The following is a 144,179-nucleotide window of genomic DNA, read 5'->3' on the forward strand; positions in this document are numbered from 1 at the left end:
ACACTCCCTGCCCTCAGGCTCATCAGTATGATCTGTAAAAGGAGACTGCATATTAGGGATTTTGTATGGAAGCACATTTCAGTTCTTGGAAATAGCATGATAAAATGTATTTCCCGCAGAAGAAATTCACAATGATTACTGTATAAGTAAGTGTGCTTTATTCTTGTTGTCCTCCTAGCTTAGTCATGCCTTTTATGAGGAAGCAACTAGCAGGACCTGTTTTAGCGTTGGTGGTACTCGGTGCAACAGTCTTTTTTGGTGCCTCCGTCCCATTACCTCAATATACACAAATTTCGTAACTACCGCTCTCCAACAGTGCCCCTAATCTCTCCAAAGTCCCTCTCTAACATTCAATTAGCACCAGAACCTGGGCTGCTATTGGAATTCAAAAGGACATATTATCAAGCCCATTATCGCCGTTTTAGCTGCAGTTTCTTGCCGCTAAAGCGACGATAATTTTATCGCAGTTCCTGATAATATGCCCCTCATTTTTGTGATCTGCATGGTACACTCTCTTTGCATCAGGGGTATTATCGCACTGCACTGTTTTATGGTGAGTCAAAACTGCCACTAGACAAAATTCCGATCTCTCACCAGCGGTAACATTTCAAACCTGAATTATCTCGACATTTTTATTGTGGCCTAAAAGTGCTGGATGCACAAGGAAGTTCACGTGCTTTTAAACTCATATTTTATTTTTAAATACAGCATCCCCCTCCCCTCCAAAATCAGCGCCAGGTGTAGCTACACCAATCACACCTCCCTAAAGCCAGCCCTGGCTACAAGTTCTCTTGACATACTCCTTCCTTAGAACAATAATTGAGCAGAACTACAAGAGAAAGTCACAGCAAGCTCTTATTGAATCTGTTTCTAAACTTTGACTTCCCAAGGCTTGACATGGAAGGATTGTTGTTGAAGTAAGTGCAGTTACTCTGGTAGTACTGCTGTGATACTGCTAGCTTACTCACAAAATGTATGAGCAAGATAGGCATACTTCAGGCTTACCTCCACTGAAAGTAGGGTTGGCCTTTGAAGTACAGATGTGAATGCACTATATAACAGACTTTAAGTTAAATAAATACCCAAGTTTCAAAAATGAAATTGACCGGGAATGAAGAAACTCACAAGAATCTCCTAATAGTCATTATTATTTTTACAAATCACAAACTAAAAACACACTCTATTTATTATCAAAAATATGGCATCAGAAATATTACATTCATTTAGAAAATACTCAAAAGCATATCCAAGCAGAGTAACTCTTCATTCACTGTGAATTCCAATTGTTGAAGGGAAGCCCTTGACACAAATGCAGCGTGTTATTCTCCTATTAATTTGTTTACAGTATGTGCTCTTATTATATCAGGCCCTCTTCTCAACGCCAATATTTCCACATTTATTGACACATAGGGGCATATTACCAAGCAATAGCGATAATTATCGCTATTGCTTGGTTAGAGACAAAAATGTATTGCCGACCTGCGGCGATTTTTATTGCAGATAAACCTTGGTATTACCAAGGTTTATCGCAAATGCGATAAAAATCGGCCACAATGCATGAATATCGCTGAAAAGTCAGCAATATTCAGGCATTACTGAGCTAATGCTCCTAGCCATGTTATCCACCTCCCATTGGATAACATTGCTGAGAACTGCTCAGGGCAGGTGATAACTTTTGGAGATATTCGCGCTTAGCGCGAATATCTCCAAAAGTTGGTAATAGGAGATAGCGATGTTAGCAACTGTTTCCAGTCGCTAACATCTTGGCACGCCCACTTTGCATGTCATTAGTGATAAATTTATCTGACATGCAAAGTGGGGCCCAAGATGGTCGCTATCTCGGTGTTAGCGACAGCTAGGTAATAGGGAGATAATTTTATCTCCGCTTTCTTTGCTTTTAAAGCCAAAAAAGCTCAGATAAACCCCCTTGAAAATATGCCCCAGAGTTTCTGTTTTTAGCCTTCATCAGAATAACTCACAATACTTTAACTCTCATAGTTTTCCGTATTCACATATATGTATAGGTGCTTCTGAAATTACAATAAACATTATCAGTGTGTCTTGTAATATCCACTTGTTCATTTTTTATCAACAAAAAATATCATTATTTAACAAAGGCCCCATCTTAATTCAAGGTCTGTTTGTTTTCATCTCCCTAAATAACCCATCTTGTTTATCAGCCAGGTGTTTGGATTCTTACTCCTCCCAAGTACCGTACATTGAATTAGTGCCATTACTGAGATCCAAAAATCTGAGCGTTGTGCATATCAGGTGCAGCTATATAAACCACATTTAGTTATTTATGTGGTTCTTTACTGTGGAAGACTATTCAAACATCTCCTCGTTATTGCATTAGCAATCACATACTTGACATGACTCAACAGCTAGTCTATAATTAGTTACTGAATGTTATGCCAAATAAAACATTCAATTTTTTAGTTTAATCAGAGGTCAATAGAAATAAGTAGTTGAAATCGTTCTATTGTTTATATCACAATTTACAGGGGTTCATTTAAAAATAAACATGCTAAACAGCAAGTTAAGACTAGAGTGTCATAGAAAATATGAAAAATCCACATATTGAAACCAGGGACATTCAAAGGCAGCATTATATTTCTTAAAAGATTTCCTCCCTAAGTGCATTGTATAGATCTAAAATGTATCTTGGCAATGAAGCGAATGCACAAGACCAATCTAATCCACAATATTTGACTGGTGTGCTTTTGTTTGGGTGGGGGCGAGTTTTATATAGCTCAAACGTGGGACAAAAGTATCAGAGTGTTTTATATGAGCACCAGTTGCATTACAGATGGACACATTCATTTTTGTTAGGCACAGGGAGATAAAGCGATTTGCCCAGAGTAACAGAATGTTGAGCATCCCTGCCAAGACTCGAACCCGGTCTCCCCTTTGAGGTCCACCGCTCTAGCCGTTAGGCCACATCCACCCCTATCTACTTTATCTCATTTGCATTGAAATGAACATTCCTTCCTTCTGAACTATTACACTCTATGGCAGATTTTTAAGCTTCAGTGGTTATCTTTGTTGTGCACACACACACGCTTTTCCCATTTACTGAGGTTTTCCCTTTTGTCTCTTACCACATCAGATCATTTTTGGGGACCCCTTTATTTCGGAAACCTCATAGTTCAATTTCCAGCATATATTGTTTAATTTCAGTCAGCCGTTTACTATAATATGTCGCATAATTGAATGCTAAGATATGAAGTTACATGGTGGTAAGTTTCCTTGTCTTCTAACAGCATCTTACATTCCACAGCTCACAGTTTTATTTTTGTATATAGGTACATTTATACAAAATGTTGTCATTATAAATACCCCTGACTGGCTGGCTCCTACATTGTAACTCAGAATTACCACGACCTAACCACAGAGGCAATCGTTCATCATGAAGGACTAACAGTGAATTGGGAAGTATCAGAGGAGGTACATTTGTGACCACATGAGTGCCTGTATGAGTGAGTGTGAGAATGCGTGGCTAATCCATTGATTAAATAAGACTTGAAGAGAGGGTGGCCAGATCTTTCTAGAGTGTGCTTCTCTATCTTCAATCATTTGCAATCACATTAACAGGACTATTAATAATATCACACTGACCCAGAGTCACATAGCTTTGTCACTCCACATTAGAGGAGGGCTTGCAAGATTTCCTTGAGTACAGTATAAATATATTTAAATTGACTAGTAGACAGAAGAGGTTTAGTGTTAGGTAACAGTAATTTACATATCTTTATTTTGTGCCCTGAGAGCAGGAGATGTCTGCAAGTTAGGGGTTTCCCTATAGTTGAACTCTATCAATTGGTCAAAATGACTTTCGTAACACTCATTTAAATGTTCAAAGTGTGATGCATTTTTCATTGCGTATTCCCCTATGACAGGGGTCCATAGAGAGTCCAGTCAGGTATTAGTGTACTCAGTGGATCATGTTCTCGTTCATTATAGATTTACAGTTTGCAGAGACAAGTAAAGGCATTGCCTCTTGGAAACCTCCTGTACTTTGGTGTGGGTCTATTTGATGGATTGTCGGATCTCATTCTGTTTCCAATTTCCTTGTGTAAAAAGCTCTCATGTTATATCATTTTCTTCCATTGTCAGAGTTTCACACTGTTCATATGTGTCCTGTTCCCTATGTCAATGTGTGTCTTTGTATTACATTGTCCTTGTTGTGCTATCCCACTGCTAACGTCTCCAAGCATGTCTGATAGATTAATCCTCTTAAAGTGTGTGTCTGTCCCAGTGTTTCTGTGCCAGTCACCAAACAACAGTGTATCTTTATCCTATTGACCAGACTCAGTGGACCTGATTCGCACAGGTAAATGTCCTCTTTTTTTTGCTTTTCACAAAAGTATTTTACTAGAAGTATCTTTACGACTGCAAAGTCTCCGCACATAAAATGATAGAACATATTTAATGCAAGATGTATATCTTAAGGCATATATGGGGCCGGGGTTTGGGGGCACGATTCCCAGAGTGCTAAACTGATCCAGCGCGAGGAGAATGTGTTTTTAAAACGATTAATCAGTGCCCCGGCTAGGCTTCTACTGAAATTATACATAGAGAACTCGACATGAATCATGTTAATGATTTAATTATTTTATGTCCTCTATCTCTATGGCGCTCAATTTGGGCAAAGGAGGAGACAAAGTTTACCCAGGATGTAATTACTGATTGTATTAAACTTGACCGCCAATTAAATATCCCCTGGCTGAGCCATATACAATATTGGTATAAGACACTGTATGGTCTAAACATTTTTAAAGATCTAACATTAGGTTCTACACTATCGAAGCAGGAGCTTAAAGTTTCACTTCTTAAATATACAGCTGGGATTAGAACGGAAAGATATGCAAAACAAAGTACGTTCAATCTCTACCTGGAATATAATATTAATAAAGGCTTCCAAACCTATCTTACTGTTGTTATTATTAATTCCCATCATTTTGTATTGACCCGTCTCCGCTTGGGAATTGTGCATCACTTAGTGGCCTTTCCCATGGTTAAGAAACCCGGCACCTGTCCGTGTCCCTTAGATAATAAATCCAAACAGAGCACCTGTCACTTTATGCTATTCTGTAATTTTTATACTTCTTTTAGAAAATTTTATCTGAAAACCATCTTTTTAAAATATGACACGCGTGGTATACAAACAGCGATGCAATTGATGTTTAATTTAGAGACCCCAGATGTATGTTTTCATGTGGCCACTTATATTTTAAAATGTATTACTGTAAGAAAATCAATTATTATATGAATTCATTCAATTATGCTTTTTTCTTTTAAAACTTTTCAAAATTTTCCTTACTATGTTGGAATGAATACCTTTACCACTAATACTACTTATGGTTAGTTGCATTTAGTGAATTAGATCCTTCAAGTATTGGGATTTGTGCTGCTAAAAGAATTTTGGATTTTGGGAAGGGTGGTGCTGACACTTTGCACTTTATCATGCTAATTTGCACATATATGAACGCTGTATAACTGCTGCTATTGTATATTTTGCACTGAAAGAATGGTATAACTTTTGCACTTTACTTTGACATAGTTAGATCTTTTAAGTATTTGACTCTGTGCTGCTAAATGCATATCGCACTTTAGGAAGGATGGTATCGATACTTTGCACTTTATTAGGCCAATTTGCACATATATTAATACCAGACAAATGCTGCTATTGTATATTGTACACAGAAAAAATTGTATAATGCTTTGCGTTTTACTTTTACATATTTTGTACATATTTTAGTGGATGTATGCTCCAAAAAATTGATACATATGTATGTTGTTTTGGTTATTATGTTTGTTGCTATATGGTTGTTTATTTACATACCGAATAAAGCATCTTTGACTTGACTTGATAGGACTGTCACACACCCTTGTTCTTTATTGACAATTGGTTGAAAGTACTAGAAGACAAAGGGCCCGATTCACAGAATGAACTTAAGACTCAATCCTAAACTTACTACTGTTTTGGTATTCACAGATTGCACTTACTACTTTTCGTATTCACAGAATGAACTTACTACTTTTGGCATTCACAGAATGCACTTACTATTTTTGGTATTCAAAGAATGAACCTACTCATTTCGGTATTCATAGAAGTTAGGACTCCTAACTTTAGGACTCCTAAATGCCTCCTGTGAATACCGAAAGTCTTAAAATTTTGATTTTTCTCAATTTAGTAGTAGTAAAGTTAGGACTCCTAACTTTAGGACTCCCAAATGCCTTCTGTGAATACTGAAAGGCCTAAAATTACGATTTTTCTCAATTTAGTAGTAGTAAAGTTAGGACTACTAACTTCAGGACTCCTAAATGCCTTCTGTGAATACTGAAAGTCTTAAAATTAGGATTTTCTCAATTTAGTAGTAGGAAAGTTAGGACTCCTAACTTTACTACTACTAAATTGAGAAAAATTGTAATTTTAAGCCTTTCGGTATTCACAGAAGGCATTTAGTCGTCCTAAAGTTAATAGTCCTAACTTTACTACTACTAAATTGAGAAAAATCCTAATTTTAGGACTTTCGGTATTCACAGAAGGCATTTAGGCGTCCTAAAGTTAGTAGTCCAAACTTTACTACTACTAAATTGAGAAAAATCCTAATTTTAAGACTTTCGGTATTCACAGAAGGCATTTAGGAGTCCTAAAGTTAGGAGTCCTAACTTCTGTGAATACCGAAATGAGTAAGTTCATTCTGTGAATACCAAAAGTAGTAAGTGCATTCTGTGAATGCCAAAAGTAGTAAGTTCATTCTGTGAATACCAAAAGTAGTAAGTGCAATCTGTGAATACCAAAACAGTAGTAAGTTTAGAATTGAGTCTTAAGTTCATTCTGTGAATCGGGCCCAAAGTTATTTGAGCTTAAAAATGTTGTCAACTACTGCAAGTCAAATAGGCTTATCAAGAACTAATGCTATTCTAGGAAGACCACAGTGTACTTGACAACACTTTAAATTATGTTACAGAGGCAGTATTAACATTCATAAAACTTTATAGAACTATGATGATAGAGGAATGAGGCGGCATGTAGATTGTTGGCTAAGGCAGGGGTTAATTTATGCCCTAGCTATTGCAAAACTGCCAGATCAGGGTGGTGATAGTGGAGTTCTGGACTTTTTGGTTCCGTCCAGAGGTGTCAGGGAACAACACCCAAAGACCCCGGAGTTCCACCTGCCTTGGTGCACAAATGAACAGAAACACGGGCTTCTCGATGGTGGCGTCAAAGACCAAAGGTTTATTACTGCAGGGACACAGAAGTCACAGAATCTACACACGGGCAGAATCTAGGAGACTGTTCAATTTGTACAAAGTGGGTTGCTCCTTATATACTAAAAATTGTGCTCTAGGCAAATATTTCACATGTCGGTACATTCCCAAACCTTTTGTGTCTCTAAACAATAAATATTTGGCGTTACACAGGAACTGTCGATAATATCTGATACCAAACATCACGAAGAGGGGTTCCCACCAGTCCATCACAATCCCTTGTCAATATTGTATTCAAGAGCCGGACCGCCTCATCGTAAAGTTCGTTACCTCCCCCTAATAAAGGCCCAGAAGGAAAGGAGCAGAGCCAGGTGCAGAAGATAGAAAAGCGGGATAAGAGATGTTTGTAGGTTGTAAATGGGCAAGGCTACCGGCTTCGGCCGCCTAATCATGATCAGGTACAATGGACACGAAGACCAGTTTGGCAGGACTGGCCTCGGGCAGATGAGGCAGCCTTTGTCGAGTCATGCAGCTACAGCGTGATCTGGTTTAAGGTGCACGTGTCACGTAAGAGGTGAATCTCCGGCTAAGGCTACGTGTCCTTAATCAAAGTGGAGTGAAATGAAGTGATCAGAGGCTATTGCATATGTGAGGGCAAGGAAACACAAAATGGCGGCCATAATCTAAGATGGATGCCGTGTGTATATCAGAAATGTGTCAGTGGAAGGAGTGCTCTTGCTCGTAGCGTAGCGAAAACACTAGGATATACTAGATGGATCATTTGCGGTTCGCTGATACTAATTTTATGTATTTCCAACAAACTTAAAAACACGGGTTCAAGTCGTCACGGAACCGTCACGGAACCTCAGACCCTCCTTTTGCCCTTACATAGGCAATTACTCAATCTATGTCTGAATCTAGTTCTATGTTCATCAGGTCAGTGACATGCTGTTGTATCATCATCCTTTCTCGTGTCTTTTCTCCAAACGCAGGTGGTTTTCTGAGACAAGTTGCAGCACAAAGACTACACAGAGCAGGACCACACTGGATAATCAGACAACATGAGAATAGTAATATTAAGATGACACCAATGACCATTAGAACCTTCCATCCCCACGCTGAGATCAGAGTCCAAACCCACTCCATGAAGGACCAGTTTCCCTTGTCTACATGTATGGAGTCCGAAATCTTGTGCAACTTAGAGATCGCCTCGTAAACTGTTGGAGCATTATTAGGAATAAAGACACAGCAGCTCGATTGGATCATTCTGCATACCCCACCTCGATCTGCAAGTATAACATCTAGAACCATACGGTTCTGCAATGTCATGAGCCTATCCGCCTGAAGCTCAGCTGTCAGATTGCTAAGGGCACCAGCAGTTTCGGTAATAGTAGATTCAACTACCCGTGTTAGCTGACGTATGTTTCTACTATTGGCCATAGGCCCCCAGAACGGAAGGAAGCCTTTGAAGAAGTCTCCAGCTTCCTGACCAGCGGTATCTTCCTTACTGAAAACACCTCTAGCTACTCTTATTCTGTGGTAATCCGGTGAAGCAGTGTATGTCGGAGGCAACAATCGAGCAATATAACATGAACCTGAAAAGTCAGTAGGCAACCATGTATAAGCTCTGTCTCGACAGATGAAGTAGGTACCCCTGGCAGTAAGGAAGGCAGGGGAAGAGTTAGCCGGAAACACATAAGTCTCTACGCACTCACTCCTCCCTAGCTGAGCTCTCGGATTTCTCCCATTACCTTGCAAACAGACCTGACCTCGGTGAGGTACGACCCAGATTGGAGTTGAGCTTTTACGCTTGCTTTCTCCTAAACTAAGGCGATACTCTGAAGTATTCCAACTTAAATATACTCGCAATTCGTCTCTAGGGTAAGATGGAGTATTATTGACGTCTTTGATCATGTCAATAATTCCCTGGACTAAAGCTTTGTTGGCAGAGTTATATTTAGTGGAGCGTGGTGGACGTGGAGGATAGGTTTCAAGGGCATAAGCAAAGATGGTTTGGAAGGCCTGAAATGATCCATTATAGCTGTAAGGCAAAACCAAATAGGGAATACCTTTATCCATAGTGTGAGGCATCAAGCCACACACCCAGCAGTCTGTAGTGTTAACTACCAGTTGGTGTTGATGCAAGAGCTGTACAAAAGTATTATTAATGAATTCTGAGCGTCGAGCTTGCTCATGTTCCGGAAACGAGTGAAAAGAGTGTATAGAAGAAACAGTAGAAATAGCAGGATCAAGGGGAGGTACTGTAGATACTGGCACAAAAATCAAATTTATGCTAAAGACAATTCCACCCACCAGTGTTGCTAAAACAATCAAAAATGTAATGGCACATTGCATCAAGAAACATTTGCTATGAAGAATTCTATTTAGTCTGTTTCTGCGAACGTAAATCACATTTTCTCGTTGCAGCGCAGGAAGTTCCATCTTCTACAATCCGCTCGCGACCACTGATGATGTGTACGTAGATGAAAATGCCTCTGTCAGCCCTGGGAGTTCCCAGTACTAACAGAAAGATCGACCTTGTGTCAGACCCCTGCAAATTCAAACTAGGCACACAGCCACGACCCTACGGCTACCCAGACGGCAAGGCAATTTATTAAAAACAATAAACAATAGCAAACTTCCTGGCTGAAAAGCAAAAAAAAAGTCCAATGTATATAAATATCAAAATCACAATATGCAGTTGCCTGCTTTATTAGTTCGTTTTATGGCTTCTAAGGTTGTATCTTTTCTTTGCTGGTACTGTTTGATCGGAAAATAGTGTATCACTAGCAGCTGTTGCAGAGTTTACGTTCGCAGATGGCAAAGTTTCTTCTGATGCTGGAGACAAATGTTCAATGTTCAAAGTAGTCTTTTCAAGAGGAGAGTCACGTTTCAAAGTGTCAGAAATCAAATCGGCATCGCTGAAAGTGACAAATTTTGGAGTTATTTCAGATTCGGAGGCACCAATTCCCTTCTTCACCCAGTCGTCGTAGGGCAGCGGCAGTGGAACACGCTTTACGTGAGAAGCGTGGATCCAGTTCTTCCGGCCAGCAACACGTACAGCTGTCCTCGTTGCCAGCAGGATTTGGAAGGGGCCGATGTAGCGAGGCTGAAGATTCTTTGTCCTCGCGAAGTTCCGGACCACTATGAAGTCACCCGGTTTCAGTTGATGCCCTGGACTCTCCGGAGGCTTTGGCAAAGCATCAAAAACCTGTTGATGAATAAGACTTAATTTAGCAGTCAAGTCATAAAGGTAGTCTATCAACATAGGATATTCAATGGAGCAGAATTGTTTAGGCCTTGGCACACCCCAGACATTTGCCGGGCGGCCAAATACAATCTCATATGGAGAAAGCCCTATTCTAGAATGCACTGTTGCTCTCGTTGATAACAAGGCCAAAGGAAGTGCGTCTGGCCAAGCCAAACCTGTGGATGCTTGAATTTTGGCTATTTTAAGCTTGAGGGTGCCATTGTAACCCTCGACTAAACCAGCAGACTGGGGATGGTTCGCACTATGAAATTTTTGTTTCAATCCTAGACCAGCACACACACTCTGCATAACTTTCCCTATAAACTCACTTCCGTTATCTGACCATACAATCCGTGGCATTCCATACCTAGGGAAAAATTCTTTGAGAAGAATTTTGGCAGTTGATAAAGCAGTGTTGTCCTTTAGTGGGTATGCTTCTATCCACCTGGAAAAAGCACAAACTACCACCAGGACGTATTTTAAATTGTTGCAGCGTTCCATGTGAATGAAGTCTAACTGTATTACTTCAAAGGGACAGGAAGGAGGAGCAAAATGACCAGCTGGAGTTGGAGTTCCCTTGCCAGGATTATGCATCAAGCACACCATACAATTTTTCACCACTCTCTCTGCACACTTACTGATTCCCTCATTCTTCCAAACCGGAGCTAACATCTTACATATCCCTTTAGAACTTATGTGCGCCACTCCATGCGCCATCGTCACTACTGCAAGCACATACGCATCAGGCAACATCCAACGCTGCTGTTCTGTCAAATCGATCCAACATCCATTCGAGTCCAATTTGCCCGTACTTTCTCTCCATACGCGTTTCTCTTCCTCAGTCGCTTCTTTCTGAATCTCTTTCACACTTTCCATTGTGTCCTCACACATTCCAGACTCAGCAATCCATCTTGCAGACGTAGCAACATACATTCTACTCATCATGTCTCTAGCTGTCTGTTTAGCGGTTTCATCAGCAAAGGCATTTCCCCGACCAACATCATCCGTGATTGCTTTATGAGCACTGCACTTCACAATCGCAACTTCAGTCGGTAAGGTTAGAGATTCTAACAAGTCGTTAACTAGCTGACCATGTTGAATCTTAGTCCCATGGGACGTAATGAAACCCCTTTCTCTCCACAACCGGCCAAAACTATGGGCCACGCCAAATGCGTACTGACTATCTGTAAACACATTCACTCTCTTTCCCTCAGCTAAAACACACGCTCTCGTAAGAGCTATTAACTCTGCAGCTTGGGCAGAATTCTGACTCACTCTTGCAGTCTCCACAATCGTCTTCAAAGTCGTTACCGCGTAGGCAGCAGTCACATCACCATTCTCCAATTTAAAACATGACCCGTCCACATACAGCGTACCATCTGGGTCGGATAGAGGAGTATCTCTCAAGTCGATACGACCTTTTGTCTCTTCCTCCGTTTTGAAATAACAGTCATGTGGCTCAGAATCACTCGACTCTTGATCAGTCGGCAACAATGTTGCTGGGTTCAATACATTGCATCTTTTGATCTGAATATGACTCGCTAATAACGTCAGCTCGTAACCAGATAATCTCGCACTAGTAAGGTGTTGTGTCTTCGTTCGGTTCATGAGTGTGTCCACTGCATGAGGAACCATGACCACTAGCATATTGTTCATCACCAAACCAGCAGATTGTCGAATGGAAGCTGCAGCTGCCGCTGTAGCCCTCAAACAACTCGGCAATGCTCTAGCTACCGGATCTAATGTTGATGAGAAATACGCACAAGGGCGTTGTTTATCACCAAACTTCTGTGTCAAGACACTCAACGCGCAACCTTCTCTTTCGTGAACGTAGAGCGTGAATGGCTTACTGTAATCAGGTGTGCCCAATACAGGAGCTGAACACAGTGCTTTTCGTAATTCAGCAAAACTCTTTTGACATTCATCAGACCATGGCACCGGACTCGGAACATTTTTCCCAGTCAAAGCTACCAATGGTTTTGCTAAAAGTGAAAAATTTGGGATCCATTGCCTACAGTAAGAGGTAATACCTAGAAAGGCACGTACTTCCCTCTGTGTGCGTGGAACACTCATCTGCGTAATTGCTTTTATTCTTTCTGGGGTCAACTTCCTTCCCTCCTTTGACAAGAGATGACCTAAGTAGGTTACTTCTTGGCAGCAATATTGCATTTTGGAAGGTGACACCTTATGATTCAAATTAGACAAATGATGCAATAGTGAAATTGTAGCTGCCTTGCAAGTTTCCTTGTCATTGGCAGCCACCAAAAGATCGTCTACGTACTGTACTAGGGCAGAACCTGGAGGAAGGACAAAAGAATCTAACTGGCTTTTTAAAGCTTGACTGTAAATAGATGGACTTTCACAGTAGCCTTGTGGAGCGCGTTTAAATCTGAAACTGCGACCTCCTAAACAGAAGCCAAAAATATCTCTGCTTTCCTCGGCTATCGGAATGCTGAAAAAGGCATTCTTCAAGTCGATGACTGAGAACCAATTGGCTGTAGCGGGAATCAATGTTAGCAAGGCAGTAATGTCTGGCACTACAGGAAACTGCGGAATTACAATCTTATTAACTTCTCTAAGGTCTATGACAAACCTATAGACTGGAGGCTTTGTAGGATCTGTTCGCTTCAGAATCGGCAATACAGGACTATTACAAACATTTCCTCGCGTTTCTTCAACCACACCTTTTTTAATCAAATCTTGCACAATCAATAAGAGTGCACGCTCACCTTCATTCGATATTTTATATTGAGGAATTCTTGGAAATTTCACATTCGCTTTCAAAGTTACTACATACGGTGGAATCTCTAGTAGACCTACATCATTGGGACCAGTCGCCCAAAGAGAATCAGGGAGTGAACGTAGCTCCGGCGGGAGTGCGTCCATTGACAAGTACATCGGAGAGGTGAGTCTTTTACCCAAAGTAAGCTGTACTCCTTCCGGAGAACAGTACAATGTCGCATATAGTCGTTTTAACAAATCTAAACCAAGCAGATTTTCATTACAACCTGTCGTCAAAATTAAGGGTGCTTTCAATTGACACGGTCCAACAGAAATAGACAAAGGACCAGATATCGGGTTGTACACAGGGGCGCCTGAAAAACCTACGGAAACATTTGTTGAGCCAGACAAAGGTGCGCCAGGGAGTTTCGCATGAATTATAGAACTTTTCGCGGCACCAGTATCCAACAGAAACAGTTCGACTACACCTGATGTTGCTACTGCGACATAAGGCCCACTCTGATCCACTGGAACTGATACTACTCCCTCTCTCTGTCCATGGCCGTCCTAGTACCCATTTTGTTGAAATCCCTCTTCAACTTCACAATAATCCTCAACAAGATATTGCTGAGATCTATTCTGTTGAGCTGACTGTACATTTCGTTGATCAAAGTGATTAGAAGGACGATCATTCGTTTGTGGAGGCATAGCACCTCGTCCCCGACCTCTAGAATTCTGTGCAAAACCACCACGACCTCTCTGAGCTGCTGCCGCATTATTTTGCGCTAAAATCTGACAATCATTTTTATAGTGACCCTCTTTCTTACAGTACGCACACTGATTCCACTGGTATTGAGGCCTGGTCGGATTATAATCTGTCTTTTGATACGAATTCTGTTGCATATTAGTCTGATTCGTGCGAGGCGGATACGCCTGCTGTAAAAGAACTTTAGTCTTTAAATCTTTCGTTTTCTTCTCTGATTTCTCCTTTTCCTCTTTATCCCTATTTTCATAGTACTGTGCAGTCGCAAGTATTTGCGCTGTCGTAGATACAGCCCACGCACTTTCTGAGTCTTTCAATTTATTGCATAATTCAGGTAACAAATTATGCACAAATTTATCGACAAACAATCTCTGTCCTCCTTCAGTGCTCATGTCCTGACCACTATGGTCTACAAAAGTCTCTTCGAACCTCGTGAAGAAGTCGGAGACACTTTCGTCTTTCTTCTGCTTGCATGCGGATAATTTATCCCAATTAACACGCAATGCTGGCATCAGAGTCTTCATTAAATCTATTATTCTGCCAGGAAGATTAGCAATTAGGGGTTCGGGTTTCGCACCACCTGTTTGCTGAGCATCTGCTGCAGTGATAGCTGCCCAATCACCACCTAAAGCAGCCTGATGATCCTCTCTACGTATTTTAGCCCACACTGGTTGTGGAACTACATTGCCAAATAACATATCAATGTCGGCTAAGTTCATTATACAAGCCTCAACTGTCTGTGTTAATTCCTTGTAATATCCGGCTGGATTCTTACGTGGATCTGGCAAGGCCTGTTTCACTGCTAACACTTCTGCTCGCTTCCATGGAATATGTATCCATACTCTTTGGAACTGTGCTGGAGCAGCTGCAATGCCCGCAACCGCATCAGCTTGCACGGCTTCGCGCCAAATTGGAGGAACCTCCCTCATAGGATATTGGCGACTTAGCTTCATTCTACCTTTCTCTAAATCTCTCGGGGAACGAAGAGATAGATCAATCCTAAAACTCAAAATGAGTTCCATCGCTTCCTTTATATTATCGCCCACTATCATTCCAGCAGCAAACTCTTTTTGAATTTTAATTAAATCTTCCAAATCTGATTCGACATCGTCTTCTTCTATTTCCTCACGTAACAACGAGCACATCTCATCAAAGACGTACCGTTGCGTTGGCTCTCCCCATTGCATAAATGTCTCTAACACATCTCTCGTACTATATCTTCTAACTTTTGTAATCCATCTGAGAGCCGTAGAGTCTAAAACTCCCCGTTCCTCAGTACTTGGAAGCTGACTCCGTCTCTGAACAGAGTCAGGAGTAGGAGTCTTAATCAAGGTTTTATATATAGGCGACAGCATATTAGTAACAGAATCAGTGATTCTTCGACGAACAGAAAGTGGAGTTAGTACACTCGCAGACATAGAGAATGCAGTAGAGGTAGGAATAGATGACGAAACAATAGGAGTATCGAGGAAAATAGTTTGAGGACCAATAGGTACAGTGGTAGGTATAGGAGCGGGCAGTGCGGGAAGAGGAGGAGCTGTAGGAACATTTACATTCACCACAGGAGGTATAGGAACTTGATTCTGAGGAACAAGGACACCAGGTTGTCCAGCAACCGGCAATTGAACATTCGGTATAAGTGGAGCCGCAGCACCTTGTGCGTACGGTGGAGGCGACCGTAACAGATAAGATAGCAGAGGGTCGTTTTCGGAATCCTCCAGTATCTTAGCCATTTTCGATGGCAAGGCAGGATAGCACTTGTCAATCGCTAAGTTACGCTCTCTAATGGCTACATCTATGGCTTTCTCACACTCGTCAGCCTGCAACTGTTTAGTCGCTTGCTCTAGAGTTAACTCTTCTAGTTCTTTTTGCTCTTTCTTCAACCTTTTCATTTCTCTCTGTTTGGATTCTTTCCGCCAATAACGAAAAGAGTCAAACATTGCCGGCCGGGCTTTCTTCCTAAACAATTTCGCTTCTAAATTGTCGAGAATCTCTTGTTCAAAACTACCATGCAGTGGCCAACTAAGGACACCATCCTTCTTACAATAACGGACCCATATCTCATTATAAGTTATAGGACCCACACCATACTTACAGTATAAATCATAAAGGGGAGTCCCAATCGGAGGAACCAGACAAGAATCCTCTAATTGTGAGTCACTGTTGCAACTAAAACAAGACAACATTTTTCGACTTACCATTTTCAGTCCGGAACACAAAACAAACAAACACGGAACAAATTGTGCACTTGAACCAAGAACTTAGGCCTACCAAAAACGAACTGATGTATCGATACCCAAAACTGAACCAAATAGATTATCGTAATTAGAACAACCAAAGATAATCTTACAAAACCAAACCAAACCAAGAACCGATCAAGGATTTTTAACAATCCTCACAAAAGTAACCAGCTAGCTATCACTAAATACTTAACTGAGTCACTGAAGACGTCACCAAGGAGAAACCCGTCACGTTTCGCTGTACTAAGGACTGCACCACTTCGGGTCCAAGACAGGGCGACGGTCAAGGCAACGGCCCACTGCAGCCGTCCTGAACGGGAACCCTCGTGGAAGAGAACTTCAGGGCCACTTTTGCGATATGCCGGGATCGATGAAGTGGGGCGCCTCCCTCAGGAATCTTCACACGAAGTTTCTCGAACTCTTCAGGCTTTTGGACCGGTACCGAATGACGTCGCCCCACGTTGGGCGCCAATTGGAGTTCTGGACTTTTTGGTTCCGTCCAGAGGTGTCAGGGAACAACACCCAAAGACCCCGGAGTTCCACCTGCCTTGGTGCACAAATGAACAGAAACACGGGCTTCTCGATGGTGGCGTCAAAGACCAAAGGTTTATTACTGCAGGGACACAGAAGTCACAGAATCTACACACGGGCAGAATCTAGGAGACTGTTCAATTTGTACAAAGTGGGTTGCTCCTTATATACTAAAAATTGTGCTCTAGGCAAATATTTCACATGTCGGTACATTCCCAAACCTTTTGTGTCTCTAAACAATAAATATTTGGCGTTACACAGGAACTGTCGATAATATCTGATACCAAACATCACGAAGAGGGGTTCCCACCAGTCCATCACAATCCCTTGTCAATATTGTATTCAAGAGCCGGACCGCCTCATCGTAAAGTTCGTTACCTCCCCCTAATAAAGGCCCAGAAGGAAAGGAGCAGAGCCAGGTGCAGAAGATAGAAAAGCGGGATAAGAGATGTTTGTAGGTTGTAAATGGGCAAGGCTACCGGCTTCGGCCGCCTAATCATGATCAGGTACAATGGACACGAAGACCAGTTTGGCAGGACTGGCCTCGGGCAGATGAGGCAGCCTTTGTCGAGTCATGCAGCTACAGCGTGATCTGGTTTAAGGTGCACGTGTCACGTAAGAGGTGAATCTCCGGCTAAGGCTACGTGTCCTTAATCAAAGTGGAGTGAAATGAAGTGATCAGAGGCTATTGCATATGTGAGGGCAAGGAAACACAAAATGGCGGCCATAATCTAAGATGGATGCCGTGTGTATATCAGAAATGTGTCAGTGGAAGGAGTGCTCTTGCTCGTAGCGTAGCGAAAACACTAGGATATACTAGATGGATCATTTGCGGTTCGCTGATACTAATTTTATGTATTTCCAACAAACTTAAAAACACGGGTTCAAGTCGTCACGGAACCGTCACGGAACCTCAATAGAAAGTAGTCAGACTGATGTTGTGCCCAGGCTGTACCAGATTTGCAGAGCTTGGATCCGAAGGGCTTTAAAGTAACAGATGTAACTGTCTGTAAAACCACCTTGCATATTCTTGAAATCATAAATGCTCCTATGTGATATCCAGTTACTGGTGCAGATGACAAAGTATTTCAGGGAGAGCAATGCAAATCAAGTGGTACACCCATAAATGGGGAAACCAGCAAAAAGGAAGGCTGATTCATAGTGGAAAACATACACAATTACATTAATCCATCCTGAAAGTAAACCATGTTCAGAACACTTAGTGGAATAGCAAAGAAGATAAACATATGGCAATGGATACATGGGTTGATAGTGACACAAAGAATAGATGAAAATGAAGGCCAGCAAGCAGAATTTTGAATTGTCAAAGCATTGTTTGAAACCAATTGTGTTAGCATCACATCATTTAAATAATAGCATAATGCTACACACAATATAACAACAAAATGCATGCACATCTCACACAGACATGAAGTGACTTGTCATGTTCACGCTGGTCATCAAAAGGAAACTAAATTACACTTGTCAAATGTCACAATAACATTTTGCAAAAAACATTATTGACACATAGGCACAAATCTCATCATGCCACCACTAACAAGCAAAGTGCAAGCATTTTTGACAGTAAGGTCACAGAGCTAGCACTGAGGTATAAATAGGAAAAAACGAGGATGCAGCTGATGCAGCACATTTGAAACACACCATATCAGGACAGTGCCCAAATAAATAGTGTTGTAAACCATTAGTTAGCCACCCACTAACCAAACTCATTTTCGAAAATGTGAAGGGCAGAATGCATAGCAAAGGTCATGATTATCAGAAACATTTGGGTGAGGAGATAGAGAATGTGTAAAAGTTCACATCCTTTGGAATAGCTGACAAGGAGAAGTCAAGGATGTATTTCTTCCCTCAAAAAGTACTCCTGGACAAGAGAGTAGGCGCTGTAACCATTATCACCTATAGACCACTGAGTAGTAATAATTCTCTACACAATATACAACAAAGCTTCATTATTTGTGACCAGTTAGCCTCCACACTACAACATCTCTGCTCTGGTGACATCCACACATTCTACATTTGACAACTCTAAAATTCCATATTGGAATCAGGCATTATTATTATTATTATTATTATTATTATTATTATTATGTTTCTTATATAGCGCCTGAATCGACCCCCGAAGGGGTATCTCCGCGCTTGCCTTGGGAACCCGTCCTGGCTTTTCCCTGTGAGATAGCCCCTACAGGGCATCCCCAAGGTGAAAGCCAGGCATCCCACCGCGGGGGTCCGTTGTGGAGATTAAGCAAGCTTAATGCCCAGAGTTGCAGAGTGTGAACCCATGACTAGTTCAGGCACCGAAGCGAGAATTATCGAGTCTATGGACATTTGAGCTCAAGACCCTGCCGCGTCGGGAATTGAACCCTGGTCCCGGGCCAGACCTCTGCTTCAGGGTCTGCCTGCTCTAACCAGTGAGCCAACTTTGACATGTTATTATGTGTACAATGCATTACTTCTTTCCCATCATACATAAAATTCAGTTTTCTTCCCTAGAGCACTAGCTAAATGTAAGTTGCATGGAAGCTTTTAAAATTTACAAGACTAATATCGAACAAAAGATACATAATACATTAAATCAATAAACAAGGAATAATGTGAGGACAGTGGGTGAATATATTTATTGTAAAGAAAAATTGTAGGAATCATTTTTTTCATGACTAAAACACTGAGATATCTCCAAAAGAATAAACAAAAGTATAAGGACGAACAACACATGTAATAAATCACATTCAAACTCTTCCAAACCTTTATTGCTTACTCACTTGCAACCTTTTATTCTCATGTAGGTACCATTTCATCTGACGAGGAAGCTCCACTGCTTTTCATGCCACAAAAGCAACTGAGCTCTCCATTGCCACTGGTGGAATTTGTGGTAGTTAACTCCACTGATGTAATAGTAGGACTTGAGAAAATCAGCTCAGGGGATGTACTCTTTATTAATTCTTCTAACCCATCTCAACCTTGCAGTTTTCTACTTGGTTTGCTCTTTGAGGAAGAATTGACACAATGAACCACCCTGCTCATTTGTCACACGTCCCATCATTAACTCTCATTAAATTAATTAACACTTGAATAAATTATTGTGATTTAAAAATGTACTAGCACCTTTAGGTACTTTGCCAGGTTTCCTGATTTTGACACAGTGCCCAATTTCTATTTTGGTGATCTTAACACTACGTTTTTATCAAAATACTTCTATTTTTAATGTTCGTTCAGTATTCAATTTCCTTGACAATATTTGTAGACATTTAACATCTTTGGGAATACCTAACAAAAAGGGGTTCAAATTCAACCTTGTTTTCTTTCCTCTCATAATTTCAAAGGGTTAAAAACCTGTGGCTGCTACTTCAATGATTCTGTAAGACCACTCAATTTTCAATACTTGCATTTCCCAATTCAAATTGTGCTTGTATGCTAATTGAACAGCTCCCTTCAGAACCCTATTACACAGTGTATAAGCAGTGTAGTGTAGTGGAAATACCTCTATCTCATTGAGAAATTCTTTAAACATCTGGTGTAAAATTCTTCTAATTCTAGAAAGAATTATTTGTCCTCTTTGTTTTGCTGACATGAGGCTCCTCTAATTAATAGCGCTCACTTAAGTTGGATGCCTTAACACTATTCTCAAGGCTTAAATATATGACTTGATCTTGTGATAACTTGCACTTCGAATATTCAACAGTCAATCCATGCTTATTTAGAATGCTAAGAACTTTTTCTAATCTATGGTCATGCTTTGCCTCTACCCTTCACTAAAAGATAATCTTTAAAAAAAGATTACATTTTAAATGTTTCCAAAAGAATTGAAGATAAGTCTTTGAAAAAAAACAGCGGCAGAAGCTAGGCTGAAAGGCATTCTTTTAAACTGAAACAACACAACCTGAGTAAAAAAGTCAGCATATTTGTTTACTCTCCTTGTGGAGAGTAACCTAGTGGTAGACAGCTGATGAATTGAATGTGGAAAAAATCTTCTCAATACCAGATAGGGTGTAGGCAGTAGCAGTCTGTGATGAGAGTGCTTCTGGGTGCTTTCGTGGGGAGGGAGGTAGTAAATTATGGATTATGGCTGATTAGAAGTAAGTAAAAATATAAATAAATTAAACGAATTTCTTTGCGCGCACTGCATAACATTTGGCAATGCAGCGCGTGCAACGGAATTTGTTTTATTTATTTCTATCTATACTTACCTCTAATCAGCCGTAATCTGTAGTTTACTACCTTCTACCCCTCCCCCATCCCACGTCAGCGCCCAGCAGGGGCCGCTACTGGGTGTAGGTAGGATCTTTATTGAAGAGCATCCCATTCAAAGGTCACGCAGCAACTAAAGTCCAATTGTAGCTGACCATGTAACATCCAATATGTCAAAGCTGGGCTGGAATGCCCTTACATTCTAAATTCCTTTTAATACAAATACAATGCTTAAATACCACACACCACCCTCCTTGCAACAGAGAAACAATACAAATGAAACAAAAGAAAATTACTACCCGTACAACACAAAACTGGTAAAAAACTAATTCACAAATGTTCCATCAAGAAGCTTATAAAACTTGTCCCCTGTCACCTATTCTTTTTGCTTTTTTTATTGAGCCACTGGCCACTGCATTTCGGAACTCTGTGAATATTGCTCCTCCTAATATTTCTATGTCTAAAATCAAACTATATACGGACGATATTATGCTATTAATCAAACCCGACCTGATATCTCAGACCCAAGTTCTACAGATTTTTGAAGAATTTGAAGCCTTAGGAGGCAACCGGATCAATAAAAAAAATATATATTGGTCTGTGGGGGCACAGATCCAGAGCTACATCCAGATCTAGTTAGCTGTATTAACCCAAGGCTTAAAAGGTATCTAGGAGTCCTGTTTTCCGTGTTTGTTTCTGATCTATATGGGCTTAATTTTGACCCGCTTTTTCAGAGGGTTCGCTCCATGTTTAATAGATGGAACTCGCTCCCATTATCTATTTTGGGCCATGTTACTCTGATTAAAATGTCCGTTTCTTAAAAGAAGAGATGCTATGCTTAAAATTACTCTCTCCCACAGTTTAACTTTGTGACTCCTTTAAGAGATGTTTTTGCACATACTGGGATAAAAATTAGCTTGGAAATTGTAGTTAACTGGCATCTCGCAGAGTTTTACACATTTTCAGATTTTTGAAGAGATGGTAGATGGATAACTCAGGCACAGATGTCATGATTAATTCAAGGAAACTTTTTATTTACTGCCTCTTACATTAGGATTTATAAAATGCTGGAACTACTTGATCTTACACATATGAGTACCCCTAATCTGCTATGGAATGATCTCTTTGCAACCTCACGGCTTAGAAAGCCAGGGGAATGGAAACGTTGCCTTGCCCAGAGGATTGAGAAAGACCTTAGCTTAAAAGCAATTAAAAAATGGCAGGAACACTAGAATCATACCTTATCCCCTAATACCTGGAAGACCTTAAATAAATTAAACTTTTGTGTATTAAGAGGGTCTAACTGGCGCAGAATGCTATTTGTTAATAAATGGCTTTTATATCGCACTCCTGCTCTTATCGCCAAATTGTACGTTAATACTTCACCCAACTGCTTTAGATGCCAGCAATTTGCTCCAGCCAACTGGTCTCACATAATTGCATGCTGTCCGAAAATTCTGTCATTTTGGAATGACATTTTTGGTTTTCTCTGCACAGTTTATAATATTAAGGTTACTCGCAATCTTCATTTAATGCTTTACGGCTACGATTTCGATCTTGGTTTAACAGATCATTTGGTTAAACTGATGTGCATAGTTACAGTTGTAGCAAGATCTTTGATACTACAGAACTGGAAGTCAACACAGGCTCCTTTGTTCCTAGAATGGCTACATAAAATGAGGAAAGTCAGAAAAACTGAATTTCTATATGCACAACGAATTGGAGGGACTAGAAAATTTGACAAAATTTGGAAATCATTTTTTGATTAATTGTGTTTAAATGTTTTGTATCTAAAAATTATTCTTTTGATCTGTCTCTGTATTTGTAACTTGTTCATATACCTCTTTTTCCCCTTTGCTTATTGTTTGTATGTATGCCATGTTTATTTGATTCCAAAGTGCTTCAATAAAAACCTTTCTAAAAAAAAGATTACAAAACTACTGCATTTACTTAAACCAGAATTTTCCCTTGTATAGCACTACCCTGTTAAGATTCTTCTGTCTTCCACTTGATTTTGTTATGGAAGAGGACCTGTGAACTTGGAGCCCCCCTTATGCCAATACAGGTTTTTATTATATTATCATTACTAGCTAACAGATCACATGTTTCACAACTTTCCTACTATCATAATTCCCCTTCTGCTTTTCAACACATCTCAACTCATTCTCACCATCATTCTGCAAAGTTCCCCACAACACACTTTCACTTTTCCCCTAATGTAGCCACCAGGAGATAACATAGTATTCTCCTTTCTCCCTCAGAACAATTCAAAAGGGACTTCTCCTGTAGTGGTATGTGGAGAAAAACAGTATGCACATAGTAACTTCTTGAGTCCTTATTTCAATTTCTTCCCACACTTACTTCAAACTGCAAAAATTCCTTTATTGCTCTGTTTAATTTGTACCATCCCCTTCCACATGATACAGTGAACACATCTTGTATTTAATACCTCTTTGTGGTAAGAATTCCTCCATTTCAGATGACACAAATTGGGGACAGCTGTAAGTTAAAATGGCATTAGGCAAAACCTCATAATTAAAGATTGCACTAAAAACATTTGCAATTCTCTTGGTCTCAACACCATTGGCAATGCCAATTTCTGCCCAACGAGAAAACTGATCAATCACCACCAGCAGATAATTGGAGGACCCCCTCGAGTGCAGCAGTCCAACAATATCCACTGCCACTACTTTCCATGGTTTCAATGGTAAATGTCTACAGCTCATCAGGGGATCCCTAAATATATACACCTTATCACTCTGCTAACAATCTAGACATTCTCTAATTTTCTGCTCTATCATCAAATCCATTCTCTTACCTTCCAATAGCTTCCTATCTTAGCATTCATCCTCACGTTACAGCTCCAACCATTACACATGTCATTGGAAACCTTCTGCAAAATCGGGTCAGCAGTAACAGCCCCAACCCATTCTTCCTGAGATATACTTCCCGCCTGTGAAACTGCAAACTTTCACTTCTTCCTTCCTCAACTACAAAGCTCAGTCTCGAAAGACAGTCACTGACTTTGTTCCTCTGACCTGGAACATAACACACTTTATAGCTGAACTCATTCAACTCAACAATCCACTTACAAATTCTCATTGATATGTCCATCCTTTCCTGGTCAAGACCTCTAACAATGGTTTGTGGTCAGTAAAGACAGTAGACTGTTTACCCCACACATAATTCTTAAACGTCCTGACCACAAATACACACCCAGAGCCTCACTTTCAATGACCAATTTTTCATATCTGCCCCACAAGGGCCTGGAAATTTACACAATAGGTCTCAACTAATTTCCTTCAAAGTCCTTTTGCATAAGAACCACTCCAAGATTCTTTGAACTAGTCTAACCATCCAAACCCATTGGACCTTTCTTTGCAATCTAATGCTTGCCAATGGCTTTCATGAACCTAAAAATAAGACCTCTATAAACCAACATTTTAAATGTTTCCCCACTTTAGCTTTCAGGGGCAATGTCTGACTCTTTAAGTTTAGAACTCCAAGACTTCTACTTGTGTCTCTGCAGTTAGCATTCGATTCAAAACAGGTGCAGGAGGATACTTTTTGAGCACCCAACAGCTAACTGTCAAATTACTGCAAAACGTATTATACAAAACTCTGCCCAAAAATCACACACTCCTGGCGCTTGAACAACTTGCTGCAGACCATGCCAAGGGCAGACACTTTCAGTGTAATTGATGCAAATTATAGATGTATTGACAGAAGCAGATCAACAGGATCAACAGCTGGATAACAGAAGGCAGCATGGCTAAATGAATGTGGAAAATATTCCTTTACCCAGTCACAGGTAAGCTCACCAAAAGATTGTAGTAACAACTCTCTACACTACAATGTACATGAAAGATCCTTAATTTTTGACGCAGCAGTCTCGTCATTGCAGTGCCTATGATCTCACACATTTTACTTTTTACATCTCTAACATTCCATATTGGAATTAGGCATTTACATATAATTACACAGACTACACACTCCAATGCAAATGTACCTGGTACACTGCATTTCTTGGCTAGCAGTTGTTTCATCCATTTCAAGCCAAGGTAATCTAGGTGCATGCTCCAGGTCCTGTGATATTTATACAAACCAGATGTAGTATGCAAAAAACGAAATCTCAGGTAGGGTAAATTCTCATTCTACTTACAAAAACATATGTGTATAAAAGAAATCCTTAGTGTGTCTGGTCCCTCTTTCTATGACATCAATATAATCCTTTAAATCGTGATTGCGCACATATATAATTATATATAGTTATATACTATTCCACAGGAACCATTGTTTCCCTGTTAAAAAACTAACTACCCTGGTTCCGTTGTGAGTAGGGTTCCCTTGTTTTCCCCTTTCGGTAAATATGGTGGTCAGGATATATCAAACACAAACATAATGCTACATTGTTTCTTTTTGCAAAGAAAGAATTTCAATGAGAAATAATTAAAAAGGTCAATGGTGGAACTGGCATACTCACTGGCACTGGCATACTCAGTTCAGTAAGTAGACTTGATATTGGCTAATCCTCCTCCTGTGCTATTACAGGGATGATGTAATTGTGTGGTATGAAATGTTGGTTCATTGTGATCATAGTCAATCGCTCTACGTTTTGAGGCAAGTACTGGCCATTCTCACTGTAACAACTGTGCCAGCTGCACTAAACACATGCTCAGCAAACACCCTGTCTACAACACAAACCAGATACTTTATTGCCAGCCTGCTGATCTCTGATCATTGGTGGATCTTCCCATAACAATACATCAATGGGTTTTGTTCCGCATAGATCTATGTTGGATCATCCAAATACTCCCAGAACCTGCAGAGGTTCAGTCCGATCTTTCTGTGCTGTTATTGCCGGTGTTCTGGTTGCTGGTGTTGGCTGCTGTGAGACAAGTCTGCCCTCTCTGGAATTTGAAGGCGGCACCCTAGAACTGTAGAGTGGGACTCTAAATTGCAGCCATTGTTCTTTCCAGGTCACTGGCATGCTCAACAATCCACCTCTTGTATTTTGAAACATTCCCGCCAGAAAAGTGGGTAGAATTGTTTTGTACTGTGGATCAAGTAGTGTGGCACAGATGTACTCTTTGAATAAGATGATGCCATTTTGCAGCCTTGCACTTCAAGCCAAGCGAAATATTTAGCTCTCAACCAAGACATGTGCTTTCATTCACACCTGCGAGTACAAACACCATATGAAACAATGGGATTGCTTGGCTCATTGTACTGTCTTCCATGCTAACTTTCTGTGTGAAAACCTCAAAAGGGAGTAGCATCTGTGTCAGACATTTGTCTAGGCCAATTTGCCTGCATCCATGGTCATAGCTTTCCCGATTTCATCCACTCCTCTTTAACTGACTTAGTCATTGATCTGTTTGTACTGCTCAAACAGACATTGCAATAAGTCAACTTCCAATGTGTTGGCACCTCATGTATCAAGGCTTTACCGGGTACTCTATTAGCAGGCTGAATAATTTGCTACTGCTTCTGGGTTTTGAAAGAATGGCTGAAACGGTTGCAGATTCTTCTGCTGGTGGCCAGTATGCCGCTGACTATGTCTTCTCCTTTGAGAAAATCTTGCACAACCAAGTTGATGTAATACGCCAAACACAGAACCCTGAAATAGCCAATGCCTGCCATGTCCTTGACTATGTCAAAGCCATTGTGCGTGGCAACAATTCCAATACTGAGACCTCTGGGCAGCAGCCATTCATACACCTTGCTGTTAATCTCACCCACAATGGTTGCAGGTGTATGTAATTTCTCCATGGCGAACATGGCTACAGTTGCATGCTGCCAAATGCTCTCAAAACTTTTTCCAGGTCCAAGCCTACAGATAGCTTTTGCTTTACCCCAACAAAAGAGATCCAGTGTGCAGCAATGCACATACAATCAGTTGCCTGACAACTGGTCTACATGTCTGTTTTCAGGTAGATAGTGTGAACAACACTTTGCTGCAAAGCTTGTCCAACCAATTTTTTTTTATCCAGTATTTGTAAAGCGCACGGATACCCATGGGTGTCCCGGCGCTGGGGACCGCTGGGAAGATTAAGTGAGCTATTGCCCAGAGCCACAAGGTGCTGGGCAGACTCCTGCCGATGGTGCCGGGGATCAAACCGTGATCACCTACGTCCGGCGTCAGTCGCCCTGGCTGCTGCGCCACACCTCTTCCCAATTGCACCAACTTTGGCAAAAGAGGTCTGACTTAGAACCTTACATTCTGGGTAGATGGCTGCCACAAATTCTAAGACTCCCACACCTTCCATAAGAGAAAAAGGGAGGAGGTCCAGAGCTAACATTTTTGCCAGCTTCCCATTGTACAAAATTGCCATTAGGTGGTTGCAGTCATAGAACCCCTCCTGACTAAAGATGTCCATAATAGATGCCTGGATTTTCATCTTTTCTGGGGTAACTGGCGCAGGTGACTTTTGAAAAGTAGGTGGACTCAGTGTGCATTGTGGTGGGACAGTCACTGTATGCTGTGGTGTCTCCAGCTGACTCAGTGTCTTCTTTTGCCATTATGAGGTCACAGAGGTGGGTGATTCTGCTGGTGCACTGCTGGGGACAGGGCTGCTTTGTGTGAGACTGTCACCCTCTTCTTCCTCATCATCACCTTCCACCGTGATTGAACTTGTAGCTGATGTTCAATGGCTCTCCATACCTTCACCAAAATGACCTCGCTCAGCAATTTGTTTAAGATGCTCCTTATGAGAAGTTGGCCTGGCATATTCTGTCTACTATTCTAGTGGGCACCTAGCACCAGTCCAAATGACCCCTTTTGATGGTAGGTTAAAGACAACCTCAATAGAAAGCTATCCTGGTGGTAGCTGTGGAGAGCAGCCTTCAGGCTAAGTCTTGAAGGAATGTAAAGCAGATTGTTTAACCAGTCTATAATCTCGTGAATGACCAAATGAAAGGAGAACCACACCAGGTATATATAAAATATATGTATTTATTCTAAACACATCCTGCTAGTCTCTTTATGAGGCTAGAGGCAAAAGTACATTCAGTAAACTTAATAGCACACTGTAAATTAGCACAATATACGTTGAGCCCTAGGGGCGTACAAAACCATATATTAAGAAAATGGTATAAGAACCACAACTTGGATAGACACAATGCCTAGAGCCTTCAGAACCGCTGGGGCCACCAGGAACCACCGAGGAAGTGACACGGGGGACCCCCAGGGGATGCACGCAGTGTGTGAAGACAGCGGCGAATCACCATTATCTTCTAAGGGGAAAGTCGCGGTTGGAATTTTAAAGTTAAAGGACACTTAGAAGAGGACTTGGAGCAAACCCCTTTAGAACTAGAAGGTACTAGAGTCAACACCTATGGGAGCACTGGAGTACTCGAGTTACCTCACCCAGGGAAGCTGTGTTGGGTTTCGTCGTCCTTTTCAATGATCTGCAATGTGCTGCTGACGTTCAAGTGGAAAGTGCCTGGTGTGATCCAAGCCTGGATCAACAATGAGAGGAACCTGAAAGCAGAAACAGACACTAATCACTAAAGTCCCATACTTAAGCTTTGGGAAACGTATCTCGCCTGCTTACCTACGGGCGCAAGTGTGCGGACAGGAGGTTGAATCTAGCTTCTATGCCAGTCGCTGGGCAGAAATCACCAATCTGAAAAGGAACAGGAGGGGACACGAATTCAGAGACCTCATTGTCTCACCATTGTATAGACCGCCCAGCAAGGTGGAAATCCAATTGAGCCTTACCAGTTAGACGCGAGTGGCGATGTCTCTCAATGGCCGCTGTGTTGAATCTTCACAAACTGCGGAGGAAAGTGGATGTCGTTCCTTTTCAGATTGGTGAGGCTTAAGTATGGGACTTTAGTGATTAGTGTCTGTTTAGGCAAGAGCGACTGGTACGCTTTCAATGACGGGCTCTCTCTCCCCCTTTTTTGCCCATAGGCATTAGTAATTTGCGCAGAGGGAAGTGCACTGTCTGAGATTACCATCCCAGCCTGTATGGGACACTGCGGGGACACGATTGGTAAGCCTTCATGCCCGCATGATTCACCATGTCAATTAAATGATACATTAGAATCACGCTTATTGGGTTTCTTCTTTCTATTTTTTGTCTTTCCTCTTCATGAATCATCTAGATGAGGTGATGTGACTATCGTTTTATATGGATTGAAAGAAGTTTTATATACTGGAGTTTGGTAAGCTGAAGCATTGTTCTGGTGTTAGTATTGTTCAAGGTTTTTGAAAAATCCACAAAAGATTGGGTTGAGACTTAGTTTCTTTCTTTTCTTTCACAGCGTGGTTGGTCCTGAGGAGAATCCCATTATTGGAAGGGATTCGAAACGCGTAGACCTTTGGGTCTGCTTAGTTGCTCTTACTGTCAATTAGTTGATATATTTGTTGGCAACCTTACACCGTACCAATTTACAAATTTAAATTTGCATATGATTGTGGTTAAGATGTATTCAAAAACAATCGTTGGTTTAAATTTCAATTTTTGGCAGACCCATTCCAAATTGGTGGATTCAATCTGTATGTGTATTAGCAATGTGTTGTTTGAATGTATGAGGTGTGTTTGTGAAACGATTGAAGTAGCTTGAATGTTAGTAAGTGAGTGAAATACTGTGCATTTTTTCTTGTGTCCATTTGCATTGTTTGTATATTTTGTCTAAAATGTTCTTGAATTTTGAATAAATCAAAAAATATTTTGATAAATAAAATAGCTATTAAATAGCATCAAATGCATTGAACAGTTGTATACATATTTTTGTCAGCTTTGGATTTTCAAATAAGGTATCAGTATTGGCATTGTTTATGTTTGTGGATTTAAATTCAGTCAGTGACAGCAGCACAGATCTTAGCTCCCATTGCACTCTTCGTTCTCCCTTTAGTCTTATGTATAGCTGTTTCCGAATTATACATCGCGAGTAATCTTGCCCGCCAACTCATAAATGACGGGGGATCAGGGTTAATCCAATCCTTCGTGATACATGCACGCACCACTGCCATGCAAATAAACAAAAAAGGAAATCATAGCTTTGGATCTTGTATACAAGAGGTTTTAAACTTTTAACCACATGCTATGCTTCCAAACTTTAATCTGACTTTCTATATTCTCATGCAGTCATGTTTCCATTAGTCTTTACTGTTTGCAATTGCTAAATCTGGTGTAGTTCTAGCTGTATATGCTTGGTGTAGAAGAGCCTCTCTCTTATAAGGTATGAGTCACATGGACTCTTCTACTGGCATAGTTAACTAAGAGTACGAGGATGAATGACTATAATTGATTTACAGTAACAATACAAAAGCAAAGGAAAATAATTGAATCCTTCTGTTTCTAAGAATAAATATAACAAAGATAACTGGGAAAACTCAAAACTGTATGCAATAAGCTCCATGAATTTATAGGTAAAATGACACTTTGTCAATAGCTGGGAATAGTTTTTGTATACTTCATAACCAGCACGTGTCCTCATCTATTTAAAATCACTATCACTTTGTAAACACACAGAGAGTAGTGCCTTAGAATTTCACAGTCCCAGCAAGTCAGAGAACTGTTGTAGCATAGCCAATTTTTCCTGTAGCCAGTTTTCCTTCCATGTGCTCTTGAAGCTATTGTGTGTACACATGCTGTGCCACAGCCATCTGAGCTGGCAGCGTATTTGCATCACAATTGTTGGGCCTTATACACAAAGGTAAGCTTACACTTTTGGTATACCCTCACTATGTTTTAACTATTCACAATCTATGAGTGTAGTTTTGTGTGTAGTATATTTACGATTGCAGAGAACTCAGCACAAAAAACAGATATGACAGTCACTGAAGTCATAGACACTAAATGTAAAACTACACTCACAGTTTGTGAACAGAGAACAAATAGTAAACTTAGTCCAAGAGTGCAGGTTTACCTCTGTGAATAAGGCCCATTTATTCTGCCACCAATACATGTGCAAGTCCACTATGCAAGGGGCTCCATCAAATTAGTTATCACTTTTTGTATGCGGACCCATGCATGACAGCTTTATATTTTATTTGTCTTGTACTTGATGCTGGTGACTTACAGTGAAATGTAAGTGCCATTATGCATGCTTCACTTGTTCTGTATACTTTACTCTTCCCAATGCCTTGTCTGCACAAAGGTGGACTTCATTGACTACTCTCTCTTCTCATTGTATGACTCCCTTCCTTTTGCAAATTACTGTACCACATCACTCCAACAAACTTCATATCCTCTTTTTGGGGTTGACTGACTTCCCTCCTTCTGTCCATCATTGCATCCCATATAAAGTACACTAGAGCAGACAGACAACAAAAAGCAGAATTAAGCATAATTAAGGTCTAATGAAGTCCAGCTCCACAAATTTGGTTCACCCACCACCAGTCATACTCTAACCTGCTGATTTCATTGTGACAGGTTAAAAAATTGTTCAGTTTTTAGACATGTTTCTCAAGTGAATTAATTGAACATAACCATGACAGACTGTAGTTAATTGAGTGCTGTGGAGCTTTGACAATGTAAGGGAATGCAGTGTACAATGTAGTAGACATTTGTAATGGTATTGATCTGGCCCAATAACCATGATTTTTGGAACAAACAGGCATTGTGACTTGCAGAGTTTTACTGTAGTGATCATAGGCTACATCATATTGGTGAGACAGAATAGTAATCCAGGTTCACCAGTAAGCTTTGCAGATGCTACGTGTTTCCTAGTGTTCTTCACCTTATTTAGTTTATTCTTATCGTGACATTTCCACATAACCTCCCAATCTGTTTTTCCAACCCTATGGCATTCACCATGTCAAAGAGCTCTGACAATATGGTCTGCATGTCAGATGCACTGAGGGGCCACCATGTCTGAATCCTTCCCTTTGAATTTTAGACTCCTCTTCATTGTTATTAGGTCCTTCTTCTGTGTGTGCTTGTGCATCTGGAGCACAATACTGCTTTAGCAGAAGAGGAGGATTTTTGGCAGCTGTACCTACATGAAATAATGCTAATTTCATTTTTCACTATTGCAAGGACTATCTCTCCCATAGGTTATTACAGGAGCTGCAATACAGTCTCTTACAAGTTCCAATTCCAATAGGGAAGAGATAGAGATTTGGAGTTTGGGATACCTAAACTCAATGTATAAAAGTACATCTTTTAATGAAGTTGGTTTTTAAATTGCAGATTTAAAAAGGCCACTTTTAGGAAGTGGTCATTTTCTTCATTTACCATTCTGTGCCTTTGCCTGCCTGTGGAATCCACGTCGTCTGAGGGAGGGTGACAGCTATGCTATTTGTGATTTTACTCTAGACCCGTGATCGTCAAACCTTTTAATGCCGCCCCCTACAACTCCAGTGGAAAAAGTAACCATTGGGGACTCAGAATTTTTCACAAGTATTCTATTAAATTGACAATGTTTAAATATACCTAGTCTTATTTAAACAGTGCAGTTATGTTACAGTTTAAAAAAATGCAATTAAATGCATGGTTGTTAAACATACTATTCTGGTTAGACATGCCTTACTAATGTGTAAAAGTATCCACAATTTGGAATATTAGATATGGGGTGAGGGTTGTGAAGAAGATTTGTAGTCCCTTCCCTTTTGACACATCCTCCCAGCTAGGATAAAAATTGACAAAAGATGTTCCTGATGGCCCATTACAGAGCAGCTTACTGCCGCTCATATTTTCCCTGCCAAAAACAAAGAAGCATAATGCTTTTTTTGACCAGAGCCTGCCACCCCCTGGAATAACTTGAGGCTCGCCCCCAGTTTAAAGAGCCCTGTTCTAGACAGTCACAAAGAGGGAGATGAGGTGTGCCCTGCATATCCTGATGGCCCATCACCAGGCTGATGGATGTTTCTGAGCCAGAGTTGTGGGATAAGTTGTCACTGACACCTGAATTGACCTGTGCTTGTCCTCACACAAAGTTGTCTCCACCACCCTGTAGTTTCCCTGGATCCATGACAGGAAAAGGCAGGGTCTTGTGCCTCACAAAGAATATAGGTATAAGCACTGGAACTGTGACACCATAACATCAGAACACGTCTGGACTAAGAGGAGAGTCTGCCTAGAAAAATAGCTGCAGAAGCTGTAGGAGGGGAACTGCCACTCTGCTTGTTGCTGTATTGCACTGGCCTGCTGCTTGCTACTTCTGTCTTAGAAGGTGAAAGGACTGGACTTTGCTTTCTGTATCCTGTTTGCCAAGATTCTCCAAGGGCTTGTGTTTGCGTGCCTCCTGTAAGAAGTCTCAGGGACATCAAACACCTCACCTGCAGCCTCTGGACTCCTTTGCTGGGAGGTCTGACCTGCAGAGTGGTGCCATTTCCAGTTCTGTTAACCAACAAAACAGAGGTGCCAGTACTGATATATGATTCAACAAAACCAATTACCCACCAGAAACCCGAACAATAAATCAGGAATGGGGATTACTACTTAATAGTATTTTATTCACATTATTTGCAACATTTGACTCAACATTTAATTCATGGTACAAAAAATATATTTACAATGGACACAGGGGACAATAGGGTATTAGCCAAACATTCAATCATTCATTCAAAATGCAGGCATATCACAAACAACAATATCATGTATATATACTAGGAAAAACAGGGATTTAAAGAAAAAACAAGGATTTAAAGAAAAAAAGGGGACAGTGCAAACAAATACCAAGGTCTACAGATTTTTTCAAAACCATTTGAACTGGCTATTTTTTGGGTACATTCCTAACATTCTGCAAGATCAAGTAGAACTCATTAAGGTTACTATTGCACGGTAATGTACAGCACAATGCTTTGGGCTCGATTAAATCAATGCCCAAGAGCTTCAGTAGACCGGTAGGGTGGGGCCTACGCGTTTTGAATCCCACTGGAATCGTAGGAGATTCTCTTCAGGGCCTTTGGAGTTCCTGTGAAACAAAGAAATGATAAAAAAAGGGGAGAAAAATCACAAAAGAGAAGCGAGAGAGAAGCATAAGTGACGCATATTGGACCAATTTATTTTAAAAAACCATCTCATACAAAGATGAATAACATCAAGAGTACTGCCCAGTGACAATATCCAGTCAGTAATTGCAGCGGTTTTGGACAACGGACTAAGGATTAGTTAATGCATCAAGAATGTCCCTTGATGAGTAGATACTTTCCTTGTGATACAATTGCAGTTCCTAAGGGGAGAAATAACTCTGCTGCTAACTAGTAATCGGCTGATATAGGGTGAACTTTAAGATAAAAGCAGTTGCAGAAGACTGTGTTTTTACTTACCTTTACCCAATGAAAGGACGTGTGTCCTTCCGATAATGGTCCCCGTGTATTGCCTATGCGCTGGAACATAGAAGGCTGCCTACAACGTAAAGGAGTTAGATTTAGACTAATGTGTTCAAAAAGCGGCATCACCTAGACTGAAACATGGGGGAGAGGGGTAATAGGTCACTCACCCCTAACTTCCTTTTGGATATATTACACGGCTTCTAGGTAAACTCGCTGTAGTTCGAGAATGGAGCCAGCGGAGGTAACTGTAAACGTAAATGGAAATGTCCCTTGTTTATATGACTAAAAAATATATATTAAATGATGAATGAACAAGACCATTTCTGTAACAAAATTCTTACTGGTCTCGAAGCGTTTAAGGGACCGTGACTTATTAGATAGAGGGAGCCCAACGATTAAAACGAGAGCGTAAGCACACACGCCTGATTGAATAAGCTCACTACGTTAATGGGGCACTTTCCATCTCGTACAGGTTCTTACCATTCCAATATTAAATCTTGATTTTTGGGCGGCGCAACATCAGTCGATAAAAAAGTGGAATCACTGAAAAGAAACAACATGAGAAAACCGGTTACCACTCCGAGTAGATATTTGTAATTCGAATGAAAGAGATGTAGGCCTATAGTTCTCACCATGTTTAACACATTCGGAAGAGCGCGTCGTATATTTTTGTATGAAGCGTACGTTTTTAATTAGACGTACCTGATCTACAAGGAAAAGATATATATTAAAGATGGAAAGGAGGGGCTCCATCTTGAGTTTACACAAAGGCTAAAAAGAACTAAGCGATGGAGGTTCAACACTTACTTATATTTATATATCCTCAGCTGCGTAATGGAGAGATGCCAGTTTCGGTATCCTCTGAATGAAAGTCTGGAGGAACTACATGACAAAAAGAAGCCGCAATAATTAAACACTAGTCGACAAGGACTGGGACGGAGTCAGGTTGATGCCAGGGGGAGCGTAACACTTACTGATGGCTGTAAAGACGGAGCACGAATCGTCGGCGTCTCAGTCCGCACTGCTCACTCGCGCATGCGTGGAAGAGCGCGAGCCGGGGAGAGTGTCTTTTAAAGGGGAAAACCTTTCAAGAGACGCCCGGGATGGGTGTGGTTTGGCACCCTCGAAACAGTAGCAAGTGGAAGATACAGTTATACTTAGGAACGGTGGAGAGTATGTACAAATGAAGCTGAGTTAGTCCAAACAATACAGGAAAAAAGCAGGGAAGTTGTAAGTGGCTTGAAATCTCCTCATAATTTATAGATCTCACTTAATTCGTTTAAACCTGACATCGCCGTGTCAAATTTGACTATAAGGAAAGCCTCTCTCCTAGATAATTTGAGATTCCAATCACCTCCACGCTGGTCTTTTTCTACTTTCGATATAACTGTCCAGCTTAAATCTCCGATTTGGTGTTGCATCCGAGCCCAATGGTTAACCAAGGGCGCATTTTCAACTTTCCTTTTCAATCTTGATTTATGTTGAGAAATACGCTGGCATACTTCTTGGTTGGTTTTGCCTATATAGAGGCAATTACATGGGCACTTTATCCCATATACTACAAATTTAGATTTGCAGTTGCTAAAGGTATTGTGCTTCCATGAAATTCCGTTGTGTTGGCATAACGACCCTTCCACTGTAGAGTTGCAGCATGGGCAGGTCCCACATTTGTGGTGTCCTATAACTGGGGGCATACCCATCAGATGGCGCAATGTGGGTTGAGTGTTAGTTGGCATGGCTGCTCATATGACATGATTAGCTACACTATTCTCCTTCTTAAAAGCGAATAAGGGGAGCTCTTTAAAGCTTGCATCTAGATTTTTTACCAAGTGCCAGTTTTGGCCAATGATCCGTTTGAATTGATTGGCATTTGGACAAAGGTAGTAACACACACATGGCGCTGCAGGTCAGATTTGTCTTTTCGCTCCAGGAGTGTCTCTCTAGGGGTGTATTTGGCCCTCTTCATACAGTTCTTTACAAGCTTTTTTGGATACCCCCGATCTCACAACTTAGATATCAGGTTTCCTGCGTGGTGTTGATAGTCTTCGTTATACGTGCAGTTTCTGCGTACCCGCAGAAACTGACCGTAAGGAAGATTTTCTCTGAGACTTCTCGGATGGTTACTGTCGAAAAGTAGAGCTTTGTTACGGTCAGTCGATTTTACAAACAATGTAGTTGCTAGGCTGCCTTCTTTGGGGAATACCTCCACATCTAGGAATGGAATGCGAGTAGTTGAATGAGCCATGCTAAACTGTATATCTGATGTCCGTGCATTTAACCATTGATGGAACAGGGTCAAGTTGTTACTGTCTCCTGTCCACACCATAAAGACATCATCGATGAAACGCAGCCAAATACCTATATAATGACTGAATGGATTGTTGTTATGTATATAGGTATCTTCGTACATCGACATGAAAAGTACTGCCAGCTCTGGTGCAAAGGGGCAGCCCATTGCCACCCCCTTGACTTGATAGTAAAACTCATTATTGAAACGAAAGTAGTTTTTTCTTAGTGCAAAGGATGCAAGGTCAACCAGGAATTTAGTGGGAACTCGCGTTGGCCTGGGTCTCGAATCTAGGAAAAATGTCAGCACTGCCACTGCTTCATCCTGGGGGATCTGGTTGTATAGGGACGTCACGTCCAGGGTAACCAATGTGTCAGCCCCCTCACAAAAATTAACTTCTTCCAATTTATTGATAAAATTTCGGTGGTGTCTTGTAGATCGGACACTACCTGACTCACTCTTTTAAAAAGCAATCCACATATTTAGCAATCGGCTCTAGCAGAGAACCACATCCTGCCACGATGGGTCTGCCGGGCGGATGGTCTTGATTTTTGTGGAGCTTAGGTAATACATAGAACATGGGTATTTTGGGATGTTTAATCTGCAGGTATTCTAATTCCTTTTGCCCAACAAACCCTTGTTCAAATCCTTCTTGGATTAGAGCAAACAGTTCATTTTGTAGGTCTTTGGTTGGGTCTTTTCCTATTTTGCGGTAACAGTTTGGATCCTCCAATTGTCTCATCACCTCGGCAGTGTAGTCCTTGGTATCCCACACGACTATCGCCCCGGCCTGCTTTATTATGACCGAAGTGTCGTTTCTTAGACCCGTTAGGGCAGACATTTGATCTTTGGTGGTGTTGAATTTGACAAATTTTTTGTCTTTTTCCATTGCTGAGATAGCAGATAACACTGTTTTTTCAAAGATTATAAGTTCTTTTGGGATCTTATTGGCTGGTGGAAAGAATGTAGATTTATTTCTGGGCACTTGGAGGAGGTTTTGCTGCATAAATCCTGAAAATGTATGCATCACCCTTCAGCGCCTATTTTTCACACCACAGTCTGGCAGTGTGGTTAAAAAACCAACACATCACTGCAGTGCAGCCAAAGGATGGACGCAGGACCTGCCGGGCGGCTGAAAAGATTGCCGCGGCTCGAGTCCTGGGCATCGTATTTCTGACTTCAGAGACACCCGCTCCAACTCTGGCACAGGCCCTTATGTGTGGCTGAAGAAACTAATGCATCACCTGCTCGCAGCTGGAAAATCGAAACAGCTCTTGTTTCACCACCGCTGCATCAACCAAGTGTGTCTGGGTTTTTAATGCATCGCACCTGTGTGGCAAGTTCTTCATCTACGTTGGCCAGCATTAAGAAACCTAGGATGCATATCCAGAAACCGATGATTAACCTTCCCTCGCAGTAAAGAATTGATGCATTACCTCCCCTGGTAGTAAGGAATCGATGCATCACCTCCAAATGCGTGGCAGTAAGCAATCGACACATACCTCCTGTGACAGTAAGAAATCTGCACATAACCACCCCTCTGAGTAAAGAATCGATGCATCTATTTGTTTTCTGGCACTTCCTCTGTCCTGTGCCTGTTTTCGTTCTTTATTTTGACGCATCCCAGCTACTTTGTGATAAAAGTGACGCATCAATAGTTTCCTATGGACTGAATTAATTAAAACCTTTTAAAAGTGATATCTTTGCTTTAGAGGGGCCATATTTACTATTCACAATATCACAGAAGGAACAATATAGAAAGTGTTGGATTTTGCAGGGGTCATATTTACGATTCCTCACCAGTGTCAGCAAAAATTGTGAAAATGTTGGACTCTGAAGGGGTCAGATTTACTGTTCCTGCACAAACCTGAACAGTATGGAAAGAGTTGGACTTTGAAGGTGTCATATTTACTATTCCTACTCCAACATAAGCAACAGTAGGGATAGTTTTGGACTTTGAAGGGGTTCATATTTTCTATTCCCACTCCAATTTGAGCAACAGTACAAAACTTATTGGACTTTTGTGGAGGTGTCAGTTTTACTAGTCCAACTAAATCGTAGCCAACAGAAGGGAAAGTGTTGGAGTTTGAATGGTCAGATTTACTATTACCACTCCAACCTGACAAAGTAGGAAAAGTGCTGAGCTTTGGAAGGGCAAGATTTACTATTCTCATGCCAGCGTGATCAACAGCAGAGAGGATTTCCATACTTCTAAGTGGAAAAAATGTAAATATAAAAAATAAAATAAACATAAAATATATTTGAAAATATATATAAAATATAGTATTTTTGATATTAAATAATTTATATAAATAATCAAATACCAAAAGCTGATAGATGGCAGGACATTAAGTCTGCCCTAGATGAAAAAAATGCATGGACTTTCTGGAATTTGGTTAACATAGGAAAGATAGAGGGTAAGACCACTATAGAACCAAATATCTGTGAGGAAGCTTGGCGCATATATTTTAAAAACCTATATTCCATGTCACCAAATGAACCAAGTGAGATGCCTGTATGTCTCCAAATAGCTGTCCCCACATGGTGTATACCACCGTGTAGTGCGGTTGAGGTACAGCTAGCATTAAATAATCTCCAAATGAATAAAGCCCCAGGATTAGATAGGATTACATAGGATCCCAGGCAACCTGTATAGAACCAAACAGGCAGTGTGGGTTCCTTACTTGCAATTACTATTCAATGCAATTCTCCAGGGACTCCAAATCCCCTGTACCTGGGCGGGAGCCAAGATAATCCCTATTTTTAAAAAAGGTTCACCCTTGGATCCGGCCAATTATAGGCCAATCAGCCTCATCGACGTGTCCCAAAAAGTCTATGCTAGGGTTTTACTGCAACGATTGCAGGAATGGATCAGCGACCATGATATTTTGACCCCATTACAAGCAGGTTTCAGGGCCAAAACCTCCACAATAGACCAGTTATTTAGGTGGCAGATAATTTACTGGAAGCATGTTGTTCTGCAAGGAGGGAGTCTCTACCTAACCTTCGTCGATTTGAAGTCGGCATTTGATATGTTGGACCAAAACCAGCTGTGGAGTATTTTGCTGGCTATGGGGGCCCCACCATACCTATGCTTCCAGCTCAAACGACTTCATAAAGGTAGCTTTGCCAGAGTCAGGTATGTCAGGAATGGCCAATTAACGGCCCCGTTTCCCATTGGGAAGAGGGTTAGGCAGGGCTGCGTGCTAGCGCTGACCCTCTTTTCCCTCTCCCTAAACAGGTTGATAGATGATTTATTTGCCACTTAGGATATAGACTCACCGAAACTGGCCCTTACTAGCTTTCCCGCATTGATGTTTGCGGACGATACCCTGTTGCTTTCAAAATCAGCTATGGGTATGCAACGTGTTTTAAACAAATTTGCCCTGTTTTGTAAAAAAGGAATCTCAAGGTCAACATCAACAAAACTAAATACATGGTTTTTATTGCTAAATCCATTAATTGTCCTCACCAGATGATGGAGGCTGGTCCCTTAGAAAGGGTGCCCATTTTTGATTACCTGGTTCTCACTCTGACTGAACAGATGGGATGGGGCCCTCAGACGGACAAGGCCAACTTAAAACTGACCCAGGCAGTCAAGGGAGTTTTAAAAGTGCAAAAAAGCTGCGTTTTAAAAAATATTAGCCCAGCACTGGAAATCTATAGGGTTCAAGCCATGTCAACCGCACTCTATGGGGCGGAACTGTGAGGGTACCAGCCCCATAATGCCCTCACAGTTACTGAAAATATTTTTTGGAGACAAATTGTGTCCTTGCCAAAAAACACCCCGTTAGTTCCTCTCAGGAAGGATTTAAATGTAATCCCCATTGCGCATCTTATTTCGGCACGTCCGCTGCTAAACTGGCAGCGGTTGTGATGTACCTCTGAGCTGTTTAGCTATCGGGAGGAACTAAAAGTGGTGTTGTCTTCTCTAGGGGCAGGTAGTATACCTTGGCTTTCCTATGTAAAGCACTCTTTTAGGGGAATGGGCAAACTTTGGTCTGACCCTGAAGTATCGTGCCAAGCTACTTCCAAGAAAACTTTGGCGCATGCTCTGAAAGAGTATAAATTGACAAAAAACTTCCAGCAAGTAAAACCAACAACCCTAACGGATAGGTTTATGGATTTTAAGTCATAATGAATTTGAGGGGGTTCTTGATTCCATACATCCTTGGAACCCTGCTGTTACATGCGTTTACTAACAAATGGGCAGGAGGCTCAAATCGCTTGTGTCCTGGATGCCACACGGTTGAAGAATCCTTAGTACATGTTATGCTTTTTTGCGTGACATATAAACATCCAAGGTCTAAATGGATTATTCAACTTTGTAAGAATTTGGGTGTCAGGAATTATTTGTTTTTCTTTAGGATTTTACAAACTGATACCAATCCGGTCTACGTGGTTGCAGTATCAAAATTCTTGTTTGCTATGTGGACAATTCGTAGGAATCTATTAAAATTGGAACCATCTAAAAAGTAATGATAGTAATTGACTCTCTGACAGTTCGAGCCCCTCGACTCATTTAAGGAGTGTTCTTTATTTATTTAGAGGGAGACCAACAGGTATGCTCTTAGGATTGTGTGATTTGGGATTTCAGTTTTAGAGTTTTTAGAATGTTATGAATTTGTATTGTTAAATTATATTTTTAAAGAGTGTTTTAGTAACTATCTAATTCCATAATGACATTTGCATAAAATGGTATTAATTTTCCCTGCTTTTTGCCAGTATGTATTTTTGAAACTTGGAATTTATCTTGGATCTGTATTAATTATTGTCGATAAATGAATGTGCTTTTGTGGCTATACCTAGCCGCAATAAAGTTTTGAAATGAATAACAAAATAAATACATTAATTATATATTGAAACACTTTAACAATTAAAATCATTAAAAAATCTATTTAAAACTCTTACCATCCTATTACCATAAATATAAATGGCCACAAAAATAAATTCAAATAATATTAGAAACGAAATAATCATACTTAATAAATATAAAAAATTCTATACATTTAATTATTACATTAAAAAACCTAAAACCTGAAGCAAGTAGTATACAAATTCTGATTACGTTTTAGATCATTTACAAAATTAATTATTGCATTACCCAATTGATAAAACAATTTTGATGCTTTTTATTTCTGAATGATATATTAAATAATTTACAAATAAAATCAATTACATAATGAGTTAAGTAACACATTAAAAGTTATGAAATAAACTATTTAGGGGCAATTTAAAAATAAATATTACTAAAAATTCTCGCTCCCTTTTTCCATACAAACCCGAAAACCCACCAATGAATATATTAAAACAATAAATTCAAATATTTTTTTAAATATATCACGAAATCAAAGAAAAATAACTAATGTAAAAAATTATCACAAATATTGAACAATAAAATAGTAAGCACATATAACACAAACTAATAAAGCACAACAAAACATTTTACAATATAATATACTACTACATTTAAAAGATCTAGAGTACTTAAACAATATTCTTACCACAACATTCTGGTTTACAATATTCTTGACTTCACAATAATTTTGACAGAATATTTGTGTTGATCTATATTTTTGGAAGCTATTTTATGGTGATTCTAGAAGAACTGGAAATTGGGCTGCAGCTAAGAAAAGCCATATCACATTCTGCTTACTTTGCTGAAACTTAAGTGTGCTGCCCCTCTGACTGAGCTACCAGAGATTTTTGTGCCACAGTTCCTTGCATTTGCGCTTGAACTCGCATGGCAAGATGATGCCTCTTTTGATACCGGCGGTCTTCTTCAATTTCGTTCTTGCCAGAAAAGGTAGAACAGTAAGGGCCTGATTATGACTTTTGGTGGTGCAGGAGTGGGCAGCCCACCACTGCCATGCCCCCACACCACCAAGAGTCACTGCAGTGCACCTTCAAGATTGATAGTCATATTGTGGTCTGGCAGGCAGGTGGTATGGCAGTTCCCATGGTGGTGCCTCTTTCATAGGCAGCGGTGCCTTTGAAAAAGGCACCATAATGAGAACGCCACACAGGTTTCTGAAATGCCATGGACTGTAAAGCCCCTGCCATGCAGGAACTGGGGTGCATGAACACAGGGGGGCACATGTTGTGCACCCTGCCTGCATCCCCTGGCTGACACAGCTTTGTTTTAGCACTGTCTGCCTTTTCATGGTGGTATCTCCATGAAAAGGCGGGCGGTCCTGAAACTTGTAATATGCATGGCGGGCCGCAGCAGCACCACCAGCCTCTTACCATGGCCCTTACTGCCATGCCACAGTCAGAGAGCAGCGGTTTTCTGGCAGAGGCAGCGATCCAATTATGGTCTGACTGCCCAACTCGTAATAGGGAGGTTGGACCCCCGTTGCGACCGTGGGTGGTCAGTCACTGCTATGCCACCACGAGTCTGGTGGTCCTTGGATTTCCAGACTCGTAATTAGGCCCCAAGTACTTTGAAAGGGGCATGGGATGAGTGGCATGGGAGTGGGTTGTAAGTGATGTTTGCTTCAGTTCCCAGTCCCTCATTTTGCTCATGATCACATGTGGTGAAAGTGATACCTGTCTATCCTCTTTGTAGTCGTCCATATTTCTAAAATAACTTGATAAATGTGCAGTTTTCACAGTTCCTAATTGCCTTTAACATGGCCTGTCATGTGCTACTTTCTTTATTATTTGGGAAGAGTTTGGTCACTGTTAATGTGTTTGGAATATGTTACTTCACTTTTTTGCCTGCTTGTGATGTCTTTGATTCATTACTTTTATTATGGGAAACTCATGCATTTGTGGTATTAGAGAGTATTCTTTTCAGCAATCCTGAGTAGCTTGCAATTAGTGTGATTCTCAATAGCCGAATGGCTGTAATGCTGGCCTTCTGGTATGACTTGAGTGGATGGATATGAGTGTTTGTGAATTAATTTTGATGTGTATGATGGGCGTAGGCGGTGTGTAAACAAATTCTTTTTGGCATTTTGTAATATGGGACCAACATATGTTGATGGAAAATCTTTACACAGCCAACGGTTACTCTGTAAATTGTACAATGTCCGCAGCCTGTGACTGATCCCTTCCACATCCAGTGTTGGGCAATCCTATAGTAATACAATCTTATTTACTTCATATTAGAATAAAAGCTTTTGGGACATATTACCAACAACAAGCGATAATTATCGCTATTTTGGCTTAGCGGCAATATTTTTATCGCCGTGCTGCGGCGATTTTCATCGCTTAGGAACCTTGCTATTATCAAGGTTGATCTCCTAAGCGATAAAAATCGGCCGAAATGCATGAATATCGATGAAAAGTCAGCGATATTCATGCATTACCGAGCTAATGCTCTTAGCCATGTTATCCACCTACCATTGGATAACATGGCTAAGAACTGCTCAGGGCAGGTGTTAGCTTTTGGAGGTATTTGCGCTTAGCGCGAATATCTCCAAAGGTTGGTAATAGGAGATAGCGATGTTAGCGACTGTTTCCAGTCGCTAACATCTTGGCACGCCCACTTTGCATGTCATTAGTGATAAATTTCACTGACATGCAAAGCGGGGCCCAAGATGGTCGCTATCTCCTACTAGCTGTCGCTAACTGGTGTTAGCGACAGCTAGGTAATAGGGAGATAATTTTATCTCCGCTTTCTTGGCTTTTAAAGCCAAAAAAGCCGAGATAAACCCCCTTGATAATATGCCCCTTTGTTTCTCTTGTTGACTCGGAACGGAATGCATTTCATTTATATTCGCTTCATTTATCTCAAAGCATAATATTGAGGAATTAATGCGCACTTATTGCTGAATTGATTTAAAGTACTTAGCGGTGCAATTACATCATGACAATTTTCCGGGCTTCTGAACCCCACTTTTTTTTGCAGATATAAACCGCGAGCCTGGCATTCTGGCTTCATAGTTTTTAGAAAGTACGTGTGTGAATAATAAACACGAAGATATCTCTTTTCTACTGCACAGCAGCGTGGGTGGCTATTTCTCGCTTTGTTTTGCAGGCAATAACATCAGGCCCGCTCTAAAAACATACTTGAGAGTGTTAAACTGCCTTTGCTTGTAGATAAGCTTTTCACTGAAAAAGGTTATCCGCACTGACAACAGAACTGGGGGAGATAAATGAAAACCATGCAAGTTATATTTTTCATCCTTACATGGCTCTTTTGTCGTGTTTGTTTACAAAGTAGAGCTAAATAAGTGCTGCGTATCTCAGGAAGGAATCCCATGTTTACCCCAGCACATAAAACGTTATCTTGGAGCGACAGCAGAACCTTTATAAATAAACTCCAACAAATGATGTTTTCTTTCTTTTTCGATACATCTTTGCCTTCCCTCGGTGTAATTGAGAACTGCGGGGTGCTCCTGCTTGTTTTTATTAGTTTGTTATGGCTAGGCCCAAGTAACCTCATCTGGAGTGTTGAAACTGCAAACAATGTATACATTTAACGTTTTCTTCAATTAGAGTTTGAGAAGCCCGTGCAGGCAAATGGATTGATTAAGCCAAATTAAAAGACATTTTCATTCCTCTGGAATCCCCGAAATGGGTAGAAATTCGCTGTGTTTTTTCATCCCACCTCTGACCTCCATTAGAGAAAGCCTTCAAAATGATTTTGTAAGAAATCTATTTCAGCCTGGAGCTGCACATATACAACTATTCTGATGAATAGCAGTATAAATCTTTTTTTCCTGTGTTTTCGCCTTGCATACTATTTTATTACTGTTTATTTCCTTTCTTTTTTTACCAGCTCCTATGACATCGGACATCTGACCCCGGCAGCCATAATTGCTGTTAATGGAAACTTCACCTCATGCAAAGATAAGATGGATTTTTGGCAGCTGTGGGGGATTATGAGGAGCATGAACATACATGGCTGTAATCAGAAGAAAAGAAGGCATCTGTACCTCGAGAACCACTCAGATGGTTTTCATTATGACCCAAGCCTCCGATTATTACAAAGAGGCTAGCCAAGAGACTAGAAACTGATGGGCTTCTGTTCTTGGAGCGAAGAGGCCAGTAGGAGATACATCCGTTCTTTCTTCTCAGTAGTAGATGATCTTGAACTGAATTCTGAGGACTGACGTTCACTTACTCAATATATCATCAGTACTGCTACAACACACGTTTTTGTTTACTCTGCATTTCCATAAATGGTTTTTTTTGTAAGCGAATAAGTCATTGTAATTATATTGAGTATTGCGAGCATTTTTAAAACCGTTTATACCTCCAAACTCTCCTGTAAATTTTCATTTCACTCCTACAAGCAAAAACTATGCTTTTGATTTTACTAAAATGATATGTTTAATATACTTCCATGTGGCCAGTCTTCTGCATTCATTGGTCTGTTGTATCATTCACGTTTTATTTCCACCCACTTTGCCATACAGCATGGAGCAGTGGGTCAGCCCACTGTAGTCTTTAGCTAACTTCACTGTGTTACTGCATTCGACCATGTCGTAAGGAGCACATCCACAAGCATAGTACTTCCCTTCTGTGCCAGGGATTACTATGGCAATGTGTGCTCTTTGACACCCCAGCAAATACATTTTTGCTTCATTGTTTTTAGAGTGGTGAGGGTTTTCCAAACAACAACGTCTTGCAAAACCATGGCACACAAAACAAGCTCTTAAAAGCCAAAATGCTGGCAGGCAAACCTACTGGCTTTGCCAATCCTTGTATTTTTATGATTTTTGTCAAAACAGTACAGCTATCAAACGTGATAGCACTCGTTTACTGATAAATGTATCTTGCATTAGAGCCATTACACCTCTGTAGTACACGAAGTTGCGTTGCAATGGAAAATAACATTACTGCTACATCATATTATTTGCATAAAATTTGCTTAAATTCAGTAATCGTACTACTGGTGTGTTAGCATATCATTCTATGAATGTCTACATAATTTATTGAGCAATGTTGACACACAGGGGGATATTCTCAAGAACGGGGGATAGTTATCGGCAACCCAGGTTAACTAAATTTTATATAATGCAGTCTATCGTGGAAAACGAATGCCGTGTTAACAGCGTATTCTCAACACGCTGATAACGCATCAAATGTCGCCATTAAAATTACTGGGATGCCGATAAAAAGGAAACCCGAACGTAAAAAAAGTTGCGACGGGCCCAACAACGGTAAAAACATCAGCGATAAGCTTCGCCAGGCTTGCATTTCACCCGTCAGGAGAGAAAAATCATCATAAAAGCTGCATAAAAAAAGAAGCCCAAACCACTGATAAGCACCATGGAGGAAGCTGGAGCAACTACAGAGGCAAACCAGAACCCCACAAACCCCCCGGAGAGCCAGCCAGGGCCCTTGGCGAAGGAGAAGGGCATGGAGAAGAAGAAGAGGAACCCATGATTCTGTCCGTAGGCAAACAAGATCCGGATTACGGCGGTGATAGAACACCACCAACAAATGTTCTTTACCTCCACTGTGTCATTGGAAACTAAAAATGGCATATGGCAGTCTGTGTTGGCCAAGGAGAATGCAGTTGGAGGGAAGAGAAGGGAAGTGGAAGAGTGCAGGAAGCGCTGGAATGATGTGAAGCATAAAACCAAAGTAAAACTTGCCAACAACCGGGAAGCCGCAATCCAGACTGGAGATGGGAGTCCAGCGCCACAGCAGGAGCTGGATGAGCTGGACGAAATGGTGTCTACAGTCATCATTGGGGAGACGGTGGCAGGAGTTGGGGGACCCGACACTGCTCAACATGACCTGACCTAAGAACAACTGGGTGAGTAACGAGCAGGGACTGTGTTGACGGGGGAAGATGGGCAAAATGGCACACATGCACAATTATATTTACAACAAGGGGTGGTGAGGGACAGAGTCTCTGAATTAAGCAGAAAGCTCTCACCCAGTCAAGAGATCAGGGCTAGATCCAACACCGTTTTTTAGCTCACTGCACCATCCCAGTTTCAGAACCTGGCTGTATGCAAATTAGTCTGTTCCTGTCCCAGTGCATGATGGGAACAGGGCAAACCAAACTACAAAAGCCAATTCTTACACTGGGAAGGAAACAAGCTCCCGGGGACCGGTTTCTGGCATTACAGCCGTCTTCGGCCCGGTTTGCTTGAATCCTGATGGTGCAATGAGCAAGGGTCTCACATCTGAGAATACCCTTCCACGCTTAGGGTGGACAAAAATATTTACAACAAGGGGTGGTGAGGGACAGAGTCTCTGAATAAAGCAGAAAGCTCTCACCCAGTCAAGAGATCAGGGCTAGATCCAACACCGCACAATTAGGCATAGCACATTGCACACCCACAATGACTCTGGATCATGTCCCTGATCTCTTTGGCATACTGCAGCACACATAGACACAGCAAGTAGCCCCCGTCGACAATATGCCCAGAGGGGGCCCTCCCCACACATTACTAATCCCACAACACACCGATGCACATGTGCTGAACCCAGCAAGGCTGGGGGTCCATGAGCCACTCTGACAATGCAAGTGACACTGCATGACGATTAGCATGGCTGCAGTCCAATTATCATGACATGGTGCATGCCACGGCACTGAGGTGACCACATCTGCAAAGGAGTAGGTCACACCCTGACACATCCACATGCACAAACAACCCCTGATGTCAACAAGTGGACAAACCATGCCCAAGATTCCCAACTCCAACCAAGAGCCCAATTTACCCAAGTATGCAACATTGCAGCTCTGTATGAGCACAGAAGTAAAAGGCACACCGCCTGAAAGGGATAAGGGCCAGCAAAATCAGAGCTGCAGGGGCGACTCTCCCACAATGCAGCACAAACACATAGGAATCAGAGCACATCAACATTGACAACAATGTGGGAAAAACTGCAACACTTTCACAACAGAACAGAGGACACAACTGCTGCCGCTTGTGTGTAGAAACTGTATAATCACATTTGGCATAGCAGGAAACTGTGAGATGATAATGTACAAGTACAAACTCACATCCATGAAGGTGTAGAAAGGTCCACTGTCCCGCATCAAATAGGCATCTCCTCCCAAACAGTCACAATGTACATTGTCATGTAGTCTGTTTCTAAATTTGTAAAATGTGTGAACATACATGGAACACACTGTTAAACTGCATCTCCCTTTACTTTGCAGAGGGAGAATTAACCTCTCCTGCAGAGCTGACTGTACATCTCTTCACTGATGATGAAGAGGACCTCCACACCATCGACAGTGATGCCCTCCAACAGCTCATGGATACCCTCAGCACCCCAGCCCCAGGAGCAGGGCAGTCCAGCTGCATTGAGGAGACCCCACCCCCTGCACAGACCACACAGCAGGAAGCACCAACCACCATGGCTGTCTCCCAGGACCCCCACGTCCAACACATGGAATTCCAACGCCATGTGTTAGAGGACCAAAAGGAGATGGCTGATCAGGTGGGGGTGGGGTTCGACCTTGTGGCAGCCAAACTAGATGCCATACGTGGGTGCCTAAGTTCCATCAGGGACCACTTGCAGTCCCTAACAGACACCCACAGTCCGCTCCATGATCTCCAACAAGTCATGGCTGACATCGCTGGAGTCATGACTCTGAGACAAGAACAACTGTCTAGTCAGAGTGTTGCCAGTGATGTCAATCGGGAGTTGGGACACATACGAAGGATCATGGAGAACATGGAGCGGATACAGGTGGAAATAATGGCTGCCACGGCTGCACACCAGTGAGATGTAGCTGGGATCCTCCATGCCCTGCTGATCCTCATCATGGCATTGCTGCCACAAGGCTTAGCGCAGATGAATTCTGCTGCTACTACCCCATCCACATCTTTGCTCCCTGATGTGTCAGTGCCTCACAGTGTGGCAAACATTCCACTTCCGGCCCCTGATGTGGCTCTGCCGCACAGTACGGCAGACCTTCCACCTCCTGCCCTGGATGTGGCACTGCCACACAGTGTGGCAGACATTCCACGTCCGGCCCCTGATGTGCCACACAGTACTGCAGACAAAACACTACCACCCACATGTTAGGCACATCACACATCACACATCAGAGGACGATGATGTGGATGATTCTGCCATTCTGGTGAGAAGGAAGGGGTAGCAATCATCTCCGCCATATGGCCTGTTTCAGCTTGGTTCTGCCCTCTGCTCCATGCCCTGGAATAACACCTTCCACTATCCCCTGATACACTCTGCGACACTCACCTTTGCCCTCGACATGTCCTGCCATATTTGGTTTGGTTAACAATGACACAGCATTCAGACTGCAGACTGAACTCTTCCTCTTCCGATAAAGTTGTCAATCCCTAAATAACTCTGGTTGGTCCTTCACGTGGCAACAATTTAAAAGTGGAGTTTGCATGGCCATGTACTGGTCCAGCTTGAACACTCCACTGAAACCGAATGTGATTAAAACATTCTAATTCACACAGTTGTGTCATGTCTATGATCAAGCAAGTATGCGATTGAGGCTAGGCCTTTGGCTTATGCTGCGGCAATGAAGATAGACACACAACAGTTGGCATGTATGAGCCAAGACCCCCAAGCGGTCTTTTATTTTTCTATTTGGATGAGCATGCCCTCCGGGTGCATGCTACATTGCAACATTGTCGACTAAGGTCCAGGTGGTGCCGACACTACAACTGAGACACACGCCATAGCTACTTTTGTGGCCAACCCAGAACTGAACCATGCCCAGAGCCCAGAACTGAACCATGCCCAGAGCCCAGAACTGAACCACGCCCAGAGCCCCGGGCCATTTCTTCACACTCCTCACATGCCTACACGTGGGCCGCCGCTGCAGCACTGGGATGTTGTGCACTTCAGAGTACGTCTCCAGACGTTTTTTCAAGGCTTTCCAGCTCCCTGCCTGGGACAGGGTTGGCCCGTCCCTGTGAAGGTCTCCTGTGGCATTACAGAGGACATGCTGTTGGCTGCTGGAGGCAGACTTGTGGGGTAGCCCTACGGGAAGATGACTTGCCCTGCACTGAGTTAATCCCACCTGAAGAGATGAGCGTGTGTGCAGCCTGTGAGGATGCAGTGGACTGGAAGCTGGACAGTGACTTGTGGTGCACAGATGTAGTGGCACCGGATGCACTGCGTCCGCAAAGGCCTACCACCACGTGGCGATGACTTGCGATGCACTGAGGTAGGCCCACCTGAAGAGCTGAGTGGGTGTGCAGCCTGCAATGACGCAGTAGGCCTGTTGGGACGGACTGGAATGGATTTGTGTGAGACCTGCTGGACAACAGTGTAGGCCGAAGGGAGCAGTCAGCACACACAGAACTCTGCGGTGTGGTGCAGAAGGATGTGCAGGGGGCCTGTTGAGCAGAAGCCAGCAATTGGCTAAGGAGGCTGCCAGGATCACAGGTCACGGGCTTGAAGATTGATCCAGAACGTGGTGGGCCCTCTTGGAGACACGCCGGTGGTGGCAGGTGAGCAGTGAGGCCTGGGTGTAAAGGGGAGGGCAATCACCGCTGGGCGCCGGATGGGTCTGAGGCCCAGCGGGCTGGGGTCCAGCAGGTGCACAGGATCATGCAGGCACCACCGGTCACAGCGGCAGCCTCGTGGCAGGGTAAGGGTTGCCGCATTGGCAGACCCGCCCCTGCAGGCGATGATGAGAAGTACGCCAGGTGGCGTATGACATAGCCACCTCGTCGCCGGTGTAAAATTGACCATTGAAGATGGTCAGCCACAGGTGTGTAGTTCTATGGTCATGATAATGTGGATACAGAGCCCTCATCAGCCAGGCTATCTTGAATCCTGTGGCAGAGTGAGCAAGGGACTTACGTCTGGGCATACCCTGCCAACTTAGGACGAACAAAGGGATACCAAAGGGGATGATGGACGGAGAGTTTGAGCAAATCAAACACTCACCCCCAGTCAACTGATCTGGGTTTAATCCATCACCTTTCTTTAGCCCAAATCACCACAACAGTTCAGACATGGCCACATGCAAATCAGTCTGGCCCTGTGCCTCATGCGAACAGTCCAGCCCGAACTGCCAAGCCATGTCTTCCCTGGACCGGAAACAAGCATCCTGGGACCGGTTTTGGGTTCATAACCCTCATCAGCCAGGCTATCTTGAATCCAGTGGCAGAGTGAGCAAGGGACCACCATCTGGGCATACTCTACCAACTTAGGGAGAACAGAGCGATACCAAAGGGGATGATGGATGGAGTGTTTGAGCAAATCAAACACTCACACCCATTCAACTGATCTGGGTTTAATCCATCACCATTCTTTAGCTCACTCCACCATCCCAGTTCAGACATGGCCATATGCAAAGCAGTCTGACCCTGTGCCTCATGGGAACAGTCCAACCCAAACTGCCAAGCCATGTCTTCCCTCAACCGGAAATAAGCATCCTGGGACTGGTTTCGAGTTCATAACCCTTATCAGCCAGGCTAGCTTGATTCCAGTGGCAGAGTGAGCAAGGGACTCATGTCTGGGCATACCATGCCAATCTAGGGCAAACAAAGCGATACCAAGGGGATGCTGGACGGAGCGGTTGAGCAAATCAAACACTCACCCCCAGTCAAATGATCTGGGTTTACTCTATCACCATTCTTTAGCTCACTCCACCACCCCAGTTCAGACATGACCATATGCAAATCAGTCTGACCCTGTGCCTCATGGGAACAATCTAGCCCAAACTGTCAAGCCATGTCTTCCCTGGACCAGAAACAAGCATCCTGGGACCGGTTTTGGGTTCATAATCCTCATCAGCCAGGCTATCTTGAATCCAGTGGCAGAGTGAGCAAGGGACCCACATCTGGGCATACCCTGACTACTTATGGCGAAAAAAGAGATACCAAAGGGGATAATGGATGGAGGGTTTGAGCAAATCAAACACTCACCCCCAGTCAACTGATCTGGGGTTAATCCATCGCCATTCTTTAGCTCACTCCACCACTCCAGTTCAGACATGGTCATATGCAAATCAGTCTTACCCTGTGCCACATGGGAACATTCCAGCCCGAACTGCCAAGCCATATCATCCCTGGACCAGAAAAAAGCATCCTGGGACCAGTTTTGGGTCCACAATCCTCATCAGCCAGGCTATCTTGAATCCAGTGGCAGAGTGAGCATACTCTGCCAACTTAGGGCGAACAAAGTGATACCAAAGGGGACGATGGATGGAGCGTTTGAGCAAATCAAAAACTCACACCCAGTCAACTGATCTTGGTTTAATCCATCACCATTCTTTAGCTCACTCCACCACCCCAGTTCAGCCATGGCCATATGCAAATCAGGCTGACCCTGTGCCTCATGGTAACAGTCCAGCCCGAACTGCCAAGACATGTCTTCCCTGGACCGGAAACAAGCATCCTGGGACCTGTTTCGGGTTCATAACCCTCATCTGCCAGGCTATCTTGAATCCAGTGGCAGAGTGAGCAAGGGACCCATGTCTGGGCATACCCTGACTACTTAGGGCGAACAAAGCGATACCAAAGGGCATGATGGATGGCGCATTTGAGCAAATCAAACACTCAACCCCAGTCAACTGATCTGGGTTTAATCCATCACCATTCTTTAACTCACTTCACCACCCCAGTTCAAACATGGACATATGCAAATCAGTCTGACCCTCTGCCTCAAGGGAACAGTCCAGCCCGAACTGCCAAGCAATGTTTTCCCTCAACCGGAAACAAGCATCCTGGGACTGGTTTCGGGTTCATAACCCTCATCAGCCAGGTTATCTTGAATCCAGGTGCAGAGTGAGCAAAGGACCCACATCTGGGCGTACCCTGCCAACTTAGGGCGAACAAAGCAATACCAAAGGGGATGATGGACTGAGCGGTTGAGCAAATCAAACACTGACCCCCAGTCAACTGATCTGGGTTTAATACATTACTATTCTTTAGCTCACTCCACCCCCCCATTTCAGACATGGCCATATGCATATCAGTCTGACCCTGTGCCTCATGGGAACAGTCCAGCCCGAACTGCCAAGCCATGTCTTCCCTGGACCAGAAAGAAGCATCCTGGGACCGGTTTCGGGTTCATAACCCTCATCAGCCAGGCGATCTTGCATTTAGTGGCAGAGTGAGCAAGGGAACCACGTCTGGGCATACCCTGCCAATTTAGGGCAAACAAATCGATACCAAAGGGGATGATGGATGGAGCGTTTGAGCAAATCAAACACTCACCTCCAGTCAACTGATCTGGCTTTAATCCATCACCATTCTTGGTGAGCAAAATAACGTTGGATCTGTGACTGGGGGTGAATGTTTTACCAATGTGCAACATTCCGTCCATCATCCTTTGTGTTTTTCTGGTGCAGTTGTGGCATGCCAGCCATGGACTTCATTTTAGGTTCGCCAGGGGGCAGAACTGCGACCCCTGGCTTTCCCTTTTCTACCCCTGGCATTGGCCTTGCGACACTGCTTTTTTCAGTTTATACTTCTCTGTGTCCCAGACCCTTCAGAAAGCCTCCTTTTCATGTGGAGCGGCCTAACATGTGGAGGAGCTCAGTATGCATTACAAGAAGGAAAGGGCAGGACAGACAGGAGGATTTTAAACAACAATCGAGGCTCAGTTATTCATGGCCATTTAAACAGAAAAAGAAAAAATAAGCAGAAATCTAGCATCAGCTATCGGGGTGGGAGGAACAATTCTTGATCAGCCCCTTCAGCAGTGGACCCGGACTCTTAGCTGTATCTACCATGCTCTATAAGAAACTGTATGAACTAGTAACCTACCTGCAGTATACAGTTCTGGGTGGCACACCACCTAAATGAGATTTTGTGAATAGCACATGGTAGACCTGGCACCAAAGGCATGGGTCTCCCTTCCATTTTTTTGCTGTTGCCTCCTGTGTTTTTGCTATTTTTTTGCTGGTCTAGATGCTTTGGCCACTTTGCCACTGCTATTCAGTGCCAAACTGCAAGTGCTCCCTATTGTAAATTATTGTAATGGATTAGTGACTCCATGATTAGTTATTTGATTTAATTGTCAGACCCTAGTATAGTGCACCATGTGTGCCCAGGGCCTGAAAATCAAATGCTGCTGGTGGACTTGCAGCACTGGTTGTGCCAACCACAGAAGCAGCTTGTAAAATGTGGCTTAGGCCTGCTATTGCTGAGCCTATGTGCAGTCTGAGACTGCCATGTCGACTTGGTAAGTGCACCCACTTGCTAGTCCCTAAACCTTCCCTTTCCTACATATTAGTCATCCATAAGGTAGGGGCAAGGGCAGTGTGCATTGTATGTGTATGTTAGGACATGCCTTGATGTGAATGGCATGTCCTGATAGTAAAATACAGCCAATTTTGTGTTTCACTATTGCAAGGTTACCTACTCCCATAGGCCCGAATGGGCAGTTTGATTATAACATTTTATGAGCCAGGGAACAAGGTAGAAAAAACAAGTTTAGTATGCCTTGTGTATTCCATGTCTGGTTTGTGAGTGACAGGGGGCTGGAGAGGGCCTTGGCTCCTGCAGTCTGATGGGTCAGGGCTGGGCTCAATAGGACCTGCATTGAATAGAGAGTAGAAGAGGAGATTTCCTTTCAGCTACCTGGGCCAGGTCTGCTTTCAACAATGCTGTCTCCATCTCCTGCCAGGAAGCTGCACAAGGGAGGACAGAACTGGTTTTGGCTGGGCACAGACACTCTCTACCTTCATAGAACAAAGGATTTTGCAGTTAATTATTTGGGCCCAAACCCCAGAACTTTACATCGCTTCTGGGAATCAAGACAAACCCTTTGCCAAGGAGAGAAACCAAGGAAGCTGAAGGCGGACACTGCCCCTGTGCTGTTTGCTGTCAGGGGTTGGCCTGCAGTAGTTACTTATTGCCAAGGAAATGAGAAAAGGAACTTTGTGTGTACTATTGCTATCTTGAGGACGATCTCCAAGGGCTTGAAGCTGAGCTTGCCTCCTGTTCTGAAGTCTCAGAGACACAAAGACTTCACCCCCAGCTCCCCTGAGTTCCCTTGCTGGGAATTCTACCTGCAGTGAGGTGCCTGCTGTTGTTTTGGGCCCTCTGGAAACTGCGTGTCGCTGGGAACTGGAAGCCGGATGCAATGAGAAAGAAGCGTGTCACCGCCGCAGCAGTTGCTGTTGCATTGCTGAAGAAGTGTGTCGCAATCGCAGCTGTTCGCTGTCACATCACCATGGAAGTTTGTCGCCTAACTGGAGAAGTGTGCCACAGCCGCAGAGGTTGCCTTTGCATCACCGGAGAAGCATGTCACAGGGCCTGTCGCGGCTCAAACGTTCCTCAATTTCGCAACTTAGCCTTTGGACGAGCACGCATCGCTTCCACATTGTTGCATCACATCAAAGACTCGATTTTGTCGCATCGCTCTGGATCGTCGCATCGCATCGAGGCGCCATCTTGTTGCATTGCACCGGATCCCAGTAAGAAACGGATGCATCACCTCCTCGACGGTAAGGAAGTGACGGATCACCTCCCCTGTGCTGCAGTAAGTAACCGACGCATCACCTTCCCTGCGACCCTGTGGTTCTGTGACTCTGAGGGTCTGTGGTTCGGAGATTCCGAACCTGTTCAATGAAGGTCGTCGGATATAGACGATTTTGGTATCAGCGGACCGCAAATGATGAGTGCAGTGTGTTTTCGTCATAATCGATCAATGAGAACACTACGTATTCATGGATTTTGTTTGAACCCTCGGGTTCCATATTGTGTACGGCAGCCATTTTGTGTGGTTGCCCTCGCATAGGCCGATGACTATGGCCGAACGAGTCTTTGGGACACGTACACCTTAGCTGACTTTTGTGTGACCTTGCCAAACTGACTCCTTGCCCGAGGCTGACCTTGTTGAGCCAGTTCCTTGTTAAACAGCTGGTCAGATAGAGATCAAAGAGCAGGACATTGCTGAGTTTATGGTACATGCACACACCCTTCTATCTTGCTTCTCATCTGCTTCTGTTCCTTCCTTTATGGCTTAATTATTGACTTGGGTTGAGGTCTTTATGATGGGTTTGTCCGGCCTGATCGAACAGGAATGTTGGATTTTGCTTGGTCATTTCTGGTGGGTCGACAACGGAAAGTGGGATTGTCGTCATGCGATATGTTTGAAATGTCACCTTTCCATTGGTCAGTTTGTATGTAATTGATGCTAGCCAGGAATGTGATTTTTAGCATAAAAGACGATGGTCCGCTCTATGAATTTGTGCAGTCTCTAGCGAACCACCCGTGTTGTGCTTCGTAGACCTCTGTTCCTGGTTGCAGCCAATAAAATTTGGTCTTTAACGTCATCAAGAAGTGTCCTGTGTCTCTGTTTGCCGAGGCAGGGGATTACGAAGACATCGGGCGTTGTCCCTGGCGCCTCTTGGTTCTAAAACCCGGTTCTTCAACCCTATTGTTTGTTTTGCATGACGCATCCAAGGTACTTTGAGAGTAAAGTGTCGCATTTACCATGTACATTGAACTAAGTTATTTCTACCATCTTAAAGTCATATTTTTGATACAGTATTGTGGATTTTTTTTGTTTGATCTTGTGTTAAGTCTAGTAAAGATTACTTATTTTTCTAAACTGGTGTGTTTTGTAGTGTTTTCCCTGTATTACTGTATGTGTTCACAAATGCTTTACACGCTGCCTTTGAGATAAGCCGGCTTGCTCGTGCCAAGCTACAAAGGGGGTGAGCAGGGGTTATTATAGGAGTGTATCCGCCCTTCCCTGACTAAAGGCAAGGGTCTCTATTTGGACAAACGTGCAAACCATTGCTAAACAGAGACCCCCATTTCTAACAGCACATGTTTCTTAAGTCTGAATTTAAGAAAATCTGATTCAGATTCTGGGAGTGGTAGCTGGTGAACAGTGTCAGTGTTGCAGGTGCAGCAGCATGGTGGATACAGCTTAGGTATAAGGCAAGTAAACAGTGTCCCTTATGTTAAGAACTTTACAGAAAGGGCAGCTGAAGAAGATCCCTAGTTCCCTTGGGAATCTCGTCATGATGATTTGCACTGCAAAGTAGTACTGTATATTAATATGCATGTTTAAAATCGGCAGCAGACCATTGCACGTTTCTTTGAAAGCTCTTAGAGCACTGCTGCTCAAATCAAAGTGTACATTTAAAAGACAGAAATTACGTAAAGTGCATGCTGAGTTTTCATGCAGTCTTCTTTTCCCCCAAGTGACGCACTGGAAATATTTCTGCTTCCCCTATTGCTTTCCCTACTTCGTGTTCGTATATAATGTGCAATGTCAGTCTGTGGTTTCCCTCCTCTTCTTTACCAACATAGCTCTCACACCCTCCCCTCCCCTGGTTGGTCACTACTTGGTGTTGCGCGTCTCCCGTGCCAAAACACGAAAATAAAGAAAATGAAAATGTGCCACCCTGCCCCGCTATTATTAATGGGGTTCAGTTCAATGGCGAAAGGCCTCCTGATACCACCAGATAGTGCGACTCTTGCACTCATTAAAGTCACATTTTTTTTTCTTAGTTGCTTGTCTGACTTTGTAGCCAAGCAAGGGTTTTGGGACTATGGGTTGCGATTGGCAGGCAGTATTTTAGGAATGATAAGGTTATATTAGAAACCCATAAATAATGTTGTGAGGTTATTTTTCATTTTTGGGAGGTAGGGAAACACAAGGACAATGGGGCACATGTAGGTAAATCCTTTTTTGCGATTGGGAAAATGATATTTTTTGCGAATCACACTTTCAGAATCGCAAAATGGGATGTAGGTAAAAAGTCGCTATTTATTAGCGATTCTCTAAAAATCGCGGAATATTTGTGCTATTACTCAAATAGTGATTCCTTATTAGAAAATTCGCTAATGAGGAATCGCAAAAACAGGAAAGAGCAACTCAGGTGCAGAATGATGACATCACAACCAGGAAGTGTGAGTCTCCATGCTGCACCTGATTGCCTGCACCTGTCCCAGAGTCAGTTGCTGGCTGAGAGACAGAGAGGAGGGAGTGTGGAATTGGCTCTGACTTCAAACTGAGAAAAATGGAATCACAGGGTGCTGAAAAGCAAGGTGGTGAGATGAAGGCAGATGAACAAAGCAGAAAAAGGAAACAGAAAGGGAGTTGGAGGTATTAACAGAGGAGGTGGTGAGACAACATGACCTCCTGTTTGGAAAAGCCTCACTTCGAGTGCCTGAAGCCAGAAAAAGGAAAATATGGTCAGGCATACAGGAAAAGGTAAATGCAATTGGCGTTACCCATCGTACCACCGAGGACCTCAGGAAGCGGTGGTACGATATGAGACAAAGGTCCAAGGAGAGGGTGGCCACGAGATTGGCAGAAGCCAAAGCAACTGGAGGTGGGATCTCCACTACACCTGAACCGACGCCCCTGGAGGAGTTGGTGAAAACAACCCTCATGCCTGAGGCAGTGACGGGCGTGGCCAACCTGGACAGCTCTGAAACCAGAGACACCACAGAAGGTAAGATGCATGCCAAAGTCACCTAATGCATTCCCATCCCACCCAGACCCCAAATCCACATGCATGAATAGGAATCCAGTCCATGTTTTTAGGAATACGCACTGAGGCACAATGGGAAATGTAGTCCTATGTAATGTAAATAGGGGCAGATGCACATACAAACGGTACATAGGGAACAGTTCCAATAGCAGTATGCAAAGTACACAAAATAGACAAGCAGGCATGTAAATAGTATTGTCACAAACTTTATTGAAAGAAAATTCAATTTTTTGGCAGATGGACCAACAACACAGGACACTGTTGCAGCAGTGGGGGAGACAGCTTCAGCAGAGGACCAGGTAGGGCAGGACAGCCAGGGTGCCACACGTGACACACCTTCTGCGCTGAGCAAACGGCGTAAAATAGTATCTGCAGTGATACAAATGCCATTTGGGTCCACAGATGCAGAAGCTGAAACACAGGCTGATGCATCACCAAGCACAGCTCAGGGCAGATCCCACACACCCACATCCAACACGACTGGCAGTGGAGCCAGACAGAGGGCACGGGCCAACACCTGCAGTGCCTCAACAGGTACTGATTCTGTTTTTTGCTGGGCTGGAGGGCCAAATGTTACGTGTGCAGCACCTGCAAAGCAAAGGCATATCGTCAATACAGCGTCAGCTGGCGCAACACAATCGGCACATGTCAGAGGTGAGACTTGGCATCACAGCAATAGCACCAGCAACAGTGGCAAATCTAAATGCCGCAAGGACTGCTAGGCAGGCCGAGCAGGAACCAATGATGCTTACACACACGGCTGGACCAATTTGCAAGGGCTGTGAGCCGCCAATCAACGGCCATATCCATGCTTGCTAGAAGAACTGTGAGCATGCAACATGAAATGGCACACTGCTGTCAGGACGTTGCCAAGAACCTGGTGCAGGTAACCCATGCACTTGATCAGCTGCGGGCTGCTGTTACTGGGGGGATTGTTACACCAGGTAGCATAGACACTGATGGCCAATCCAGCAGAAGCACACCTACTCCACCAATACCAGTAGAAAGGCGTAGGAGTGGCCTTCAGAGCAGAGGTGTGGACAACAACACTGAAACTACTGAACAGGCTGACGGTGGTGCATCAGGGCGTTCACGCCGTAGGGGCAGAATGGACAATGGGATGTTGTGAAGCAACACATCCCATGAGGACTTACGTTAATGATATTTGGGCACTGTGAGAACATGAACAGGTGCAAATTTCAGACTTACAGTCGCACTGTGTGACATTGCATATCCTGCATTTAAGGAAGTAAACTTCTTTTTGAACAACAACATTGGTCATTGTGTTTTTTTCTCTTACATAGAAGTAGTTCTGTGTGATGTCATCACGTCTCATGCGCCCAACAGCTGCCCCAGCTCCTCTTGCACATCTGCGTTGGGGGGCTGGTTCCTCCTCATCGGATGTGTCGGAGTCAGTCAGATCCACTGGGGTACCCTTCTTGATAGCAATATTGTGTAGCATAGCGCAGGCCACCACTACCTTGCAACACGTCTCCGGACTGTACACTCTTGTGGAGGCAGCGTAAACAGCTTTTGAGGATTCCAAAGGTTCTCTCGATGGTGGCTCTTGTGGCTCTGTGGGCAGTGTTGTATCTCCGCTCAGCAGCTGTGGTTGGATTTAGGTAGGGTGTGAGAATGTAGTCACACGCAGCATATGCACTGTCTCCTGCATGGAAGGAAAAGGTTGATGTTTAGTGAAATGCTGCAAGTTGAAACATTTCATACTACTGTTTGTGTGTGCCATGAAATTACCTAGCAGGTATCCCTCTCCAAAATCGCCATTTGTAAGTCTGCGATGTAAAGCACAGTGTCTAAAAATGAAGGAATCATGAGTGCTTTCTCGAAATTTTGATACGATGTCGGTGATGAGGTTTTTGGCATTGCAGACTACCTGGATGTTAATTGAATGGTATGATTTTCTGTTTTTAAAAACATACTCATTCTGTGATGGGGGGACAGTGCGACATGTATTCCGTCTACACAGCCAATCACGTGGGGGAATTGGGCAATTTGATAAAAATCCTGTTTGGTTTGGTCAAGTTCCTGCTGTGTGTCTGGAAATTTGATGTGGTTATGCATCCTCTGCATCATAGCATTGAGGAATGCATGAAAGAAACGCTAAAGTGCGCTCTGGAACACCCCTCCCACTGTGGCAATTACCCGCTGGAAACTCCCTGACGCTAGGAGGTGCAGTGAGCACAACACCTGTATGTGTGTGGGAATGGTGTGGGCCCTGTATGTGGGGTGCTCAAGCATGGGTGTCAGCTCCTCTATCAGCTCAAGAATACTGTCTGGATGCAGCCTGTAGTGCACATGGATGTCCTCCTCAGTGCCTTGGAAGAGGGTGATGCGTGTCCTGCAGATCCTCTCCTGGCGTCTCCTTCTCTCTTCAGCCTGTCGGATATGCAGCCTCTTGGCTATAACATAAAGCCCAGCCATTGTGAGAAGCCACTGATGCATCATGGGCCACTTTAAATAGGTTGCACCTGGTTGCCACCTGGCCAGAATTGGTGGTAATTGAGAAGTGCAAAATAGCGATTTTCGTAAATTCGCTATTTGCGATATTTTCCTACATTGGAAATTGTGAATTCGCTTTTTGCGTGACGGTATTTGAGATTTTCGCAAATACTGATACGCAGCTTGCAAATTTGCATATTTATTCACAGAACCCATTACTCACAAAATTGCTAATCACAAATTTTGCGATTAGCAATTTTGCATAGAACATTTCTTACCTACATAGCATCACACTCTTTTGCGTTTGCAAACACCAGTAATTCTGCGAATTATGGCGTTTGCGAATCGCAAAAGCCTACCTACATATGCCACAATATATTTAATAGTACACCTTTTAGTCCCCTTCACTAAGGTATCCAAAAGTGTTTATAATAATACAAACAAGACTATAAAAAGCCAGAATGCAACACAAAATATTTACTGCATGATATACTTTTTGCATGGTTTCAGGAAAGGAGAGCTGTAACGGCTTGGCATATGTTTGGGAGCTGAATATTGCATCGTGCATCTTTTTGAAACACGAGTGTGTCATATGCGCACCCTTAAACAAAAATTGCAATCATTATGCAAAACAGACCAATGTAATAAGTATGCAGAATGTCATGACATAACCCATATGCTGGTTTGTCATGTGCTGCTTAAGTTATTGCTCATTCTGTATACAACTGTAAAATATTTCAGGTGTTTGGGGCATAAAACGTCCTCATGCGCTTGTAACATTGTTTTGCGCACAATGTTAAAACTAGGGAACATTCATGATTTTCAGACTGTGGTAAATGTAGAAAGGTCTTCCTTATTTAGAAATCTGGTTATATCTTGAACTTAATATTTGTAATGCATTTGATTGGATAACAACAATAAGAGTTAGTTCATGTTTTAAAAATAATCATATGGGCGTTTAAATATTAGTATAGCTAGTGTCTGACATGTAAAAAGAATGCCAGTTAAGACTGTGGCCCACATGCATCAATATCGGCATTTGTGAATTCTAATTTGCGAAAAATAGCGATTCGCAATTTTTACCGAATCGCATAAAAAATGCGAATTTTCAATTGCGAATTCGCAATTCCCATTCATTCCTATGGGCTAAAAGGCCCATAGGAATCAATGTGAATTGCGAATTCGCAATTGAAAATTCGCAATTCATCAATGCATTTCAAGGGTGGAGAGGGGGGTCCAAATGACCCCCCTTGCACCCATGAAATGTACTTTTAAGTACAAGTTACATACACACATGTCCTAAGGACATGTGTGTCTGTAACTTAACAGTTTAAAAAATGCATTTTTGTGCATTTTTAAACAATTTCGCAAATTACCACGAGGTTCAACCTCGTGGTAATTTGCACTTGCAATTTTTAAAATCGCAAATTTCTTAAGAATGATGCATTGCATTTAAGGTATCGCAAAATTGCGATTCCTTAAATGCAATCGCATTTTAGAAAATCAACAGAAACAAATGATGCATCTCAAAAAGCATTTTTGGATTTGCAAACGGCCGATTTTAAGGAATCGCACCGTTTGCGACTCCTAAAATGCTTGATGCATGTGGGCCTTAATTTGTTCTATTCTTGGTCATTGAATTGTAGAGTTCAATTAAATGGCCAGCATATTATGTGTGCTTTGGCCATTGCACGTTAGATGATTTTTAACTGGTGTTATATGCCACGATAAATCGCTTAGTTTATGCTGTAAGCACATAATATTGTAGATCGGTTGTAAATCAACCACTATTAGGTATTTAGGGAATTACAATGTTAATGTTTTGTAAAGAGCATTATGTTATGTCTTTTGGGTGTTGCATTATTCCATTTTCAACTGGACAGAATGTAATGAGGCTTACCATTATTTATTACTGTGTGGCATGCTGTGCAGTTCAGAACTGTACCTAGTGTGACGCCCCCGCACTTCTATTGGGCATTATGCAAATCTCTCTTCTTGTATGCTTCAAATATGGTTATCATTCAAATGTTGATGCATGTATCCCTAATTCATGTAATGCAGTCTCCACAGTAACAAAATAAATAAGCAACACGTGATAGCTAGTATGTCATGCATCAAAAGTTGCATTATACATTTGGATTTAGACAACGTGCCATGTTAAGAGTAATTTCATTGCAGTATTTTTGGACGTTATGAAACAAACTATCGTCGAGTTTAAAATAACTGCTAATCGAAATGTATCAAGCGCACAGCATACTGTATGTTATTGACTGTCCTGTGTTTTGCTTAGTGCATTGCAGTTTTTAAATCTGGGCAATATACCAAGAACTTGGGGTATTGCACTGTGCATTTCCATAAGTGGGCAAAAAGCATAGTTCTTAGTCTACGAAGCAGGCTTCTCTGATTTTGCATTGTTCGGTCTGTTCAAACTTAATATTGAAAAGTATTAGGATGATTGCTCACTAGTTGACAGTCGCAGCAAGAAACATTTTTTAAATATTAAAATGCATGATAAAGTGTCAACAAAATAAAGGCATGCCTCTCAAACCAGTGTAACCTGAGAGTTAGTATATCATGTGCTGGCATTGCACTTCACCTCCTTTAACAACTTGCCAGTTTAGCATTAAATATCTCTAGTGAGGACACAGTAACTCCACCTACTAACAGCAAGTCAATAGTCCTGTGATGACATAAGTTCAAAAATCATGTGATGTCACTTTCTGTGACGTCATCCACAGGTCAAATGTTTGGTGACATCACTTCTGCTTCCCCTGGTATTTTTTAGAGAATTGACATCCATGATCCAAGCAGCATGTCTTTTGCAAAGCTGTGATGGAAGAGTGATTAAACAGGCAATAGAAGGCTTTCACAAAGGGAATTATGGTCAACTAGACCAATGACCGGCAAAAGATGGCGGTCATATTAACACAGCAGGATGTCTTATGTGAAAACACATTGCAACTTTAACCTAGGATACAATTTGAACCCGTTTTTTAAATGAACATGTAACCAAAGGGGAAAATGTACTCGGGTTATTGTGGGGGGGGGGGGGAGGGATTGTTTACCAATCCATCACAACAGTGAACATTGTCTTTTTGATAGATCACTCAAAAGTAAAACTTTGTAAAACAATTGATTACAAACAAAAGTCAGTAACTCATTGGTTTTAAAAAGTTAAAAACGCAGGCTGGCCTACAATTCAGGTGTGTGGCAGTGATGGAAAAGTGCTTAAATGGCAGATGGCAGGCCTGCAATTGGCTATTTCAGCTCAAAACTTACACCTGCTATCAGCTAAAGACAACTCTTACACAAATAGCATTCAAAATACACTAGCATTGTATATTTGCCCTGATAATTGTATCTTGACCTTGTAATTTACAGCTCCACAAGTGCAAAATCTGCTGATGCAGGTGCTATGTAGGGGTTATATTGAAAATACAATATGTTTATTGTTGAGACAGCCTTTAAAACAGCGGAGAGCCCAAACAGCAGATGCAATATTAGTAGATATACCATGCGTTTTGAACTGAACTTACACTTTATTGTTTAAAAAGTGCACATTGAAACTTGCAAATGTTTTTTGCACCCATATTGAATGTTTTGATATTCAGTTCTTAGGTCTGGCTACAGCTGTTTAGATGACCTCGTGTCATCAAGCTTCAAAATAGTACAGAGAGCCATGTGTACATTATCTAGCATGATAACACATAGTACACTGCTGGCCTGACGTGCGGAGTGAGACCACATAGGTGTCAGTTGGCATGGTAGGGAACACCAGAACTCTTATTTGCCATTTACTAAATTTGACTGGATCAGGGTTAATGCAAGTGATGCATAACAGAGGACCATGGGCCTTATTTATGAAGGACTTGCGCCGCCGGTGCGTCACTTTTAACATGGGAAAAAGTGACGCACCGGCGGCGCAAGTCCTTCATAAATAAGGCCCCATGTGTTTTGAAGGCAAAGAAGATGTGTGGCCCTGCTGGCCCCTAGTTGTGCAGTGCATTGTAAATGCTGGTTGAGTAGGTTAAACTGCGAGTGTGTCTGAATGAGGAAACATTGTATAGCAAGGAGGCCAGAATTTATATGTGTTCAGCAAGGTAGTCTAACTAATAAACATGCACTGAATTATAATATTCTCCAAGCACACAAAAAGTTTAGGCATCGAGGTTGTGGTACCAACAGTTCTTTATTCCAATATTCAGCTATGCCCTTATTCTTGGCCTTTCCACTTGCCAACATGCGTTTCGCACACCGTAGGCATGACAGCAGACTTCATCAGTGCTATATCTGTGTATAACGCTTAATCTCATAGTGCGTGTGAACAAAATCTGTACAATGCATACATTCCTATGATCAGAAGCAAGCTTATGTTTGCTCTTGGAGTGTCATGAGGTCTGGTATAGTAGTTGGGTGCCTGCATGTTGTCGTCTAGTTCCAAAGAATGCATGGGATCTGCGCGTTTGTTGGACAACATAAACTGAGGGATTGGTGTCTAGACTGATTCCGGACACCCTCACAGGATATGTCAGCCAGTCGACCAGCTCGCTCACAGTGCCACCATTTCTTTTTGTGCAAATATTTTATAATTTTAGATAAACTAGAAATCCATTTGTAATACAATAACAATGCAGAAGAATCAGAGGCAAATATATAATAATGAAGAATTAATAGGACTACATAACAAGAACATCTGCGTTGGGATAAAAAGATATCAAAGTTATCCTATAAAAATGATCAGATAAATTCATGACCGATATTGCAAATTCATCAAATATTAAGTTTAAACCCCAGGAAGATAGGACATATGGAACATCTACATATTACCCAGCAAAGTCATGTGTGAGTTTGTATCCCTTGGCAAATAGGATACATCAGCGAGGGGAAAGAAGTGAAAGATAGGAAGAGAGAAAGGAAGAGAGATAGAGGAAAGGATACTAGAAGGAAGGAAGAAGGATGAGAAGGTGGGAGGGGACATCTGCAACAACTATAACAAATAAATTAAGAAACAGATTCAAAAGGATATTGCGCTTCCAACCCCTGAGAAGACAAAACCATATAATTATCCAAAGAACGCCATATACTACTAGCATTTGAAGGTGAATAATGTTTATTTTCAACAAGAGTATGAGCTCCATGAAGATATGAACCCACGCCCTCCAGCCATGGTAAGAAAGGAGATGAACAGATTTCCATTCTGCGAGTATAATGTTGACTACAATGGATAAGGGAAAGTTTAAAAGCTCCAAATCCTTACTGTCAAGAGGTAAAGGGGTATGTACAGCCCATGAACCCAGCAAAATGATAGGTAAAAAATGAGCTATAGATGTATTAAAGATTTTTGATAAATGTTTTTAATCGGGCCCCAGAAGGAGTCTAATAGCGTACATTCAAAGAACATATGCTGATGGATGACTGGTACTGAGTTACAATTTCAACAAAGATCATTTTCTCTTAATTTCAGCTTGGGCAAACGTGAGAGAGTACGTTGTGAAAGATTCATAAAAGAGAAATTAGATTAAATCAATGAAAGAGCAATTTTATTATGTAAAGATAATGTCCCTATCACTTGCCAGGCATCCTGTGAAATATGTTTTTTAAAAAATCATCCTCAAAATGATGAGACCATTTAGCAAACGTAACTGTGGATTGTGAAGGTAGAGGAGCAGATAAAAATGTATACATTTTAGAGGCGGTATGGCTTGAATGTACCCACGTAGAGAGAAGTGAGTTAACATCCGAATCTGTAGAAAGGGGTATCTTAAAAAGTTTGACTTTAAACTTCAAAAACGTATAAAAAATAATGTTATTGAGATTATATTTTTTGGCTAAGAAGGAAAAAGGAAGAGGATCATGATTTGTATTATAAAGATCTTTCACTAGTGCGCAGGGTGGGAATAATGGGGTTACCCCTGACCTGTCCGTTACAGACCATAGGGTTATCCATTTGCTATCTTGGAATGTGGCTGGGTTGAAAATAAAGATGGTCCTACCAGAATGGAATGCGTTTATCGAGAAGTTCGATGTATGCATGTTGCAAGCAACCTGGAGCTTGCTCCCAGTGCACAAATCCGGTTATGCAACCTTTTTCCTGCCCGCATTAAGCTGAGGGAAGGGCAGACCGGCGGGAGGCTTACATGTTTTGGTAAAAATTGGATTGAACTGGGATGTTACCACCCACGAATCAGCGAGTAGGGACATTTTACGCCTTTCATTCGCAGGGCACAATAAGGGGAGTAGGATAGATCTATTTAATATTTACTCTAGAGGGACCCCGGGAGATCTAACCTCATGCACATTGGCGACCCTAGAACAGGCATTAGCCAAATGCCCCCCAACTTCTTAAATCATAGTGGGAGGGGATTTTAATTGTACATTTGAACCCCTAGGTAAGGACGATCCCCTGGGCATAGAGGAGGAGGATTCTAGATGGTCTATTCCATCCCTGTCATTAGCCCCAATCAGAAAATGGTCAGCAAGGGCAATTCAGATCAATGCCCTGACCATGGAATTCAACTTAAAAGTGCTAAATGGCAGGACAACCTCTGACCGCGCTGGAGCGATGACTTTTAACAGGCTTAATGGCCCGTCTAGAATTGACTACATCTTATTGGATGTCACATTGTGGTGCGATCTAATAGACATTGAGGTAGTACCTTCGCAGGATAGCGACCACAACCCCTTATGTATGAAGCTAAGGTGGCGTAAATCTAAGGGAAGTGGGAATAAAGTCCCCTTGAGGACAACCAATGAGGTTGTCCCCTATAATGGCAATCGCAGGCTGAAATGGGATAAGGTTCAATTCCAGTAAGGGAATCTTGAGAGGATTAGGGCGCACGTAGCAGATCTGACTGTAGAGCTGCAGGATCTTGAACTGGAAAAGGGTAGTGCCCAGGGTCTGTTCTTCTCCTTGGCTTATAAAAACGCAATAGAGGAAGTAGGACAATACTTTTTAATCCAGGGTAACAGTGGTAGAGTGAATAATAAAGTGGTCAAATCCAGTAACCCGTGGTATTAGGACCAGTGTAAGTTAAAAAGGAAGGAATTAACAGTTGCCCTGCTCAAAAAGAATCCCTCGCTAGTTAGAGCGGCTAGGAAGGATTATGCGAGGGTATTAGTGTTGGCCAAACGAGAGTGGGAGGAACAACATTGGCAGGATCTTAAATCCGCAGCCAATAAGAAGAATGCCACGCTATTCTGGGAACTGATTAACAAGGCTAGGCAGCAAAGCACACCACCTATCGCTAACCACATAACAGAACAGCAGTGGTATTCCCACTTCTCTGCACTGTATGGCGGGATAGAAGTGATATCTTCACCTCCCTTAGACCCCGATATTAGGGCCCAATCTCCAGTGGTGTTTGAGGAACCATTTCTGCCCTCTGAGGTATCATTGGCCATTAGACATCTGACCCCGAGGAAGGCAGCTGGCCCTGATGGTGATAACAGGGGACCTCCTTTTGGACAAACCTGTTGCCTGGGCCAGACTCATTGCATTAATAATGAATTTGATCTCCAAGAGCTACCCTGTGCCAGACTCGTGGAAGGGAGCAGAGGTGGTAACTGTGTAAAAAAGGCGCCAGAGATGACCCTGCCAATTACCGACCAATCAGTCTGATAGACGTGATCCAGAAGGTGGTTGGCAGGGTCATCATCTCCAGGGTGGGTGTCTGGATGGAAGAGGAGCATGTCCTTTCTCATTTTAAAGCAGGGTTTCGACAAAAGGTGGGCACGATGGACCAGGTCTTCCATTTTTTTGCGATCTATTGGAAGGCTGTGACCATCAACAAGGGTAGTCTTTACCTGGCATTCATAGATCTCAAAACGGCGTTCGACTTGGTCCCTCGTGCAAGGCTGTGGGATATCCTGGAAAAGATCTGGGATTGGGATACTATCACTAAACCGCTGGATAAGAAACTTTATCACCAGTTTTGGGTAGGAGCTCTGCCATTGAAATCCTTCACAAAAAATTGGGCTAATGGAGCTACGGAATTATGCAGATGGTGCCCAGGTCATAAGGAAACCGAGGGTCATTTTTTGTTTGCCTGCCCAATCTACTCAGCGCCGCGAACTAAATGGTTAAAACCCCTGTTTCAGCGCCTCCCCTTCACAAAGTCTTCTGAGGCTATTTGGGTTCTAAAAACCAATACCTCAGAGGTAATTGTGGTGAGTTTAGCCACATTTTTAGGGTGGGCGTGGCTCATCAGGGTAAAAAGCAGACAAAACCCTTAATAGGGCTTCCCAATGTGTTTACTAAAAGTTTAACCGTTTTTTTTCTCCTAAATACAGGATAATGTATTATGTATTTTGCATTGGGAATGGTTTTGCTTATTTGTACCTTTTTAAACTTTTCAAATTTTAATACCTCTTGGTCAGGCTTGTCTTTGTATTTTTTTGGATGTTTAATAACATTTAATCTCAAAGTGTTTTTAGTCTAGTTATATGGAATTATGCCAATGTTGGTGTTTTCTTAAATATCATTACAAATGAACTTTGTCAAGCTTATTTAAAACTGCGAAACTCTTAAATATGTTACAATGCCGTCTTTTATGATTTTTATATCGAAATAAAGACTTTAAAAGCTGAGTACTCCTGTTGAAAGAGTACAATGAAAATGAAAATGAACTTAAAAACCAAAGGAAGTGAAGCAGCTATCCCAATATTAGGGTGAAAATAGGAGGGAAGAATAAAGAGAAGGGAAAAAAGAAGAGTGATCAAATGCATTCTAGAAACGTCCAGAGCAACATCGAATCCCAACCCCACCAAGGGATGTCCGTAAGTGACAAATTGCATGGAAAATCAACGTGGATAGCAACAGCAGAGGCTACCCACATTGGAATAGAAAACTCAAGCATAAACAGACCGCAGAGCAGCAGAACAAAAGTTGCCATTCCAAATACTTAACCACATTACCCAACTTGGGTGTAATATTAGGTAGACTAAATACAGTTTATAAGGAACATCTGCAAAGAGATGACATTACATAAGGAAACAAATGTTAACTTATCATAGCATATGAATTCCAACTTTGCCTACTTCAACCCATCTATAAATAACATTCATATAAATACCAAATTGATGCATACAAAATTATAAAATAACTATAAACTATCAAGTAATGGGAACGTGTGAGCATTAATATTAAAGAAGTACTTCTAAACAATATTTCATTAATAGTGGCCATGAGAACACAAAAAAATAGTTGTATAAAATAATAAGAGAACATCAGTAGATAATGACGCATTTCATAGGTGATCAGTGAAATCATTAAATAATTAATAACAAATAGACAAGCTTCCATATGAAATGGAAGTAAAAATAAACGATAATAGGCAAGGGGTAGAAAGTGGAATACTCACCTATAGTAAAGGAACTATAAAGGAAAGTAAAGAATTAAAAAGAGAATCATTTCATAAACAATGCAATTCGAGTATAACAAAATATTAAATAGAAGGAGATTAAAAATAAAAAATTATGTAAATGGAGCATCTGTGATGATGATGTAACTCTAATAGCATATAAATCTAGTGTATACATACTTTAACCGAACTATAACAGATCATTCAAATAAATTCCAAATTGATAGGTACAGTATTATAAAATAACAATACAACTACCAGGAAATAGCAAATGAAGAGCACCAATTAATAAAGGTGTATCTCATAATAGCATACCTTTAATTGTGGCAATGAGATCCTAACAAATTAGATATATAAAGTAATAGAATATTATTAGTATAGAAAACCGTATTTCATTGAAGATCAGTGAAGTCATTAAATGGTGCATAACATATATATATATATATATATATATATATATAGACTTCTATAGAAAGAGGGACTAAAGATAAAGGATAAGAGGTAGAATGAGAGGTAGAATACGTACCTGATAGCTAGATTAAAAAGAAAACAATTTCAGAAACATTGCCAATCAATTAGAACAATATTCCTTAAGGGGACCATGTCATTTTGGTATTCCAACTTTATATAAGACATATCCATAAAAATATGATCAAAAAAGTACAAAATACAAATGAGTGCACTCTATGATACTGTATTAAACATCAAAAACTGGCTATCCAGCACAGTTATAGCAAGATGCAAAATATCCTCAATATCAAGCAAAAACACAACAGAGACTGTTAGAAAAACATACAATAGGAACAACATAGACTGAGTTATATGGAATCTTATAGAAACGTGAATATGCAAAAACATATCCAAGTTGTAGTCAGCGACAAAAGAAAATAGTTATGTAGAAACATAGGAAACAGGCCAGGTCAACTAATACAGATAACTAGGGACTAGAAGTACGGGGTAAAATATCTGAATCCATAAGGAATTTGGATGAATTGTCCAAGAATGTAGAGAGATCTGTGGGTTCATAAAAGATCTATGAATGACCTTTGAAGATGATCCGGAATCTAGAGGGCCCAGAAAATGAAAAAGGAATGCCCATATCAGTAAGCCTCCTATGTAAATTGAAGAAGCCTTTGCGACAAATGACGATATCGCCTGCAAAATCCTGAGAAATAGAAATTCTGTGACCTTCCGACTGAACCGTCCTGATCTTCCTAATTTGTAATAAGATTTGATCAGTGTGTCGCAAAGGTAAAAAAATTGACAGCCTTCGAGAAGACATATTCCTGGGTTTAAAAGTTGGAACTCTGTGAGCTTGTTCTATCTCAGTCTTTTTTGAAAGGGATATGCAGGACGTTTGGGTTCCAAGTAAGCAAGACATCAATTACAGAAGGAGCAGAATTCTCACACCCTTCCGGTAATCCAAAAATAGGAAGATTACTTCTGCAATTACGATCTTCCTTTTCTGTTAAGTCTCTCTTTAATAATGTAATGGAGCGTTCCAAGTTTTGAATGTATTATTCTTGTTTTTTTGTGTAATCTTCCACACCACTTATTCTTGTCTCTGCATTAGTTAAAGATCTTTCAAGTCATTACGAATTGCTGCCACTTCCACCTGGAGTAAATCTGCATTGGTTTTGGTGCTTTGAGTTATATCATGGACGCTAATAACCCTGAGCAATATAGCTTCTAGAGTTGAGGCAGAGTCAGAAATACCTTTAGTTGGTGAATCCGGGGTAGGTGAGGAATGTTTGGAGCCTTTCAAGTTCCCTTTGGAATCTCTGTCCTTAGTGTTGCCACCAACAGCTTCCACCATTGGAAGTAATCGTAATGGATATTTAAAGTAAACTGAGAACTGAGAAGAGCAGACAGGGCAATAAGGATAAGCCACCAAGACACAGAAATCAGGATGAAGAATAAGCCAATGCTGCTGCAACACTGAGCTGTGACTCAGTAATCAGATTAGAGTTCATCAGCAGAAATAACATGAGAGGGTGAGGTTCCAGTCAGCAGTCTCCTTTTTATAACTGCCAACATTGAAATAGATAAGCCACCCTAATGTTGAGAGATGAGGTTTTAAGATCTTGATGTAATGAGCAAAATTAATGTAGGGAGTATCATATTAGAAAAAGGGATAAACTTCTTTAAACACTGAAAAACTGACCAGATATCTCTTCTGCTGTGCTGTGATGTACATGTAATAATGACCACCAAACTAAGGCACTATCATAGTCGAAATACCTTGAATGTAATAAACAGCCAGTACTGAGTTAGTTCACAATAATACATTTGTAGGCTTTCATTGTGGGTCACAGAATGAATCGAAGTTCCATTCAGCTGTCACCATATTGAAGCCTCCATTTGTGAGGAAGACAGCCTTCCACTGCACTTGATAAGTATAAGTTAGCGATGTGACAGACAGGAACTGTGCCCTCAGGTAGAGTGAACCATAATTTTCACAAACGATTTGATAGCGGGCTTCAGCCCTCACATGTCGTGCTGTGGTAAAACTGCAATGACGGACGCCATTTCAGAGCGCTACAGTGGACAAGCTCCCTTACCTGTGGCACACTCTAGCGAAGCAGCGTGGAGCATGAGAGAAAGGAACCACATGAAAACTAAGCGTCCGCACCGGCAGTGTCGCGGATCTCAAGGAAATGCAGCCATCATCGCTGTGTGTGGAGCCACACCCCCTCACAGTGCCAGCATAAGCCCCCGAACCTTACCAAGGAGTGAATAGTTTCTGGCAAGCATTGAACATGACAACCCTTGATCCTTCAGGAATCGTGGAAACAGTACAGTACTTTTCGCTCAGCCAATCATGCTCACTTAGTCTCAGAGAGATACATAGAATAACATTTGGGGACCTTTTCAATAAGTATTTATTGAACCCATGAATTCTAGTATAAAACATGTTTGCTGCAACAATGAATAGACAGAAACAATGTAAAAGATTACAAGCACCATGGTGCTAAAACAATGAATACATGTAGGCATATACACATGACAGTAATCTAGAGTACTACTACGATGCGGACCCTACCTCAGTGTACCTATGCCCACCTAGGATGTATGTGGGTGTAAAGCCAAGAATCCCGTAGTAAAGAGCCAACTCCATTACCTGATGGGAGAAAATGAATGACCCCCTCTTGGTTACAGATTGGTCACCCCGCAAGGGATTTTGACCACTTCGTGTTGAAGCTTCAGCTTGCAGGGACCTCAGTGTCTTGAGTCAGCGTGGAAGCATATCTTCTCGTTATCTAGTGATGGTGTGGTTCATTTATACTACAAAGATAGCCTTGGGGTTCCTAACACAATTAATATATTGTGAGTATGATTATGTTGATGAGCCTAAATCAATAATTGAAATTATGCAAAGTAGTTCTGTCACCCTAGGATGAAGATAGCCATGACTTTCTACAGAGTATATCAATCCTGTTATGTACGTCATGTGCAAGTTTTTTTCTAAGAATCCTGATGCATAATAAATGAGCCTAGGTTCAAGGAAAACAATTGACATTTATTCAGCACATAACTGGGTAAAAGGTCAGTGCTAGAAACGTTATGCAGTGCAAGGTAGGACAAATGTAGGTAAAAGGTTGTTTTGCTACTTGGGCTTAGATAGGGGACCATAACAGTGTGATGCAAGTTAACATTTGTCCTACCAAGTAACAGGTGCTGGGGTTCGCGTAACTTGTTAGCTTGGAGGAATTGCATTAGTTATCGGAATTAACAAGACAAATCACTCCACCAACTAAGAGCAGCCATGCACCACCACCCACGAAATCGAGAAAGACCTATCAATCTGTGAATCCTTTCCTTGGCCAGGCCAGCTGAGGTTTCCCATGTTGCACATGAACTGCTGTGTCTGATAGTGTCACACCTGCATTTCAGCTGGGAATTGAGAGAAGAGCCCATTGGGGTACAACATCCTACATGTGATGTGAGCCTGAGAGAAGACGTAGCATGTTCCAGGCGAGATTCTGAAGGAAAATTGTCTCACCATGACACATTTGTCTCAGTAGGAGGATGTGAAATAGAGATCTGCCAATGGACATGAAAAACTAGTCTGCCACTACAAAGGGCAGCAGTCATGGTTGGAGTCTGATGTTGAAGGGTCCAGTTATGTTGCAAACCTGGGAAGAGAAATGTTGCCAATTCCAGCACTACAACCATGTGGGGTACCGCTTGACCCATAGGCCTCAGTAACTCTCAGCCATGTCAGTGCATTGGATATGGTCACACATATTGATGGTTTGCAGGCACATGAGAGTCAATGTTTGATTTGGGTTACATCACTCTGTGGCATTAAGCAGAGTCACAGGCACAGCATGAGGAGGGCATAGGAGGCATGTGGATGTACAAGTGAGCATGCCTGACTCACAGGATGTATTATATAATGCTGATACCTAACTCTGACAATTATCAACTGCAGTGAGTGTCAGGGCTAGCAACCTACCCAGTGTTACAGGGCCCTTCCCCTCAGATTTGGTACTCAGTGGCTACTGTCCACAAAGATGAAGCAACATGTGCATCCAATCAATGCAAATGAATATCAACAAATATGAAATACATGATAAGTACATGCCCTCATACATTACTGTAGTATAGCAAGGTTGGTGGGTGTGTTGAGTTGTACAGGATAAGTGTTACAAGATCAACTCCTTCCCACCTGAATGCACAATGTGCATGCAAGACAGCACATTAAGGCAGAGTACCATAGTGTATAGCTTGAAAGCCAGATGGCAGGATCATAACTAATTCATGACCAGACCTGCAGAGGAGCAGTGGGCTGAATACTGGCCATAGCCGCAGGGAATGCAGGCACCCTGGTGATTAGGTGGAATGTCACCAGCAGTGGTGTAAATATTTCAAAACACAATTAGCACTGGTGTCATAAAAAAGACTGCAAATCACCTTGTTATATGTGGACCTGACTTCTACCTATATGTCCAGGAATGGTAGGCCAATGACCTGAGTATCTGTGTTGCAATATATGTCATGAGACAACAAGTCAGCCTTGTCACACAATGGTTCTATGAAGTATACAGAGATTCTGCCATCTGCAAGGCAAATGCAGTGCAACTGGGACTCCATACCTCCGTGTAACAGACATCCAACACATTAATGTTGTATTGAAAATCAAATATTAACAAGTCATATTGTCATCCAGATCACTCATGTTAACATCTAGGATAGGACACTGTTAGCATTTATCTCTCTCTTTGCAGAGGATGTACCTACACCTCATGACCAGCTGCCTGTCCCGGATGGCGATCTGATTGAGAATGGCAGCCTGCTAACCCTTGACCAAGAGGCCTAGCAGTAAATCCTGACCTCCTTTGAAACACCATCTCCGGTAATGGGAAGGACTAACAGTGTTGAGGGGTCTCCAGAGGACCCACTTACTACCCAATGATCACCACCTGTCAGCCCACCCCCAGGCCTGGATTCCAAGGACCCCTACGTAGAATTCCAATGTTGTGCGGTAGAAGCCCAGGTGGAGGTGGTAGATGTGGTGCGGGTGGGGATGGAGACCTTGGCGGGCACCCTAGAGGCAGGTGTCCGAGTCCAAATAAGGACACCTCGGCTACTACACGAGGGACCCACGCTCAGCTCTTTGGACTCAACAAGTCCCTGGCTGCCATCACTGGTGTCATGAGGCAGAGGCACGAAAAACTGCCTTGCCAAACTGGCACCAGCAAGATTGCCAAACAGCTGGGGGCTAACTGTAACATCTTGGAGTCTATGGAGCAGAAGCAGGACAGATACATTGCAACTATGGGGCCTACCACCGCAACATTACTACTGTGCCGGCAAACCAGCAGTCCCTTATCAGTGCATTGCTGCCTCACTTGTTGGCACAGAGAAATGCTGCTACAGACAGGGGCTCCACCTCTTCAGCCCCTGATGTGTGTGTGCCTCCATTGCCTCTTGCACCTACAACACCCTGCTACAGGAAGCTGCACACACAGCAGAGGAGGAAAATGCGGACTTTAGCTCTTTCCAATGCAAATCTGCCCAGTTGCATTTATATGAGGCAAGTTGCCAGTTTTTTCTTTGGCCAGTGCTGATGACCATGCCAGTGTAGTTCCCAACTGGCATTGTCCTCAATTTGTTGGCCTACCTGTTGATCTCACCCATTTGTGGACTGTCAATGTGGCCTATCTTCAGTATTGGCAATTTGTACATCCTCTTCCTCACTGAAACACTTCTCTCCTCCACATGTCCCATGCAGTGTATCCCTCATGGACTCAGTCGAGACATCCAATGACTCAGAAAAACTGTTGGCTTTGATTTGGAAAGAACTGTGCCTGTGAGTCCAAACAATTCTGCACATGTAAATAAATGCACTGAGTTCAACATGTGTGTTGTATGTCTATTGGTGTCTGGAGTAAGTACAACATGGTGAATGTTGTGAGCCAAAGAAACTAACTACTCCACAAAGAGACATGTGTGCCATTGAGCCATGGGCAAAGCTACACAGGCCAAGGAAAATATATATTTGGTGAACCCTTTGTTAACCAAGATCAGCAAATAGTTACAGAAGGTCACAAGCATAAGGAGAAACAAGTAGCATGCAGTCAATGTTAATGGTGAATGAAGTCACAGCACTGGTGGTGAGCACGGCCATGGACACTAGCAAGCTAACAACACAGCTGTGACAAGAAAATGATGCAAGAGGGAGTGTGTTAGGGACCTGTATCAGTGTATGGCCCAAGGAATCCTTGATTACTGACAATGGGTTGACATCACCAACCCTCAAAAGCATGTTGCATGAATTGCAAATACAGTGCAACAATAGGTGAATACCTGTTTTCGCCTGTCTATCCATTCACAGTAAGAGTGCCACTTACAGTGCTGATCTTTATTTGTAGATCCCCTAAGTGACTTCATTGCAAACTTGTCAGGATTCACTCCTTAGGTGCATCACCTAATTAAACATGTATACAAACATTGCCAGGAAATACTACGGAATGTGTTCTACCCAGACAAAGCCTTTATGACAACTGCCACGCAGTCAATGAGCAAGCAATTGAAAAGGTGCTAAACATTTTTATTTAAAACACCATTAACAAATTATATCCTAAACTGCACTAACTGTTCCTACCTAAACTATGCCTACACTAACCTATGCTAAATCAACTATAAAATCACAACTGAATACTAATCTAACCTACCAAACCTTAACTTATAATACTCTACATATACATCACACCAGACAGGTTAAACATCAACCCCTTTCCCCCCTTAATCCACATTTGCACATGACACAAACATAAACTACAATTATACGCAAAATACCAAAACATTAAAACCTAAACAAATATTATAATTTCTGTAATGCTTTATTTTTTATACACATACTAAACATTAAGCCACCCATACCCACCCATATCCCCACCAACAACACATAAATATAAAAATCTGTAAAAACACTCAAACCTATCTACCCTATCACTAAACTAAAACCCTATCCTAACCTATGTTAAAGCTACATACAATATGAAATATAAAAAAAATAACTTGGGTGGGGCACATTGGTGGAGGGAGGGCTTAAAAATGCTCAGTAATTTTGTCCACTGATTGCTGTAGTGTTGCCATCTGTAGTTCAAGCCTTGACAGCCACAAGTTCATTGCCCTCCAGGGCTTGCATCTCAAAGTCTGTAGGCTGAGTTAGAGTAGGGGGCACTGCCTGTGGTACCACTGCTGGTGGTGCTGTCCAGGGTCATGCTACAGCACCAGGATCAGACACATATGAGGGCCATTTGAGGCCTAGTGCATGGCCTGCCTTTTGCTGCTAGGGCCTGAGATGGTGACTTTAAGGCACCTGCTGGCCTTGCCTTCTTGTACTGCCTCTCCATCCTCTGGAAGCCTTTAACCATGTGCCTGATGTGGCAGTGCCTCTCCTTTATGATAAAGTACTGACGTTCCTGCTCAGGGGTCATGTTGTCTGTTGGGGAGGAAGGACATACGTATCAGACCAAGCTGAAGTTGTCTATCTTTCCATCAGTTACTTGCATTAATTACAATTAGCTGCACAAGTGGCATGTCCAGCCATCAATGGAATAAATCATGACCAAAAGTCACAAGAAGCATGTACTGCTCCTACAATTACAATACATAAATATTCAGTCCTTGGCCTTTTAGGTTAATGAAATGGCAGTGTCTGGTCTAATAAACATTGACCCATGTGTATATTAAGACAGATTCTGTGCAAATTATGTTGGGCACACATGGAACGGTACTCATGGTCCATCTAGGTTCTCCCTAGGGATAGTAATGTAGCATGCAAGAAGGTAAAATCAATGGACTATCGCCTATATGCATTTCGTAATGATTAGCATGTACATGTATTGTGCCTCAGCAATGCTTCACTGTTATGACAGATGCAAAAAAACACACACATTGCAGCATAGATTGACACTGTGCCAGGTAGTTGAGGCACACAGAGCGTGTGGCTAACTACCTCCAAATCAACATACCTGTTGGATGTATCTCCAAGGATGACACTTGGACATACCTGGAGCACTTTTATCAAGTGCACGTAATGGAAACCTACCAACGGCATGGCATGTGGCCCTTCACATATCCAGGAGTGTGTCCATAAATGTCCTGTAAGAATTGTTACCTAGATGCATATCAACTCATACTTAATCAATTAGATGAGTGTGCGCATGCATGCTCTCGATCTCATGTGTGAGTATATTGTGCTGCAACCTGCAGGTAATTTTCAAAACTGGTTTCATTGTGACATTCCGTGGGGGAGAAGGTATGGGTAATAGAAGCAGTAGGTGGACTGTGAAATGGTCTATATGCTGACAACACAGTGAATATATGCCTGTGGTACTTGACACATTGGCCTTATTTCTAACAAAACACTGCAAATGTATGGACATGTGTCTTTTACAAGGCATTGGAAACATGGGGAAGGAGCCAGGCATATAATAGCATTGGCATGTGTGGACTGGTGAAATCCAGTCATTCCTATCAAGTCTGCACTGATGTAGGAATCATCACAGCCTGTGTGGACCTGCCACAAAAATAGTACCATACATTCTCATGTTTGCATCCCTCCAATTCCATGTTCACATTGAGTTTCATCAGAACTTTCTTTGTACCACCTTCCCATATTGACAAGATCACCTCTGGCACCCCATATCACATGTCACCGATGTGCGGTACTCTGAGGGATGCACTGGTACCCATGATGTGGAATGACAGTTGCACATATCATGATCTTCATGGGCTAAGGGGTGAACCCAAGTAAGTCATTGGCACAGACAATGAACTTATGAATTCACTGCAACAAATGGGGATATGTATCTTGCCCACTGGTTATGCTATCATGAATAATACATGTTAGCAATGCCACCCCACAAATATATATGCAGCATCTATACTAGGATGGAATCATGTTTTGATATGCAGAGCATGCTCACATGGTACCCCATTTCCATTGGAGTCCAAACTTTGGGTAGACGCTGTACTACAGGTACATGTCTGGAACACAAAACTATTTGCTGTTTGAGTGGCATGAATGTCTGAAATGCCTTCAATCATTTAGACTATACCAATGTTGGTAGGGTGGATACATATTTTGGAAAAATGTCAACTGTGCTCATCTCAACAATCGATATGCTGTATGCATTTAGAAGTATGGTTGGGGTATGTGCTACAGCCTAACCACAACTTTGTCCTGCTCAAATTTGGACATGTGAAAACATACTGTATCAGGAAAAATTACAGCATATCCCCTGCAACGTTTGTGTCACATATTTTGGCTAACATGTTGGAACTTTCTGTCCATAGTGTGGGTGAGAGGATTCAAAACTAATGGCCATCAGTTCGGTTTTGGGGCAGGTGAAGGTACATGTGGCATACGCATCCACAACATAGCTGCAACAACAGTTGCACAGCATATTAAGAGGCATCCATCATGTGGGCCTGTATATATTGAAAATGATTCCAATTTAGCCCAGTCAATTGGACATGCACCTTTGTGCTACTTCTGTTGTGAATCCACATGTGAGGTGCAGCGTTTTTCTGTATAGTGATGAAACCCTTGCACATCTCACTGCAACCCATTTAAGCAAACACATACAATCCTGACAGAGCACAGAAACAATCAGGTGGCACTTACTGGTAGCATTGGTATCTCTGAAGGTTGCCACCTCACCACAGGTGTATGGGCCTGGTCCACCACCAAGAAAAAAACATGGTACATTTCTCTGTAAATGCTGAACATGTACGCTGTGTGCATATGATGCACAGCACATTGAAGTCACAAAGGCCTGGTATTGTCTGTACTTTGGAATTGTAGCATGAAGCACAGTTGGAATGCCCTCATGATGCACATATGTATGCCATGTTGCAGTGCATTCAGATGATAGCAAGAACATCACATATGAGGAGCACACAGTGCAGACAACATTCAAGACCAGCCAAGCTTGAGACATGGTGCAAGGGTGCCAGGCTTTGATGGCTACATGAACAGTCTAATTTCAGGAGCTCCACTCTGCATAGTATGATGATGCTGGGACCTTCTCAAGTCAACATGTGTTCTTTACAATGCTATACACATCAGACAGTGCTCATGCTTATTTGTCTTCTTCACTTAGCTCCTTACATATGACCAGAGCACTGTATATGAACAATGATCAATCAAGGCACATACAGTCTCAGAAATTAATGATTACCATTTTTCGATGCATAAATGTATGTCTGATCATTTGGGGGGAACCAAACACCCTATCCAACCTGTGGCCTGATGACTAGTGAGTGTGCCTCCCTGCAACATTAGTGGCAGGTGGCCCACACAGTTCTAAGTCAGTAATAACCTACCAGGCCGTTTGACAATACTCCCTGCACTGTGCAAGATGGCCTTAGATGGGTCCCACATCATCTATGACCTCCCCTGCACTCTATGGTAGGTTTTTCTTAATGTGATGCCCCTTTAAACGGAGTTACCCTGTATCATGCCTTTTTAATATATAAACATATCTGGCCCTCTGGAATTAAACCCATTTGAATGCCCTAATTTACAAGAGGACTGTGCTGTTCTATTGTCACTTTTTATGACAATCCAGAGGCGCAAACCTCTCAATCCTATCCTCGCCGACAAGTCCTGGAACTCCCTCCCCCTCCGAAATTCACCCACGCTGACAGACTTCAGGAACAAGGTCAAGACTTGGCTCTTCGATTGAACTCAGTAACTCAGCTTCTGCATACCCTTACGAGTGATAAGCCGTGCTTTACAAATACTAGGGGCCAGATGTAGGAGCCTTCATATCGGTCGGAAACGGCCGATTTCGGCCGTTTCCGACCGGTATTTTGCTTTTGAGATGTAGGGGGCATTTTATTTACAGAATCGGTATATTTACCGATTCGGTAAATATACAGAATCGGTAAAATACTGAATCGGTAAATATACCGATTCTGTAAATCAAGATGTAGGTGGCACTGTAATCAGTGCCACAGGCCCTTACCGAATCGTTATTTACCGTGAAATACTATTCCATGGTAAATAACGAATTCCAGTGTACATGCACATCTGTGCATGTACACCTGTGCCATTTGGCACACAGACATGCCCTAAGGGCATGTCTATGTGTCACATGGCACACAAGCCAGAAACAGGGGTGCAACAGGGTGTCAAAGTGACACCCTGTCATCCTTGCAAAATCGGTAATTTTACCGATTCTGTAATTACAGAATCGGTATTTGCCATTGATTCCTATGGGCTTCAAGGCCCATAGGAATCAATGGCAAATACCGATTCTGTAATTACAGAATCGGTAATTACCGAATCTTACAGATTCGGTATTTTTACCGAATATTCTACCTACATAGCAATTACCGAATAGTGAATACCGAATCTGTAAAATTCGGTATTTACCATTCTGTAAATTGCTATTACCTACATCTAGGCCCTAGTGATTGACTGATTGATATGAGGCAATTGCAAAACCACCTGGCATGGCTTTGCATATCCTCACAGATATGGAGTAGGGTAAGGGAGCACAAAGCGCTGCCTTGCCTTACTCTACGTCAAGGAATATTCCATGGGTGTTGCTTTGGGTTTTCCCACTCAACACCCATGGAAATTAACACTGCCCCAAATTTACAACATCACGTACATCTGGGCAGTGCCAAAAAAATATGCCTCCCCTGGGCAGGTGTAACAAGGAGAAATGTTTAAATTTCTCCCTGTTTTTTCCACTTTCCAAATGCCCTGCATCATGCAGCACACATGGACTGAGGAAACCACTTCTCATGATTGTTTTGGTGCAGGAAATTGCTCCTTCCTGCACAAAAACAATCATGCCAACAACACAGACACCCTTTCACCATGGTGCAAGGGTCCTTGCTTTGATGCTCACTTGCAAATTGTGTGCCAGCACTGGCTGAAAGGACAGGAATGCACCATATCTTGTAAATATGGTGCATTCCTGTCCTTTGGAATTGGCATAGGACAGCACAGCAAAATGACTTGCGGAGCAGCCCTAAGCCAATTTTTGTAAATGAGGCCCAAAGTATTGCTCGAAAGGCATACAACTACAAGCTAATGGGATATGCAGACTTACCGGGCCAAGAGATCTTACTCCCAGCTGCCCAAATGTGATTGCTCTGCTGCACATTGAAGAAAAGTGGTAGCTCCTCCGTTAAGGCGGAGGAGCGTCGCCCCACTGCCTTGATGCAGCAAAAGAAAGGAAAAAATAAAATGGTGTTATTATCATTTTATCTTGTTTTCCTGCTGTGGAAGCTTGCGTGAAGGGGTGGGGGGGGGGGGGGCTGCAGAGCAGGGTAGGAATGTACAACCCTCCTAAGTGCGCAGTGACTGTTTGGTCGCCCACTCTGGCTGCTCAAAACAGTCATGCGCACTTTCCCAGTTCTCTATTCAGGCTGCATTACAGTCTGAATGGAGAGCATGCCCACCTCTCTGGCCCCTGGCTGAGCCACGTGTCATGGTGCTCAGACCAATCACAATACTGCATTGCAGCATTGCTATTGACTGTGGGGAGCGTTGGAATCCTGGCGCTTCCTGTTTCTCCCAAGATGGAAGAGGTCCAGGAGAGGCGGCGGTGGCCGGCCAGCCAGTTGGCAGGGAGGTAAGTGATTTTTCTTTTTACCCGATCCCCCTGCCCCTTCTCCCCAACCTGCCCCACTGTGGGTGGGAGGTAGCAGCCAAGACTGCTGAAGAGACAAGATAGCTAAAAGCGCACCTTCTCCCAACGCTGATGCCTCTCATGGTTTGGGTATCCCTGAGTGAACCAGCCTCCGCTGCCAATCAGGTTGGGAAGGTAACAGTATATCAGCCATAGCAGGCCCCCCAACCTCTTCCTCAGTAAGGTTCTTGGCCCTGCTCCTGCCTGACATATCCCTAACCACAAAAGCCATCTAACACCATGCAACAGAAACACTATCCCTTCCTCCTACCCCTATAAATATACACCCGATTAGGACAAACGCCCCAGAATGCACTATACAAAACAACAAAAATTACAATAACAAGACACAGATGTCAGTTTGAGGACACAACAGGGACAGCACAGACACCAAGACCAAGAAACTGAACAACATTTTGAGTAAAAAAAATACCAAACACCTCCACCAACCTTCACAGACAAAAAGACGGTAAGTGAAACTGAAAGGAATTTCACACTTCTTGGTTTGCAACATGGCTGAGCATTGCATCATTTTCTGGATGAATGTGTCATGTTTTCAGGTAAAGCGTATCTTTCGCTACAAAAAAATAAACTTTGCTACAAAAACATCATGTTTCCTACAAATGCATCATCTTTTCTACGAGAGTGTCACCTATCCTTGGCAAATGTCACATTTTCAGACATTTCCTAAAAAAGCTTCATGTTTCTGACAAACGTGTCACCTTTCCTACTAAAGCGTCACCTTTCCTACTAGAGTGTCACCTTTCCCACTCAAAGGTCCTGTTCTTAGGTAGAGCAGGACTTTTGCTACACAAGTGTCAACTTTCCTATTAGGCTATAACCTTTCTACTGAAGCATAACGTTATCAGGTAAAGCAGGATATTTCCTACAAAAGTTTCACATTTCCTACAAATGCTTCACCTTTCCTGCTAAAGCATCACCTTTCCTACTAAAGCGTCACCTTTTCCACTAGAGTGTCACCTTTGCTACTCAAGTTTCATGTTTACAGGTAGAGTGGGATTTTTCCTACAAAAACATCATGTTTCTGACAAACGTGTCACCTTTCCTACTAAAGCATCACCTTTCTACTAGAGTGTTACCATTCCTACTCAACCGACATGCTTTTAGGTAAAGCAGGATTTTTCCTACAAAAGCCAACTGTCTAGTAAAGCGTCACATTTTCATATAAAGAGGGACATGTCCTACAAACCATATTGTTTCCTGCAAATGCATCACCTTTCCTACTCAAGAGGCAGCTTTTCAAGCAAAGCGGGACTTATCCTACAAAAGCCTCTTGTTTCCTACAAATGCATCACCTTTCCACCTCAAGTGTCACCTTTTCAGGTAAAGCAAGACTTTTCCTACTCAACCGTCCCATTTTCAGATAAAATGGGACTTTTCTACAAAAAGTCATGTTTCCTACAAATGCGTCACCTTTCCTACTAGAGTATAACCTTTCTACTCAAGCGTCACGGTTTACGGTAAGGTGGGACTTTTCCTACAAAAGCGTCACGTTTCCTACAAATGCATCACTAGTAAAAGCAGGGCTTCTTTGCTGGTGCCCGCAACTTTTTGCTCTATTTTAGAGTTCTAGATGTTGGTTTTTGACTCTGTGAGTGCACTGGGACCTGCTAACCAGGATCCAGTGCACATGCTCTTTCCCCTTAAAGAGATGTGAATTGGGACACCCAATTGAAAAGGTATTTTGTCCCCTCATATGTCCCTAATAGATGGTGCTAGTGGTACCCAGGGTAAGGGTAAGGGCGATAGAGGGGCCACCATGGCTGCTTTTGCCGCCCTGCATGTCCAGCCTGTTGGCTCAAGAGTGTAACTCTGTACACACAAACTGCTGCAGAGCCACACCACTGCCTTAATTTAATAGGTTGTGCGCCTAAGCCCAGGAGGGAGAGCATATTACATTAAAGGTATGGATACATATGTCTATGCATGTATATCCCTGAAGTAACCCTGTAAAGCAAGGTCTTACCCTGTTCAGCCAAATAGGTGGGAACATTATTTATTCAGGAGATGCACACCTCCAAAATGCAAGCCACACATTTAGGGTTTGTACAGCCAAAGAAGGCCTCTGCCATGTTGGAGGACCCTAAATAAGAGGACTCTGGTTAGAAAAGTGTAACCCCAGGGGCAGGTTAGCCGCAGGTACCAGTACTCCATTGGTCAGTCCCCCACACCCTTTACTCCCCCTGAACTAAGATTTAAGGGGCTCTCTAGGCAACAGAACCTCAGTTCTGACTTTTAATTCAAGAAGAGGCATTGCCAACAGGAACGTGGACTGTGCCACTTGGCAAATGTCACATTTTCAGACATTTCCTAAAAAAGCTTCATGTTTCTGACAAACCTGTCACCTTTCCTACTAAAGCGTCACCTTTCCTACTAGAGTGTCACCTTTCCCACTCAAAGGTCCTGTTCTTAGGTAGAGCAGGACTTTTGCTACACAAGTGTCAACTTTCCTATTAGGCTATAACCTTTCTACTGAAGCATAACGTTATCAGGTAAAGCAGGATATTTCCTACAAAAGTTTCACATTTCCTACAAATGCTTCACCTTTCCTGCTAAAGCATCACCTTTCCTACTAAAGCGTCACCTTTTCCACTAGAGTGTCACCTTTGCTACTCAAGTTTCATGTTTACAGGTAGAGTGGGATTTTTCCTACAAAAACATCATGTTTCTGACAAGCGTGTCACCTTTCCTACTAAAGCATCACCTTTCTACTAGAGTGTTACCATTCCTACTCAACCGACATGCTTTTAGGTAAAGCAGGATTTTTCCTACAAAAGCCAACTGTCTAGTAAAGCGTCACATTTTCATATAAAGAGGGACATGTCCTACAAACCATATTGTTTCCTGCAAATGCATCACCTTTCCTACTCAAGAGGCAGCTTTTCAAGCAAAGCGGGACTTATCCTACAAAAGCCTCTTGTTTCCTACAAATGCATCACCTTTCCACCTCAAGTGTCACCTTTTCAGGTAAAGCAAGACTTTTCCTACTCAACCGTCCCATTTTCAGATAAAATGGGACTTTTCTACAAAAAGTCATGTTTCCTACAAATGCGTCACCTTTCCTACTAGAGTATAACCTTTCTACTCAAGCGTCACGATTTACGGTAATTTGGGACTTTTCCTACAAAAGCGTCACGTTTCCTACAAATGCATCACTAGTAAAAGCAGGGCTTCTTTGCTGGTGCCCGCAACTTTTTGCTCTATTTTAGAGTTCTAGATGTTGGTTTTTGACTCTGTGAGTGCACTGGGACCTGCTAACCAGGATCCAGTGCACATGCTCTTTCCCCTTAAAGAGATGTGAATTGGGACACCCAATTGAAAAGGTATTTTGTCCCCTCATATGTCCCTAATAGATGGTGCTAGTGGTACCCAGGGTAAGGGTAAGGGCGATAGAGGGGCCACCATGGCTGCTTTTGCCGCCCTGCATGTCCAGCCTGTTGGCTCAAGAGTGTAACTCTGTACACACAAACTGCTGCAGAGCCACACCACTGCCTTAATTTAATAGGTTGTGCGCCTAAGCCCAGGAGGGAGAGCATATTACATTAAAGGTATGGATACATATGTCTATGCATGTATATCCCTGAAGTAACCCTGTAAAGCAAGGTCTTACCCTGTTCAGCCAAATAGGTGGGAACATTATTTATTCAGGAGATGCACACCTCCAAAATGCAAGCCACACATTTAGGGTTTGTACAGCCAAAGAAGGCCTCTGCCATGTTGGAGGACCCTAAATAAGAGGACTCTGGTTAGAAAAGTGTAACCCCAGGGGCAGGTTAGCCGCAGGTACCAGTACTCCATTGGTCAGTCCCCCACGCCCTTTACTCCCCCTGAACTAAGATTTAAGGGGCTCTCTAGGCAACAGAACCTCAGTTCTGACTTTTAATTCAAGAAGAGGCATTGCCAACAGGAACGTGGACTGTGCCACTTTGCGAAAATGGGGTACTTAAGTGCCCTGAGGAGACCATATACTGGAACCATGTGTTTGAAGTGTGTCCATGGCAAAAGCTTGTTTCTCCCATCAAAAGGGACTTCAGTAGGCTCCAAAAACCAATGCAGATTCCCTTGGATTGGCGGGACCAGTCCCCTGCAAGCCGCAGGATAATTGACATGCTTTGTGACAAGAATTTCGACTTGCTGGGCCTGTCAAGAGTAAACCCAAAGAGAAGTGGTGCTTCAAGCCTGGAGTGGTAACTAAGATTTTGCCAAGTTTTGACCCTCTACTCAACTCTTGTTGACCTTCAGCTGCCGAAGTAACCATGGACTACATTTGTCACAGCCAAGGCTTGGTGATCGCCAATCGGGTGATCGACCCCTTGAGTGACATCTCCAGCCCAGGAGCAACTCACAGCACTGCTGTATTTCTGCATCAAGTTGGATTTGTTGAGCGTCTTTGGCGCGACCTGACCCAGTGATTCACAGCACACAGCTACCGCTGCACTCATAGCCGCTGAGCAAGGTAGAAGAAATCCAGCTGGTGACCCCAGGTCTTAGGACCATAAAGACATCTACTCTTCATGCGTAGAGTGGAACTCCATCTCCAATTGTGGGATTGTGAAGGACATCAAGTTTAACAAGTCCTTCGGCTCCCATTCTGTAGCAAGGACATCCAAGTCACCTATGCACCCAAACTCCCTGGGCAAAGTATGAAGTAACAACTGCCGGAACTTAGTATAGGGTACCGCATGACCCTGTCCACAAGAGGGTTCATTTGAACTCACTCTGAAAGTGACTGAGTGTCAGCTACGTTTTCCCCTATTCATTTCAAATGGACAAGTCTGAAAGAATTACTACATTTTTTAAATATTTAAAAAATCTACAATTCCGGGGGCGTGGCTAGCAGCCGATCATGGCGGCAGCCTAACAAAGGAGCTCCAGGAGCGAGGCGACATCCCCCGGCAATTCGGCACGTTAATCCGTCGCAAGAAACACTCCGAAGGGGCAAACCGGGTCGAGGACCGAGCGGTACCGAGCAGGGAAATTATAAAAGCTGGTGGACACCGGGAAATGAAGAAACAGAACCCTGCGAGGTGAGGCCTGAAAGCGGCGGCGAGCAGCGGACTATCCCTCAGCAGCGATCCGGGCTGAAGTGAAGAGGCGGCGGGGCCCCGGTGCCGGAAACGAGCGCTGAAACATAAACCAAGAGTGGTGCTAGTGACTGAGGGGGCTAAAGCAGCATCGGCCGCCGAACAAAGACCAACGGAGGGAGAGGAAATGCACTGAGGCCGGTAGGGCGGAAGAAACGGCAATACAGTCCGGAAGTTCCAAACAAGTGGTGGGAGTGAGGCCCGGCCCACAGGAACCGTCAGTATGGACCCGGCGAGAGGCCGATAATCGGCAGGAGAGTGTGGCAGCGCTGGGACCCCCACCCGCATGGTAAACTGGAGACGGCGCAGGGGCGGAGGGGAGCGGCACAAACTGAGGCACATCACATCTGGCCAATAATTGGGTCCGCTCCTCCACTTGACCCCAGGTGAAAAGACATTGGTCAGGGACGTCCCACAGACGAGGTGCTGGGAAGGTGCGGACACGCGTGGACAGCGCTGCAGTGCAGAAGGGAGGCAATGGAACCCGCGGTACAGTTGTAATAACCTAAAGGAACCAGGGAGTCTTGGCAGTAGGCTCCGCCTGGAAAACAGTGGAACACCACGCCGGGGAGGGGCCCGGAAGAGAAGCAGAGGTGGCCATAGTGACCGGTGTCTTAGGCAGGTAGGAGCAGTTTAACGCGAGGGCGCTGCCAGTGGCCTCATTTCGCGAAGACACAGCAATCCTGGGGATTTCCCCCGCCCCTCACACGGGACTGTGGAAGAAACATTGGGGAAAGTGTCACTACCGCAACCACGCACCTTGAGAGGAGAAGCACTCCTTCATAAACCGGCACGTATCCCATAGTGCCAACTCGCCCCATGCCTCGCACTGGCAAGCAACGGCCCTCAAAGGACCCGGAGGCTGCGGTCGGAGAAGAGAGAAAGCAGTTCGCAGGAAGATCCTAGAGACACGGCAAACACACAGCGAAGGGGCGAGGCGGACCCAGGAAAGAATATGGCGGGCAGGGGCCCTAAACACAACTCAACTCAGGCTAAACTAGACAAATTCGCCTATGACAGGAATAACCCTCCCCAGGCGGAACCTCGCAACTCCATGGGGAAAGCACAAGAAGGGGAAGGGGCAAAAAAGGCAACGCTAGTAGATTTAATGCGTGCCCTGACACAGGTACAAACCACGGTGGGATCTACGGCCACAGAGGTCACCCTGATTAGAGCAGACCTCCAAAAAATGAACAAGAGAGTGAAGCAAGTGGAGGTGGTGATGAAATCCCTGGTGGAAGACGTATCGGAGTTGCAAGTGGCGATGGAGAAGATGGTGGCCGAAAACAAATCCCTCAGAGACAAGATGGATGAACAGGAAGGGCGCTCGAGGAGGAACAACGTCTAAATACTGGGGGTTCCGGAATCAGAAGGTAAAGGTGCAATGGATCTCTACGTGGAAGAACTGATTAAGACACACTTGAACCCGAAGGGCCTCTCACACTTCTTCTCGGTGGAGAGGGCCCATAGGGTACCCAGTGGGAAACCAAAACCGGGGGGCCCCCCCCCCGAGACCAATCCTGGCGAGACTCTTTCATTTTCGCGACCGGGATACCATTCTACATTCAGCGAGGATGTCTCCAGGCATTCAAATCCAGAATTCCACGGTCGCCTTCTTCCCGGACTATACTGCTGAGGTGGCGCGCCGGAGGAGAACTTTCCTGGATGTTAAGAGGGCGCTACGGGCAAAAGAGCTGCCCTACTCCATGCTGTTCCCGGCGCGTCTTAGAGTGCTGGCAGAGGACAAGGTCTGGCTCTTTGAAACGCCGGAGATGGCCCAGGACTGGTTGGAGGCTGGAGGCCCGCGGGGCAATCCCACCGCTCAAATAAAAATACCCGAAACCACCGGGACAATAGCCAAGCGGGATCACAAGCATCCGGAAGAGGGGGAGCGAACAGGTCACCAACGCTTGAACTCCAGGGAGCGGACTGAGGAGTAGAATCCTGATTTCTCGGTGTCAGCCACAACGCTGTAAACTAAAGAACACTACAGATTGGACACGCTTGGACACTGGCCTGGGGAACTGGGAGGAGGGCAGGGATGTCGCCTGCTCCGGAGGACACTCCACCCAAGCGCGCAAGTAAACTGTTAAAGGGGGTGGGTTAAGCACTCTGCTATGTTGGGGAGGCGGGCGGTTGAAAGCCCGTTAAGCAGGGAGGCAGGGAGGGGTGAGGAAGGGAGGGTTTGTTTAGAAGTTACTGAAGTTCCACGAGTAAGGTCAAATTTCTTAAAAGAAAACATGGATGGTCTAGGCCAAGCAATTGGCGGGTACACCCCGGGAATGAGATCTGACTTACACTGTCAGATGCATAGGACATACAATGCAAGACGCTCAAATACAGGCAACTGAGGAGGGGCTGCTAAGATCACGAGTGGTGCCTCTCCGACTCATGTCATGGAATGTGAGAGGACTGGGAGATAAGATAAAGAGGGGGCTGGTGGTGAACGCAGTGAGAAGGCAGGGACCGGCTTTGGTACTCCTCCAGGAGACACATGTCACCGGGGGAGCAACCAAGGCTCTTGATAGGAAGGGCTATAAAATGGCGGTACATTCGGAGTTTACCACGGGTTCTAGGGGCATGGGCAGATTAGTGAAGAAGTCAGCGCAATTCATCACATTGAGCACTAAGATAGACGCACAGGGTTGTTTCGCAGCACTCCAGGGGCAGTGGGAGGGAAGGCTCCTGAATGTGGTATCCGTATATGTCCCCCCCAGCACTACACTCGGTCACGCTACCAGCGCTAGGTGAATTCCTATTGGACTTACCCGAGGGGGACATAATAATCGGAGGGGACTTCAATGCAGCAGTGGATTCCCTAGTGGATAGGTTCCCGGCGGTGCCTCAAGCAGGGGGCCCTTCACGTATTCAGAGATTCCTGACTGCAATGGGATTAATCGACACATGGCGCTATGCACACCCTGCAGCGAGGCAATACACTTACCACTCCACGGTCCACAATAGCCTGTCACGGATCGACTACTTCTTAGCGCTGGGAGATGGGGTGCAACACGTAGATACTATTGATATACACCCTAGGGGGATATCAGATCACTCCCCGGTCACACTCACGTTATCCACGCAGGAGAAATCACGTAGAAGAATTTACCCAATACACGCTTCATATCTCAAGGTTCCCGAGGTGCGTAAGACACTCAAAACGACGACATCACACTATTTTGCGGAAAACATTGAGTCAGTACAGTCATCAGCTATCCTGTGGAAGGCATACAAGGCGGTGATAAGAGGACAGGCTATAACATCCATAGCGGGACATAAAAGAGAGCAACAGCGTGAATTGTCCAAGTTGGAGCTGGCACTGCATGCCGCAACTGTGGCGCAAAAAGCGAGCCCTACACCGGATACGTCCCATGCTATGCTCCTAAAACAACAGCAGTTTTGGGAACATGTAAAGCAACAGTCAGTGTCCCAGATAACAGAGACGACCCACAGAATCTACTACATAGGGGACAAAGCAGGGAAAATGTTGGCCTGGCTAGATAAGAGGGGAGGTAGTGCCAGAGGTATCCAGAGCGTTTGTGACTAACAGGGGATGGTGCACACGAGCCCCGAAGAGATAGTGGGGACCCTAGCTGAGTATTTTGAGGGAGTATACACACCGAACACTGAAGTGCCAGCGGAGATGGCACGTGCGGCGCTAGGAAACATCCCTCATAAGACACTGATGCCGGAAGCGGTAACGGAACTGGAGGAAGACATCACAGAGGAGGAAATACAAAGGGCAATTCATGCTATCAAGCCGGGAAATGCATCGGGACCAATTGGTATCCCAATAGAATGGTACCAGGCCGCGTCGGAGAGACTCAGTGGGCCCTTGTTGGCTATGTATACAGACAGTCTGGAAAGGGCCGAACTTCCGTTTGATCAACGGACGGCGACCATTGTCGCAATCCCCAAACCCGGAAAAGAGCCGGAAGAGTGTACATCATATCGCCCTATCTCCCTTCTCAATGCTGAGGTTAAAATCTTGGCTAAGCTCCTTGCCACCCAGCTGATGGCTCATCTCCCGCAAATCATACACCCCGACCAGTCAGGCTTTATTCCGCATAGAAACACCAGCCTCAACCTACGTAGGGTACATAGTGTGCTTGCCAGAGCGGACACATTATCGGAAAAGGTGGTCATACTGGCTCTCGACGCAAAGATGGCATTCGACATGGTGGAGTGGCAGTATTTATTTGAAGTTTTGGTACATATGGGAATTGGCCCTAAATTCGTGGCCTGGGTCCGGCTATTATACACTAAACCTGTTGCACAGGTAGTGGCAAATGGCCATATTTCTCGAACATTCCGGCTAGGGTGGGGAACCCGTCAGGGCTGTCCCCTGTCGCCATTGCACCTTGCGATCACACTGGAACCATTGGCAAATCAGATACACTCCACCCCACTGCTGAAGGAGATCACCTGGTCGGAGGGGTGGGAAGACCGCCTGTCTCTGTACGCAGATGATATGCTGGTGTACCTGACGGAGCCGGAACGAAGTGTACCGGCGCTGTTGACGCTGTGCAATGAGCAGGGGAAGATATCGGGATACACTTTGAACTGGAATAAGTCGGAATTATATGTAGTGCAAGGCCCGACCCCCACACTGTGCGAAAACTGCCCTCTGAAAGTGGCAGGATCATCTTTTCGGTACCTAGGTTTCCACATTACGAAAGATCTGGCTGAGTTCTTTCAGAAGAACCTAACACCGCCGTTGGATCGACTGAAACAGGACGTTAAATTCTGGGCAGCGCTGCCGCTGACATTGTTAGGCAGAGCGGCACTATACAAGATGGTGTCATTGCCCCGATTTGTGTATATCCTAGAAAATACACCATACCCAGTAGACACAGGATACTTTGGGAGGGTGGCAGAGTTGATGGCCGGCCTCATGTCGAACAATCGCCCGGCACGAATAGCTCAGGCCAAATTGCACAGGGGGTGGTACCACAGTGGGATTGCGTTGCCGAACCTGCAACTCTATTACTGGGCCGCCCAACTAAAACCCATTAACCAGTGGCTACATGCACCTCAGGAAGACCCAGCATACAGGGCGGACAGGGAGCAATTGGGTACCAATAACATACTGGCACCTCTCTATGACCAAAGAAAAGTACGCTCACTCACGGGGCCCACAAGGCTTACTGTATCACTGTGGCATACAGCACAGGCAAAACGGGGATGGAAGGGGAAACTCACAAAACTCACCCCACTGTGGGACATGCGGGCCCTGGGAAACCTGAGACGCAGTAAGGGTTTCACGCTATGGGACAACATTGGTCTGTCCACAGTGGGAGATCTGTGGGAAAAAGACACAGTGACCCCCTTTGACCAACTGCGGCAGCTGTATGAGCTGGGACCCACGGAATTGTTTAGATATATGCAGGTGTGACACACTCTGCTATCAGCCATTCTACGTGGCACAAAAGTCCCAGAGGCATCTCCCCTCGAGGACCGCCTCCTCACGGACTATATGCAGGAGCGGGCGACGTCCGTCACGTATCGCAAACTGTTAAATAACCTAGCGGATCCAACGATAAAACTGAGAGCCAAATGGGTGGAGGACATAGGGGAAATGGACGAGTACGAATGGAACGAAGCGCTAGCGCCACCTAAGGAGGTGGGCATATCGGCAATGTCATGATAATAGAGAGGACTGTATACACCAGTAGAGCGTGCCCACGCAAATGGAACAAGATATGGACCCCATGGAACGTCTTCAGGGGGGACATATGTGAACCGCTGGAGGAAGAAGACACATTGACATCAGATGAGGAGGGTGAGGACGAATAGGGAGAGAGATAGGGGGGATCAAGGTAGGGACCCAAAGACATAACTAGACACATGAGTGGGAAGAGGAGGGAGGGTGGATGGACTAAACTGTAGCAGTTGATCGTTATATGGAATCACCCTACCGTGGAGAAAAACGGTAACAGCAAGCTAAGTGGTCTTAGATCTGCTCACACAAAACAGGCGCTTGGCGATTAAAAGTCGGATTAGGGGTGATATGCCCGATTCCTGTAGAATTGATGACCGAATGTGGTAACTTCATGTTTATATTGTTTATTGTTATAAAATACATAATTAGACCTACACGAATCCGCACTTTGATCATGAACCAACTACACATGTGAATGTATAATGCCGCGGCACCTCTGGGTTGGCGGAACATGGGCTGTGTAATCAAGAGCATACTACGTACATGAGATAAGGTGGCGGCCAGCCCCAGAGGTTGTAGGCCAGAAGCTGTGTACTGTCTGTAAATGGTAAATAAAGTCTTAAAAAAAAATTTTTTTAATCCACAATTCCGGTTGTATGTATGGTACAAAGTTTATTTTGGGGTCTCAATTTATAAGAAAATAAGCTCTATTTTTATGAATTGATGTTGGATTTCTTTTGTGGTGTCTCAATTACATATGCACCATGATGGTTCTTTAAAAGGCTTAACACATTCCTCCAGTAATGCCTGACTGCTCTTTGCCACACTACCATCACTGAGCTAAGCATCATTGTTGTTGATACAAGGTCTTCTTTCTGTAATGTGAGAATATTGCATGGTAATGCCTCCTAGCCTTGCCGCCTAATATTACACTTTGCAACAGTCACCTTTCCTACTAAATTTTCACGTTAACTACTATGGTGTCACCTTTACTACTATAGTGTTATGTTTGCTACTATAGTTTCACGTTTACTGCTAAAGTGTCACGCTTCCTACTAAAGATTTGTTCATTACTGACACATTAGTAAGGAACTAGCCAAGGCTCAAGTTACACACAACACATGGCGTTGCACAATGCATTGTTTCTGAGGCTGTGTTGTTGTTGGCTGGCTTATGAACAAGGTTTCTGGGTGTAATCTGTCATGCTATGGACCAATGTGTAAAATTATACTTCTAGCCCTTAATTAATTGGTGCAATACAGGTAAACACTCCCAGGGGGCCCTTTTCAGAACATCTTGCAGGCGGATACAGTGAGTGACCCCTGCACTACCTCTACGACTCCCCCACGGCACAGCGTTCAACAAGCCGGGCTATTGAGGTACCTTGATTTACTCCATAGCTATGAGGCCATGATGAGTCACACCGGGTGATTTTCTGTGCCCTCATAGATATGGTTAAGATTCTTAAGCCACCTGAGATGCCAAAGTAGTGACCCACCAGTGACACAAGCCTGTGGTACATAGGTCCATATTTGGCTCCATTGCTATCCTAGGATGTGTTATGGATGCATTACCCACTCAGTGGTTGACATACACTGGCTGGTTTAGTCAGTCTACAGTGAATGTGGCATCAAGAGGACACATTGACTGTCTAGATGTGCAATGGATTTAACTAGGCATATCTGATACATGTTGATATATGGCCACCAACAGGTTCCATAGAGTGATAACCAACAAACATCATATCCTGTCACGGAACACACAAGTCTGCTGGATGGGTTTGGTTCTGGAAAATTTTGTGTGGCACACAAGGCCTGCTTGGCTAGCCAAATTACGTCCAATTTATTCCAGGGAGGTGTATGTTTGCTATTGGCGTGCATCACAATATGTTGCTATATTGAGGGCTTACCTGATCTTATCAAGGGTCAATTACTATCATTTGTTTTTTTACAGATTTTTATATAGTACAAACTTGACCCGAATCGGGTATCAGAGCGCTTTACAAAGCACCGGTTGCATTACATGAGGACACATTCATTTTTTTGTTAGGCACGGGGAGATTAAGTGATGTGCCCGAATCACAGGGTGTTCAGCGTCATTGCCGAGACTTGAACCCAGTTCCCCAGATTCGAGGTCAACCGTCCTAGCCGTTAGGCCAACTCCTCTCCCGTCATGTGTGATGTGAGTGTTTTGATGTTTACACTGACTAGAAAGTAAGCTTGCTTATACAATGATAGTGTTAATACATTTATTAGAATTTTAGCACACTGTTTTCATGAAGTCCATATAATTGTGTCTATTGAGGTGACTCATGCATCTGCAAAAAAAGTCTGTACTTTCGGCCTCTCTGCCGTGTCCCAGCAATTTAGTGAATTGCGGAGTTGTTGCTTATCTTTCTCATCATCATCCTCTGGGCCTGCATGGTCCTCATATCCCTCATCCCATGGGACATTGGTCTGCACACATTTGTTGTGCAAAATGTAGCACACAAGTATGATCTCACATACTGTAGGGGGGGAGTGGAACAATCTCCTCCCAGACATGTCGAGACAGCAAAAGCTTGACTTAAGGATTCCAAAAGTCTGCTCCATTCTGGACTAGGTCCTGCATGGTTGTAGCTCTGCTGGGCCTCCCTCTGGGACTGTGCACATTGGGTCCTGACCCATGGCTACAGACAATATTCCTGATCAGCTGAAAAGCAAAGAGGGGAACAATAAGTCTAATGTCATGATTGCTGTTGGACCCACATCCTAGTACATTCTGTTTAATGTCCTAAATGACTCATACACATTTCAACCAGTATAGGATCAGAGCGTCATGGAAATTGAAGCTCCTGCAGCGCAGGACTCTTGTATGTGACACCCACAGTGGCTTAGCTGGTCTTAACATGTGTGACTTGCAGGTTTGTATACCACATGTGCCATGTAATATGGTGCAAGTATGAAGCCCACACCTACTACGTAAAGTATGCAATGTCTCATTCACCTAATACATATATGGCTATTTTAGCCAACATATTTTACTGTCCTGATGTCGGTTATGTGCTTCAGAAGTACTTACCAACCAGTCGGCCATTCCCGTATGTCCCATTCTGTAAGCCCTCATTTATGACGGAATGTCTGAAGATGTATGCAAAATGAGGACTCCCACGGAACTTTGCCAGCACATTGATGAACATCCTCAGATGGTCCACTATTCCCTGCACATTGATTGAATATGTGGACTTCCGACTGTGGTACAGGTGGGATGTAGCAGCAGGAGACTCCAGTTTCATATGAGTGTAGTCTATTGTCCCCTACACATGTGGAAATCCATCAGTGACTTAGAAGCCCTGCTTGTTTTCTCATTGTTTCTGCTGTGTGGGGAACATAAGGTTCCGGTGCGTGAGGCCCACCGCCTGGGACGACTCCTGGTGGCCCCCCGCCCTGGGCACCGCACCCAAACCGACGAACCACGCACGCAACCTGGGCTTCATCCTGGACTCCTCCCTCTCCATGACCAGACAAGTCAACGCCGTCTCCTCGGCGTGCTTCAACATCCTGCGCATGCTACGGAAGATCTTCTGGTGGATCCCCACGGAGACCAGGAAGACCGTCACCCAGGCCCTCGTCACCAGCCGACTGGACTACGGCAACGCCCTCTATGCCGGAACCACCGCCAAGCTCCAGAAGAGACTTCAGCGGATCCAGAACGCCTCAGCCAGACTCATCCTCGACATCCCACGAAACAGCCACATCTCCGGACACCTGAGAGACCTGCATTGGCTCCCCGTCAACAAAAGAATCACCTTCCGTCTCCTCACCCACGCACACAAAGCCCTACACGATCAAGGCCCGAGCTACCTCAACAACCGAATCAACTTCTACGCTCCCAAACGCCACCTCCGATCAGCCAGCCACGCCCTCGCCGCCGTCTCACGCATCCGAAGAGCGACAACAGGAGGAAGGTCCTTCTCCTACCTGGCCGCCAAGACCTGGAACTCCCTCCCGACCGACCTGCGCCTGACCCAAAACCACCTCTCCTTCAGGAAGAAGCTCAACACCTGGCTGTTCGAGCAGTAACGGCACCCCCCCCACCCCCCCCCTAAGCGCCTTGAGACCCTACGGGTAAGTAGTGCGCTCTATAAATGTCTTGATTGATTGATTGATTGAGGCTTATGATGGCATCAAGGATAGAGGGGAGACATGAGGAAAAGGATGGCTGAGAGATGCCTGCCACTATGGCTTAGGAGGTTTGGAATGAGCCAGACTCCAGCATGTGGAGTATTAACATAGCTTGGCCTGAATAGGTATGTTGGTGCACCACTTGAATATGGTCTTTAGCCTTGGTGAAATCTGGTGCAGGAGATGGACAATGGACTCGATCCTGAGCCTGTAAAGACTCATGACCTCCTCCTCCCTGAAGTCAATGAGGGTATTCCTCTGCAGGTATGCCCACTTCCTTCTTCTGCACTGCCTCCGTGGGGATAGTAGAGATGGTGGTGGTGGAGGTCTTCTTTGTCTTCTTCCTGCTCCGAGCTGCAGTATGAGTAGCTCCATGGCATAGTTAATCTTGCCAAAGTGCTCTGGGTATATTCTGCGTATGTGCCAATGCCTGGGTTGGCGAGGCACAAGGATTTTTACGCATTTTGGACTCAGCATGTCATTTGCTAAGGATGGGCCTTTTTTTACAAGAGCTGTCGTTATGCGTTGGATCTTACGAGGAAATGCCTACCTTGCATATAATTAATGTACCTTGACGCAGCTGGTTGGGGCGTCAGTAAAAAACAAAACAGGGCAAAGAAAAGTGATGTATTTTGCCTAATGCGTCACTTTGTAAATATGGACCAAGGAGTGCGCCACTGCTACATCAAAAAAAGTGATGCAGCGGTGGTGCAAGCTCCTCATAAATATGTCCCATTGTATTTAACTCCTCAGGGTTTAAGTGAAATTGTATGCCTCTAAGCAATATTGGTGCTGAAAATTAGTGAAAGCTGCAAATGGCAAGTTCTGCAGAAGCAGCATAACAAATGTTAAACTTAATCTTCCAAAGCGGGAAGAGCAACATTCTAATGGTTATTTCCTTCCTGGATTGATGTAGTGTGGTACCTCAAAGAGATTTTCACTTGGCACCACTTTCACGACATGTCTTATCACCCATTCAGGGACCAGAGTCTCAAGCCAATAATCCACAAAGAATACCATTAACAGCAAACACGTGAGCCAAAAACTACATCCCGGTTTTTCTCTGCATCAGTGTTTTCCAGACTTCTGTCTTCACAGTATTATGTTAATCTACAGTAGCCAGGGACATTCATCAAACCTTTGTAAGGTTTGTTTTCAATGTTCGTGCCCAGGCTTCCTCTAACATCATGCTTCTCTCCAAGTAGCAGGCATAGAGCTCAACCTTCTATCATTCAAATAGTTTATATGGGTTTACAATTAAAATAAATGCCTCATGCTCTCTTGAATAAATATTGTTAAATGAAACAAACAAATGACTGATAGTTGTTTAATGTCACAACCTATTTTGATCTAGCTGAAACAATAGGTTAAAAAGCAAAACAAAAATGGAGTTTAAATTATGGTTGCATTTCTTATAGTTAAAGCAGAATTTATGTGAGGAGGTAAGTGCTTAAAGGTGTGCAGTTAATAAAGAATTGGACCAAAACTCAGGAGTGAGATGCTGATATCTTCCAGCAACGAGCATGCAAAGTGTTCAATCTCTTGCACGCAATGTGTTCAATCTGCATGAAAGTGTTAAGACACCTATACAAATAGCACCAAAAAGGCGATAAAAAGTGAAATAGCAGCACTATGATATAGGAGCAATGTAGCATACTGATGCCATGTGCCCTAGGACCCTCGTGGTTCTGGGCAGACTGTGAACAAGAACTACGTGATATGCAGGGGAGGTGTTAATCTGTGGCTATGGGAAGTATGATGTAATAGGCGGTGTATCAATGTATGTTGGAGAATAAAGATGTGCTCTACCTCAAGTCTTGTGTGTAGCATAATCTATTTACATGCTCCAGGGCTGGAATAGCTGCTACATCTGAAGAGTAGGGGATTCGTGCCTGTAAAAAACAGGACTGCTGTCACTGAGAGTTTACAACGATAGGGCTAACTGCTCGAGCATGCCGCGTGGAATTGACTTGTTGAAAAGCAGTCTGCAATTGCCACACAGGGAGTCAAAGTCCCGCTCCAGCTCATACACGGCGGCAGAAGCAATCAAAGGCCCTGCAGAGGAGTGTGTTGAAAACACATGCCAATAATGATGGTCAGCAAAGACGCTGCGCTGTCTCGAACATATAGCGACTAGGAAGCAACCTGAAATAGCACACTGCTCTATACGCTCAAATTACAGTAACGCATTACCTGATCACACACTGAAGTATCAGCACTAACCAAAGGAGCAACCATTCAGACGACGTCAGAAAGGTAACCATAGTACTGATAAAGTACAAGAAATAGAAAACAAGGAGAGCATACTTACATTTCTAAGCGATAGGAGTGTACTGCAACAGATGCTCCTACTTGCAGAAGTTGTGTGAGCCACCCGGCACAACGAAACAAGTCGAAAGACATGTTCTAACTCCATGGCGCTAGAAGGGAGTGTCGAATACAATGCTGCCCTGTTTCTAAAGCCACCACCCTTATTTGACACAGCCAAGCCAATAAAACATTGGTGCCAGGTGGGCTGCATGGACTGACACATTCAATGACTTCATAGGTGGGCTTGAGGAGGAAAAGGATAAGAAAATCATCAAATATTTGAAAAACTTTGCAGGTGATGGAGTGAAAGAAGTGCTAAAAGAAAGTTTAACAGGCTGACACAACATCGTACCAAAAAGTGAAAAAAGTGCTGGAAGACAAATTCAATCCAACACCCAATGTTGACTTTGAAAGGTATATCTTCAGTAAAGCACGACAACAGACTGGTGAAACAATGGATGAGTTTATTGAAAGACGTGATGCACTTATTAAACATAGCAAGTTCAGGGATTTTATTGAAGAAGAAGTTATGCACCTCAGAGTCATTGATGGCTACCTTTCAGTTTCTTTTAGAAGGTGCCTGTTGAGAGAGACACTTAGTCTAGATAAAATGCTTATAGCTGCTAGAGCAGGAAAAATAGTGGAACAGCAAACTGCTGACATAAAAGCAGTGACAATGCACAATGAATTAATGGTGACCATCATAAGCGAGCACAAAAGAGATGCACATAAGTCAAAGTATTTGGATTTTTGTTCCCCCATACGGGCAAATGTCCAGCCCTAGGACAAATTTGTAAAGGTGTGGGAAGGAGAACCACCTCATAACTGTGAGTCAAGCTAAGGAAAAATCAGGTTTGCCACGACAGAAAGAAAAGATGGACCTGAGAATGGGCCAGAAACACTTTTGTGTATACATGTGTGATGCCCTGCACTCCTATACTGTATCAGATTAAGTGTGTTTGTTACGTTAATGCCTAAATGATTATGGTACCACCACTCAACCTGACTGGCTCCGGTCAGTCCGAAAACTACATAAACAAACAGGTCCTGTTTGAGAGTGGCACACTTTTCACTCGCCCCGTTGGTGCTACTCTTTTACAAATCGTGTAAACCTGTTATTCAAAACCTATAGCATTCAATTGTACTGTATGTACCAACACTAAAAGTCTTTTCCACAAAATGGTCCGAAAATAAGCTGATCCACAATGATCCAGAAACACTTTTTGCGTGCCCGCAAAATCAAAAATTAGCTACTCCAGGTAGAGACTAAGCAAAGTCAATCGTCAAGTTTGCCTTATGAAGCCTCTTCAACATCGCTATTGAGTACCAGAGAAAAAGATTGATGCTTGCTAATGCCACAAAAGGAAGACATGCACATATGGGGTTGGATGCCTGTGAAGAAGACCTAAGCTCTCAAAAAGTTCACTAAACAAAATGCAAAACGTAATTCGGACACTGTCCCAGAATTACATTAAAGGTAAACGGTCATCCAGTCATGTACATCTTCGACAGTGGGGCATCAATTAATATCATGCCAGTGGAAAACTTCAACAGCCTCTTGTCTGTGCCCCGCCTCACTCCTTCAGAAACTAAATTGTATATCTATTAAGCTTCTAAATCTTTACAGAGCAAAGGGTCATTCGCAGCAGCAATGCAACATAAAATACTTTTAGTACAAGCCACCATTCACGTTCTACAAGAAACCTTTTCTGATGCATGCTTACTCAGTTTTGCCACAAAGGCTGACATGGGGATAATAGTCCTCAACCACAACCTCTGTGCTCAGCCTAATTATATGAACCAATTACTGTTGTTTTTTCATGGTTTGGGAAGGATCAAGAAAATGAAAGTGCAGCTTCAAATCAATGAAGACATTCACCCTGTTGCCCGGCGCCACCGGAGAGTCACTTAGCATTTGCAAAAAGCTGTAGGGAAAAAGTTGGCAACACTTTTTGGAAGATGGCATCATTGAAAGTTCCACAGGCCCCACACCATGGGTTTTGCCCATAGTAGTAGTACCCAAAAAAAGAGAGTAGTGGAGCAGTGTGAAACAAACAGGGTCATTGAGAGGCAGGGACACCCTTATCCGCACATAGTGGACATAATCCTGCAACTAAACAGAGGTAACGTTTTTCCCATCTTAACCTAAACAAAGGATACCACAAACTTGAGCTAGAAGAGAACTACATATATATTACTACTTTTTCCATTCATGTTGGTTTGTTCCATTATAAGAGACTAAGCTTAGGGGTACCTTCAGCTGCTGAGACATTTCAGATGTTACCCACCAAGTTATCCAACCTGTTACACATGCTTTCAATTACAGTGATGTCAAACTGTTTTTTTAAAACACTTCAAAAGGAACATGGCAAAACCCATTCTTAAGTATGCCAGATACTTGCTAATGCAGGTCTCACTTTGAATGCCGTGAAATATGAATTCCAGAAAACCAAACTTAAGTTTTTTGGGCACATATTCTCTGATGGGTGAATGACTCCAGATACATATAAGGTGCAGGCATTGTCATCCTCTTGCCCTCCCCCAGATGTTACCTTGCTGCTTTCCATTCTAGGCATGGCTAGTTATTGCTCAAGATGCATTCACAATTTTGCCATAATGAGTGCCCAATTGAGAGACTTGATCAAGCAGAATGTTCCTTTTCAGTGGTCTCCTGAATGTGGACAAAGTTTCAAAGAAATAAAACATGCAATTGAGAATGCAAATGAAAAGGCTTACTTCAACTCAAGGCTACACACCAAAGTCATGGTAGGTGCTACACTGGTAGGGCTGGGGGCAATGTTTGCTCAACACAGCAGCCATCTGAATGCTCAGAAACATATTGTGGCCTATGATAGGCAAAGCATGTCTGAAACAGAATGTGCCTACTTTCAGCCAGAGAAGGAGAACATTTTCCTGTATTCCTCTTTGGAAATCGATTTACTGTCATCATAGACCACCAGGCGTGGCTCTCTATTTTTGGAAACCTTAAGGCTAAAATATATCCCATAGAATCAAAAGGTGGGGCTTGAGGCTGCAAGAGTACGTGTACACAAACCTGGGAAGGATCAAAGTCAAGCAGATTACTTTTCATGAGAACCAATACATCAACATGGTTGGACATCCAGAACCAATGAAGAATATCTAAATGTTATTGTGAGGTCCAGTATATCAGTGGTTCTGACTGTGGATCAAATAGTTTCAGCCACCAACAGAGAAAAACATATTGGTGTCATCAAAATACTCATTGACACACAAATATAGAGATGAAGCGTTCGGCCTCTGGCCGATAATGCTGAGTTCCAAAAGTTTAAAAACGAACAGGATGAGTTAGCAGACACACAAGAAGACATAATTCTGAGAGGCTCGATAATCTTCATAACTGGAGCCTGATGCAATGGGTCAAGGAGTTGGTGCATGAAGAGCACTGTGACAGTGTGGCGACTAAATGAGCATTGAGAGGCAATGTGGTTCCCTCGACTAGATGAGACAGTAGAAAAGGAATTGAAAGCATGCCACGTCTGCAATTGCCTATCCCCCATGGTGACCCAGCACCCAGTGACAATTCCCGAGTTATGGATTGTTCAGGGGATTACGATGAACAATCCATAACTCGGGTCGCCTAATGATCCCACACGGACCACTTCGTCCCGAGCACACATCACCACCTGTGACCAGGTCACAATTTGCACTGTTTTGCATGAACCAGTTATGAATTTCGCATGCTCACAACCAACTGCTGTTCACCACTGTCTGCCCCCTGTTAGACTCGTTATTTGTGCCCTTCTGCCCTCTGTTAGACTCGTTTTTCCCTTGTTTTTCTGCCCTTCTGCCCTCTGTTAGACTCGTTTTTCCCTTTTTTTCTCTGCCCTTCTGCCCCCTGTTAGGCTCGTTTTTTGTGCCCTTCTGCCCTCTGTTAGACTCATTTTTCCCTTGTTTTTCTGCCCTTCTGCCCTCTGTTTTTCCCTTGTTTTTGTGCCCTTCTGCCCTCTGTTAGACTCGTTTTTTGTGTCCTTCTGCCCTCTGTTAGACTCGTTTTTGTGCCTTTCTGCCCCCTGTTAGACTGGTTTTTTTGTGCCCTTCTGCCATCTGTTAGACTCGTTTTTCCCTTGTTTTTCTGTCCTTCTGTCCTCTGTTAGACTGGTTTTTTGTGCCCTTCTGCCCTCTGTTAGACTTGTTTTTCCCTTGTTTTTCTGCCCTTCTGCCCTTTGTTAGACTGCTTTTTGTGCCTTTCTGCCCTCTGCATCACCACATCATCACTCAGCGCTACCCCAGCATCACTCAGCACCACCACATTATCACTCAGCACCACCACATTATCACTCAGCACCACCACAGCACCAATCAGCACCACCACAGCACCAATCAGCACCACCAGCACCAATCAGCACCACCACATTATCACTCAGCACCACCACATTATCACTCAGCACCACCACATTATCACTCAGCACCACCACATTATCACTCAGCACCACCACAGCACCAATCAGCACCACCACAGCATCACTCAGCGCCACCACAGCATCACTCAGCGCCACCACAGCATCACTCAGCGCCACCACAGCATCACTCAGCGCCACCACAGCATCACTCAGCGCCACCACAGCATCACTCAGCGCCACCACAGCACCACTCAGAACCACCACAGCACCACTCAGCATCACCACAGCACCACTCAGCACCCCCACAGCACCACTCAGCGCCACCCCAACATCAATCTGCGCAACAATTCAACAACAACTGGTTCAAATATGTTCTCTCAATGTTCAAGCTTTATTACAAATGTCACAAAAAGATGTTAATATTTCACTTCTGTTCTTGGATTTTCGTCACAATAAAATACACTGAACATAATCTTCACAAAAGTTATTTACAAAAGTTTAAGCTATTGCCATTATAAATTAAAATCACTTTTATTTAACGATGCACTTTGGGGAGCGATCCAGACAAGCCCGAACTTAGAGTATTCAAAATATTTAAAGCTCTCACTAGAGGAAACTGAGCTCGGGGCATTGTGGGAAACAAAACTCCCAGCCCCTTTATTCAACCAGGTAGTCAAAAGGACTGCCAAGAAGCACTCGTTCCTCAACAACAAAATAAATTTCAGTACCCGGTCCCACGCCTGGATGACTATTTAATCGTACACAAAGCCAGTGCCAGCCCCTTATCTAGACACGGCATTCTCATTGAACCTTAAACGTAGATTCCTCCATTTAAGGCTGGGCATTTTACCCACACGACTAGACCAACCTATATGGAGACCACAAGTAACAACTGAATGCGATCTCTGCAGTGCAGGTAACAAAGACATTACACACATAGTCTGCATCTGCCCAGCTATGTACTACGGACGGCGGCACTGGCTCAAGGACAAACTCAACGAGCTAGGAGTCCATACCTGCCGGTCCGCGATAGTCCAGGCCTTATGCTCAGGGGACGCCCAACTGATCTGTAGACTAGTAAAATTCCTGGACAGCTTCGCGGAGAAAACAAGGCACGCTGCCGCTTGCCGGACCCCCATCGAGACTCAAGATCATTTGATAGATAAATCTGTATCACAGCAAATCCTGCTATGACAGGTCGGACTCCTTGTATCGCAAACCTTTTGTAACGTAAACCTTTCTTTTAACTCCTTTCCTTTTCCTTTTCCTATTTATTTCCTTGCTAATATTTTAAGAATTCTGTTTTAAATGCTGTAGCATGCTACAAATTGTAATGGTTTTAATTAACCGAACAATAAAGAATTTTATTTACTTCACTTTTATTTAAGTATTAATTATTTCAAAAAATTAAAAGCCATTGTAATTTGTAATATCAATACATCCAAGTCACGTAAATACAAAACATGTTGCATTACAAATGCTATAGGTGTCACATTTGCGAAAGTTATAACTATTGGCATTGTAAATAACAAAGCTATTAATTTAGCTATTTTCAAAGCCAACACATAAATAAAAAAAATTGTCATTTACAAGACCAATAGCTTAAACTTTCCTAATGCGAGACCTATTGCATTGCAAATGCTTGTTTTTATATCGGTCGGTGCTTCCTGTTGAGGTTTAATTTTCGCGACAGGCGCCTCATTGCCTACTTGTAACTATTCTCTGACCCTGCTTCAAGGGTCAGAGCAGGGTCAGAGAATAGTGGCAAGTAGGCAACGAGGCGCCAGGAAGCACTTACAGGCTTACAGCAGCAGCTGCCCAAGTTGAAGTTAATTTCTTTGTAACCCTTTTGTAAAGGGTTACAAAAAATTAGCTTCAACTTTTGCACCTGCTGCTATAACCCTGTAAGTGCTTGGCTGAAAATTCGTCCCCGGTGATTCGCGGGGATTTTACCGAGATTGTGCGAGATTCGCGGATCGCGAAATCGCGGAAAATCCGCAAATTCCTCGAGCGGAACGAATTTTCAGCCCATGCTTACACAAAAGATGATATCTCCCGTCCAAGAGAATATTAAGACATCCCTTAACTAGGGTTATCACCTCGATCTATTTCATTATGTACACTATGTACACTGCTTTCATACCTTGGCATTTGACCTGCAAATGATTGGTTACAGATGTGTTGGTCTAATGAAGTCATATGATGGAAACCAAAACATCAAGAATACAAATCCACTAGGCTTCCACACAAAATCCCAGGACTAGAAATAGTGTCCATAATAAAACTGGGTTAGTTAGTCAACCTTCCCTGAACCAAAAGAAAGTTAAGCATGGTGGATCAACAGAGAATTTGGAACATTCACATGATAGCCAGGTGGCAATTACAATATGAAAATACAACCTGCCCAGGATTCCAGCATTAAAGCCTCCTTAATGAAGAAGGAAAATACTAAATAATAGGTCAATATGTATGTGAGAAATGGGGTTTCTGGTTGGCTAGGATATACACCTAAGCCTGGCAAAATCCACCACTCTAATCAGGGTAACAGAGTTACACCGAAGATAACTAATGCTCCCCCCTCTGGTAGCATACCAGAGCAGTCAGGCTTATCCCAGAGGGATAAAGTGTTTGCACAACACACATACACACACAAGTGACACCACAGGCACAACACAAAAAGAGACACCAAACAAGCTGATATAGAAATATCATTTGTATTGTTCATAAAACACATTAGACCATAATCACTTAAATCACCGCACCACTAGGCACTTTTCATGAAGTCACATAGATCATAAATTGCTTTTGTTGTATGTAAAGCACATTAGACCTTAAAAAACCGTTGCCACTAGGCAGTTGTCATAACCATGTCGGGTACTGAAGCAAATACTTAGAAGTTGCCCATGGAATGAACATCATCATAAAAACAATAGGCCTAATAACCCAGTTAATGCCACTTGTAATACAACATACCTCTTGATATTAGGTCATCAGATGCAGTTTTTTAGGTTAGGAGTTTTTTCTGCCCATGAATCACCAAAGGTCCTAAACAATCGCACAGCATGTAAGGACTAAAAAGCCTAACTCATTACACCTGTGCAAGAATGTCAACTCAGCTTCTGAGCAGGTCCATGAACTACTAGGTAGCACTGTGGATCTGTAGGAGGCAGCTTCTCTGCAATCCTTCCACCAGTCATATGATATGATCCCAGGGCCACTCGGGACCAAAATGTCATGCTGTAAAAGGGAGAGACCAAGGTTTGGTAACTGCCTCCCTGCAAGACCTTGGAATCTGGTGCTCCAGTGCCCCTGTGAGGCGGTATGTTCTGGGCTTGTGTGCCGTACCCCACCCATGGCCAACTTCCCACCAGGTGCCTCAGTTGAGGCCTTACCCAGAATGCCACAGCTCTGAGATGATTCAGAAAAGGGGGTGGTGATGGACAGAGTATCTGAATTAAGCAGAACACTCGTACCCAGTCAACAGATCAGGGCTTGATCCATCACCGTTTTTAGCTCAGTGCACCATCCCAGCTCAGAACCTGGCTACATGCAAATTATTCTGTCCCTGGCCCAGTGCATCATGGGAACAGGGCAGACCAAACTACCAAGCCAAATCTTATACTGGAAAGGAAACAAGCTTCCGGGGACCGGTTTCTGGCAATACAGCCGTCTTCGGCCCGGCTTGCTTGAATCCTGATGTGCTTAAACATTGGCCACTTTTACAACTGGAGATAGATTTCAATGACATATTCAAGTATTTACCACGGTTTGCCTACACTAGGGGTAAAAACCTAGGAGAAATCCTTAAACAACCCAAAAGAGCGGATCTTCAATCTCGTGGAACCAGACCATGCAATAACTGTCATAATATAATACCAGGCACAGACATAACACACCCAATGAAAGGACACAAAATTCATCTACAAGTAACTGTTACATGCGATACCAACAACTGCATTTACCTTCTAAAATGCCCGTGTGGAAAAACCTATGTTGGTAAAACTGAGCGAAAGATAAAAACTCGCTTAAATGAACATAAGTCAAACATCCGTACTATGAACCAAAAATCCACAGTAGCCATTCATTTCATTGAAATGAAACACACTGTCTCCTAGTTAAAGTACACCATTTTGGAAGTCATTAACAAGGTGGAGGGAAGAGATAACAACAAACATTTACTCCAAAGGGAAAATTATTGGATATATAGACTACAGTCGATTAGACCTTTTGGTCTAAATGAACGCATCGAATTCTCATGCTACCTTTAAACAATGGTTATAGACATCCCCAAGTTTGGGGATTATTAGTTCTGTAAATTCTCCTTGTTGTTTATTCTAGTATCCTAATATTCTTTATTTGTCTGTGCGAACACGAGGATTATTATTGTTTTGTTTTGTTACATATCTAGAATGTGCCATCATTATTAGCCATTCGTGTATGCACAGTCCACCTTACGTTGTTCTCCATACAGTTTTACATTGAACCATGTTTGTCTGCTGGATATTTCTACGTTTAGGCTTTTAACTCTCCCATTGTCGTTATTTTTATTTTTATACCTCACAAAATTCCCGTCACGTTGTTTACAACCTTCCCACCACCCAACTAATACACTCTGACTCGATAGTCTTTCTTTTAACTCTATTTCTCCCACGTGACTCACACTGTTGCTTTAACTACACATTTCCGCGTTAACCGCGTAAACCCACTGCCGAGTTTTCTAACCGGCGCGGACCCACCCGAATACTTTGGTAAGTTCGTTGAGCACTTGCAAGCTAATTTCATCTTTAAACCCGCAGCACACAACCCGCAGTATCAGCCGCAGTTCCGAACGCCGTTATGATGCACGCATTGTAATGTTGAGCATATCATGTTGAAACTTTAGGGGACTGACCCGACCCATTTGTTTGATACCTGTTCGCATACCACATTACGTTCACCCCGCATTCGTTTATAAATCGGCACTTAGTCACTGTTTGCTAAACCATTTCACAATTAACTTTTCACTCGCTTTTATTTTACATTTTAATCACACAGTCACGGTAGTGAGCATGCCCCTTGATTAATTTAGTTTTCTGTTGCACATTTCATTAGCAAAGACTACATAGGGTTTTCATATGTCGTTCTTTTAGATGCTCCCCGACGAAGGACAACCGTCCGAAATGCATTGGAGCATTAATGCAAAATGAAGTAGAAATTCATCGCTGTAATTAATATGTGAATTAACAAATTCCGAATTGAACATAATGGAATAAAACCTTTTGATCAAGAAGATTTGAATCATCATGTTTCTTTGAACTTTGAAGGCAAGAATCGCCTAGACAGTGTGCCCTAAGGGATGCTATCAGTTCTTTGACAGCACTTCATATCTTTAATAGATTGAAATAGGACATGCAGTCAAAGAACTTGGTATTTGATACCAGGACAGCACGGTCCTCTCTCTATGTCCATAAAAAACCCTTCAATAGAAACACATCTTAACACCGTTTTAAAAGCAATTGTCTGAATTTTTCCTTTTTTCTTCACCGAGCATTGAATAAGGAATGGTTGCCGAAATGTGTCTGCTGCCATTTGATGACTGTTCACAACATTTTCCAATAGCTTTTTGTACTTTGGCAAAGGATGGAAAGTTTTGCAGTGATTGGTAAAGGGGGACCAAAGGTTAAAGAGTGGTCCTAAAACATGATTTTACACTAATGCATTTTCTACAGATTATTGAATTGGATGTTGAGCAAAAACGGCTAAATGGACACCCATGACATTTGGTAGGGTTATACATTTTGGTGCGTAGAATATCCTTTTGGGCACTACAGGCAAGATTTTTTTAAGTTATAAGGCATTTTAACTCAATGATATCTGTTGTCACTCTAGTTCCATGACATTTCATGAGATTTCATGGCACTTCGCGAAACTACCATGGTACATTGTGATGCAAGTCATTATGTGACTAGCTAATGACTACATTTCCAAAACTTAAAGGCAGCCATGTTGTTTTAAGTACACTTTGGATGTGTTCAGCATTGCACCCTTAGATATATGAGGTAAGTATTAGGTTTTATATTTTTTCCCTACCCGTTACCACTTTATCCAAGTGGTAATTGGCAGAGAAAATATTTATACATTTCTATATATTAAAAAAAGTGAACAGTATCTCAGTTAAAAGTAAGCTCTATTTAAAAAAGTAAAACGTGTTGAAAATTCTAAATACACTGTAGTACACTATATTTTTACAGATATAGTGTACTACAATGCATTTAAATTGTTTACATATTTAATCCTTTACAAAAAAGTCTCTGAAGTACTTCGGTAATACCTAAAAAATACCATGCTACTAATAAAAATATATAGAAAACCATAAAAACATTTCTCTACCTATTTCCACTTTAAGCAAGTAGTAATAGATAGGAAGCAATTGAAAAACCTACTACTTACCTATATCTAAGGCCCTAACCCAGTACGCAGTGAAAGTGTGCTAAAAATTATATGGCTGCCTTTGACATTTTTTAAAGACAGCCATTAGCCAATGACATATTGCCTTCCCATTGGCATGTACCACGTTATACCATGGCATAATATATAACTATGCATTTTAACACTTAGAACTTTAACATCACATATACTATTTACGATTATTTTCAATGACACTTCTCAATATGGCACTCTCTTCCACTCTATTTTATGACACTCCACTTAATATTACTCAACTTGATAACGCTGGGCTCTACAATTTGAAGCACATTTTTATTAGAAAAACATTATAAATTAAAGGGAAAAGCATAACCTTAGAGTTTCAACATTCTTTTTAGTTTTTTTGTTTGTATAGAAAGAGTAAATCTTTCTTAACTATACCTGTTTTTAATGCAGTGATTGGCTGGCCGCAAACCGAGCGAAAAGTTGAAGCAGTAATTTTGTCAGTCAGGTCGCCGGTTGGAGGGAATAAAGTAGAAATAAGATATAAGGGAACAGGATAGAGGTTACCTGACCCCATGAGACTGATGGAGGGATCTGTGAGAGACCCCTACTGTGGAAGAATTAATGGGAAAACAATTTATTCTGCAACACAAGGTTCTGTGGCTCCACCGTGCAGCACAGCATGGTCCCCCGTGCCAATCCACAGCAGACACATGGATCTAGACCCCAATTTTTTTTAAATGCACTCACTCACTGACCCACTCATATACCCACTTACACAACCACATGCACACCCATTCACACATCAATAAAGCTACTCACACACCCACTCAGAGTCCCGTAATTCTGCATACACATCCACTCACATGCCGATACAGCTACTCACACACCCACTCAGAGACCCAAAGAACCACTCACACACCTACTCAGGCACTTACATACCCACTCACAGACCCACACAGCCACTTACATGCCCACTCACTCACTCACCCACCCACCAGCAACCACATGCTTACATGCTCACCTGCACACCCACACAACCACTCACACTTCCATATAACCATGCACATACCCACTCAAAGACCCGGATAACCACTTACACACCCACTCACAGCCACTTACAGACCCACTCACAGACCCACACAGCCACTTACACACCCACTTTCATACCCAATAACACACCCTTCACGCTACTCACACAACACTCAGAGACCAACACAGCCACTGACAAAGCCACTCAAATACTGACTTACCACACACTCACACCCCCACTTACATGCCACACAACCAAACACACACCCACTCCCCCAACCATACAGCCACTCACACAACCACATGGCCAGCAACACACCTACTCACAAAGCCATTTCCACACCCACACAACCATTCACACAACCACTCACAGACCCTTTCAGACACTTACACCCATTCACATCTCCAGAAAACTGACCCACACCCACACTGGCACTAGACATCTGCTCACACACCCACACAATCACTTTCACACCCAATTACATAATTACACAGCCACTAGAACATCCACTCACACACACACACATATGGCCCCTCACACACTGACACAGCTATTTACACAACTACTCACAGAACGACACACAGATAGTGAAACAGTTATAAAAATTGTATTTGGATATTTTTGTACTAGATATGTTGTTTTGTATTGAATGTGTGCTTTCAGTTTGGAATGGATCTGCGGATCCACCTGCAACATAGCACTTATTTGGCAGAGGATCGACAACAGCTCAGTGGATCCAAGTTAGAAGTTAGAAAAAAGGATTAGAAAACAAAAAAACAGTGTTTGCGAAATGGGTTGGCTCTGAAAAGAGCTTTTGTGTTGCTGGTGTAGATAATAACTATACATTGAATAAGATGCAGTCTTTTACGTTGCTGAGGAACACTCTGTTGCCTGTGCATGGGAAATGGACTCATCCTTTTTGATATATTTAGTCCATGTCAAAGCATAATTTGTTATGTTATGTAGAGCCTATGTTGTGGTTATGGTAGGTGGAGTAAGCCCGGGTGGGTAACTACGTTGTTGCCAGCAGAGTTTATTTAGTTTTGCCTACTCCGCGTTCCGTTGTGAACGCGGAGTTCAGGCAAAACTACGACTAAGTGGCAGAGCGTAGTTAGCCAGCCCTTCCACCTTCCCAAAATAATTAAAAGTAATTAAAAGGCTATGTCAGAGAGGAACAACAAAAACACTACGGTGAGGTAGGACCCAGGGGAATATTTAGAGACCTAACTCCGGACACGTCCCCCACGACATGCGAAAACAACCAAAAGGTGCCAGAGGGTCTATCAGAGAAATGAGGACTTACAGTGTATGAAGTACAACCTAGGAACAGGGAACACCTAAAGCTGACCTGTGAATAGTGGTGTATACTGACAACCTAGATAGATGGTCAGAATCACCCATCAGTCACCACTCTGTACCGCCCTTCATCATTTGGGATATTTTCAACACCATCCAAGTAGGTATGTGCTGCTCAGTAGTAAAAGAGACCTAGATGTAATGAGGAATCTTAATTGAGCAGAAAATGGTATGGTGGGCCACTCATCTGGGCTAGTGAATGGAAAAAAGGTGTGTGACTGGAGAAGTGCACTGCTAAAAATGTGAAAAAAGAAAAGGTAATAGTGTGTTTAACCTAAAATTGGATGAGGGAGCACAGAACAGACTTTATTCAGGTGGTGCTCACTCCCCCAATATTAAAAAATTGTTAAGGACAGTTAGAGAAAATATACTGTCTAGAAGTGGAACTGGGTCGACATGTTTCAGCAAACAGGGGACACCATTGTCCTTGCTTTCATCAGGACCTTATTAACAATTAAGTACTACTGCATACGTAAAATTAAATAATAAGTGACAACTAAAATATGTGCAACAGACAAGTACAGAGATCACCTACGATATCCAAGTGACACGTCTCGTCAAAGACTCACAGCTTGTGTTGTTCACTAGAAGGTCAAAACATACAAGGGTTACATGTAACAAATGTTGGCTTCATACAAAAACAAAAAGTGATCAACCTGCGCAGTCCCTTGTGTATACTAAAGTACTCTATTGTTATACAAAGTTAGAACGTTGTTGGTGTGCTGTTTGGTTGGAAGGCAGCCAGCCCTGATAAATGATCAACCTCTGGTGGAAACTCCACTAGTATACCAAACGCACTACTTGTTTAAAGTATTACCATTAGAAACAATTAATCCATTGTTACTTGTCCTAGTAATCACTCATGAGAATCTTTTCAAAAAATAATCTTGTATTTCTTCAAGCTATACATTTATATTACAGATCCAAGAAACTGATAAATTTATACATGATAGTGAACAAATCAAATGCATCAACGTTATTGTGTAATGATTATAAAGACATAAAGGCACAATCAATCATATAAATTAAATCAAGACTAAAAAGACAAGCGAATAATGAAAAAACACAATTTGAAATAAAAGGCCCAATGCATTTCGGGGGGTTCCCTTCTTCAGGGGCACTGTAAGAAACAAAACATTATATCAACTCATTGTGACAATATATTTCAAAATTACATGCTAAATAGCTCAAAAAACTCGTTTATAATCAATGTAAGCGGGCAGTTCTATTTACAAACAAAGTGGATAGAACCAGCAAAACTTGATAGCACTGTATGAGCTTATTATAGAGGTCAAAAGTGACATGAGGAATTAAAAAGCGACTTGAATAGTAGCTACGCCACCAAAAGAACACCATGAGTATGTGAAATATACAAACCACTACCACCTCTTTAGATAAAGCATCCTCACTGAAAATAGGCGGTCACGTGATTAATTGCGAAATCTGAAATCCACCGCTCAGTGAAAGAACAAGAAACCAGGTCCCTGTCTACAACAGGACTCACTTGTAATGAAAGATAAACTTGAAGATCAATGAACATGATGTAAAAAGAAAAAAGCCTGACGTGATAGCCCTAGTGGAAAAAACAAGAAAACCAATCAGCTTATTTAAAATTGTACCAACTGCTCATGTAGTAAACGTGAGTAAATGAAACTGCGTCAATACACTTACTGTGATAAATGACAACTGCGTGATTAGTCCGTACTCTCACTATTAATACAGTCAACTCTGGAACTGCACCAAGGCAGGCGAGGATTAGTGGGTCTTCTAAATTCTCATGTGTACACAACACTGGTGTGTCGGCATGCTCTGTGGAAAATAAACGAAACCCCTGTAGGTATATGTCTCATTGGAATTTGCTTGTAATCGAAGCCTACTGTAACAATAGACATGTGGCCACCTCTCACTTAAGCCATGGTACCTTGCTCGAAGAGCGCCAAACAACAAATTGATCTGTAAACTTAATAGCGACCACTCGATAGTAGCACTCTTGTACCTAAGCAGCCAATTATTAGGAAAGATAATTACAAAGTGCCAATGAAAGAACAATGTTACATGAACACCCGTTTTTCAAAAACATAGTAATTAACTCCAATAACAACTCACCTTACATTAACAGCCTGTGTCACACATGGGGTTGTGTCTTAAACACGTCGACTCTGCTTCAGCAGCGACAATAACTGATGTCGACAGTGCTTCACTGTACAAACCGAGCCTGAATAACGAGAATAACTAATATCAACTACGGAATCCTATTCCGCTACGCTGACAAGTTCTACCTAAGCGAGAGTTTCTTGCTTACCACGTAAAATCCAGCGCGCGTGAACTCGTTATCCCGGAACTGAATCCGTGCTCGCTGCTCCCTTCCTTTTCTGAATCGTTTTTGGCCACTATAGGTGTGGCAGGGTATACTCAGACATGAGTCCCTTTCTCACTGCACCATCAGGATTCAAGCAAGCCGGGCCGAAGACGGCTGAAATGCCAGAAACCGGTCCCCGGTAGCTTGTCTCCTTTCTGGTGAAGAATTGGCTTGGTAGTTTAGTCTGCCCTGTTCCCATGATGCACTGGGCCAGGGACAGACTCATTTGCATATAGCCAGGTTCTGAGCTGGGATGGTGCAGTGAGATAAATAATGGTGATGGATCAAGCCCTGATCTTTGGACTGGGTAAGAGTGGTCTGCTTAATTCAGACACTCTGTTCATCACCACCCCCTTTTTCTGAATCGTTTTTGGCCACTATAGGTGTGGCAGGGTATACTCAGACATGAGTCCCTTTCTCACTGCACCATCAGGATTCAAGCAAGCCGGGCCGAAGACGGCTGAAATGCCAGAAACCGGTCCCCGGTAGCTTGTCGCCTTTCTGGTGAAGAATTGGCTTGGTAGTTTAGTCTGCCCTGTTCCCATGATGCACTGGGCCAGGGACAGACTGATTTGCATATAGCCAGGTTCTGAGCTGGGATGGTGCAGTGAAATAAATAACGGTGATGGATCAAGCCCTGATCTTTGGACTGGGTAAGAGTGGTCTGCTTAATTCAGACACTCTGTTCATCACCACCCCCTTTTCTGAATCGTTTTTGGCCACTATAGGTGTGGCAGGGTATACTCAGACATGAGTCCCTTTCTCACTGCACCATCAGGATTCAAGCAAGCCGGGCCGAAGACGGCTGAAATGCCAGAAACCGGTCCCCGGTAGCTTGTCTCCTTTCTGGTGAAGAATTGGCTTGGTAGTTTAGTCTGCCCTGTTCCCATGATGCACTGGGCCAGGGACAGACTCATTTGCATATAGACAGGTTCTGAGCTGGGATGGTGCAGTGAGATAAATAACGGTGATGGATCAAGCCCTGATCTTTGGACTGGGTAAGAGTGGTCTGCTTAATTCAGACACTCTGTTCATCACCACCCCCTTTTCTGAATCGTTTTTGGCCACTATAGGTGTGGCAGGGTATACTCAGACATGAGTCCCTTTCTCACTACACCATCAGGATTCAAGCAAGCCGGGTCGAAGACAGCTGAAATGCCAGAAACCGGTCCCCGGTAGCTTGTCTCCTTTCTGGTGAAGAATTGGCTTGGTAGTTTATTCTGCCCTGTTCCCATGATGCACTGGGCCAAGGACAGACTGATTTGCATATAGCCAGGTTCTGAGCTGGGATGGTGCAGTGAGATAAATAACGGTGATGGATCAAGCCCTGATCTTTGTACTGGGTAAGAGTGGTCTGCTTAATTCAGACACTCTGTTCATCACCACCCCCTTTTCTGAATCGTTTTTGGCCACTATAGGTGTGGCAGGGTATACTCAGACATGAGTCCCTTTCTCACTGCACCATCAGGATTCAAGCAAGCCGGGCCGAAGACGGCTGAAATGCCAGAAACCGGTCCCCGGTAGCTTGTCTCCTTTCTGGTGAAGAATTGGCTTGGTAGTTTAGTCTGCCCTGTTCCCATGATGCACTGGGCCAGGGACAGATTGATTTGCATATAGCCAGGTTCTGAGCTGGGATGGTGCAGTGAGATAAATAACGGTGATGGATCAAGCCCTGATCTTTGGACTGGGTAAGAGTGGTCTGCTTAATTCAGACACTCTGTTCATCACCACCCCCTTTTCTGAATCCCTTCCGATTAGTGATCACTATTTCTAGTGATCAGCTCACAAAGAAAGAGGACTATTTGTAGCCACCGAGGTGTAGCCGCCATGTTAGAAAGGTGCTGTGTGTACGCTAGAATCAGAAGTGACTAGTAATTTAAATAAATGCCACATGTAATTTTACCGGGGTTTACTGCAATCACCTATGTATCCGACGCTGTTACTAATCCCTGTTACTGATGCTGAACTATCGAAAAGAAAGCCGCCATAATGTAAATATCTAGATAAAGCCGCCATGATGGAAAGGTACTGTGCAAAGTGCTCGAGTCCAAGTAACTAGAAATGAAAACTGGTGGATGAGCCAATGTAAATCAACCAGCCTGTAGACAAAAGCACTATTAAATGTTGAGGTAAAGAAAAAAAAGGGGAAACAAACGAATTACTGAAAACAGAATTGCCTGTTCCTCTGCCAGCATAATGAATGAAAAGCTACACGAGAAATGAATACATGGTTGCTCCATTGTTGAAACATGAAAATGAGATTAATGGTGCCACTGTTGATCTCTGATACTGACATGAGTAATATGAACTCAGGATCTCAAATCAAGCGATTTTGTGTTCTGAATTGCCTTCAACTACTGCATGAACAGAACTAGCAATACATTCTTTGTAATAATAAAACCCACAGATGCGTAAAAAGATAGTGGGAAAAAACGAATGACAGAATACAGAAAAAGAGAAAAAGGACAAACATGACACACTTCTTGAGTGCACTAGCCAAACCATGTGTATTATTTGTCCTGAATATAAGCTCATTTACAAACATTGCTGACTACACCTCATGTAGATTTATATGAAAAACAGTAAGTTTAACTCCGTGATTCCTTATGTATTACTGTGAAATGTTATTGACAACAAAATTGTTACAAAAAGCATTGCAGTTCGATTCTGTCATTAAGCCCATTAGGTACCAGTGTCTGCAGATATTTTATCCACCAAGCTTCTCTTTGTGCCAATAATATTGTGTGGTTCTTATCTGGTTTGACTGCTATGATTTCTAGTATAGTGAACCTCATAAGGAGTCAAGTCTAATAAGTGTAGACCTTAGACTATGTACAGCTAAAACGCTGACTCGTAACACTCAGAACAGTAGTGTGATAGGTATATCTTATTAGGATATATAATTTATATGCCACAACAGATAGGGTCACATCTTACCATAGCTTGTAAGTAGTGAAGGCCTCACCCCACCTGGCAGTGGCTCAGGGTTTAGAGTGAAGCACCACTCTATAAAATATAAAGAAAAAAGAAAACTTAATTCCTAAAGTGCACAGAAAGCGCTGTAGCTTAGATCCCTTCTACACACTTACAAACATGAAATGTGAAGTTCTGCTTATTAGCATCAAGTTGCGGGGTATTTAGGTTAGGGAAAAGTTCAAGCATATTGCATAGGTTATCCACTAAACCACTCTGATCCCTGTTAGCTATTAATACATCAAGTATAAGTCTCAGGGACCTTTAGGGCGTGGAAAAAACTGCGATATAAACATGCTCGTATACAATGTTCCCTCTAATTTTTTTCCTCTGTGTGCGGCAGTGGAGGGTCTCTGTGCGCTGCAACCATGGCTATGTGCGCCAGGAACCAAACCGCGCGTGTCTGCGGCGCCAAATGGCACTCCAAAATTTTACTTTAAAAAGTGAAAAGATAGTGCATTTTCACACATACAGCGCCACAATAAGGGTCTTAAGGGCAGTTTGCAAATTGGATATGCACACCATGACATGAATTGGTTACACTGGCAAGTACACTTCAAGTGTAGAAAAGCACAAGACTTCAGTGGTGGTACCATCATAAGATTTTAATAAATATTCTTAACTAGAGCACAGTTCATTGGGTGGGGAAATGTTGCAAGCCTATACAATATCTTATATACACAGTAAGGGAGAGGGCTGTTCAGACAAGTCAAGTGCCATCACTAGATGGGTGACAGGGTTGCTTCTCACGGCGATCCTTGCCATTTTTCCAGTGCTGATAAACTCGGTCTAGGTCAACTTTCCCATTCAGGAGGTAGGCCTTTGTCCTCATCAGCATGTCCAAATGCTTCTGCTCTAGTCTATTCCTCAATTTGCTCTTGATAGTATTCATGAGGCTGAATCCTCGTTCACAGTCTGCACTAGATGCTTGAAATGTTGCACAGACATCAACAAGCTGAGACACCACACTATACTGAGCAGCATTGCGTACAGTGAAAGTCACCATGTCTTGAAAGGTGGTAAATAACCCCCCCTTAACATGTTCTGCCACCACATATTTATAGTCTCTGTACTGTCGAACAACATCTTCTGGTGTTTCACAATCACCCAGGACCAAGACATTTTTATACTTTTCAACAAGTCTTTCAATATTCTCAGTCCCAAAATCAAAGTGCGATTGTGTGGCTATTGCCTGGATCTCAAAACTTGCCCATTCTTTTAGCTCACCTTCAGGGAACCTTTTTTGCATGTGCTCACAAAGAAGGGAAACAAAAGACAAAAGACAAAATAGGCCCACTGTCAAACTCTTGCCTTTCCTTGTACAACACCATCAGCTCTCTTACATTGCTGCTCCAAAATACAGTGTCCCCCAAATACTGTTGCTTAATTTGGCCAATCTTTGCTCTTGCATACTGTACGGCTTCAACAGTAGTTAAAGAACTTTTTTGGAATAGTTTGCACAAAGATGCAAATTCACCCAGAATGTCATTAAGTACTGAAAGGGAAATATGGTAGTTGGAGTCCGATAGTTTTTTATAACAATATTTAGCAATTGGATCATTCTCCTCAACTTTCTCATGCTCAAAGTACTTAAGAACAGTCTCGTAATTACGAATTAGTGCACCAACAGCAAAATGCCTTGAAAGCCACCGGACTTCATTCAGTGGTCGAAAAGAGACAACTTCACATTCAGTGACCGATGCAATTTCATCCAGCTTGGACTTCCTTGCAGGAGATCTGGAGAACACAGTGTAGACAGTCCTCAATAATGTCTCCATCTCATCATTGGAACCCTCTTCCAGGCATCATCAATTCCCAAATCTTCTCGATGTGCGACACAATGCTGCTCAACTAGATGAGGAATGGATTGTTTAAGGCGGGTAGCAACACCATTATTCTTCCCCAGCATCACAGATGCACCATCAGATGTGAACATGACCATTTTCATGAGGTCCAGTTCATTGGCAGTGTAGAATTCTTTCACGGCAGTAGTGATAGCCTCAGCATTACAGCTAGTAAGCTTCACTATGCCCCCAAACTGCGTTTTGTGCTCAGTTGATGTTACAGGTCGGAACTTGAAGTACAGGATGAGCATTTTTGTAACAGAAATATCTGTGCTCTCATCAATTATCAAGGTGTGATACAAAGCTTGCCGAAGTTCTGTCATAGCTTCACAGTGTATCACGCTATTGATGGCCTCAAGGAACTCAAAAGCATAGTTCTTGCTCCTCCAGCTGTCTGGTATCTTCACATACAAAGCTAAGTGGTCATGGATGTCTTGTACAGATAACATTGAAGTGTTCATCTTGATTGCCAGCAACACGTTGTTGATGAGAATCTTTATCTCCTCAGGCATAGATCTTTGGCGTTCAACTACTTCCATTCTATTTGCTTTGTCAGTGGCAGTTTCTGTCAGCATTGCCCGTACCAAACCTGGCAGCAGCACTTCTGCTTCTCAATATCACCAAGGCAGACTCATGTACTTTGCTAAGTAGATGGCGTTTCATGTAGTCCAGTTTCCAGCCATCACTCCATTTCTTCCCTGTGGAAAAGTCCCCAACAATCTTGGCTTCGGCACATGCTCTGCACTCACGTGCGCCTCTTTAAATGTTTACAAACACGGCATGTGTTTGTAAAGTTGCTGGATTGTTTTGTTAGTAACGCGAGGCAGCGGGGGACATTGAGTGCTTTGTTTAAATATCCATGTTCATCGCAGCTCGTGAAAGGGCTGCGATTAACATGGACACTTAACTGCGTTTCCACACAGTCTCCCCCGCAGCCTCGCATTGTGAAATAACTGCGAGGAAATAGTGTGTGCCGTCTGAGGGGGTACAAAAGCGCCAGGAACAAAAGAAGTCAAGGGGGCACATAGCACTTACCTCCGCTCCCGACACCCGAGTGATACCTTTCACCGCCGCCTCCGCAATCACGAAATGCCCGATTTTCGCGCCGCGCGCTTTTTAAAAGCGGCGGCGCGAATACTCTCGCGGGATGTGCGCGCTCCACAAATGGGAATGCGCGCTCGGAGGTTTGCAAGTGCGCGCGCGCGCCTTGCTGGGAACAGTGCTCGTATAGCGTAGTCTCCAAGTGTAACAAACGGTACTCGAGGTTGAGAGCGTACCGCGAAACAGAGCATATTTAAAAACGTGCTGATTGTGGGCTAGCGTTAAAGTTACCTGATATTGCGCGCAAGGGAGAGAAGGATAACATACCTCTCTGTCGGTACTTCCTCGTTGGCATCCGAACCAACTGGGGAGGCGCCGGGCCATGGGTAGCGAGCTCCATAAGAGCTCAAACCTGATTGCCCGTCACTACCACGTGGCTAACTGTACGAGCCGCGTGATTGGTTCAACGGTAAATTCAATGTTAGTGTGTGCGCTCTTGGGTTTGGGGCCGTTTCCCTGGAAACCCTGCATTTTTTCAACAACAGAGGGACGAGATTTGAAAACACGGGCAGCTAAAAGCTTGATACAGTAAAACAAACTGATCACAGACAGTCGAACAGACAATAAACTCAAGGTTTATATAATACAGAAGGGACCATTATCTGATATAGAACATGATGGGGGCAAAAAAACAATCGGAAAGCACTTATTCATTACAAATGCATATCATAGAGCCGTCCTGTTCACCCTTGTCAGAACAGTGCGCACCAATATGGTCGTCACAGCTATACACAAAGAACTCTCTGTATCACATTATGAAGATGACACATTTAGGAAGAAAGCTCTATGACGCCCTCTATTCATTGTATAGATGACACTTAAGGAAGTGCACTTTAGAAAAAAGGGGGGCTCTATGACGCCATCTGAAGGATAAACTCAACCAATCACTAGAAATGAAAGTGCGGGCACCTCACAAAGTGGACCAGGGTATCTCGTCATTGAGTCCATTGTGGTGGGTGTCCAGCTTAAGGACCCATCTCTGTTCCTTCAAAAGGAGAAATTTGGCTACATCCGCAACATGTGAAGGAATGAAGGCTGCTCAAGCACAGTCCATTGGAAAGAAGTAGAGGGATGATTAGCTTCCAAAAAATGTGTAGTGAGCTTGGTTGCCTGTCTTTTGCATCGGATTGTGCTCTTATGTTCTGAAATCCTGATGCGTATTTTACGAGTGGTCATGCCCACATATTTATATCCACAAGGACATGTGATAAGATAAATTAGTCGTTCACTGTTACAATTGGTGAATATCTTCAATTGCCAGGGCCTCGATGTTCCTATATCAATTTCTGTCATCTTCTTAGTCTGAGGGCAGGCTTGACATCCCCCACAAGGGTGATGCCCTGTGACTGGCGGAAGATCCCAAAGTGACCCCAAAGCCCTGGGTTGTTCTTCCAGGGGTCTTGTATGCACCAGCCTATCTTTCAGGTTTGGGCCTCTTTTGAAGGAGAAGAGAGGATGTGGAAGAGACAAACGACCGGAATTCAAGATTGGCCAGTGTTTTTTGACAAGTTTCTGTATACTATTAGAAAGAGTCCCAAAGGTATGGACAAAGGTAAGCCTTCCTAGAGGGGCATTAGGTAACGATGGTTCCAGTAAGGCTGATCGATTGTTGTTTTTAGCACGTTTCATGGATTGTCGTACTAGCTTAGGTGGATACTTGCGCGAGATAAGCTGGTTGGCCAGAGTGCTCGAGTGTTCTTTAAAAGCTGCAGGAGTAGAACAATTTCTTTGAACCCGCAGAAATTGCCCGAACGGCAGGTTCTCCCTTAGAGATCTAGGGTGGTGGCTGTCAAACATCAGGAGCGAGTTCCTTGAGGCAGGTTTTCTGTATAGCTCCGATTGTAAACCTTCGAGGAGGCAGCCACTGGGCAGTTAAGTGCCTTTTAATTACTTTTAAGTATTTTGGGAGGGGGAGGGCATGGAGTGGAGCAGAGCAAAGCTCCTCAGAGTTGCGTTCCAACTCCATGGTACTTCGAATAGAGGCACTACACCTGCACAGCCCATGGTTAATGTACAGCCTATGTTGTTGTCTTGCAGAAACAGCTTTAATTACATGTTTCCTGTTTTTCTCTATCTTCAGACAAAATTAGGTTGACCACTGTCTCTTCTGTCTTTGCCAAATGCTGGAGAACACCAAGGCAGGGTTCAATGACATATTATCAACAATATCGTCTTACAAAAAAATCAAGTCAAACAAATATCGAACTCTATGATATCAATTTTTTATATTTATATTGTAAATGCCAAGAATATCAAAAAAACATATTGTATCACTAATATTGTTGACAAAATATCAATATGATATATATAAATATAAATAAAACACATTAAATATATTGAAAAGTAACAGTAATATAACATTCATTAAATTCATTTAAATAATTAAAATATATATATATATATAACTAGTATACCTATTTAAAAAAATACAACACACACATATATTAATATATACATGTATTTACATATATTTAATTTCAAAACATTATTAAACAAAAAATTGCAATGTACTACTATTTTTAAAATGTTATATATATATATATATATATATATATATATATATATATATAGGTGCTGTAAATTTTCATATTGTTTACTTTTTTATATCCAATTATTATTTATTATTTTTATTATTATTTATTTATAATGGTGTTTATGCTATTGTGCTTTTATACACTATAACTTGCGCGCCTGCAATGCACTGCTGATGACGTCACATATTACATCACTCATGACATGGTCAGTGACATCACTCATGACATCACTGATGACACCATCCAGTGAATGTGTGTCTTTCTGAAAAATAAATATGTATGAGTGACTATATAGAACTGTTGGTGAATGAGTGGATGTGTATATAGATGGTGGAATTACTGAATTGGTTGTTGTAACTGGTATGGGTATCTCAATTTTTTTGAAAATTTTAGTTTCTATTTTTGAATATGTGTTTCAAGGGTTACATTACACTGAAAGGAGGTCTGTCACTCTGTCACAAGGATGCTGTCATCAGTGATGTCATGAGTGATGTCACTGACCATGTCATGAGTGATGTAATATGTGACGTCATCAGCAGTGCTTTGCACGCGAGCAAGTTCTAGTGAGTCCAACTAACTATAACGTGGGAATTTCAATGGTTTTATGTCAGTAAAATTTCCAGCTAACTATAACTGGTGTCAAACCTATGGTTTTTTCAGTGAATTTAATAGGTTTTTAAATGCTAATTCCTAACTATAACTGGTGTGAAACCTATGTTTTTTTCTGTGAATTTCATAGGTTTTGGAAATGCTAATTCCTAACAATATATAGGGCCTCAAACCTATGTTTTTTTCATTGAATTTCAAAGGTTATTTAATAGCAAATTTCTATAGCTATGAAATATAATATTTTTTTATAATGAATCCACTATTTTATATTTATGTAATACTATTTTTTCTTATGTATATTGTTCATGTTTTTTTATTTTTGTGCCCTGGAGCGCTCCCGGAGTGCGCGTACTGGTGAGCGCACCGGTAAGCGCAGTCTTGCGGTGCGCCCCGGTGCGCCTACCGGTGAGCGTCCCGTTAGCGCCATTGCCGCGATCGAAAACATCATTGTGACATGATACGCACGGCGTAAGCGCACCCGGAAGCACCCGAGCGCATAGGATCGTGCTACGTAAGCGCCCCCGGGCGCGCCCCGGGGCACGTAGCGTAAGCGCGTCGGGTCATGTGACCTGAAAATAACACTTCATTGGTTCAGAACAGTTTTTTTTTCCAAATGATGAAAGCCCCCACCTTTTTTCCTCATTCTCACTTTGTACTTTGACTGAGGAAGACCTGTTTGTGAGAAATGGCTACAGTAGCAGCAGCAGCAGGAGCATCTCAACCACCACCACACCACCACCACAACACCACAGTGGTGGTGAAGAAGAAGAAGAGGGAGTAGGAGGAGGAGGAGGAGGAGGAGGAGGAGAGGCAGTTCCTGCCTGAACATAATACACCCTATAAACCAAAGGAGCACATTGTGTGGAAGTTTTTTAAAATCCCATGGGGACTAAAGAAAGTTAATGCTCCCAAAGTGACATGTCTGATCTGTGGCTCTGTACTTTCCAGGGGGAGCCCTGCCAAAAAGTATTCATTTGGCAACAATACTATGATTCGCCATATGCAACGCAGGCACCCAAACAATTGTGCTGCGGCAGAGGTCAGAGAACTGACAAGGAACCCTCCCCAATCTTCTCGCAGCACCTCCAAAAGTACACAACCCACTCCATCGGGTCCAAAGACAAGGGAGATGGTCCCAAATATTCAACCTCAGTTTGAAGATTTTAAAATTGTTTGTAAATTTTGCAGGACTACAATTTGCTATGGAGAGCAAAGTATAAAACTGATTAACCGTGCTGGAGACAACCACAACTGCAAAAATAAACCTTAATTTTTTCCTGATTTTTTTTGCTCCAGTTGAGCCATTTACAATTCACTGTTTTTTGTTTGTCCCCATAAAAATTACAAAAAAATATTAAATTGTTCATAAAAGCCAAAAAAAGTAAAAAATGTTCCAAAAAAGAATAAAAAAAATATAAATCAAAAAGAATAAAAAAAACAGTTCTTTTTAGAACTACCTCCGCATACAATCGCGCTACGTAAGTGCCCCCAGGTGAGCACCGGGGCGCACCCTGGGGCGCGTAGCGTAAGCGTGTCGGGTCATGTGACCTGAAAATAACACTTTTCATTGGTTCACAACAGGTTTTTTTTTCCAAATGATGAAAGCCCCCACCTTTTTTCTTCATTCTCACTTTGTACTTTGACTGAGGAAGACCTGTTTGTGAGAAATGGCTACAGTAGCAGCAGCAGCAGGAGCATCTCAACCACTACCACCACCACCACTACCACAAGGACAACCACAACACCACAGTGGTGGTGAAGAAGAAGAGGAGGAGGAGGAGGAGGAGGAGAGGCAGTTTCTACCTGAACATAATACCCCCTATAAACCAAAGGAACACATTGTGTGGGAGTTTTTGAAAATCCCAAGGGGACTAAAGAAAGTTAATGCTCCCAAAGTGACATGTCTGATCTGTGGCACTCTACTTTCCAGGGGGAACCCTGCCAAAAAGTATTCATTTGGCAACAATACTATGATTCGCCATATGCAACGCAGGCACCCAAACAACTATGCTGCGGCAGAGGTCAGAGAACTGACAAGGAACCCTCCCCAATCTTCTCGCAGCACCTCCAAAAGTACACAACCCACTCCATCGGGTCCAGAGACAAGGGAGATGGTCCCAAATATTTATTAACCCCAGTTTGGAGATTTTAAAATTGTTTGTAAATTTTGCGGGACTATAATTTGCTATGGAGAGCAAAGTATAAAACTGATTAACCGTGCTGGAGACAACCACAACTGCAAAAATAAACCTTATTTTTTTCCTGATTTTTTTTGCTCCAGTTGAGCCGTTTACAATTCCCTGTTTTTTGTTTGTCCCCATAAAAATTGCAAAAAAATATAAAATTGTTCATAAAAGCCAAAAAAAGTAAAAAATGTTCCAATAAACAACAAAAAAAATATAAAACAACAAAAAGAATAAAGAAACAGTTCTTTTTAGAACTACCTCCAATTTATAAAAAAATGCTACATTTTTTTAAAACTCTGTCATTCTTTTTTACCCATGGTACGCTAAGCATGGGCGAATTTTGCGGATCTCGCGTTCGCGAATTTTGCGGATTTGCGGATTCGCAATCCGCAAAATCCGCGAATTCCCGCGAATTTGCGGATTTTTTTTTTTTTGTGTTCGCCCGTGTTTCTGCCAGTTCGCGAGGGTTTTTACAATTTCGCAATTTGCGAACTTACCTGTCGGGTCGCAAGTTTTGCGAACTTGTTGTTTCTACGTGTCCAGCCTGTTTGGGACACTCTTCTTCATCACTGCCACTCTCTGTCACCACTGCCACTCTCTGACTACTCATGCCACCCTCTGGCCCACCCATGCCACCCTCTGTTTCATCACCACACCCTCTGGTTGTCCAGTGTACATTATTTTCGGCAAAGCAAAGCACACCTTCCCTGCCTCAAGTGACCTGAATTAATTTGGGGCTGATTAATGTGTCACAGAATATTTTTTTAGCTGGCACCTGCTTCCTTAGTGCGCCCTGATTAGTGATCTTTTGCACTTGCTAAGTGCTTTCATTGTTGCAAAATTAGTTACAACACCTGCCCTGCCCCAACTGACAATAATGAATTAGGGGCTGATTAATGGATTTTAACTTCCAGCCTGGCTCCTGCTTGTCTCCCTTAGCTGTAATTCAGGACCTTTGTGGCATATGTGTAACTATTCTGAGGTTCAGAGCAGGGTCACATAATAGTTTCAACTGGCAACTGAACTCTGGAGGGGCCCCTCAGGAAGCACTACAGGAAATGGCTACTAATGATGAGCCTGAACTTTTGAACCTGGTAAGTAGTTACTTTCAGTTTTGCTAAGAGCGTATTTCTGCAATTTTGCACTTATTCGCGGGGCGCGAACTCACGCGAACAGTGCGAGCAGTGCGAGCAAAATCCGCTGCTCGCGGATTTGCGGGAGATTCGCGAATCTCGCGGATTGCGAATTTCCCGAAAATCCGCAAAATCCGCGAGCGGAACGGATTTTCCGCCCACACCTATGGTACGCTCCCCGGTGCGCGTACCGGGCGTTACCCCCACGCAAATCAAAAAAAAATATATTTTCTTTTTGCCCCACGGGGCCCTTTTATGGCCCCCACATCAAACCTAGGGGGTCAGGGGGGTCTACCCTGCCCCCTTTTGGTCATTTCCCCCTTTGTTTTTGCCACCTCTTGTGTCTCGATCCTACCGAGACACAAGATGGCGGCCACTCCGGACGGTTTGGAATGTTGACAGACACCCGAGAGCCAATCAGCTTTCCGCTCGCGAACTCGCGTAGCGTGCTGGAGAATGCCCCGATGCGCGTACCGGGCGCTTATAGATATATATATATATATATTTTCGAACCTAAATTACTCAAAATCCACTGGAGCACATATCTTGAGACATAGCAAAGGCACATCGGGCTACCAGTTCCTACAATTTTGCCAAGTTTTGTGGAAATCCATTCAGCCGTTCGGGGTAAAAGTGAGTCCAACCGCCCTATGGAAATTAACATGGGGGAAAACATGTTTTGGACCCCCCTTTTATCTCGGCCCCGCTTGACAAATAACACCCCAAACTTTCAGGGAAGGAGCGGAGCGCAGCGAGACAAATTTAAGGAAAATTACAGGCAGATCCCTCAATCGGGGCCAAAGTTATTCCCAATAGAATGTTGCAGATTTCCTATGGAAAATGATCCTCACTATAACTACCTACTGGTGACCCCCGGTAGGTAATATATATATATATATATATATATATATATATATATATATATATATATTCATTCTCGCTCCAAGGTTGTCCACCATTGAGTAGCACATGAGCAGCAGCTTAATTTATGCCTAGGTGAGGACGGGAATCCGCTTGCAGATGCCGCTCCGTAATGGATCTGCCCGACGCGTTTCGAAGCTCCATATGCTTCTCTTCAGGGGCTTTAACGTAAGCGGCGTGCATGACCGCCAACCAACTTCTCCATTTTCCATATGCCACACCCACCATTGGGAGGCTCAGATGAGACTGTGCATCATGGGAAGTATGGTGTGGAATGCACAAATCAAGTCCTGTATGGACCCCGCAAGAGTGCCCGTCCTCGATTCCATGTACGGCTGCTGCTTCACTGCCGTGACCCCCAAGGCTAGCGGGTGGTGACTGCTCTGCGGCTGAACGGCCGCATGTATATTCTCGCTCCAAGGTTGTCCACCATTGAGTAGCACACGAGCAGCAGCTTTATTTATGCGTAGGTGAGGACGGGAATCCGCTTGCAGATGCCGCTCCGTAATGGATCTGCTCGACGCGTTTCGAAGCTCCATATGCTTCTCTTCAGGGGCTTTAACGTAAGCGGCGTGCATGACCGCCAACCAACTTCTCCATTTTCCATATGCCACACCCACCATTGGGAGGCTCAGATAAGACTGTGCATCATGGGAAGTATGGTCTGGAAAGCACAAATCAAGTCCTGTATGGACCTCGTAAGAGTGCCCATCCTCGATTCCATGTACGGCTGCTGCTTCACTGCCGTGACCCCCAAGGCTAGCGGGGTGGTGCCTGCTCTGCGGCTGGACGGCCGCATGTATATTCTCGCTCCAAGGTTGTCCACCATTGAGTAGCACACGAGCAGCAGCTTAATTTATGCGTAGGTGAGGACGGGAATCCGCTTGCAGATGCCGCTCCGTAATGGATCTGCCCGACACGTTTCGAAGCTCCATATGCTTCTCTTCAGGGGCTTTAACGTAAGCGGCGTGCATGACCGCCAACCAACTTCTCCATTTTCCATATGCCACACCAACCATTGGGAGGCTCAGATGAGACTGTGCGTCATGGGAAGTATGGTGTGGAAAGCACAAATCAAGTTCCACCTTGCATGGAGATGCCATCACAGTTGGACATATCACCTCATTTATTGTGGGCAGCGAGGAAAACAGGTAACAGCCCACCACAGAAATCGCTGGCTGCAACATACAAAGTCCCAGCAGCTGCGAGGACTTTTAATCACTATCCCCGCCCAAGTGGTACGTCACTCTGCGAACATTGCATTATGGGGTGTGTAGTCCTTCATTTGCCGTAGTGGATTCTGTCCAGGCTTTGTGTTTAAAATAATTCCCAAGTGGATACTAAGGCAGGGAAACACCGCGTTACCTACTGATATGCTAACCCCACAATGCTGGCATGTCCAACTCCTCAAATTGCTCGAATTTCCATGCACCAAGGTCCCCTATGTCGCGCGGCGAGGCATCTCTGCGGCGAAGCGCGTCGCTATTAATATCCAAAAAAACAAGTTCCACCTTGCATGGAGACGCCATCACAGTTGGACGTATCACCTCGTTTATTTTGGGCAGCGAGGAAAATAGGTACTTTGTCCATTTCTCTCACGGCGTGGATAGCACTGTGCTAATCCTATGGTTAAAAACTTTGATAGAAAAGCAGACATTTGAGGTGAGCAAATTCAGAGTGTCGCTGGTGTTGAGGGTGCTCTATACAGGAGCTGCCTTCCACCTAAACTTGAGAACTACCCAGAGTTCTCTCCTTCTTTATTGCATAATTCATGCGTCACTCTATGCCTGCAAGGGAATTGTTTTGACTTATACTGGGTGATCCCTTGTGTCTGGACAAAGCTAAACCTCTCTGAAGAGCTGTAATGACAGAGAAGCACGTGTCAGGGGTTGCTTTTATTCATTTCAGGTTGGCTTGGATGGTATTTTACCAATCTAAAGCTCTAATATTGTCCCTGGAGTGGTAAATGGCGTTTGTCATTTTACAGCTCGGCGTGGATAGCACTGTGCTAATCCTATGCTTAAAGACTTTGCTGTATAAAAGACTTTGTCCATTTCTATCTCGGCGTGGATAGCACTGTGCTAATCCTATGCTTAAAAACTTTGAAAGAAAAGCAGACATTTGAGGTGAGCAAATTTAGAGCGTCGCTGGTGTTGAGGGTGCTCTATACAGGAGCTGCCTTCCACCTAAACTTGGGAACTACCCAGAGTTCTCTCCTTTTTTGCATAATTTATGCGTCACTGTATGCCTGCAAGGGAATTGTTTTGAGATATATATATATATATATATATATATATATTTAGAGAGAGAGAGAGAGAGAGAGAGAGAGAGAGAGAGAGATTTAGGTACTGTAAATTGTTATATTGTTTACTTTTTTATTTGCAATTATTATTTATTTGTAACGATGTTTATGCAATTGGGATTTCTTATATACTTCTATACTGTTTCCTTAGCATTGCCTGTCACTTTTTACATAACTATCTGTATCATTGAGTTGTCTTTTCCCTTCTTCCAGATACATAGTGAGTGGCCATACAACTACATTTCCTCCCTTGTCAGATTTTTTAATTACTAAGGACTTACTGTTCTGAAATGTTTGAACAAATGTTGAAATGTGTTAAGTACAGATAATACCCTGGCAGAATGCATAGATAGTTATCCGAAAATTACATTTCGAAGGTGTCTGGCACTTAAAGATATGCTGTGCAAAATGTTCTACCTCTGCAGAAAGAGGCACGAGGTAACATACATGGATTTTACACTTGCACATCGTGTAAAGCATGTAGGAACAGCTCAAATTGCAAACAGATAATTATATCTAAATGTATGAAACCATTTGTTATAACAAAACATTTAAGGTGCAAATCTGACTTTTGCGTGTACGCATTAATATGCCCCTGTCAGTTGGTGTATATTGGTAGTACCATCCACCAAGTCAAGTGGCATATCTTAGAGCACATGCGAGCAATACCTAATGAGGATAAGCAATATCCCATTGCATGACAATTTAAAGAACGCTGCAACAAAGATGTTAGCTTGCTGAGATATTGTGCCTTTGATAAAATTCTCATCTCAGAGCGAGGGGGAAACAGGGTCCAAGAGTTACGAAGGGTAAAATCACAATTGATTATAAAATACAAAACTATGCATCCTGGGGCCATTAATAAAGATGAGGAGCTAACAGTACACCTCGGCTGAGATATACCAGAACCAGAGCCAATGAAATGATATTTGATATGTTGACATTCGCACTGTTCCTCTTGTAAATGATGTTTGTGTTTTTAAAACAGGTAATAGACCATTTTATTGATTTATGCACTTGGTTTTGTTTTGTAGGAGACGGAGCTTATGCCTTGCTGTGGAGAATTGGATAATAGGCCACATGAGATGGTGCTATTTAATGAATTAAAAACATGTGTATTTGATAGGGTATAAGCCCACTTGGGCTGAATTGGAATGAGCACAATGTAAAATGCCACTTCAATAATTGACTGTGAAAATTAACCCACTTGTGTAGAATTGCTTTCTAATCTATTTAGTAGCTCCTGGTAGCTCCAGTATTACTCATTGAATCTGAGAATTAACCCACTTGGGTAGAATTGCTCTTAAATTTCTTTTGAAACTTCGTTTCTAACAAGATTTGTTTTATAATAGCAATAGATTGGATATTGTAAAGAATTGTGTGTCACTATATGAATGCTCACTTTATCTATACTGTCAAAGATGTAATGTGAAGTACAAATTAACCATTACAAAATGGTGGCTGTGGTAGTCACACATTCAAGGCAGCAATGTATTCCCTTGTTAATATCGATGACACTTGAGTGCACTATATCATGGGATACACGAGAACTTCAGATTGACCCGTGATAAGGGAACTACGGTTCCGAAACACGCCGGGCAGTTGTCTGCCATTGCTTTTTTATTTTAAATAAAGCACGCTGAAAGAAAAGATTTGGGGCTTCGCGCAATCTTTGATTGAAGGATTGATTTTATATGGATGTGAAGGGTCGCGACTTTGCCGGCAGCCCGCCAGCAATGAGAGGCGGAGAAAACAGGCGGAACGTTGTTTGAACTATATATATATATATATATATATATATATATATATATATATATATATATATATATATATATATATATATATAACCTACTGGCGGTCGCCAGTAGGTAGTTATAGTTAGGATCTACTTTCCATAGGAAATCCGCAACATTCTGTTGGGAATAACTTTGGCGCCGGTGGACGAATCTTCGCGAATTTCTCAAAGTTCGTGGCCCGCTCCACTACTTCCCTGAAAATGTGGGGGGGATTCGTCAAGCGGGGGCCGAGATAAAAGGGGGGTCCCAAAACGTGTTTTCTCCATGTTAATTTCCATAGGGCGGTCAAACTCACTTTTAGCCCGAACGGCTAAATGGATTTCCACCAAACTTGGCAAAATTGTAGGGACTGGTAGCCGGATGTGCCTTTGCTATGTCTCAAGATATGTGCTCCAGTGGTTTTTGAGTAATTTAGGTTAAAAAAATATATATATCTATGGCACAAATTCCACGAATATCATTACTTGTTAATGAATTGTAATATGAGGAAAATGTCTTTTGATTATTATCGCTATATGAATCTTGCCTTGGTATTTGACCGCTATCTGGAAGTATTTTGTCTATGTCCATACTTAACCTTAACATGTGACCAAATTAACAACTGACACTGGCACTTTAAAAGAACGGCTCACAGTAGTGAACACTGTCATGTGAACAAGGCTCCACGGAGCCGAAACGTCATGCGGCGTGCTTGCACCTGAATAAATAGAAAATTGCACTCAACTTGGTCCATGTCTGCGTGATCTGTGGTGTAAGGGGACTCCTAACCCACGGAGGAAAACGCTGCACTCTGGATATATTGACCGGCCAGCTTCCGAGCCGATCGACACACGAGACCCTCCTTACTCTTTGGTCAGCACCTAATCGGAAACGCTCCTGGAACCGCTTCTAGGATTTTGTTTATACCCTGGAAGGAGTAAGGTTTGCTGGACCCCCATTTACCGCTGAAATATACAAACTGCAACCGGGAGTGAACGAGCCCGCAAGTTGGCGTGCTGAATTGAGGAGAAACCGGCAGCAATTGACTCGACACACCGATAATTAATTAAACGCGGTTAACCTTTGGGAAAGGAGTTAAGTGCTTGGGCGTCCCGGTAATCCAACGATTGAACTTGGTACACTTAGGACGCTTACCTACTAACCGGGAAATCAGCAAGTATGTCGACTGACAGTGTTCGAGACCGGGAGGCATTGGCATTAACAATGTTTTCCGACAGTTCTCCTCCCCCAAGTAACAACCGAGAGAAACCTGACACTTCAGCCAGCAGCAGCGGCAACAGTGCTTTACGAGACTTGGTCAAGATATTGGAGAAAAAAATCCCGCAATCAGCAGTCAAAATGGTGGGAATCCAAATCGCTACAAAGGTATGTGGAAGTAAATCGTATCCCTCGTGGATTACGTATTTTAACGGGTCACACGTATGATGACCCTAACCCCGATTTAATGAAGGAATGGGCAGAATGTAATTTAGAAGCTTCTCGCCGTCAAGTTCAGATCCTGATTAAATATGCAGACATTGACCGTGCTAAATTACTGATTGAAATTGAAACCATAAATGAACAACTAGCAAGTTTGGGCGAAAGTGAAGAAAAGGAACAACTCCTGAAGGCAATGAATGCGCGCCTGAAAAAAGAGGAAGCAAAAATTATCGAGAGGAAAACATATAAATTCCAGCGAGATCGTAACGATTACGATCTAGGACAATTATTTACGTTTTCTCGTAAATATGTCTCATTGCGCGGAGGAAGCAATAAACCTCAAACTCAGCCCAAGCATAAACCAAATAGACAAACCAGGGAGCAGGTTGACACGACGAACTCCACATTTAGTTCGGATTTCGACTCTGGATCTGAAACAGAGCGCCGCAACCAGGCGCAAGCAACTGGCATAGTAAAACCATCACCGGGACAAGAAATTGTTTTTTTATGCCAACAAAGACTACAAACCCTGAGGTCAAGCACGCAGCAAAAACACGCAAGCAGCGAGCAAACTTCAGGAGGCGCCAAAGGTCCAGGGCGTGCAAGAGGAGGATTTCAAAGGAGAAAGAGAGGCAGGGGCCAGGGAAAAGCAACTCAGTCAAACTAACTCGAGGTAAGAATCAAACAATTGTCAACTTAACTCCCTTTAACTTAACAACCAAAGAGGAGGAGCTATTAAATCTGGGTTTGTCTTTTGCTCCACAGTGCAATTTCAATTATCCAGCTACCAGATGTGACATTTATAAAGCAGTGAGAAAACTTGAATTGCGTAAATTTTATGCCTCTAAAGCCAAACATAGAGAGAGAGTGACTAAAGTAACCAATATGGAGTATACTGATGTGCTTACTCAAGGTACTCGAACCATAACAGAACTATGGGAGACGGATGGAGTCGGGTATGATGAAAATGTACAAGAAAGGGAAAATATAGGGGACCTGGATGAACTTGGCAACAGATCATCGACAACTACACCTTTCAAACCACCGTCATCCTTTACTCCAGTACTCCCTAGAGACTCCATTACCATTTTTCATGAGAATGTGGTGGGCGAATTAAAAGAATTAAAATGCAACATGTCCAAATCCAAATGGAAATTTGCTAGACTATCACAAGGATATAAAGCACTTACTTATAAAGCCTCTGTCTGCGGCAGAGGCTTTGCATTGCTGAAAATGCTCAGACGAGTCTTCCTCTGGATCCCGACTGAATGTAGGAAAACCCTGGTTCAGTCATTCCTGATGAGCAGATTGGACTATGGCAACTCACTGTTTGTCGGAATGGCAGACTATCTCTTTTCAAAACTGCAGATAGTGCAAAACGCCGCGGCAAAGGCTGTCTGTAATAAAAAGAGATTTGATTCAGCTAAAAGCTGCATACGAGAGCTTCATTGGCTCCCGATGCGACAAAGAGCCAATTTTAAATTACTGTGTATCACACACAAGGTGCTCTACAACGCAGGCCCTACCATTCTACATAATAAAGTTGAATTCCACAGACCACCGAGGAACCTTCGATCCAGTACTTTAGGAAGAGCTACCACCACCCGGGTGAAGACTGTCAGGATGGGAGAGCGGGCCTTCTCGCATCTGGCGGCTACTAAGTGGAATGAACTACCTCCCAGTCTTAGACTGACAGACGATCTTCTGTCTTTTAGGAAACAATTAAAGACACTACTCTTCCCTAAATCAGAATAAATCATTACTCAGTATGGTTATCGTACCTCTCAGCATCCAACCTCAGCGCCGTGATATCCTACTCAGGATGATTGTTAGCGCTCTATAAATAAATTAAATACAAATACTACCCGCCTTGCAAAGGATAAAAACATCATTGTCAGAGGAAGTGATAAAGGTGGGAATATAGTGTTGATGACAGAAACCAACTATGATAGAGAAGCATACTCTCAAATCAACGACAGGGAATGTTATGAACGCATCAAGGTACAAACTGTGGCATCAATTAAAATTGAATACCATCAAAAATTGTCCCACTGGAAAGCCTCCAAATTGATCAGTGATGAGGAATATAACTATCTAAAAGTGGACAATCCCGTTTTGCCGATTATGTACTTTATCCCAAAGGTACACAAGGACCCATTGAACACCCCTGGTAGACCGATTATCTCGGCCAGAGGAAGTCTGCTTGAGCGAACCTCGATTTACATAGACTTTTTTTGCAGGGCTATGTACAGCAATTAGACTCTTATATACGTGACACTGGTGATTTTCTGGTTAAAATTTGAGAAATTGATTGTGCTCAAGGGGATTGGCTCATAGCATTGGATGTAACCTCGTTGTACACCAGTATTACACATGGACAGGGTTTGAATGCGGTGAAACATTTCTTATCTAGACGTACAGAAAGGTATGACGCACACAATATAATGTTACTGGACATGTTGGAATTCTGTTTAAAAAGCAACATCTGTATGTTCAATAACTTGGTTTACTGTCAACTACAGGGTGTGGCGATGGAGGACAGCTTCTCCCCAAGCTTTGCATGTTTGCACATGGGGGCTTGGGAGGAGCTGGTTCTTAGAACCACATACCTGAATGAAATTGAGAACAATATTATTGCTTGGTATCGTTTTATTGACGATTTGTTTATTATTTGGAGAGGCAGCAAGGAGTCAGCTCTGATGTTCATCAATAACATCAACAATAATGAATTAAATCTCAGATTCACTGCCACACTTAGTCAGGATACAGTAACTTTTCTGGACACGGAGGTGTACATTGATAATGATCATTTACAAACTAGGATTTACCGCAAGTCGACTGCTGGAAACAGCAGTTTACATGCTGCCAGTGCACACCCTAAGCACCTCATATCAAGCATCCCCTATGGGGAGATGCTTAGAATGAAACGTGTATGTAGCGATCCTGTTGAGCTGAAGAAGGCTCAAATGGAGAGTAGGGAACGGTTCCTTGAGATGGGGTACTCAACCCAGATGATAGATATGGCCATCACCAAATCTAATACTATCACCAGGGAGGAACTCCTTGAAGGTAGCCTCCAAAATACTAAAATGGATCATGAGGATATAAGGGGGAAATCAGACTTCAGAATTATCACTGCGTTCAGCAGACAATCTCGAGACATCTACAAGATTGTCAATAAACACTGGCCCTTAGTGACCAAAGACCCCATAATTGGTGATAGTTTGCCCAAAAAAGTGTCCCTAACTTATAGCAGGGCACCATCCCTAAAAGACCAAATAGTGGATACCAATCCAGAACCAGTTAAAAAGAGCACTTGGTGGCAAACGAATCAAGGATTTTACAAATGCAAGACATGCAAGGCGTGCACTCATGGTGTTAACACCAAAACGTACAGGGATGGTTTTAGTGACATAGAACATCATATTTCACAGGTGTTAACATGTAAAACTGAGTACGCGATCTACATCTTGCAATGTCCCTGCTCATTAAAATACGTTGGTAGTACTAAACTTCCTGTACACCAACCCATTTTGCAACATCTGAGGGCAATCACAAATGGGGATAACACCTACCCTGTCGCCCGTCACTACCGTGATCACCAGAGCAACAACAGCTCGCTCAAATATTTTGCAATTGATACCATCAACACAAACAGACGTGGTGGTGACAGGGAGACAAAATTAAGAAAGCTGGAAACTAGATACATCCTCTTACTTAACACTAAGGTACCAACAGGATTAAATGTCACGGAAGACATGTACATGTGCCTGCTTTAATTTAATCACGGATCTGATACTACAAGAAATAATTACATCATACATATTAGATATCATTCCCGGCTGGGATGAACTAGGGTGCACATCTATAGCTATTGATAAACTATTCTGACAGGATGTCTCTGAAGCATAGTTGTGGCTGCTAACTGATCAGAAACAAATGGTTTTTAAGTTTATATAAGGGGCATGGTATTGCTGGTTCAACTCGGAGGGTCCTCATACCCCAGTGGTTGATACACAGAACACCAATATAAACCCACAAATTTTGTTTTTAACTCAATATATCACTTTATATGGACGTGTTATGGTCTTCTATATGAAAACGCATAAAGACTTTAGGCAATGATTTATATTGGAAATAGATTAAGAAGTGGAATGGACATTGCACATATTGTCGATTTTGCAAGTGAGATTATTAGATGGTTTGACTTTTTTTAGTGGAAAGAATGAACTTCCCAAAAAATTGTTTGTTTACATTTATGTGAGTTTTTGCACAATTAACAGTGCAAATATATGTAGGTACTGATAATATTGCGGTTTTGCACATTTGCGTGATTTGCACATGTCATCTAGCATTAGCACTAGCACTTTATTTGAAACTTGGTATAATCTTTCTTTCCCAAAAAAACTATCCTAACGTTTAAATTTTAAATACCTGTATAGGATGATAATATATATACACATATGATTATTGCATATATTAAGTCTAACCTGTCTTGCTATAATCGTGCATTTGACAAGATGATGATAAGAAACTACATTCAAAACTTTTATTGATTTTTGTGCAATACAAATGGGTATTTAACTGTTATTAGCAAATTCCACAAATATCATTACATGTTAATGAATTGTAATATGAGGAAAATGTCTTTTGATTATTATCGCTATATGAATCTTGCCTTGGTATTTGACCGCTATCTGGAAGTATTTTGTCTATGTCCATACTTAACCTTAACATGTGACCAAATTAACAACTGACACTGGCTCTTTAAAAGAACGGCTCACAGTAGTGAACACTGTCATGTGAACAAGGCTCCACAGAGCCGAAACGTTATGCGGCGTGCTTGCACCTGAATAAATAGAAAATTGCACTCAACTTGGTCCGTGTCTGCGTGGTCTGCGGTGTGAGGGGACTCCCAACCTACGGAGGAAAACGCTGCTCTCTGGATATATATATATATATATATATATATATATATATATTACCTACTGGCAGTCGCCAGTAGGTAGTTATAGTTAGGATCTACTTTCCATAGGAAATCCGCACCATTCTATTGGGAATAACTTTGGCGCGGGTGGACGAATCTTCGCAAATTTCTCAAAGTTCGTGCCCCACTCCGCTCCGCTCCTTCCCTGAAAATGTGGGGGGGATTCGTCAAGCGGGGGCCGAGATAAAAGGGGGGTCCCAAAACGTGTTTTCTCCATGTTAATTTCCATAGGGCGGTCAAACTCACTTTTAGCCCGAACGGCTAAATGGATTCCCACCAAACTTGGCAAATATTGTAGGGACTGGTAGCCCGATGTGCCTTTGCTATGTCTCAAGATATGTGCTCCAGTGGTTTTTGAGTAATTTAGGTAAAAAAAAATATATATATCTATGGCAGCGCCCCAGGACGCGCACCGGGGAGCGCACCGGGCGCGCTACGCGACTTGCGTGCGGAAAGCTGATTGGCTCTCGGGTGTCAGTAAACATTCCAAACAGTCCGGAGCGGCCGCCATCTTGTGTCTCGGTAGGATCGAGACACAAGAGGTGGCAAAAACAAAGGGGGAAATGACCATAAGGGGGCAGATTAGACCCCCCAGACCCCCTAGGTTTGATGTGGGGGCCATAAAAGGGCCCGCGGGGCCAAAAAAATATTAATATTTTTTTCGATTTTCGCGGGGGGAGCGCACCGGGGAGCGTACCGGGGAGCGTACCATGGGGAAAAAGAATGACAATTTTAAAAAAAAGTAGCTGTTTTAAAGAAATGTTCTTTTTTATTTAAGGACCTACATGTAGGTACCAATGCAGAGACTTAAATGTAATGTACACCATCTCCTCTGTAGATATCTTGCATGTTGTTATCAAATTTATTGTGGTATATGGAATCCATAACATAGTCTGTCAGGAAAGCAGAAACAGATCTTTTAAGCACTCCCTGAGAAGTCCTAGGGGATCATGGGTAGTCTATCCTGCTCCCTTATGATAAAAAAGAGATGTAAAATACACATAGGAGATAATATAGTGGGAGAAAGGTAGTAACTATGAGTAAACTTACTATGTAACACAAAAAAGTTGCACAGTATACTATAAGTCTCATTTTATATATACTCCCTGAGAAGTCATAGGGGATCATGGGTAGTCTATCCTGCTCCCTTATGATGAAAAAGAGATGTAAAATACACATAGGAGATAATATAGTGGGAGAAAGGTAGTAACTATAAGTAAACTTACTATGTAACACAAAAAAGTTGCACAGTATACTATAAGTCTCATTTTATAATATAATCATTTTGGTAATACTTCATAAATTATATATAAAAATGAATATTGTCTCAAACAATTTAAAATTATTAAATATAAATTTATTCTTCTGATTCTTTTTCATAATTTAATAAAACTTGTAACATAATATTGTCCGGTATTTCCTCATAATTATAAGCACATGATTCCATTTGTTCCAAACATTCTATTAACTGTTGGTCCAAAGAGTCATCCATGAAATCAACTTTATCTTTTTGCTCTTCTGGATTTTCCACCTTTACTTTGATAGAAGTAACATTTGCTTGGTTTTCTCCTTCCATTTTCTTTCTGAAAATTGCATAACAATTAACTATATTAGTAGAGTTAGGGTACTGTTGGGTTTAAGTTTAGACAGGTACTTCTGAGTTTTTAACAGTGAAGTAATTTTTGTGCAGTGTATGGTTTCAGGCAGGAAGTATAACTATTAAAAAGTGCATGTGATGAAGTCTAAGTAAATTCATAATTATACCAGAGAAGCCTAAATCAATCCATAATTATAACAGAGAAGCCTATCTCAATCTATAACTATTACAGAGGGACAGTATATAACTATCAGAAAACGTTTTCCCAAATTAACTTAAAGTGCACAACATAGTTCCCCTTTCAAATTAACAACTTACCTTTTTCAAAGTAGTTGAAGTTTTCTGTGAAAATTCTTTCAATATGTACCTCAGGTAGTATTAGTCAAAATGGCTGTGTTTCCCTCTCATTTTTCATATATATTCATGTACTTAACCAATCAAATGTCAGCACATAAAAGTACAAAATGTAAATAACATTTTAATTGGTTGTAAATTCCAACACTTTCATATGTGCTTTTGTCATGTAATTTACCTCAGGATATTTAGACAGGGCTACAGCCCAAATGGCTCAATGGAATACCATCAAATGTGGGATAATGGTAGGGACTGGTATGTAGTAGGGTGTATTCTATATTTGGTGAAAGTCTGTCCAGTGGTTTTTATGTAATTTCGTTTCCCACATTTTTTTGAGGAGCGCTCACCGGTGCGCTCCCCGATACACGTACCGGGAGCGCTACGGGAGGCCGCCATTTTGTGTTTCAGTCGAATTTAGACACAAGATGGAGGACAAACAATGTTGGGAATGGGTAAAAAGGGGCTCAGTAGACACCCCTTGACCCTCTAGGTTTGCTGAGGGAAGTTTCAGAGGGGCATAAATGCCCCCCCAAATATTTTTTTAAATTTCGCGGGGGAGCGCCCGGTATGCACACCGGGGAGTGTACCGGGGAGCGTACTTTGGTGAAAAATAGTGAAAAAAGTTAGATAAAGATAATCATTTTGAGTGATCAGAGGTAGGGTAGCTCTGAAAAGAGCTTTTGGGTTCTGTGGCCGATTTAGGTACCTACAAGTAGGTTCCAATGCAAAGTCTTAAATTCTATTCCCCTCATCTGAGAAGTGCACACCATCTCCTCTGTAGATGTCTTGCATGTTGTAACACAAGTTATTGTTGTATATTGAACCCATTCCATAGTCTCTCATGTAAGCAGAAACAGATTTATTCACATGTTTCCGTGCTTTCTCAAATTGTGGACAAAATTGGTTGGACCAGTTCCATTTCTGTCTTTGGCATATATTGGAATATACCAAGGCAGTTTGTGGAAAAAGTGTCATCAATTGATCAAAGGTGTCCTTTAAAAGTATTTCCAGACCAACCCCAGTCAAAGTGTCCAAGTCATTTCCACCACAGTCCACTATTAAGAGGTCAGGGTTTGGCAGATGCAAAACGTTTTTCACCAATGGTATCAATTGGTGACATATCAATCCTCTCTGACCAATCCACTTGATTTCCACATTTGATACATCAAGGTTGTTAAATTGTCTGCTAGCTGCATACCTTTGAGCCCAGTGGATGTAGCTATGTCCAATAATCCACACAGAATACATGATGAGAGAAGGGTCTGGTGCAGTCAGATGAAGAGTGGGAATGAAATGGCAGTTGGAACAGTAGGAGTTTACAAAAAAAAGATTGTGGAGTTTCCCTGCTCTTGAATCACAAGCAATGATTGGTGGATTCAGATAGTTGAAAACTGAAAGTTAGGGTGCATGGTTGTGTTGTGTGAAAGAAGCAATTTGAATGGTTAAAAAAAGTCACTAAAAGCTAAAATACCCTGGATAAGCTGGTGTATTGAGAGGTCAAACATCCTTGCTGACTTAATTAGCAACATTGTAGAATAAACTTTTGAACCTGAGAGTTCAGTTAGGAGGGAGTTGCTTTGGTAACAGGTAGAAAGGTCTGAGAGGGGGGAAGGGTGTTGGTTTGAAAATAGTGAGGGAAGAGTTTTGATTGGTTGAAATGAGGCATATGTGTGTTGAATTAGAGTTTTTCTGCGGCAGTCTTGGTTTCAGTGTATTGAGTGCATACCTTTTGCTCTGCTAAAGAAAAATTGGTGTGTGTATCTGACACTGTTCTCAATCTCCCAAAGCATTTGTAAAGGTAAGTAATGATTCATGTAATTTAGATAGAGACTTATTTGCTCTATGGAGAAGATTTGGAAGCAGATAGTGAAGTTTCAGTAGTAAAATTG

Source organism: Lissotriton vulgaris, chromosome 3_1 (genome assembly GCF_964263255.1).
Source record: "Lissotriton vulgaris chromosome 3_1, aLisVul1.2, whole genome shotgun sequence".
Classification (NCBI taxonomy): Eukaryota; Metazoa; Chordata; class Amphibia; order Caudata; family Salamandridae; genus Lissotriton; species Lissotriton vulgaris.